The 141,152-nt window shown below is 36.8% G+C and overlaps 1 protein-coding gene and 2 pseudogenes across 23 annotated transcripts; 1 reads left to right on the top strand and 2 right to left on the bottom strand.

The window, feature by feature from the left end:
• Nucleotides 1–29,676: 29,676 nt before the first annotated feature.
• C2CD5 (C2 calcium dependent domain containing 5) lies at nt 29,677–126,402 on the bottom strand. 23 transcript variants are annotated; one of them, XM_055280380.2, is made up of 29 exons: nt 126,151–126,352; nt 125,892–126,010; nt 116,930–117,016; nt 109,162–109,333; nt 107,077–107,172; nt 105,915–106,070; nt 104,865–105,063; nt 99,923–100,047; nt 93,837–93,922; nt 93,182–93,214; nt 87,543–87,651; nt 83,607–83,672; nt 74,122–74,236; nt 71,048–71,143; nt 65,621–65,812; nt 63,466–63,652; nt 59,227–59,391; nt 55,809–55,949; nt 53,792–53,855; nt 53,335–53,396; nt 53,021–53,119; nt 52,445–52,534; nt 51,855–51,942; nt 50,739–50,825; nt 40,641–40,691; nt 39,630–39,731; nt 38,107–38,297; nt 34,961–35,107; nt 29,677–30,979 (listed from the first exon to the last, which is right to left on the bottom strand). In XM_055280380.2, the coding sequence occupies exons 2-29, from the start codon at nt 125,979–125,981 to the stop codon at nt 30,848–30,850; spliced, it is 3,228 nt and encodes a 1,075-aa protein (XP_055136355.2). In that variant the 5' UTR covers nt 125,982–126,010; nt 126,151–126,352; the 3' UTR covers nt 29,677–30,847. The 23 variants fall into 23 exon arrangements, with proteins under 23 accessions (XP_055136355.2, XP_055136354.2, XP_055136356.2 ...); XM_055280379.2 differs by lacking the exon at nt 99,923–100,047 and adding an exon at nt 98,803–98,954; XM_055280381.2 differs by lacking the exon at nt 99,923–100,047 and adding an exon at nt 98,803–98,954 and having other exon boundaries at nt 39,630–39,701.
• Nucleotides 126,403–129,268: 2,866 nt separating this feature from the next.
• Nucleotides 129,269–138,787, bottom strand: LOC129481666 (olfactory receptor 7E24-like; annotated as a pseudogene).
• Nucleotides 138,788–139,347: 560 nt separating this feature from the next.
• LOC129483824 (uncharacterized) lies at nt 139,348–139,481 on the top strand (annotated as a pseudogene).
• The last annotated feature ends 1,671 nt before the right edge of the window (nt 139,482–141,152 follow it).

The raw sequence follows: 141,152 nt of genomic DNA, 5'->3' as shown, positions 1-141,152 counted from the left end.
TGCTTACACCTATAATCCTAGCACTTTGGGAGGCCAAGGCAGTCGGATCACTTGAGGTCAGCAGTTTGAGACTAGCCTGGCCAACATGGTGAAACCCCGTCTCTACTAAAAATGCAAAAATTAGCCAAGCATGATGACAGGCATCTGTAGTCCCAGCTACTCTGGAGGCAGAGGTGGGAGGCTTGTTTGAGCCTGGTAGGTGGAGGTTGCGGTGAGACGAGATCACGCCACTGCATTCCAGCCTGGGCTACAGAGTGAGAGTGCATCTCAAAAAATAAATAAATGAAAACAAAGGAGCAATTCTATGAATAGTCACTTAGAAAGTGGCCATTCAGCCACTTTTGGAGATATAGGACCCTGTGGCTGAGCACAGATAGATCCTAGTTGGCAAACAAGGTTTTTCAACATCTGCCCATTGGGCCACCTGCTGCCAGGCCAGCTCTTCCCCAGTTGGCCTGAGAGACCACCATGGCTGCAACCAGAGGCCTGCTCTCTAATTGGAGCCTCTCACCTTGGCAAAGAGTCCAGAGGTTATCCTTTCCCCACATCCTGGGAACTGGGCAGTATTGAGGCTAAGAATACCTTTCTTCCTATGTGTAAAGCCTCTCATTGTTTTTGTCTCTCTCTAATGGCAGTGCTCTGCGCACTGCATACTAACCAGCTGCAGCCAGGGAGAGAGAAGAGGGTCAGCTAAGTGTAGCAAGAATCCTCACCCTTCAATTGTCACTTCATCAATTGTCTAATAGAACAGCTGGGTGGTATTCTTATTTGTTTGACCTGGAAATTTAAATCCTTGAAGACCAGATTGGACAGAATACTTTTAATAGTTCACTAAAATTATACATCCTTACATTTATGAACTCCAGCCATTTACAAAGCATTTACATTTTGTTTTGTTTTGTTTTAGCAAAAAGGGCTCAGAGAGGACTTCTAGGCCAACTTCTTAATTTTCTGAATGGGAAAAATATAGCTTAAGGAATAAACTGGCTTGCCCAAGGACACACAGATTTGACAAAAGTCATATATTCAAGTATTTGAAAATTATTTATTTATTGAATACCTGTATTAGTCCATTCTCACATTGCTGTAAAGAACTGCCTGAGGCCAGGTGCGGTGGCTCACACCTGTAATACCAGCATTTTGGGAGGCTAAGGAGGGTGGATTACCTGAGGTCAAGAGTTCAAGACCAGCCTGTCCAACATAGTGAAACCCCGTATCTACTAAAAATACAAAATTAGCCAGGCACGGTGGCAGGTGCCTGTAATCCCAGCTACTCAGGAGGCTGAGGCAGGAGAATAGCTTGAACCAGCAAGGCGGAGGTTGCAGTGAGCCAAGATCACGCCACTGCACTCCAGCCTGGGTGACAGGGTGAAACTCCGTCTCAAAAAAAAAAAAAAAAAGAACTACCTGAGACTGGGTAATTTATAAAGAAAAGAGGTTTAATTGGCTCAGTGTTCCACAGGCTGTACAGGAAGCATGGCTGGGGGAGGCCTCAGGAAACTTACAATCATGACAGAAGGCAAAGAGGAAGCTGGCACATCCTACATGGGTAGAGCAGGAGGAAGAGAGGGAAGGGGGAGGTGCTACCCACTTTCAAGCAACCAGGTCTCCTGAGAACTTACTCACTATCATGAGAACAGCAAGGGAAAAGTCTGCCTCCATGATTCAATCACCTCCCGCTAGGCCCCTCGTTTAACACGTGGGGATTACAATTGGACATGAAGTTTGAGTGGGGACACAGAGCTAAACCATATCAGTACCTGTAACCTTTATTTTTTCAATTTTAAGATGTTCAGTTTTTCACATTTCCACATCTCAAATTAGGGTGAGTCTTACAGTTGCTGTCTGCCAGGCACTGATGGCCCATAAGCATCAAAACTTAAAAGAATGAATGTCACCATCTGGGAAGAAAATCTCAAAGACAATAATGGAGTAATATTTTCAGAAATTCAGCTTCATCAATACTCTTGATGCTACAATTATATCATGTTGAAAATACCATATATTGGCAACTTTTCACTGAAAATGCTGAAGAGTCTGGGCATAGTGTCTCAAGCCTATAATCCCAGCACGTTGGTAAGCCGAGGTGAGCAGATCGCTTGAGCATAAGAGTTCAAGAACAGCCTGGGCAACATGGCCAAACCTCATCTCTACAAAAATACAAAATTTAGCTGGGCCCAGGTGTTGTAGTGTGCACCTGTAGTCCCAGCTACTCAGGAGGCTGAGGAAGGATTGCTTGAGCCCAGAATAACAAGGCTGCAATGAGCTGTGATTGCAGTCTTATATCCCCAACATAATGATGCATCTCACCATTGATGTCACCTTAGATTCAATGAGACGTGGTATATTCCTATGTAAAGTCCCTAAAATTTAGATTCTAGGAAGATAATCAAAAGAAACAAACAAGAAAAATACCCAGTAATGAGCAATAAGGGCTATGTAGAGAATTAAAATTAGGGGATGTGAAAGAGAGTGACTGGGTGGCTACTTACATTGTCAAGGTTCTCATCTTCTGGAAAAGATGACTTTAAACTGAAGAAGTCATAATACCAGACGAGTGGAAGAGCCAGAACTACAAGAGTCTCCTGAATACCAGAATTCTTGCCAACAAAACTTGGCGCCTGGGAGTACAATCATTGTGCCAAAGCCTATTTACAGTTTCTTATCTCACTCGTGGTATAATTCCCATTCCAAAATGATTGTGGGCTTTGAAGAAAACTACTCTTTCATCTGGTCATCTGAAGTGGAAATGTAACTGTCATACATGGGTAGTATTTTAGGCAACAAAACACATCCACCTTCTGATCTGATAAATGACACAGGGAGAATGAATCAAAAATTCTTGTGAAATGCAAACAAAAAAACCCATAAATGCTTAATGTCAACTTTCTTACTCTTCAAAACTTTTGCCAAAGTTTTAAATGATTAGACAAAGCCAACGTTGGAATTGAAGAATGTATCAACTTGGGGTTTGGGCCAAAGGATAATTGGCCTCATTGGAATTTTTTTTCTGGTTGATTGATGTTTAAATAGCAGGAATTTAAAACTAGAAAGTTTATGAAGGGATTAGTTAAAGGATTCTTGGCCAGTGACCCTAGTTTCAAAATATCAGGCTATAATTCTAAAAAACAAGCCTCCAGAATAAATAATATTTAAAAGAGAAATGATATAATTTTAAAAGATTCTAAAACATTGGGAGCAAAGAATAATAAAATATCAAAACACCCTCCCCAACACATACACACAAACAATGTAATGCAAACTCAAATAGGATGATCTTAAAATGGTAACAGCCCATTAGAGACAAACAAACATTAAGAGAATTAACTGATTTTTAGCTTAAACAGCTTTATGCTTAAGAGTCTATCTTGAACCCTAAATAATAGCATTTTAATTTTTTTTAAAAGGAAAAACTTTTATTTATATCACGTTATAAATATTTACTGCACCCTTATTACATACCAATCTCTGTACTGGTAGTGGTCGAATTCTTCTTAATACACCAACATCAACTGAGGCAATATGTAAAGCCAACTGTGAACAGGTTATTAACTGTTGCATAACTAAAATCTGAGGGTAAAGTGGTGCCTGTGTCCATTGCAGTGACTCTCTAGTCAAGGAAAATTGGTCTGTACTTGGAATCCATTAAGTGGACCTCCTTTATTTGTGCCTCTGGAACATGAAATATGAAATGCTTTTCTGAAAAATGCCCAAGGGGACAAACAGCAATCAATCTACTGAGCCCAGTCTCTCCCCATCTTCTTCCACTCATTACAAATTGAGGCTTCGGCTGTTAGTTCTCTCATTCTAACCACTTCAGTAAATGAGGTATTTGTGCCAATGTGTGGAGTAAAACCTCACAGACCACTAAGTATTTCTAATATCAATGCTGGGAGTAATAATGACTGAGTACTTTATTTCAAAGTGGAGAATTAGACACTGACCAATTTAAATTCTGAGGAATTCCGTCCAACATAACTGAGTGTGAAGAGGTAAAAGTAGAAATATTTTTTTCCTCAATTTCAGACAGTGATAAGGAGATAGGAATTACTTCTGTAAATAGACCACTTCCGCTAAATAAGCCTAGAAAATGATCACCTTAGGCAGACAAGGATAACTAAATGAGGCTACTCTGCTGTTAAAACATATGTGTGTGTGTGCTTATTTCTCGTAGAATATGGAATAGTTACCTGCAGCCTTATACCAAAAAGAATTTATCCTGTTCCCTCAACCTGATTTCTAGCAGTTTCTTTGGAAATCTTATCCATGAGAATAAAATATTGCTTGTGACTGACTGCAATACAAAAGGAGGAGAAAAACTTTTCTAATCACTATAGATACTGGGTCATTATTCATTCTGAATTTCACATGTCATCTTCTCTAGGGATTTCATCAATTCCCTTGAACAATCTCAAATAAATAATTTCCTGTCAAGAAAACATCACTACTGGAAATATCAAGTTTTCCAATTAACCATTTATACTTGAATCTATTTCAAAAGCCATCACAATAAAAGCACTGTATTGATACTGCAGGCAAGACTTCAAATATACAATATCTATTTTTACTGTGACAGTTCACTTTTTTGTATACTTTTTTGAATTTATATAATTAAATTCCCCAGATGAGAGTTGATGAAACATAATAAAATGATTCCAGTGTTTAGCACGGAGACATATATAGCCAACCTTATCAAATATTCTGAATCATTTGACAAACACATTATCAAATTCAAGAAGTGGATGTAGATTTAAATTAGGATTGTGGAAATGTTTCTTAATCGATAGTAGTTATTTTGTATTTACTTAATATTAAGGGTTTGTCTATTTTGGGGGGAAAAGAGAGACAGTCTAAGTTGTTAGAGAGACAAAACTTGTTAGACAAAATATGAAAAGTAAATGGGAAGATGTGGGTCAAAAGGAACAAAATTGTAGTTATGTAGGATGAATAAGGCTAGAGAACTAACACACAACATGAAAACTATAGTTAGTAATAAGGTATTGTATATCAGTGATTTGCCAAAAGAGTAGAGTTTAGATACATTTACTACCGGAAGAAAAAAGATAATTATGTGAGATGATGGGTATGTTAGTTTGCTTCACTGTAGTTATCATTTCACCATGTATGTATATATCAAGATACGTATATAGAAGTATCATGTTGTACACCTTAACAATGTATAATTTTATATACAAGATAAACTGAATAATGACCCCCCCAGAGATATCTATGTTCTAATCTCCAGAACTTGTGAATTTTACATTTATATGGCAAAGGATTTTGCAGATGTGATTAAATTAAGAGATGGAGGGATTACCCTAGATTATCTAGATGGACCCTAAATGTAATAACAAGTATCCATATGAGAGGGAAGAAGAAGGAGATTTGATTACAGTAAAGACGGACAATGTGATTACACATCTGAGGCAAGATGCTAAGCTTCCGGTTTTGAAGATGGAGGGAGGGACAGCGAGCCAAGGCATGCAAGGAATGATGCTCTAGAAACTGGAAAGGAAATAGATTCACACCCCCTAGAGCATCTGGAAAGACCACAGACCTGCTGACACCCAATCTTGGTCCAGTGAAACTGCTTTCAGATTTCTGGCATCCAGAATATAAAAGCATAAATGTGCTTTGATTAAAAGGACCACATTTGTAGTCATTTGTTACAGCAACCACAGGAACTTAATACAATATATTTAAAATGTGGGGTAATCACTGAAAGAATAGATAGAGAATACATGACATCTTTTCATGGAACACTTATGCCCCCACTCATGTTTCTAGGTGGGATTTTTATTAAATAGTACTTCTGGGCTCTCAGGCCACCCCTTCTCAGTCTTCCCTGATGGAGACAAAATGGCTTCTCTACATGGTGGTTTGGGAGAAGCAGCTGAACACTTAGCCCAGACTCTTCTAATCTCCTTTCTCTTCTTGGCATCTGCTTGTCAGCAGAGAATGTATATTCTGCTCTGCTCTGCTTCTCCCTAAGGAGTCCTGCAATTTCTCACCACTGCTAGTGACTAGGTAAGTCTGCCAAACTCAGGGATAATAGACTTAAAGTCAGATTCTCCAAGTCTTTGTTAATAATAAAGGTGGCATTTGATATTTTTATCTGCCTTACCATCTTACTCATCTCTCAGTTGCTTCAGAACACGCAGGTGGAAAAGCATGATATTACATATTTGTTTCTTGAAACCTCAATTTTCAAATGATAAAAGAGAAAAACAAAAGTAGAACTTAGTTCAACAGAAAACAGAGAAAGAAAAAAAAGACAAAAAGAAATGGTGGAAAAAATATAAGAGGCACAACTAGAACAAAAAAACCACAGAGAATGTAAATATAATTGGTTGGAGAAAAAGTGTACCAGGCAAAAAATTATTCCAAAGGAAACTGGTATGTTAATGCTTATAATAGAACTGCTCAAAATAAAAATGTGATTTTTTAAATGCATTAATGGGAACACATTTAACATTAGTGAAATACATACTTACATTGCTAAAGGATATAAACAACAAAGATGATATCAAAATTATAAAGTCACATTCATCTAAAGTCATGGTCTCAAAATATATAAAGTAAACATGCCAGAATTATAAAGACAAATTGACAACTGCATAACTACAGTGGAAAATGTTTGTGCTATATATCAGTTAGCTATTGCTTCATTAAAAAAATCACCCCCAAACTCACTGCCTGAAGATAATTATCATTTATTCTTGTTCATAGCATCTAATCATCAGTTAACTAATTCAAATGTAAGATAGGCACAAATGGGATGTCTTATCTCTGCTCCACAAAGTTTCTTACCTTCTAGCAGACTAGACAAGGCTGACTGGCATGGCATAATAGAGCTTCCAGAGAGAAAGCAAAAGCACACACAATACCTCTGTGATCCAGGCTCAGAGTAGGCACATCATCACTTCTATGTATGCTATTGTTTAATGCAAAGTAGAAGGCCAGCCCAAACTCAACACGTGGGGAAACTGATGCCACATCTTGATGGCAGGAGCTGCAATGTAACATTGCTAAACACATGGTTTTATAGAGACATTTAATTGAGGTCATTGAAGAGAATCAGAATATGCCACCCCAAAATATGCCACTTTGGTATAAGGAATATTTTGGGTTGGAGGCAAATGAGAACCAACAGATACAGATAGAAACCCTTTCACGGCTTTTCTTATCTGACTAAAGCAGCAACTTTGGGAAATCAGGACTACCATATATCTCCACTCTTGAGGGAGTTTACAGTCATGAAGAAGGTAGAAAGTCAACACCAAGATCAGTCTGAAACAAATCTCACTAAAATAACCTTTGTCTTCCATTACTTTCCTCATGTATTTCCAAATCACTTTCCCACAATTTACGTCTCCTAGCACAAATTTCCTTTTCCTTTCTCTTGTCACATTTCCACAATTTATCATTCTTTGTTAAAAAAAAAAGTATGTAAGCCCTCAGGCCTATCACTTCTTTGGTGTCTTTAATTTTCTATAATGACCTCTATATGCATATGCAATAACAAACTTTTTCTGCTGTTAATGTATTTAACAGCAGAAAATTATACTGGTTTGCTGGTCTAATTTGTAGGGCCCCAGCCACTGAACCCAAAAAAAAAAGTTTTTTCCCCTTCCCTACACCATCAATATAATTAATATACTACATTCACATTTCTCAGAAATTGATAGAGCATGTTGACAAAAATATTGATAAAAATATAGATAATTTAATTATAGTTAACAAGTTTGATTTTATAGATACATGATGATAGACAATAGATGATAAAGATATATAACTTTGCATGCAACAAATAAATAATGCATTTTCTTTTCAAGCACACATGAAATTACAAATTAAAAAGGCAAACAACCAGGAAATTTTCAGCAATTTTCAAAAAAAATTGTTATTTAGATAACAAATATCTATCATTACGCAAATTAATTAGAAAAACAACTACGTGGAAAAAATAAACTATACATTTGGAGACTGAAAATATACAGCTAAATAATTCATAGGTTAATCAAGAAATCATGGTGGTAACTATAAGTATTCAGAGTTAAAAAAATAAAAGCACTACCTAAAACTTTTGGAATGCTATTCCTATACACCAACAACAGTCAAGCAGAGAACAAAATCACGAATGAACTCTCCTAAACAATTGCCACAAAAAAAAATAAAATACCTAAGAATACAACTAACTAGGGATGTGAAAGATCTCTACAAGGAGAACTACAAAACACTGCTCAAAGAAATCAGACAGGACACAAACAAATGGAAAAACATTCCATGCTCATGGATAGGAAGGATCAATATCATTAAAACGGCCATACTGCCCAACACAATTTATAGATTCAATGCTATTTCCATTAAACTACCATTGACATTGACATTCTTCACAGAAATAGAAAAAACTATTTTAAAATTCATATGGAACCAAAAAAGAGCCCGAATAGCCAAGTCAATCCTAAGCAAAAAAAACAAAGCTGGAAGTATCATGTCACATGACTTCAAACTACACTACAGGGCTGCAGTAACCAAAACAGCATAGTACTGGTACAAGAACAGACACACAGACCAATAGAACAGAATAGAGAACCTAGAAATAAAACTGCACACTACAACTATCTGATCTTTGGCAAGCCTGACACAAACAAGCAATGAGGAAAGGACTTCCTATTCAGTAAGTGGTGCTGGGATTACTGGCTAGCCACATGAGGGAGATTGAAACTGGACCCCTTTTACACCATACAAAAAATTAACCCAAGATGGAATAAAGACTTAAATGTAAAACCCAAAACTATAAAAACCCTGAAAGACAACGTAGGCAATATCACTCAGGACGTAGGCATGGGCAAAGATGTCATGACAAAGATGCCAAAAGCAATTTCAACAAAAGCAAAAATTGACAAATGGGATCTAATTAAACTAAAGAGCTTCTGCACAGCAAAAGAAACTATCAACAGAGCCAAAAGACAACCTACAGAATGGGAGAAAAATTTTGCAAACTATGCATCCAACAAAGGTCTAATATCCAGCATCTATAAGAAACTTAAACAAATTTACAAGAAAAAAACAACTCCATTAAAAAGTCAGCAAAGGACATGAACAGACACTTTTCCAAAGAAGATATACATGCGGCCAACAATCATATGAAAAAAAGCTCAACATCACTGATCATTAGAGAAATGAGAATCAAAGCCACAATGAGATACCATCTCACGTCAGTCAGAATGGCTACTGTTAAAAAGTCAAAAAATAACAGATGCTGACCAGGTTGTGGAGAAAAAGGAACAATTATACACTGTTGGTGGGAGTGTAAATTAGCTCAGCCATTGTGGAAGACAGTGTGGTGATTCCCCAATCACCTAAAGACAGAAATATCATTTGACCCAGCAATCCCATTACTTGGTATATACCCAAAGGAATATAAATTATTCTATTATAAAGACACATGCACACATATGTTTATTGCAGCACTATTCACAATAGGAAAGACATGAAATAAACTTAAATGCCCATCAATAATAGACTGAAAAAAGAAAATCTGGTACATATACACCATGGAATACAATGCAGCCATAAAAAAGAGCAAGATCACGTCCTTTGCAGGGACATGGATGGAACTGTAGGTCATTATCCTTAGCAAACTAACACAGGAAAAGAAAACCAAATACCACATGTTCTTATTTATAAGTGGGACCTAAATGATGAGAACACGTGGACACATAGAGGGGAACAACACACAGTGGGGCCTTTCAGAGGACGGAGAAGGGGAGGAGGGAGAGGATCAGGAAAAACAATGAATGGGTACTCGGCTTAATACCTGGGTGATGAAATAATCTGTACAGCAACACCCCATGACACAAGTTTACCTACATAACAAACCTTCACCTGTACCCCTGAACTTAAAAGTTAAAAAAAAAAAACTTTTGGAATGCTAGTAGGGAAATTGTAGGTGAATTTATAACTTCAAATACACTTACTAGAAACTAAGGCTGACAATAAATACACTAAGCATTCATCCCATGAAGCTAGAATCAAAAACACTGAAAAAATCTAAAGGAAGAAGAAAGTAAAAAGTAAATAATAAAGTTGATTGAAATCATTCACAGAATATTCTACAAACACAAACTAATTCTGCTAGCTTATTTTAAGTACTAAGTACTGTAATATTATTTTAAGGTAGACTGTGATAAATTAAAAGTATATGTTGAAAAGCTTAGAACAACCATTAAAACTTGCTTAAGAAGAGACATAACTTATAAGCCAATAGTGGAGATAAAATAAAATCAGAAAAAAAAATATGCAATTGATTTGAAAGCAGACAGAAAGAAAGGATAAAAAGAAACTAAGAACACATGGAACAAATAGCAAATAACTGGCAAGATGGTAGGTTTTAATATAATCCTATTAATAACTACATTAAAATAAATGGTTTAAATTACATTAAAATATAGGTTTAATATAATTCAATCAATAATTACACTAAAATAAATGTTTTTCTAATCTGACAATCTTTGTTTTAGGTTACTTAAAATCTTTGTTTTAGGTTATTTATAAAACAAAGATTGTCAGATTAGAAAAAAACAAAAGAAACCAACCATATGCAGTCTATAAGAAACCCAAGTTTAAATGTAAAAACATAGATTGGCTAAAAAGAAGAAAGATTTAAAAAAAAAAAAAAAAGATAAATTGTTTTTTCTAAAAATAAAGCTAAAGTGGCTATACTGATTTCACACAAAGTAGACTTCTATAAAAGGAATATTAACAGGGATAAAGAGGGACACAGCATAATAACAGAAGGTTCAATTCACCAAGAAGATATCATAATTCTAAATGTATATGCATCTAACAACAGAGCTTCTAAATAAATGAAGCAAAAAATTAATAGAACGAAAAAGTGAAATAGGCTAAACGACCACTATTCTCCAGACTTCTATACTCCTCTCTCAGTGTCAAGAGAACAAGTGGAAACAAAATTAGTAAGACTGGGCAGGCGCCGTGGCTCACTCCTGTAACCTCAGCACTTTGGGAGGCCGAGGCGGGCAGATGGCTTGAGCCTAGGAGTTTGAGACCAACCTGGGCAATGTGGCGAAACCCTGTCCCTACTAAAAATACAAAAATTAGCCAAATATGATTGCCCACACCTGTAGTCTCAGCTACTCGGGGAGGCTGAGGCATGAGAATCACTTGAACCCAGGAGGCGGTGGTTGTAGTAAGCCAAGATCATGCCACTGCACTCCAGCCTGGGTGATGGAGCAAGACTCTGTCTCAAAAAAAAAAAAAAAAAATTAATAAGGCTGTGGAAGACTTAAACAACACTATCAACTAACTTAACCTAATTACCATTTATAGAAAATGCCATCCAACAAAAAAAGTATAAACATTTTTCTAAATGCATATGGAAAATCCAATAAGATAGGTTATATTCCAGGCCATAAAGTAAGTCTTAATACACTTAAAAGAGTCGAAGTCATAAAAAGTATGTCCTCTGAACAAAAATGAAACTAAAAATCGACAACAGAAATATATCTGGAAAGTACCTAAATATTTGGAAATTAAACATCACCCTTTTAAATACCTGTGTGTCAAAGTGAAAGTTAAAAGGGAAAATATAAAATATTTTGAATTAATTAAAAAAGAAAACACAGTATCAAAATGTGTGGCTCTAGTTAAAGTAGTATATAAAAGGGAATGTATTACATTAAATGCTTACATTAGAAAAGAAGAAAAGCCTTAAGTAAATGCTCTAAGCTTCCACTTTAAGAAACTTTTAAAAAGAGCAAATTAAACTAAAGGCATTTAGAAAATGGAAATAATAAAGATAAGAGTAGGCATACTCTAGAAAACTTAATGGAAATGGGTAAATCCCTGAAAACACACAACCTCCTGAGATTTTACCATGAAGAAATGAAAATCCTAAACAGACCAATAATGAGTAGCAAAATTGAATCAGTAATAAAAGAAAAAAACTCCCAACCAAATAAATCCCAGGACCAGAGGGATTCACAGCTTAATTCCACAAAACATACAAAGAAGAACTAATACCAACCCCCTGAAACTATTCCAAAAAACTGAGAAGGGAATTCTCCCTAATTCATTCTATGAGGCCAATATTACCCAGCCAACAAACATATGAAACTGCTCAACCTCGCTAATCATCAGAGAAATACAAATTAAAACCACAATGAGATATCATCTTACACCACTCAGAATGGCTACTATTAAAAAGTCTAAAAACAACAGACGTTGGTGAGGATGAGGAGAAAAAAAGAATGCTTGTACACTGTTGGTGGTGATGTAAATTTACAACCTTTATGGAAAGTAGTATGGAGATTTCCCAAAGAACTTAAAATAGAGCTACCATTCAATCCAGCAATCCCACTACTGGGTAAATACCCAAAGGGAAATAAATCATTATTCAAGAAGACACCGCACTCATGTTTATCACAGCAGTTATTCACAATAGCAAAGATATGGAGTCAACCTTAGTGTCCATCAGTGGAGGATTGGATAAAGTAAATGTGATATATATAGATATATATATGATATGTATATCTTTTTTATTGCTGAGTAGTATTCCATGGTGTGTGTGTGTGTGTGTGTGTGTATGTGTGTGTATCTCCAGGGTGTGTGTGTATGTGTGTATATATATGTAAATATATATATACACATATATATCTCTCCATGGTGTGTGTGTGTATATATGTATGTATATACACACACACACATATATGTGTATATATATATATACACACACACATACACACACACACACATACACACACACCATGGGATACTACTCATCAATAAAAAAGAATGAAATCATGTCTTTTGCAGCAACAGCAACATGGATGGAACTGGAGGCCGTTGTCCTAAGTGAAATAACTCAGAAATAGAAAGTCAAATACTGCATGCTCTCACTTATAAATGGGAGCTAGACAATGGGTACACATGGACATAGAGAGTGGAATAATAGATATTGGGAACTACAAAATGTGGGAGGTAGGAAGAGGAGTGAGGAGTGAAAAATTACCTATTGGGTACAATGTTCACTATTTGGGTAATTGGTACACTAAAAGCCCAGACTTCACCGTTATGCAATGGATACATGTAAGAAGTCTGCACTTGTACCTCCTAAATATATTTTTAATTTTTAAAAAGGAGCAGAAACTAAACCAAAACAGAGAAAAAAATCAATGACATCAAAAGTCAGTACTTTGAAAAGATGAATAGATGAAATGAACTTCTATCCAAACTGACCTGATTGAGGAAAAAAAAAAGGAAGACACAAATTACCAATATCTGGAATAATAGCAGACATATCACTACAGATTCTACAGATGTTTAAAAAAATAAGAAGATAATATTACGAATAACTCTATGCCAATAAATTCAACAATTTAGGAAAAAGGGGACAAATTCCTTGAAAGACACAAACTGCCAAAGCTTATACAAAAAGAAAAGGATAAGCTAAATAGCCCTATTTTTATTAATAGATTTAATTCATAGTTAAAGACCTGCCAACAAAAATAACTCAAGTGTTGGATACCTTTACTGGCAAATTCTATCACACATTTATGGATCAAACAGCATCAATTGTAGATAAACTCTTCTGTAAAGTAGAAGAAGAGGGAACATTTGGTTTAGTTTTTAAAAATCAGTAATATAATTCATGATATCAACAAACTAAAGAAGAAAATCCATGTAATCACATTGATAGATGCAGAATAAACATTTGACAAAATTTAAAGAGCATTTTGGAAAACCCCACAGATAACATCACAGTTAATGGTGAAATACTAAATGCCTTCCCCCTAAGAGCTGGAACAAGGCTAAGATGTCCACTCTTACCACTACACATTGTACTTAATAATTTACTAAAATAATTATTAATATGGCCAATTTCATAAGAAACAAGAAGTAAAAATCATCCAGATTGAAAAGAAAGAAATAAAGCTGTTACTATTTGTAATCATGACAATGGGTAACTCCACTGATAGAAACTCACAAATGATTCTACAAAAAGATACTAAAATTAATAAATAGCGGCAGGATATAAGATCGATGTAAAAATTCTATTTGTATATACTAAAAATAAATAATTTCTGGAAATTAAAATTAAAACTAAAACAGTACCATTTACAACAAGACCAAAATAAATCTGAAATTGGCATAATGTCCCCAAAGATGAATAAGATTTGCGTGCTAAAAACTCTAAAACATTGATGAGAGAATCAAATAAACAGAGGGCAATACGATGTTTATGAATTGGAAGACTCAATATTGTTAAGATGTCAATGCTCTCTCAACTGGTCTATAGATTCAACACAATTTCCGTCAAAAATATCAGCTTGGGGCTTTTTTTAAATAAAAATTGTAAGATGTATTCTAATTTTATGGAGGAAAAAATTTAAAAAAAAACTAGAATAGCCAAAAGGTTTATTTGAAAAATGTGAACAAAGTTGGAGGGTTTACATTGCTTTATTTGTCGACTAACTATAAGTTTCAGGAATCAAGACAGTGTAGTACTGGAAAAGGAATAGACTTGTGGATCAGCGGAACACATGACAGACTCCAGAAATAAATTCATATATATGTGACCAAACAATTTTCAACAAAGATGTCAAATCAGTTCAGTGAAGAAAAGCTAGTCATTTCAACAAATAGTGCTGGAGCAATTGAACATTATGTGCAAAAACAAACAAACCAACCTTGACCAAACCTGACACCATATACAAATGTAATTTGAAATGATCACACACCTAAAAGTAGAGCCAAAAACTCTGAAACTTCCAGATAATCTTTGTGATCTGCATTAGGCAAACACTTCTTAGGTGGAACACAAAAAGCATGAACCACAAAATTAAAAAATGATAAATTGGACTTCATCACTTCATCAAAATTAAAAACTTCCGTTCCTTAAAAGATAATGTTAAAAGAATGCAAAGACAAGTCCACAGATTGAAAGAAAATGTCCACAAAACACACATCTTATTTAAAAAAGAAACCACTGATACACAGAATATATAAGGAACTCAATCAAAACTCAAATCAATTTAAAATACAAAAATGATCAAAAGACTTGAACAGACATATTACCAAGGAAGAAATGTACATAGCAAATAAGCATGTGAAAAATTACTCATAATATTATTAGTCATTAGGAAAATGCAAATTTAAATCACAGTGAGATACACCTAGTGGAGTAGCTAAAACCAAACTGAGAATACCAAGCACTGGTGAGGATGCAAAGCAAAAAGAATCCTCATACATTGTGAGTGGGAATGCAAAATGGTACAGCTAATTTGGAAAGCAGTTTGGCAATTTCGTATCATTAAACATATACTTATAATTTGACACATATGATAAGTAATCCTTCCCTTAGGTATTGATCCAAAAGAAATGGAACCTTATGCTCACAAAAAGACCTGTACATGAAAGTTTGTAGGGTTTTATTAACAATCTCCAAATACTAGAAACAACCCAGTGTACACCAGTTGGTGAATGGATAAACATATTGTGCTGCATCCATGTGATAGAACACTACTCAGAAATAAAGGGAGGAATGAAGTGCTAATACATGGAACAATACAGATGAATCTCAAATATATCATGCTAAGTGAGAGAGGCTGGACTCAAAAGGAAACATTCTGAATTATTCCATTTATATAACATTCTTGAAAAGGTAAACTTGGGAACAAAAAACAGATCAGCAGTTTCAGGGTTTGGGTCCTGGTGGAGGGGATTCATTACATAGGGGCAGGAAGAAACTTTTTTGGGTGATGGAAATGTTCTATTTCTTATTTACAATGATGGTTACACAACTACAAGTGCTTTTCAAAATTTATGGGATTCCACACACAAAACAGGTAAAATTTTTCGCATATAACTAGACCTCAATATACTCCAATAAATTTTGACTTTGTGGCAAGGGAGAATTTGTTAAAACAGAAGCCAACAGTCATAAAAAATTGAATACTTAAAAGATTAATAAATTTTAGCATGTAGGGATCCTGGCAGATGGGAGGCTGGGCTAGATTGCAGCTCCGGAGAGAGCAGCATGTGGAGGCTTGCATTGTGAATTTTAGCTCCAGATCAGCTGCAAGAACAAACCAGCAATCCTGAGAGGACCCACAGACCATCTGAAGGAAGCAGATGGCTCCTGCAGGACCTGGGAGACACCTTAAATACTGTGAGTGCCCCAACTGTGGAAGTTGGAAAGAGAGAGCCTCCTCTCCTGAACACACACCCCCACTGGAGAAGATGAAGGTCTGTTTGTGGGAGAAGTTTCCAATTTTACCTGGAGCTGATTCAAGTTAGAGAGCCGAGCCAAGCAAAATACAGGGGTAGAGAAAGCAGCAGAAAGGTCCTGGAGGCTCACTGGGTCCCCAAGCAGCCCATTCCTGCCTGGCACCACAGGGATCCATCAGGAGGGTGGCCGGAAGAGCAGACGGTAAAACTCCACAGGTGGAAGGAATTCTCTGGCTGAACTTTGTAACAATTTGAACTGGGTGAGAAACCTCCTGGTCAGAACTTGGGGGAGGGTGCAAATCTGGCTTGCAGACTTCACAGGCAGGGGAAGAACTAAAGCCCTTTTCTTTCACAGCTAGGAGACAGAAAGCCTTGGGCAAGTTTTCAAGCCCACCTTGCCCTCCGCCTGGAAACAGACTCGGGACTGTTGCGGTAGGCACGGTGGGAGTGAGACTGGCCCTGTGGTTTGTGTGAGAGCTGGGTGAGGTCTGTGACTGCTGGCTTTCCCCCACTTCCCTGACAACCTGCATGACTCAACAGAGGCAGCCATAATCCTCCTAGGTACACAACTCCAGTGATCTGGGAATCTCACCCCATGCCCCACAGCAGCCACAGCAAGACCCGTCCAAGGAGAGTCTGAGCCCAGACACACCTAGCCCCACCCCACCTGCTGGTCCTTCCCTACCCACCCTGGTAGTGGAAGACAAAGGGCATATAGTTTTGGGAGTTCTTGGTCCCCACCCATCACTGGTCCCTCTCCACACTACTACAGTTGATGCTTTCTGGAAAGTGCCACCGCCTGGCAGGAGGCCAACCAGCACAAAAATAGAGCATTAAACCACCAAAGCTAAGGACCCCCACAGAGTACATTGCACCCTCTGCCACCTCCACTGGAACAGGCACTGGTATCCATGGCTGAGAGATCCAGAGATGGTTCACATCACAGGACTCTGTGCAGACAACCCCTAGTACTAGCCCAGAGCTGGGTAGACTTTCTGGGTGCCTAGACCCAGAAGAGAGACAACAATCACTGCAGTTCAGCTCACAGGGAGCCACAACCACAGGAAAAGCGGGAGAGTACTACACCAACGGAACGCCCCGTGGGACAAAAAAATCCAAGCAACATCTTTCAGCCGTAGACTCTGACAGAACCTACTCAAATGAGAAGGAGCCAGAAAACCAACCCTGGTAATATGACAAAACAAGGCTCATCAATACCCCCCAAAAATCACGCTAGTTCACCAGCAATAGATCCAAACCAAGAAGAAGTCTCTTACTTATCTGAAAAAGAATTCAGGAGATTAGTTATTGAGCTAATCAGGGAAGGGCCAGAGAAAGGCAAAGGCCGATGCAACGAAATCCAAAAAATGATACAAGAAGAGAAGGGAGAAATATCCAAGGAAATAGATAACTTAAAGAAAAAATCAGAAATTCAGGAAACTTTGGATACACTTTAGGAATGCAAAATGCTCTGGAAAGTCTCAGCAATAGAATTGAACAAGTGGAAGAAAAAAATTCAGAGCTCAAAGACAAGGTCTTCGAATTAACCCATTTCAACAAAGACAAATAATTAGAAAATATGAACAAAGCCTCCAAGAAATCTGGGATTGTGTTAAATGACAAAACCTAAGAATAATCGGTGTTCCTGAGGAAGAAGACAATTCTAAAAGCTTGGAAAACAATATTTGGGGGAATAATCAAGGAAAACTTCCCCAGCCTTGCTAGAGACCTGACATGCAAATACAAGCAGCACAAAGAACACCTGGGAAATTCACCGTAAAAAGATCTTCACCTAGGCACATTGTCATCAGGTTATACAAAGTTAAGATGAAGGAAAGGATCTTAAGAGCTGTGAGACAGAAGCACCAGGTAACCTATGAAGAAAAACCTATCAGATTGACAGCAGATTTCTCAACAGAAACCCTACAAGCTAGAAGGAATTGAGGCCCTATCTTCAGCCTATTCAAACGAAATAATTATCAGCCAAAAACTTTGTATCCAGTGAAACTAAGCATGATATGAAGGAAAGATACAGTCATTTTCAGATAAACAAATGCTGAGAGAATTTGCCATTACCAAGCAATCACCGTAAGAACTGCTAAAAGGAGCTCTAAATCCTGAAACAAATCCTGAAACAAATCCTAGAAACACATCAAAACACAACCTCTTTAAAGCATAAATCACACAGGAACTATAAAACAAAAATACAAGTTAAAAAAGCAAAAACAAAAAACAAAACAAAGCACATAGGCAACAAAGAGCATGATCAATGCAATGGTACCTAACATTTCAATATTAACGTTGAATGTAAATGCCTAAGTGTGCCACTTAAAAGATACAGAACCGCAGAATGGAAAGAACTCACCAACCAACTATCTGCTGCCTTCAAAAACTCACCTAACAGATAAGGACTCACATAAACTTAAAGTAAGGGGTGGAAAAAGGCATTTCATGCAAATGGACACCAAAAGTGAGCAGGGGTAGCTATTCTTATAACAGATAAAACAAACTTTAAAGCAACAGGGGTTAAAAGAGACAAAGAGGAACATTACATATTGATAAAAGGCCTTGTCCAACAGGAAAATATCACAATCCTAAACATATATGCATCGAACACCTGAGATCCCAAATTTGTGAAACAATTACTAACAGACCTAAGAAATGAGATAGATAGCAATAAAATAATATTGGGGGACTTCAGTACTTCACTGGCAGCACTAGACACGTCATCAAGACAGAAAGTCAACAAAGAAACAATGGATTTAAACTATACCATGGAACAGATGGACTTAACAGATACATACAGAATATTCCATCCAACAACCTCAGAACACACATTCTATTCAATAGCACATGGAACTTTCTCCAAGATAGACCCTATGATAGGCCATAAAATGAGCCTCAATAAATTTAAGAAAATTGAAATTATATCAAGCACTCTCTTAGACCACAGTGGAATAAAACTGGAAATCAACTCCAAAAGGAACCTTCAAAACCACACAAATACATGGGAATTAAATAACGTGCTCCTGAATGAGCACTGGGCCAAAAACAATATCAAGACGGAAATTAAAAAATTATTCAAACTGACAAGAATGACACAACCTATCAAAACCTCTGGGATACAGTTAAGGCAGTGATAAGAGGTTCATAGCCCTAAATGCCTATATCAGAAAGTCTGAAAGAGCACAAACAGACAATCTAAGGTCACACCTCAAGGAACTAGAGAAACAAGAACAAACCAAACCCAAACCCAGCAGAATAAAGGAAATAACCAAGATCAGAGCAGAACCAAGTGAAACTGAAACAAACAAACAAAAAAATACAAACAATAAATGAAGCAAAAAGCTGGTTCTTTGAAAAGATAAATAAAATTAATAGACCACTAGTAAGATTAACCAAGAAAATAAGAGAGAAAATTCAAATAACCTCACTAAGAAACGAAACAGGAGATATTACAACTGACACCACTGACACCACTGAAATACAAAAGATCATTCAAGGCTACAATGAACAACTTTACGCACATAAACTAGAAAACCTAGAAGAGATGGATAAATTCCCGGAAAAATACAACTCTCCAAGCTTAAATCAGGAAGAATTAGATACCCTGAGCAGACCAATAACAAGCAGTGAGATTGAAACAGTAGTTTTAAAATTACCAACAAAAAAAAGTTCAGGACCAGATGGATTCACAGAAGAATTCTACCAGATATTCAAAGAAGAATTGGTACCAATCCTTTTGACACTATTCCACAAGATAAAGAAGGAACCCTCCCCAATTCATTCTATGAAGCCAGCATCACCCTAATACCAAAACCAGGAAAGGACACAACCACGAAAGAAAACTACAGACAGATATCCTTGATGAAGTTAGATGCTAAAATCTTTAATAAAATACTAGCTAACCAAATCCAACAACATATCAAAAAGATAATCCACCATGATCAAATGGGTTTCATACCAGGGATGCAGGGACGGTTTAACATACACAAGTCAATAAATACGATATACCACCTAAACAGAAGTAAAAACAAAAATCACATGATCGTCTCAATAGATACAGAAAAGGCATTAGACAAAATCCAGCATCCCTTTATGATTAAAATTCTCAGCAAAATCAACATACAAGGGACACACCTTAATATAATAAAATCCATCTATGACAAACCCACAGCCAACATAATACTGAATGGGGAAAAATTGAAAGCATTCCCTCTGAGAACAGGAATGAGACAAGGATGCCCACTCTCACAACTCCTCTTCAACATAGTATTGGAAGTCCTAGCCAGAGAAATCAGACAAGAGAAAGAAATAAAGGGCATCCAAATCAGTAAAGAGGAAAGTCAAACTGTCCCCGTTTGCTGATGATATGATCGTTTACCTCGAAAACCCCAAGGACTCTTCCAGAAAGCTCCTAGAACTGATAAAAGCATTCAGCAAAGTTCCCAGATACAAGATTAATGTACCCAAATCAATAGCTCTTCCACACACCAACAGCAACCAAGCGGAGAATCCAATCAAGAACTCAACCCCCTTTACAGTAGCCGCAAATAAAATAAAATACTTAGGAATATACTTAACAAAGGAGTTGAAAGACCTCTACAAGAAAAACTACAAAATATTGCTGAAAGAAATCACAGACAATACAAACAAATGGAAACGCATCCCATGCTCATGGATGGGTAGAATCAATATTGTAAAAATGACCATTCTGCCAAAGTAATCCACAAATTAAACGCAATCCCCATCAAAATACCACCATCATTCTTCACAGAGTCAGAAAAAATAATTCTAAAATTCATATGGAACCAAAAAAGAGCCTGCATAGCCAAAGCAAGACTAAGCAAAAAGAACAAGTCTGGAGGCATCACACTACCTGATTTCAAACTATACTATAAGACCATAGTCTAGGTTTTCTTGTAGGATTTTAATGGTTTTAGGTCTAACATATAAGTCTTTAATCCATCTTGAATTAATTTTTGTATAAGGTGCAAGGAAGGGATCCAGTTGCAGCTTTCTACATATGGCTAGCCAGTTTTCCCAGCACCATTTATTAAATAGGGAATCCTTTCCCCATTTCTTGTTTTTGTCAGGTTTGTCAAAGATCAGATAGTTGTAGCTATGCGGCATCATTTCTGAGGGCTCTGTTCTGTTCCATTGATCTATGTCTCTGTTGTGGTACCAGTACCATGCTGTTTTGGTTACTGTAGCCTTGTAGTATAGTTTAAAGTCAGGTAGTGTGATGCCTCCAGCTTTGTTCTTTTGGCTTAGGATTGACTTGGCGATGCGGGCTCTTTTTTGGTTCCATATGAACTTTAAAGTAGTTTTTTCCAATTCTGTGAAGAAAGTCATTGGTAGCTTGATGGGGATGGCATTGAATCTATAAATTACCTTGGGCAGTATGGCCATTTTCACGATATTGATTCTAGGCAATACCATTCAGGACATAGGCGTGGGCAAGGACTTCATGTCTAAAACACCAAAAGCAATGGCAACAAAAGCCAAAATCGACAAATGGGATCTCATTAAACTAAAGAGCTTCTGCACAGCAAAAGAAACTATCATCAGAGGGGACAGGCAACCTACAGAATGGGAGAACATTTTTGCAACCTACTCATCTGACAAAGGGCTAATATCCAGAATCTACAATGAACTCAAACAAATTTACAAGAAAAAAACAAACAACCCCATCAAAAAGTGGGCAGAGGACATGAACAGACACTTCTCAAAAGAAGACATTTATGCAGCCAAAAAACACATGAAGAAATGCTCCTCATCACTGGCCATCAGAGAAATGCAAATCAAAACCACAGTGAGATACCATCTCACACCAGTTAGAATGGCCATCATTAAAAAATCAGGAAACAACAGGTGCTGGAGAGGATGTGGAGAAATAGGAACACTTTTACACTGTTGGTGGGACTGTAAACTAGTTCAACCATTGTGGACGTCAGTGTGGCGATTCCTCAGGGATCTAGAACTAGAAATACCATTTGACCCAGCCATCCCATTACTGGGTATATACCCAAAGGACTATAAATCATGCTGCTATAAAGACACATGCACACGTATGTTTATTGCGGCACTATTCACAATAGCAAAGAGTTGGAACCAACCCAAATGTCCAACAACGATAGACTGGATTAAGAAAATGTGGCACATATACACCATGGAATACTATGCAGCCATAAAAAATGATGAGTTCGCGTCCTTTGTAGGAACATGGATGAAACTGGAAAACATCATTCTCAGTAAACTATCGCAAGGACAAAAAACTAAACACCGCATGTTCTCACTCATAGGTGGGAATTGAACAATGAGAACTCATGGACACAGGAAGGGGAACATCACGCTCCGGGGACTGTTGTGGGGTGGGGGGAGGGGGGAGGGACAGCATTAGGAGATACACCTAATGCTAAATGACGAGTTAATGGGTGCAGGAAATCAACATGGCACATGGATACATATGTAACAAACCTGCACATTGTGCACATGTACCCTAAAACCCTAAAGTATAATAAAAAAAAAAAAGAAGAACAAAAAAAAAAAAAACCATAGTCGCTAAAAGAGTGTGGTGCTGGTAAAAATATAGGCACATAGACCAATGGAACTGAGTAGAGAACTCAGAAATAAACCCAAATACTTACAGCCAACTGATCTTCGACAAAGCAAACAAAACCATAAAGTGGAGAAAGGACACTCTTTTCAACAAATGGTGCTGGGATAATTGGCTAGCCACATGTAGGAGAATGAAACTGGATCCTCATCTCTCACCTCATAGAAAAATCAACTTAAGATGGATTAAGGACTTAAACCTAAGACCTGAAACCTTAAAAATTCTAGAAGACAACGTTGGAAAAACCCTTCTAGACATTGGCTTAGGCAAGGATTTTGTGACCAAAAACCCAAAAGCAAATGCAATAAAAACAAAGATAAATAGCTGAGACCTAATTAAAGAGCTTTTCCATGGCAACAGGAACAGTCAGCAGAGTAAACAGACAATCCACAGAGTGGGAGAAAATCTTCACAATCTGTACATTTGACAAAGGACTAATATCCAGAATCTACAGCAAACTCAAACAAATCAGTAAGAAAAAAACAATCCTATCAAAAAGTGGGCTAAGGACATGAATAGACAATTCTCAAAAGAAGATATACAAATGGCCAACAAACATATGAAAAAATGCTCAGTATCACTCATGATCAGGGAATTGCAAATCAAAACCACAATGCGATATCACCTTACTCCCAGGGAAATGGCCATAATCAAAAATCAAAAAACAGTAGATGTTGGCATGGATGTGGTGATCAGGGAACACTTCTACACTGCTGGTGGTAATGTAAACTAGTACAGCCACTATGGAAAACAGTGTGGAGATTCCTTAATGAACTAAATGTAGAACTACCATTTGATCCAGCAATCTCACTACTGGGTATCTACCCAGAGGAAAAGAAGTCATTATTGGAAAAAGATACCTGCACACGCATGTTTATAGCAGCACAATTCACAATTGCAAAATCGTAGAACCAACCCAAATGCCCATCAATCTAGTGGATAAAGAAACTGTGATATATATATATATCCATCATATATATATATAATGGAATACTACTCAGCCATAAAGAGGAATGAATTAACAGCACTTGCAGTGACCTAGATGAGATTAGAGACTATTATTCTAAGTGAAGTAACTCAGGATTGGAAACCCAAACATCATATGTTCTCACTGATATGTGGGAGCTAAGCTATGAGGACACAAAGGCATAAGAATGATACAATGGACTTTGGAGACTTGGAAGGAAGAGTGGGAGGGGGGTGAGGGTTAAAAGACTACAGATACGGTGCAGTGTATACTGCTCAGGTGATGGGTGCACCAAAACCTCACAAATCACCACTAAAGAACTTACTCATGTAACCAAACACCACCTGTACCCCAATAACTTATGGAAAAATAAAATAAAATAATAATAAAAATAAAAATAAATAAACATGAAAAAAATACATTTTACCATATAAAGATCCTTTTAAAAGTTGAATTATGCTCTAAAAGATTAACTGTAATGAGAGGTATCAGCAACTCCTCTATTACCAGAAAATCATCCTGACATTGCTAAACTCCCTTTAGAAGGATGTGTACGAATACTTTGGAATTTCCTGACATGATTCCCTTTGGGGAATACGGGAAAGGTCCGTGGAAGCACTTGATATCGCTATGAAGTGACAGACCCCAGAACCAGTTACGATAAGGAGCCCCTGGGGCTTCCTGGTCCACTGGCAGGCAGCTGTGAATGAGAACTAGAGGGTTGCGCACTGGGAACTGAACCTGGGCAGACTTTCTTAGCTGGGTTAGGCATGGCCTAAAGACACCCGGAAGCCCGTGCAGGAGTCTTGGTTAGTACGGCATCATCACCTGGGGAGAGGAGCGAGTGCCCTATTCTGTGTGGAACTCATTCCAACAGCGCCACCGTGTGATTGTAAGAAGCAGACGCAACAGTGAACCGAGAAGGTTCCTGCACTGTAGCCGCTTGGATGTGGAAGCCGTTAACCCTTTGGGGACTTCATTGAGCCCTGGAGTTGTTGGATGATTCCAGAAGTAGAGAAGAGCTTACAGGCAGGAGATTCTGGACTTCTGCTAATTATTCATATGGGTATACACAAAATTGTTAGGAAAAATAAGAGAGATGACATTGCATGTACCTTGAATTTGTGAAGCATTTTCTATTAGATGTTATCACAAATAGCACAGCTGTACGGTAATTTTATACTTTATGTATCTCTATAGTTGAACTTGTATAGGAATTTGTATTCGTTTTCTGTTGCTACTGCACCTTAGTGGTTTCAACAACACAAACTTATTACCTTACGGTTCAGTAGGTCAGAGGTGACATGGGTCTCACCGGGCTAAAATCAAGTCATTGGCGGGACTGTTCCTTTCTGGAAACCCTAGGGGAGAACACACTTCCTTGTTCATTTGAATTTCTGGCATAATTCAGTTTCTTGTATTATGGAACTGAGATGGTTTCTGGCTGTCGGCTGAGAGTTATTCCCAGAGTCTAGAGGTCACACACATTTTTATTTTTTATTTTTTAATCTTATTTTATTTTAATTTTGAGACCGAGTCTCCCTCTATCTCCCAGGCTGGAGTGCAGTGGCACAATCTTGGTTCACTGCAACCTCCGTCTCAGCGATTCTCATGCCTCAGCCTCCCAAATAGCTGGGATTACAGGCACCTACCACCATGCCTGGCTAATTTTTGTATTTTTAGTGGAGACGGGGTTTCACCATGTTGGCCAGGCTGGTCTCGAACTTCTGACCTCAAGAGATCCGCCCGCCTCAGCCTCCCGAAGTACTGGGATTACAGGCGTTAGCCACCGCGCCCAGCCCACATTTCTTCCTCTGCCTCAAAGTCAGCAGTGTTGAGTCAAGTCCTACTCACACAGAATCTCTCTGACCTCTTATACCCTCTGTTTCCATTTTTAAGGATTCATGTGATTAGATTCTAGGACCCTCCCAGATAAACCAGAATAATTTCTCCATTTTAAGGTCCTTAACCTTGACCACATTTGCAAAGTTTTTGACATGTCAGGTAATACATTCACAGGGGATTAAGTTGGGGACATCTTTGAGGGCCCATTTTTCTGCTTACCATAGATATTTTGAGGTTTGTTAATATTTAAAAATATAGTCTTTTAAAAAACTCCAATGAACAAACGTTTATTTAAAAGGATTTTTACAAACAACAACAGTCTTACTTTCAAAAAGCAGAGGAACCATTTTTATATTTTTATTTTTTATATGTAAAAATACAGTCTTTGTTGGAGAGTACGTGGAGAAAAGGGAACCTTGCACGCTGTTGATAAGAATATCAATTAGTACAGCCATTATGGAAAAGAGTCTGGAGGCTTCCCAAAAAATTGAAAATAGAACTCCCATATGATCCAGCAATCCCACTACTCTGCATGTTTCCAAGGGATATGAAATCAGTATGTCAACGAGGTATCTGCACTCCCATGTTCATTACAGCGTTTTTCACAATAGCCAAGTTATGAAATCAACCTAAGTGTCCACAAACAGATAAGTGGATAGAGAAAATATGGTATCTATACACAATGGGATACTATTCAGCCTTTAAAAAGAAGGAAATTCTGCCATTTTCGACAACATGAATGAACCTGGAAGACACAATGTGAAGTAAAATAAGCCAGGCAAGAATGACAAATACCACATGATCTTACATAGTATATGTGAAATCTAAAAAAGTTGAACTCATAGAAGTAGATGGTAAAATGGTGGTTGCCAGAGGTGGGGCATTAGGAGACGTTGGTCAAAGGACACAAAACTCCAATTAAATAGGAGGAATAAGTTCAAGGAGTCTATTCTACAACATGGTGACTACAGTTAATAATGTATTGTGTTCTTGAAAATTGCTAAGAGAAGTAGATTCTCAGAGGTCCCACCACAAAAGAAAAAAGTGAGGTAATGCATATGCTAATTAGCTCAATCTAGTCATTCCACAATGTATATATAATTTAAAACAACTGTTGTACAAGATTAATATCTGCAATCTTTTGCTATTAAAAATACTTCAACAAATTATATATAATTACATATCTACTTTATATAAATTCAGATATCAGTATAGGTATATTAATATATAATTTATATATAAATATATCTAATTATATGGAAATATGTTATATATATTAAACATATTAATAATTAACAATCTATTAACTAAATGTTATATATAATATATATATTGTTTTATATTATATATAAATATATTTATATTTAATTATATATATATATGAGAGAGAGAGAGATTGAGAGTCTTTATAGCGCCTTGACTTTTCTATTAGAAAGAAGCAAAGCTTTTTAGGATAGTATTTATCCAACCATTCCTAACATTTTCTTCAGTGTGGTTCCTTATTCAGCCTGGGGTCAAAGAAGTGGTTTCAATAAACTTCCTGAAGTAGTATGCAAAAGTTCATGTATATGCTTATTTTTGGGGACAAAAAAGGTCCAGAGCTTAGATCGGATTATCAGAAGTACTCTGAAAAAGACCCTCCTCTGAAGGAAAAAGAAAAAAAAAGTTTGTAAATAAATGTGTTGCTTCCACACAACACACATTTTTATGCTTCTACGTCTTTATGCACTGGTGCCATGAGATTAGGTGGCGTATTGGAAAGAGGATAGGTTTTGATCTCCCAGACTTCTGATTCAAGCTAAACCAGCTAAGTAGTAGCAACATTTATGGAAATAAGAAATAGTAAATTTTTATTGATGGAGACATACTGACAAAAGAGCAATTCGAGATGAATGAAAATTGATGAAGCTTAAGGACAGCTCCCCACCCACCAAAAAAAAAATCAAAGAGAGAATAGAGGTCAATTTAACTAAGAAGCTAAAAAAAGGAAAGATGGTCACACTGTCCATAATAAAAAGTATAGATATTGTGAAAAGTTACTATAAACTGTAAAGATAGACAACAAAATAGGGGGGAAATTGTCACACACAGCAGATTAAATATTAACAAGAAAAAGTCAACCCCATAGGACAGAAATTTTGATTTTCACAAAAAAGGTGCAAACTCAAATGCAAAATAGCTCTATTATTCCTACTGGCCAAAAATGTGGTCCATGCATAGACACATCTCAAAAGCATTATGCCAAATGAAAGTTGCCGAGCACAAGATCCCATTGACATGGAAGGGGGAGTAGACTGACTGCAGAGGGACACCAGGGAACTTTATTGGTGATGGAAACGTTCCATATCTTGGCTACATGATGGAATATATTTGCCAAGCTCAAACTATACACTTAAAATAGATGAATTTTGTTGAATTTAAATTATATCTAACAGATTTTTCAAACTATGTAAGGATACACACTAGGTTATTAACATGGATTGGAAGAGATGCGATAGAGAAGAAGAGAAAACCAGGCAAAAAGGTAAAAAAGAAAACTACTCTAAACATTGTTTATATAATCCCATTTATGCACTTACGAAAAAGCTGTATGCATTAAAAAAAAACTTTCGCCAAATACTTAATACTGCAAGACTGCAATCCAATACTTATATCTTTGGCATGTTTAAATTCAGGGGCAGAACAGGTGATGAAAGCCAGATGACAATGGATCATGGGAGAGAAGGAAGTGGAGGAAGTGGGACAGTGAGTTCATTTAAATTGAGTCGTTTCCCCTAGGAGCAGTGATGAAAGATGAAGGACATGTTAAGCCTGCTGTAAATGCTGTAAACTGGCCCATTTCCAAGAGTAAGTCCCAGCACGTCCATTCCAGATGCTCATGTTTCAGGGGTAACGTATACATAGTGAAAGAGCCGCAGCTCTTGGGGTGTAGGGTAACATTAGCCTTTCTAGAAGGAACCAATCTTGGTCCAGATGATTGTGCTTCAAAGGTAGCCCACAGGAGCAAACAGGCCCATGTGAGTAAATAGGCAGCAACTTTGGGTGGTTAAGGAAACTCCAGCTTTGACAGAAATCAGTCTGGGTCTCACCATGAGTATACAATTGTTCATACTAAAATAGAGATAATCCCACCTGGCTTGTTTTATGAATTATTAGCAATATCGTATGTACACAGGACATGGCACAAAACAGCCAATTAGCAATGGCTGTTATTATTCCTTTGCCTAGAAAGACTCTGGAGCACACTACACAATCACGTAACAGCTGTTGGATGGACAAATGGCTGGACGAATGGATGCATGGATGAATAAACTGGGAATACCCAATTCCAGTGAACTGTTTTTCCTGACAGAGCTAAAATATTGCCTCCTTTGGGAAGTACCTCTATTCCAAGCTACACTCACATTTTCTCACTTACTAGTGTAGGTTTTAGAGCCAAATTGCCTGTGCTGGAATCTTGACTCCACTATTTACTGTGTCTTTGGGGCAACTCACATAAACTCTCAATTCAGCTTCCTCAACTATAAACTGGTGCTTAACAATAAGGTTTCCATAAGGATTAAAAGAGTTAATGCAAAAACATCTTTATTAGACTGGCTGCCCATAGTAAGCATTCAATAAATATTAGCAATTATGAAAATACTACATTACCACATCTTACAAATTATTTACCTATGTAGACACTGACTGTAAGCTCTATGAGGAAGAACTTTTGTGTGTTTCGTTCACTGCCTAAAACTGTGCCCTGCCATCTAGCAGGCATTCAATAAACAGTTGTTGAATGAATACCTACCTACCCTGAAACAATGAAAGAGCCAAAATTACAAACACACACCCCTTCCAAAATTAAGGCCAGGGCCTTGCATTTAATAGGTGCGCAACAGATGTTTGTTGACTGAAGAAATGAATGGAGATGATCAGATAGAAAGTGACTCAGAAAATTGACAGTAGTATATGATGGAGGTAAAAAAGAGATTTAGGAATATTCCAGTTTATTTTTATAAACTTTTTATTTAAAAAATAAAATTATAAACAAAATACAGAAAAATATTGACACCTGTGATAACAAGGAAATGACTCTTAAGGGCAGTTTGTTGTCCTGGGGGAAAAAAACATAAGTGTTATAAAGAAATATTATTGTGCAAAGGAGGAATGTAATATTTAAGGTTCATTTACAACGGGCATTTGGCGTCGACAGAAAAAGTCTTTCTATGTATACATTCAACATTTTGCAGCATATTTACATTCAAGTTACATTTCCAAATTCTATGCCAAATACAGTCTAACTCACTATCAACAATCCCTCAGATATTACTAAAATCCTATTTGGTAGGAGTGCAATATTATCTTATTAGAAAATAATTTTATGTTCCTACTAAGTCAACTGTATTTTTACTACTTTAACAAAATTCACTGACATTTTTATCCCGGTTGAAGTCAAGCCTCTTTTAGACAAAGTCAATACTAACTCAAATGTTGCCAGTTATAAAATTATATAATAATCTTTTCCTCCCTCCTTAGAGACAGTATTAAAACTTTCAATGAAAGGACACCAGCTATGATAAATTATTTTCTTTTACAAGAGTTAGGATGCATTACAGATACAAGTTCCAGAATTTTAACTTATTTCAAAAGATGGCTGAAGCACTTTTCCCTTCAGTTGTTACCAAATTCCTCAGCAAAATAAAACACATTCAGAAATCTACATAGTAGTTTTCTGAAAACTTTTCCCCATTGTCCCCACACATTTCTCAAATCAGAGTGCTTACTCGCTAACAACTGGAGAATCTCTTGCTTAGTTTTTCTAAATTACACTAGAGTAGCTATCCTAATTTCCTAACAATCTTCCCATTTCATTTTTTAAATTATGATTTTATTAAAATCAACATAAATTACAAAGGTTCCATCTTTGCTACAGTTCTTTTAAAAATTTATCTTAACTTACTGAAGGGTCAAGACCCCATAGGGCCTGTCTAGAACAGGCAAACAAAATGTCAAGATTAGAAAATTCTCATGCCTCCAAAAGACTCCAGGCAAATCAAATCTACTCAATTCTTCCTTATTTATCTCAAGTTCAATTTTAAGTCTAAGAAGATAATTAACGACAAAATAACAGAGATTGATGAATTTCATTTAGTTGAGCTCTTTTTTCCTAATTTTCCTCAGGTTGTAACTTCGCCTTCAGTACATGATGACTGGCAGTTGGTAGTAGGTTGCTGAGATGACACCACTTCTAAGTCAGATTCACGAACAAAAACCACTGCGTCACCACTTACATTTATAAGACACTGCGCCTATAGGAACAACAAACAGGACAGGTTCAGCTATACTCAACACGTTCATACTCCTCTATTACATAAGGGGCAGTACAGCCAAAAAAGCACAGGCTTCTAAATCATTAGGATAAAGATAGGTAATCCAACAGAAAAATGAGAAAAGAGTAAGACGGCAATTCACAGGAAAGAAAACTCAAGGCGCTCCCGTGAACATATGGAAAACATATTCAAGCCCGCTATTAGAGATACACAATTAAAATGACAATGAGACACCACTTCATATATATTGGCAAAAAAAAATGTAAAAGTTGAATGTTACCAAGTGTTAACAAAGACATGGGACAACAGCAACACACTTAACACTGCAGCAGGAAGTGCAACCATCCTGAAAAGAACCATCTCCTAAAGCAGAAAAAGAACACACTCCGTGACCCGTTAATTCCATGTATATGTGTTCCCTAGAGAAATCTTGGACATGTATGCAACAAAGATTAATAAGTAACTTTTCACTGCATCATGTTTAGCAAAATACTAGAAACAAACTAAATGCCCATCCAAAGGGAAATGAAAATAAACTGTGGAATATTCATGCCTGAAATACTATATGGAAGTGAAAAATGACCTAAAGCTCAATCAATATGGGTAAATCTTACGATAAATTAAAAACAATTTGCAAAATGATATATACAACATAAAATCATTTACATAATTATATATATCCTTCTATATTTATATAAAGAATGTGCAAAATATCTCAATGAAGGGGAACTTTGGAAATCTCTATGAAAATTACAAAGGTACTACTTTGACCTAGCAATTCTGTTTTAAGAAATTTTCCCTACAGAGATGCTCACACTTGTGCTAATCACTTATGTATCACATTGTTTTTGTAGCACTGTATGTATTAGCACAACATTTACTGAAAACAACCTAAATGTTCATCAGCAGGGGACTAATTAAAGAAATTCCGATCAACCTATATCATGGAGTGTTATGTGGTTGTAACGAACAGTAAAGGTAATCTTTATGTCCTGAAATGAAAACATTGCCAAGAAAAATCAGGTGAAAGAGAAAGCTGAGGAGCAATATGTACTGTAAAGCTACCACTTATATTCAACTGGGAGATAAAAGAATAGATATTTATATATATGTGCTTGTATGTATAAAATCTCTCTGGTTACACACTCTGGAGTGTTACATCTCTAGAAGTTACCAAAAAAAAACAAAAATGAAAAATTTGGTTGCATGTGGGGAAGAAAACTGACTGGCTGGAACAGCAGACAAGGAGAGACTTTTCCATTCATACCTTTTTGAATTTTGAATCATGTACTACCTATTCAAAAATATATTAAAACATTTTAGATACAAAATAAGACTACAATTAATTTTTTTAAGATATAAAGGCATGCATAGGAATGACAACAAAATTAAGATGGTTCATTCAGTATAAAGAGGAAACAGGCCCACTGAGGCTTCAACCATATTTTTAATATTTTATTTCTTAAGCTGAGGGTTACGTGTAAGAATGTCTGTGTGCAATTCTCTACATTTTTTGTGTATATGTAAGATCTCACATAAAAGTGGGGGAAAAAGCTAATGACATAAATCATGGCACCTGATATGATGTGTACACATCAGCGGTAATCAGCCATCGACAGTTATTATTTGGGTACAGAGGAAGATGACTGGTGGTGGAAAATCTGGGTATATTCTAGCTTTTCTGCTTATAGCCTCATACCAAACTTAAGTTTTTTAACCCTCAATTTTTTTCACCTACAAAATGGAGTTAATATCAACACTACAAAGTATTAGAAATGAAAAAAGAAAAAAAAAGCACAGTTCCTTTGGAAAACCAAACAATTCAATCTACGTCTTGGGTATGTTAGGAGAGGTGAGGGGGGCAACAGATGAGTCTGAAGAGGTAGAGACCTGAGAATGTGGAAGACCTTGTATGACATATTAAGAAGGATGACTTTGTCTTTTAAAAAATCACTGAAGACAAACATTTAAAAGATAGTAGTAACAACTTTTACAGTGCTTACTATCCACCAGCACTAAGCACATTACATATATTAACTCATGATTTCCCCAATTTTTATCCCAATGTTATAGATGAGAAAACTGAGGCATAGAGATAAGTTCTATTCTGGATAAGCTGATTTTGAGGCACTTGTTAAGGTGCTAGTTAAGTCAGTAAACAAGTTGTATAAATTTAACACTGGGAAAAACCCAAAACTACAAATCTCAATCTCAAATACAAAGTAATCAAGAAAAAAAAATATTCTTAAAGTAGGGAAAATCCTCTTATATCAAATAAATTATTGCAAAGAAGGATCCAGTTGAATATAATTTCCAGATCTAATAGATGCTTTCTTTATGACCAGATCATATCAAATGATATCAAATACTCCTCCTCAGGATATGCCTGGTTTCTACTTCTACTTTCAAATGATCTGTGTAGAGGCAGTTCTCAGCCCTCCTGGTTTTTCTCCTGCCTTTCTCCCTGTTCCTTTCTCAATCTTTCTTCTCCCCATGTACCCCTTTTGACCACTCCACACAATCTCCTTCACTCCAAATCTTATCAATAAGCTGGCTGCAAATCCAGAACTGCAGTAGCCTCACTGAGCTTTAGATATGCCCCAATTACCTACCAAAAATCCTCCTAGGATGTTTCATAGCTTCCCTTCCCCCTCTAACGTGCCTTAGTCATTGCCAAAATTTATCAGAAGGTTGTCTCATAGTTTTATCACTATTTTTCTTCAACATGTTAATGAAGTTTAGTATACCATGAGTTACGAAAATGTATAAACTATCAAGAAAACGTGAAAACTTAGTAAATCAAGTACCCTTCTGAAGAAACTGATTAAACTTCATGATTTCAAAATAAAACTAAAACCAGTCAGGTGTGGTGGCATGTGCCAGTATTCCCAGCCACTAGGGAAGCTGAGGTGGGAAGATCGCTTGAGCTCAGGAGTTCAAGTCCAGCATGGGTAACATGGCAAGACCCTATCTCTTAAATAAAGCTAAAACAATTTTGCATTTCCATAATGTCTTTTCAAACTGCTTATATATTTATGACAGCAACTCACTTTCACTATAATTTTATTAATGAAAAAAATAATACTAAGAATTTAAATGATTTGTCTTTGGTTACAATTATCTAGATGTACAGGTGGGGAAAAAATATATATACATATACACATCTATTCATTCTTACTCCTGCTTAAATGATAAGTAATTAGTCTATATTAGAGCTTCTTAAGCTCTGTGTCTGCCAAGATATTGATCCCCTCTGCTCTCAGGGGAGTCACTTGGGTCAGAAACGCAGGGCCAATTACCAGCAGCCACATACAGCTTCATGCATTCATCATAGAGTACCAATGGACCACAGAAATAGGATTTTTGACGTGTGCCAAGAGAAGCAGGTTGGGAAGAACTGCCTTTATGGCATTTCATACTATTTAGTATAGTTAATTAATTTTAAAAATTTTTTAACAATTTTAAGTGGATTATCTTAACACAAAATTTAGAAATTTATTTTAAGATTTAAACTAACTGCTTTCATCCCCATTAAGGGAATAACACAACTTACTAGAAATAAGCAAGCAGTCTGGCCTCAGTATGATATACTCTTCATTAGTAAGGCAGCTGAAACTGGACAGCATCATAGTCCAAACTAAAGGATATCTTTAGCTCTCCTCAGTTAGCTATCACTGTATTCTAAACACCTACCAAAAAGAGGGTGGAAACAGTAACTCAGGAGCACAAATTCCAGACGTGATTAAGAGTAATACCTAGTTACCTGAGATGTCGAAATAGCATGTATTGACTTGTGACTATGTATGACCATGGTTATTAATAAATTCATTAAAATGTCTTCGCATCTAGACTCAAAGGGCTCTAAAGAGCAATTCTCTTTTGGAGGGGGTTAGAGGTAGGAAGCCATGGAAGAAATTCTCAGGAATTTCTGCCAATCAGGAATTTTTAACCACATCTTACCTGGTTTTTATTTGGATTCTCCATGAAGACACACTGCTTCATTATGTAGGAGACAACAGCATTCCCTCCTAATGCAGCAACATGAGCTCTCACCATTGCAAACACTTCAGCAATAAAAGCATGGAGAAAACCACTGACTCCTCCTTCCTAAATAATAATGCACAGGAAAATCACACTATATATACATGTGTATGGATATAGGAATGCATACAAAATGTCAAAGAATATATATTAAAACATCCTAAATTATCTTAATATACCAAATAACTTAAACTTCCCTCACAATGGGGATTTACTGCATGAATGAACAGACACTGACTGAACACATGTCCAGGCAAGGATTTACTACCTTTACTTTACAGATGATAAAACTGAAGCCCGGAGAATTTGTAATTTGCCCATGGCTAGCTGTGATCAAATAGCTAGTAAATAAATGGCAGGGCAAGAATTCAAATTGTGCCTACACCTTCAACATCTCCATCAAATCATGCTCATCATCATTTAAACAAATTGATGATAAGCCTAAACAATAAAACTTACCTGCTATCCATAGAGCTCTCATTCTGAACCTGAACCATGTTCCAATCAAACTTGCCTTTTTTTCAGTTTCTCAAATGCATAAGCACTTTGCCTACCTTAGGCTCACTGGCACATATTGCTCCTGAAGACTTTTCACTCAGTTGTTTTTTTCGTTTTGTTTTGTTTTTGTTGGTTTTTTGTGTGGTTTTTTTTTTTTTTTTTTTTTTTCTCAGAGAACAACTCATTCACTCCTTGGTCCCAACTTACATATAATGTCTTCCGAGATACCTTCTCTGACTGTGAATTCTAAGTTGAATTCTATCATATACTCTGATAGCTCTGTTCAATTTCTTTATATTACTTACTCTCCCTAGTAATTAGATACTAATTATATGATTATTTGTTAATGTCTACCATGCTCCAGTTCTACTAGACTGTAAATTCCATTAGGTCAGGGACTGTATCTGTTTTGCATACAATTATATGCTAACATTTAGTTCAACAGGTGCATCTAATAAGAATTCCATACATATTGTTAGGAAATAAAATTCAGTAGTTCAGGGTACTTTTTCCATATTCAAAAACAACCAAAACAGAAATCAAAGGCTAGTCAATAGCTTAAAATGCTTTTCAACCTAGGCTTCCACAAATTCTGTTGGACTTATTTACAGTCTAGGAGGAAATTTCCAGCTTTAAACTGGAAGTTAAGGGGAAAAATGATGCAGTATTAGAAAACCATTTTATTGGATCACATCTTTCTGAAAAGCCTGAGGATCCTACATATAGTTTGGTAAAGATATCTCTTTTTGTAGTTAAGGAATTAAGGGAGTTGCTTCAGCCTGCCTCCAACTCAATCATAGTTCAGTATATTTTTTCTTAGACTTTTATCAATTTCCTCCTGTTTATTAAATCAAAAAATTCTGATGACACAGTAGCTACAGAGGATTAATTTTTAAAATATGAATTAACTGTAAGAAAACGACTCAGGCAATTAACACATTTGGGATATTGTGCTACACAGTTAATATTCTAAGTTTCTGCTGAAGGAAAACCTACCAAGAAGCAACATTTTGAGGTATGGGAGCTTAAGTAGTCAAGAAGGCTTAGGAAATAAAATTTGATGGATTCAAAATAGTGTAATATCCATGTGCTACCAAGAGCAAGTAGAAAAGGTTAATTCATAATATATGCCAGCTTTTTGCACCAAATCTTTGTCAAATTTAAATGGATGTAGAGGTATCATCTATTTTAATTCTCTATCAAAAGGTTTTTGAGAATATCTTGATAGTTTATTTTTCATCTTAACATAATTAAGAGTGATATAAAAACTAATTTATCTTTTCTGGGGGGAAGGACAGAGTCTCACTCTGTCACCCGGGCTGGAGTGCAATGGTGCAATCTCAGCTCACTGCAACCTCCACCTCTCAGGTTCAAGCAATTCTGGTGCCTCAGCCTCCTGAGTAGCTGGGATTACAGGTGTGTGCCATCATGCCTGGCTAATTTTTGTATTTCTAGTAGAGAAGGGGTTTCGTCATGTTGGCCAGGCTGGTCTCGAACTGCTGGCCTCAAGCAATCTACCCGCCTCAGCCTCCCAAAGTGGTGAGAATACAGGCGTGAGCCACCGTGCCTGGCCTAATTTACCTTAAAGAAAACATCCATCTAATTAATTAAATAATCTGTCAGAAGCTATTCATTCATTTGCACAAAAACATATTGTGTTTATTCTGTGCCGGCTACCGTGCTAGGCGCAGGATGGTGAGTATGACATTAAAGATAGTGTGCAGGCTGTTATTCCTAAGAAAGTATAGAAATACTGCTGATGAAAAAGGGCACAGCTAAGTCATCTTTATCATGAATATACTTTTTAAAAATACAAACTGCAGCTGATGTAAAATTTGAAAAGGTTATTGGATGTCACACCTCAGTAATTAAAAAATTTCCCTATTCACAATATTCATTTGCTTGGTAGCCCCTGTTCCTTAACATATGACACAATATAAATTTTTTAAGTTTAAATTCCTGTGTTATAAAAGATGTAACAGGCTGACTCTGATTCTGAACTTTTCCCACATCAAATAAAATATTACAACTTGTTATTTAAAAACCAAATTAAAGTTTAATGATACTCAGTGTGAGATAAGACTGAAGAAATGTCATCCTCATACACTAATGGAGAGAGTAAAAAATGAGCAGCTTCATTCCTTTCTCAGGAGGAAGAAACAGTAGAGCTAAATTACATAAAGTATCTCCTTAGACATGTATCTATAATACAGTCCTCTACTATTTCTAAATGTGATCTGTCAAAAATTGCTAAATTACTGAGAAAACGAAGCTGTTCTTTCAGGGCTATTTTAAACCTCTATTTGAACACAGATATTTGTTTTATTTACTATATGATAAGGTTCTAAGATTTCTAACAATAAATAGGTTTAAAACTAACACAATTCTTGTGATAATCCTAGCTGCTAAATGAAATAACCTCTAGACTCAATCCAGATAGATTATTAAAATATAAATAAATATTTGTAAATTTTTGGCAAAAAATAACAATTTGAAACTTGTTTGGTTTTGTTACTAAATCTTCAGAGAAAAGTTTTTAAAAAATGAAATAACTTCTATAAAATTACCTCCCGAAGAGAAGTAGTCTCTCGAATAAAAAACATGTTAATTATCCCAAGATACTTAGTTATTTTTGCTCCAGGAATAAAAGAAAGAGGTGTCATCTTAACAACCCCAACTGTGGAATTTGCACAAGGTGGAGCAGAACGATTCCGGAAATTTCCATCACCCACTGGACTTGCTTTTTCAACTGTCACGGCTAAAATTGAAGAAAGAGGAGAAACCATTCAGAACAGACGCTGGTAACACAATTATTCCCTGAGGTTTCCAAATAAGTGGAGACAACATTCAGCTGTCTGTGAGGCTAAGCCATGTCATGAAAGAAAAGAAATTATCATGCACTGCATGCAATTAAAAAAGAGAGACAGAAAAACATGAGAGGAAATGCTGGAATGGAATTCTTTTGGAAGAAAAATGGCATTCCTGCAAAAGAAAATGTTGATGCAGTATAGCTACACACACAATGATTGGTTATAAAGTGAAGAAAAAGAAAAAGCGGCAGAGCATTAAAATTATCTGCTGTAGGAACAAATTATTACAAGGAGAGTGTGAAAGTTGTTCTATTTCCCAGTGCAATTTTTCCATCTTTTTCAGACGACTTCATCATTGTCAACTTGTAGATAAACCTTATGTTATCTAGTTGTAAGATATTGGTTTTTTCCAAACCTTTTTGAAAACCAACTCATAATTTTAAAAGCTTAACATAATGACCTCTGCTAGCTAAAAGTTGGTTGTTTATAAAGTAAAAAAAAATAGCTGCCACTTATTAAATAACTGCCATAAGCCAGACCTATATATATGTATATATATAATCCTTACAACAACCCAAAAACACAGGTTATCATCATCATCCCCATTTCATGCATGAGGAAATGGAAGGTTAGAGAAGTTAAGTAACTTGCCCAAGGTCTCATAGCTATTAAAATGGCACTTCTAGGATTTAGAACCAGATCTGGCTGGTTTCACATCCTATATTATTTCTTGTGAAATGTAGTTTTTTTCCCCCTTTTAATGTACGGTAAGCTCTTTCACTCAAATATATTTACCTCAAAATTTACCAAAACACATAGGGTAAAGATAACATGTAAGTAATGATTCTGATCCTAGCAGTAAGGTAATAACTACTTTCTCACCATAAACTCTTTATTAGTTTAGCCCTCTGCATATCACACTTAATAAACCGACAGATGCCACATACTAAATAGTACCTTGGGTCCTGGAAGAATGTCTTTTCAGTAAGACAGTTGGTAATTTACTTCCAACTAGAATGATATAATATCTATTTAGATACTTTTAAGAATACCTGCACAAAAAGGAAAATTTCAAAAACACAATTCTATAGGTAAAACTAATAAATCTAAAGGCCTTTCAAAAGCTTTTCCTAAATGACCATTACAGTCTGCAGCTTTCACACTCTAATACATGATGGATTGGCAATGTTATTACTGGGTAGTAAGGTCTAGCTTTCACCACTGGGAAATCAGGGATATGTTTCTCAGATTATCATAATGTGGTAGAAACATCCGCCTACTTGTCTTAATTGATCCACGCCTTATGGTCTGAGCTTTCAGTTTAATGAGCTCTATCCAGCTGCTGCATCTGTCTGCAAAGGAACTGTAATCAACTGACGTTGCTGAAAACACAGACAGAAAACAAAAGAAAAAAACAAAGAAAAAAATATGGATGATGTCTCTTACTCGTCTTAACACTCCTTTCGATGATGTAATTTAACTGTAACTCAGAAAAAGAATGGTCCTTTTCAGGTCAGATAAGAGAGATAGTAAAGAGTCAAGCTTTAGACACTGATTTGTCCAAAACCAAGTTCTCAAGTTAGCAGGCTGAGCATTTTTGGTGATGTCATAGTTGTGTGGTCTCCTAGGGAGAGCCTGAGTGGGGTCTAACATAAATATCAATGAAAGGACCACATACTGTGCTTTAACTAACTTTATTTCCTATTCTTCTTAATTTACAATATTTCAGTGGTTTCTATTTTATTTTATAATCAAAGCTTTGTGAATAATAATTCATTTCCCTAGTTTTACTAAAATTATAAAAAAGAGAATCAAATTTTGAAGAATATATTTTAAAAAGTTACTAGTTGACTTATCTGTTATTAAAATATCTTCTTTCTACAACCAGTAAGAGAAAAACCAAAGGACCATTTTCGTTAATGTTTTGTTTCCATGTCTGATTTTGGGCAACAAAGCCTCTGATAATATGGGGTCAGGGCAGGTGTGAGCCTCACAAGTTCCCCCTTTTAAAAAGAATAACTTTTACTACTGCTAAGCTGGAAAAAAATTTTTAAAGAGCTAAAATTTTATGCTTAGAAACTGGGAAACCATTAACATACTAAAAAATTTAAATATTAGTTTAATTGATGTTTTTTAAAAGAACATATTCTACCTACAAAAAAAAAAAAAGCCAGATTTTGGTGTCTATTCCATATTGTCCAGTGCATTTTCTGCAATGTCTATAATTTTATGCACCATCAAACTAGAATTTTACACCTTTGGTGACTATTTGCTTAATTAGACAAACTCACCTCTCTGTGCAGCTGGTATACCTGAGTTAGAACTTGCACTCTCCAGGTGTTCTAATAAGACAATATGAACAACATTAGCTCGGATGCTAAGTACAAGCCAGTACCTCTTCTTTGTTATTTGTTAATACCTCTATAAGCCAGAAGAATAGGAGGAAATCTTTATGGCTTCATTGCAAAAGCAAACCAAATAAAAGCACTTAGGTTTAAAATGTAGTTTCTATTGATAAATGAAAACTAGCTCAGTTCATCAATACCATGCCAAAGGAGACTACTTGCTTACTATAACACAAAAAGAGTTTCAGAAGCTTTACAGTCACAAGAAAATATAAACATAGTAACAAATGTGAGTATGATGAAAGCAGGATGTGAGACTAGGCAGAGAAAAGGGTCAATGTGTTGGGAAGAATATCTGAAATGAAACATGGAAGGAAAATGTTTGCTGTGGGGAAGAGTCTATAAGATTAAAAATTACAGATAATGATTATGCTTCACAGATCAGCATAAGCGGCTCCCTAGTCTTAACTCTCACCACCAACTTCTTCATTCAAGGACTTCGATAGCAACAGCTCCCTCTGGTGGTATCAAGACTTTGTGAAACTAAAAAATGAGTGATCACAGAGGTAACTAGGAATCCCAAGCCAGTATCACTCCCTTTCCAGTAACCTGACAGCAGCATCCAGAATTTTCACTGATATTTTTTATTATAGGTATTTAAGGTATTGCACAAATTTAAATAGCACTATAAAAAAACTTCATAATCTATTTTTAATGCTCATTTTCTACCCACATTAGAATATTTAAATTTTTATTTGAAAGACTTTTACAACTAAAAGAATAGTGCTGCCAATTTAGAAATAACTCATGAAAAGCACTGAGAATAACTAGGTTGGCTTAGTATAGTATAGTTTAAGTATAGATAGATAGATAGATACGTTTTTTCATTTCTACTTAGTGTGTTGATTTTTTGGTAACATTCTTAAATTAATAAAAAAACTTTTCAAAACATTATTTGTACAGAATGTTTCTACCATAGAATGTTGCCGCTAATTGAAAATACAATGCAAGTGTCTCACCATGCCCCATCAACACAATTTTTTTGTTTTTGAGACAGAGTTTTCATCTTGTTGCCCAGGCTGGAGTGTAGTGGCACAGTATCAGCTCACTGCAACCTCCACCTCCCAGGTTCAAGTGATTCTCCTGCCTCAGCCTCCCAAGTAGCTGGGATTACATGCATCCACCACCATGCCCGGCTAATTTTTTTGTATTTTTAGTAGAGATGGATTTCACCATATTGGCCAGGCTGGTCTCGAACTCCTGACCTCAGGTAATCCGCCTGCCTTGGCCTCCCAAAGTGGTGGGATTACAGGTGTGAGCCACCACACCTGGCCCACAGTTTTTATAAAGTAACTGACCACTAGCTAATACTGCAGCATATACAGAGCTGATGAATAAAAGGGATCACCAGGTGGGGTCCACGAAAGGCCTATGAGGATACCACGCTGTGGACATGCCCTGACCATCATGCTCACTGACTGGAGATCTAGATAAGAAAAGTCCTCCTGATTCAGGATCTTGAGGGACTTTGGAAGTCCAGGAGGAGATGGGACCTATACAAAGACCAGCAAAGACCTGACATTCATAGGCTTACCAGATCTGCAGGGACACTCAGCACAGAAACAAGACTCAATGGAGAGACTGGGACACCAACTGTCCTACCCCTAACTTACATATCCCAAGAGAGTCCTGAGGCTCTCATATGTCTTGTGCAGTACAGATTTGGTTGGTGTAGAATTACAGAACATATAGCTGGCATTAGGAATTCTGTGCATTTTTTTAAACTGCAGGGGAAAGAGGAATGGCTTAAAAATTACTGAAAAATCACTAAAACGAAAATCTTTTCTATACCTTGATATTATCTGAGTAATATGGAATTCCCTAGTAGGAACTGCATATATTTTAATGGCAAATGTATGAGTATTATACATACTTTACCTGAGTATGTATTAAATATCTGTTCCCATCTCTAACATCAAGTGGAAAAAACAAGGTATACAATGATATGTAAAATACTTGTGTTTTTTAAAAAGCATGAATAGGGTATCTTTGAAAGACAGACAGTAAACTGCTAAAAGTAGTTGCCTCTTGGGGAAGGAAACAGAGAAGAGAGCTTTATTCTGGACTATATGATTTTTGTAGTATTCGAATTTTTCACGATATACATGTATTACTTTTACCCGGTAAAATTTATATAAAGGGTGAAGAGGGAAAAAAGGGAGGGAAAATGTTTATTCCCTGCCCTCAAATATGAATGCATCTGAAAAAAATCTGAAAAACCAAAGTTTTTAAGGGAGAAGATTTTTGATTTCACTTAGGGAGAGCAGGTTCATCTTTTAACATACTTGCTATCTTAATTTTTCTCCCAGAAAAAAAGGCCCAAGAGGCCCAAGGCCAGCTGGTCCCAGCAGCAGATAGACATCAGCACCTTGGACTGGTTTGAATACCTCAAATGTCTGATGACCTCAGACTCCCAGGCCCTCTGCTCCTCCTGATCAGTTTGGCTTCCCAGGTGATAGGCTTTCAAAAGAGAAGGTACTGCAGATACATGCAGTCTGGCTCTCTGACCAATTGGGAGTTCTGGTTTAAAAGAAATAAAACAACATGCAATCTCTAGGCTAATACTAAATTAAAAACAACATAGTTCATTATTCAAGGGTAGAAATCTCCTTAAAAGTCTTTCAAGCTTTGTTGAGTTGTGCTCAGTTGTGTGCCATTTGTAGATCTACATGGAAGAGTCTGAAACAAATGCTTTTCATGTAAAGATCCCCCTTCTAGCTGCAATCAGAGTCTCAAGCCACACAACAGTCTGCTTCTATTATAATTTGGTTTCCCATTTAATGCAAGAAGAAGATTATTTTGCTTTTTTTAAGTCACCATTAAGTGATAACCCTGCAAGCCCCAAATAAATGACCCTAGAAACTTAGCAAAGCAAAACAGGGCTATGGTTTTGTTATTCTCCTAGCACACTCTAGCAATATTTAACAAGCCCCTTGTCTAGTGGTGTGGGAGGGAAACTAACCCAGGTTAAAAGCAGCTTAGTGGAAATGAGCATATTAATGACAAAAAGGATTCTTCCTCCCTCAAACAGACATTCTCCACTACGTCTCAAGTCTGAGACTTTTCCATTCTTCTAAATAACTTGTCGTAACCAATGGCAAAGGTATTTGTTAGCTGCAGTGATTATTTGAATGTAGGCCCCTCCAAACCTCATTGAAATTTAACTGCCATTGTAACAGTACTAAGAAGTAGGACATTCTGGCCAGGGGCGGTGGTTCACACCTGTAATCCCAGCACTTTGGGAAACCTAAGTGGGCGGGTCAGTTGAGCTCAGGAGCTCGAGACCAGCCTGGGGGACAGAGTAAGACCCTGTCTCAGATTAAAAAAAAAAAAAAAAAAGCCAGGCGCGGTGGCTCACGCCTGTAATCCCAGCACTTTGGGAGGCCAAGGCAGGCGGATCACTTGAGGTCAGGAGTTCGAGACCAGCCTGGCCAATATGGTGAAACTTCGTCTCTACTAAAAATACAAAAAAAAATTAGCCAGGCATGGTGGCAGGTGCCTGTAATCCCAGCTACTTGGGAGGCTGAGGCTGGAGAGTCACTTGAACCTGGGAGGCGAAGGTTGCGGTGATCCAAGATCGTGCCTCTGCACTCCGGCCTTGGCAACAGAGGGAGACTCTTGTCTCAAAAAAAAAAAAAGGTAGGACATTTAAGGCCTGATGAGGCCAGATCTCCACCCTCATGGGTGGGATTGGTGCCATTATGAAAAGGGAGATTTGATCTCCTCTTGCTCTCTTCTTGCCCTTCTGCCCTGTGATAACACAGCAAGAAGGCCCCTGCCAGGTGCTGGTTCCTTGATATGGGACTTCCAACCTCTAGAACTGAGTCAATAAATGCCTGTTCTTTATAAATTACACGGTCTCAAGTGTTTTGTCACAGTAGTACCAAACAAACAAAGATAAATACAGGAATAAATTTCTACACTGATCAGTACCTCTTTTGACTATGTATTCACTTTATATCATTAGAATTTGCAGATCATCTTTGCTCTAAATAATTAAAACATATTTGAGAAAATCTTATCTGAATGTCTTTTAAAAATTACTAAAACTAAAAAACTTCCTACAAATTTGGAAATGATTCTCTGACAGATTAAAATATATGCAGTTGGGAGTCATTATAATTTATGTTTTATTTTCCTTTTAAACATTCTCAGTTTTATTATGATCAAAACTGGGTTTTATGTTTCTTTAGAAATTTCCATCAATTGATAATGCATTGATTAGTTATGCTTTATAAGTATAAAATCTAACTTCATGACTGGGGTAGACAAATGATATATCTAATATTCAGTATAAACCTGATCTATAACAATACTCAAATATTGATGAATTGATAAGGAAACTGCCATATTACAGTTGTAAATTACTAAGGCACACAGAAAGACAGAACTAGCTTCAATTTGGACAGTTTACAAGGGAAAAATTCAACTGTGATACCTAGGTAGTACATATATTAGATAACAAAGACAATTAACTTCCCTATTTGGGTCATTTAAGTTTCTAAGTAAAGGTGTACGACATCCTGAACCACTTGTCTTTCTTCTTCAATCCCCTTCTTACATTTTCCTGCTTCCATTTCCAAGAATGCAATCTCCCTCTCACTCCTATCTTTTATAGCTTCTCTTCCAAATAATCCACTTTCTGTCAGTAACTCAATGCAATTTTCCTTTGCTTTTTACTCCCTCTTCCTCTAACTGTGGATTTCACTGTCCCCAAGCTGCCTTGAAGAAGCTACAGAGATAAAGATTCTTTATTCCTACTTCTCCATCAATTCTCTTGCCTTCCGTCCTTCCTTCCTTCCCATTTCTGGGGTGAGTTTTTCACACATTTTCCTCTAGTTAGTTTCTGTTTTTTGTATTCTCTTCCCCTGAGCATCTCTTTCCTTTTAAAACTTGCCGTTGATTACCTGGCCATCCAATAACATCAAGAATTTTAGCTGTTTTTTATTGTTGCTGCCACTTGGTCATAGTGACAAAATATATTTTTTAAAAAATAGTAATAACAGACATGCAATGGACTATTAATATATAAAAATGCTTTTAATTAGTATAAGGAATTATATATAGTCATAAGAATTCAAACCGTTAGTTGGCAGGAAAAGTAAAAGATAACTTCTGTATTTTTTACAAATGTACACTTCTAATTGCTATTTTAAAATAATGTTAGCAAGACATTAAATTCAAACAGTTAAACTATTTTAAAATCAAATCTGTGAGTGAGACTGTCTCTAAAAAGAAAAAAAATCTAATTTGGTTTAACAAAGAAAAAGTAACTCTTCTAGCCTACAATAAAAAACTTCTGACGTAGACACCTAATTCTGAAGTACAATGTATTGTGGGTATAAGCCAACTTGTTTTTATATTGAAATCCAGATTTTAACCTATGCTTGCCACAGCAGTCAGCAGCAAACGTAATGAATAGAGTATTCCTGCCAGCCTATAGCTTATGCCACTGAACACGAGGAAAGTACTCTAGTAAAAGCAAAAGGAAAGCAGGAAACAAGGTGGGTATTAAAAAAAAAAGAGTCTTCTATACAGTTTCACTCAACGGTATTTAAAACTAAAATTGACTTAATTAAACCTTTTTAATTTTTAAACGATCAGTCTTTTAATGAAAACTATTATCCTACCTTAGGTAATATTTTTTAAGAACTTGAAATATATTTAAAGTAGTATATGATTTATACACACTTGTCTAATATAAGTTCTTAAGCCCTACAATACAGCAACTAATAGCTCAAGATGTAAGCCTTTAGATATTTCTCTAAAGTAATATGCTAACCTTTTATAAAAATTACATGTATAAAATTCTTGAGATAAACTGAAATCGATGAGAAAAATCTCGCTGATTTCACTCTTCTCCCAGACCTCAACCCAGACTCCCCCCATTTTGCTCATTCTTTTTTTCTATATATCTATATATATACACACATTATTTTTAAAGTCTCTTGAAAATCATTTCAGAGAAAAACTCGGGTTTGGATATCAATGATGAGAAAAAACCATGAAAATTGTATTAAAAATTTGCTACAGCTATCATTTTTCTCATAACACACTCTTGTATAAACATAAATAATTTATATGGATACCATATCATCTATCCTTTAATAAATTATTTAGGCTCAGCACCAGTTAATATATCAAATCAGAAAAATCAAGACAACCAGCAAGGTAACGCCAAATCAACCATAAATTTGAGACATACATCAAACTACTTTGTTACCTTTAAAAACAAAACCAAATATAATAAACGATGGAAAGAAAAAATTGAACATGGATGGACAATTCAGGCCCAGGCTTACTCTACACAGTGAATTAAGATACATGTTATTGAAGCAACATTTCTTTACATGACATTCACCCATTTTCAATAACACAAAAAGACAATGAAAGGTTTATCTACAAGTAAAAAGATGGAAATATTAATAAACATACTATGCTTAGCTCTTGAAACTAATCCTCTAGTCAATATAAAAGGAAATAAAAAATTTTAACAATCATCCTATTTGTGATTAAAAACATAAAATATAAACTGGAATTCAAAGTTCCTGAAAGTAAAAAAAAAAAAGCTATCGGCTTATTTAACTTAATAAAATGATTAAAAAACTATACTTTTATTTATCGGTATTAGTAACTGACTTCTAAGCCTCTTATGGTTGCATATTTTAAAAAGCAGAGAAATCTTTTGAGCATTTATCCCTAACACTCTTACCTTCCTCTCTTCCTATTTCTGCTAAATTGCTATTCTTGAATTTTTCCAGACATTGTCTTCTGTCATGTTACAACACTCTATTACTCCATTTTTAAGACTCTATTATATTTTTCAGAACTTTTCAAAACCTATCTTACCCTCAAATTTTCCAAAACATTTTGAGATAGCTTTAAAAACTGTATTTAGCCTATGTCCTCCTGAAAAGACTTGAGGAAGCACAAGACAATAAATAAGCATGCAACATAAACCACAATTTACAAAACTACAGAAATATTGACAGAAAGGTACAGATACACTTTTAAGTGTTTACTGATGATTTTACAATGCAATATTCAAGGAAAAGCACATAGGTTTTACAGTTAAGCACTTAGTATAAAAAGTTTTACATATATTAGTATTAGATGTGACGGTCTGATGATGATGATGACAATAAAGGGTGGCATAACCCATCAATGGTTTTCAAACTTTTTGAGACCCTTTCTTCAAGTGAAATCACATACAGAAGATGGATATATAAAAATACACGGAATCAAAGCTGCTGTCTCAGAAAAGTAGGGGATCCAGAGATCTACCCTCAATCCTATCCTTCTCTGCTCCCTTTCACTCTGCCTCCTGGAAGGCCATGAGGTACCTCTGACAAACCTCTATGGTTCAGAGGAGCAGAATTTAAAATTAAAATTATTGGTTTAATTGATTAAAAGTTATTTGAAATCATTTTTTATTTTGTTTTATTTTTTTGAGACAACGTCACTCTGTCGCCCAGGCTGGAGTGCAGTGGCACGATCACAGCTTACTGTAGCCTCAACCTCCCTGGGCTCAGGTGATTCTACCACCCAGCTTCCTGGGTAGCTGGGACCACAGGCACACCACCATGCATGACTAATTTTTTGTATTTTTTGTAGAGAAGAGACTCCTAGGCTCAAGCAATCTGCCTGCTTCAGCCTCCCAAAGTGCTGGGATTACAGATATGAGTCACCACGCCCAGCTGAACACACTTAAATTAAATATAAACGCTCAGTGTGACCTTGGGGACTAATTTAGCTTTTGGTTTACTTTTTGAAAATGGGAATATGTTAATAATTGAAGAACCATAAACTACAGAAACCCAAGGAATTTTAAAGGTTAGAGAGAATCTTAATCTTTTCACATTTTACACATGACGAACTGAGGCTCAAGGACGTTAAGCAATTGGTCCAAGTTCTCATGCCTAATCCACAGCAGAACTGAGAAAACACAGGTTGGTTGCTTTTCTAACCTACCTCATGGTCCCTCTCAATTCTCCCTAAAATGAGCTGCAAATATTTTAGGTACTGTTCAAATAGGACTTACTCTACTCAAATTCTTATTTTCTTGTTTTTTAGTCCACAAAGTATCATTTTGCATACCATATACTAACGATCACATAAGCACCAGTTATAATTCCTTTGAAAACATTCTGAAAGCTACTGCAGAGGTGGAAAGTTGTCCTTATAGACAAGGCAAACTTAGACAGCTTAAATCTAATCTTCTGCAGAATTCAGTAGGTATTAACAACATAGTAAAACAGAGCTAATAGGGACCCCAAGTCCACAAATACCTTTTCCTACAGAATAACAATCAATCAAACCTTTGTCGATTAGGTTTTAGGGCTTTTTTTTTTTTTGGCCCCTATTGTAGGATAAGGATAAATGAAATTATACCTAGAAGTGATTTGGAACTAACCCTGAATAAATACAAATTTCTGTAAAAAGTAGATGTTAAAGAAAAAAAAAACTTGCTGTATAGTGAGTTCAAGAAAGACTTCTCTTCTTTTTGAGAGACGGTCTCCTCCTATCGCCCAGGCTGGAGTGCAGTGGCACAATCACAGCTCACTGTAGCCTTAACCTCCTGGGATCAAGCAATCCTCCCACCTCAGCCTCCCACGTAGCTAGGATCACAGGTGCACACCACCACATGCAGCTAATTATTTATTTTTTGTAGAGTTGGGGTCTCACTGTGTTGCCCAGGCTGGTCTTAAGCTCCTGGATTCAAGCAATCTTCTCACCTCAGCCTCTCAAAGTGCTGGGATTACAGGTATGAGCCAACAGGCCCGGCCCAAAGAAGACTCTTGACAGTTCTGCTTTCTGCCTGGAAGCTGCATTTAATACATAAATCTGAACTCACATTACCTTTGAATTTGATTTTTCCTCTCTGTTCTTTCAAGGACATTGAGACATGCTACAAATCTCTATGGAGTTCTAAATCAGAATTTTAGGTGATGACAAAAAGGAAAAAGGAAAAAGGACCACAGTTACCACGTTACAAAGTTCAGAATCTAGAAGCAGCTTATTTTTCATCTTCGAAATATGAGACAAGATCTATTTATCTATATAAACAGACTTTGTACTGATTTAATAAAGATTCTATTGACATATATGCAAAGTGAATATAAAACTATTCTGTATTATAAATAATTTGGTATCAAATAACAAGTACGAATCATCAAATAATATCCATTGTATTATAAGACATAAAAGTTAAATAGCTGATTTCAAATAACTGTATCATTTCTCAAAATAAATTTAGTGAAAAACACATACTACATTTGTCTAATACATAATGCTACAAAATAAGGTATAGTAATTTTAAATTTTTTTGTAACAAAAATTATACTAAAATCAGATGAGAAATGGAAAACAATACCTCCCACTTTTCTCCAAAGATTATGCAGATCAAAATAGATTTATTGCTATTAAATTAAGGAGCTATCAATTTGCACTGGAAAAAAACATGGCAGTGTCTTATGTAAGTACATAACAATGTTCTTCAATTATCGCCACAGCAAAGACAGGAAGCTCATCCCTTTCTCACTTGTACTACTCCCACTCAAAACCTCTTCACATATCTTCTAAAAAAAAAAAAGCATTCTGTTGTCTGTGAAAATCCAAAACTTTTTGTGAAGGTTTAATTGTTGCTGGAAAAACTTACCAAATATAATATAAAATATCAAGTATTCTATGTGTGAATAGTTACAGTGGGAAATCCAAACCTTTGAAAATAAAGCTTTAATACATTAAGGTATGAGAATGGAATATCATAGGAAAAATTACCTTAATAACTTACAATGAAATTACTTGAGAAATTAAAATAAAAGGAACATTAATTTCTCCCCTTTATGAATATGAAGAAACATGTAATGAGGGAATGAAGGATAAATTTTCACCTCAAGGGTAGTAAGATTGCCTATAATGAAGAAGCAGTGAAAGGATCTAGAAACCAGGATTTGTGTTTGCTTTTTCTCTCACTTAACCAACCTTTAGCTGGTGGAAAAGGATGAGAAGGAAGTGAATCTGAACATAGTTCCAGTGGAAATTGTAAAAGTTCTTCATTATCTGTAGAGGCTAGAAAGGCAAGAAAAATATCAGTTATTTAGTCATGATCTATTATTAATTTTTTAAAATTAAGAATCTGTGACAACATACATATACATATTCTCAGCTCCATCTCCCCGCCCCAATTTATTCTGGTCATTTTCTCCTTGATTTCTCCCGTGGAAACCCTTCATCTGCATGATGCGGAGACTGGTGCTATCTTCCCTGGTATGACTGTTGTGACGCTTTAAGAGATTAATATCTGTAACTCACTTAGCACAGTGCTTTGCAAATAATAAATGCTAGATAATAATTAATATCCTACACTTTGTCCATTACTAGTTTTTATGATACTTAAACCGGTTACATGTCTTCTTTGATAAATATCTGAACACATAATCATTTAATACATCTACCTGACATTAACTCACTGCTCAAATCTTATCAATGCTATATATGTAGAATGTAATCAACTTTTAAAAGTTTAGGACTAACCAGGAATATTTCATTTAGCCAGTAAATCATTCAAACTATACAAGAAAGTATAGTATCCCCCATTGTGTGTTTTTCAAAACAGTTTCCAATAATTTGGATTTCTTCAGAATATATTAAGAATACTACTTCCTAAATCTTACTGGATTAATAAGGCCACCTTTGTGAATCTGTTGAACACTACGGAACTTGTCCTGAAAATAATACACAGGCACACAATTGTGCTTACTACATCAGTAGGTCCTCAGATGCCTTGAAGACCTTGCCAGAGATCTTAGTATAGAAACCCTTATATTACTGCAGAATTAATATGCTATAATTTAAGTCTAAAAAACCAGCAGCATTCTCTATGTAAATATCAGTCAAATACCACCTAGTCATGTGTGAAAAATATCAAGTCAGCCATACGCTTATCCACACAGTTATCTTCATAAAGATGAACAGAAAAAGCAGCAAATATTCTTCAAGAAACAAGTAATTTATTGAATCCACTTGTCCTCTATATTTTATCACTGAACCATAACACAGACAAACACAAACCGGACTTCCTATCCAGTAAAGATTTACCTCTTTGTAATGACTTTTCAACAGGGGTTTTTGTGGTTTGTAAAGCCTGATTTTTGTCAAAAGTTATTGCGACTGCTGTGACTGTAACCTAGAATTATAAAAACAGTAATGCTTAGCAAAATAATCACTGCCAAAACTAAGTTTCTTCCATATTTTTTTTCAGTACCACGGAACAACCTATACCAAATACCTTTTCTGGTTAAAATCCTCAACCAGAATTATATATAAATCCAGATACACAAACTACAACTATGCCAAACAGTTATATCTAATCTAGATATTCCAGAAAGAGCTCAAGAACCTTCTCTAAAAAATGGGAACTGGTGAAATCCCACATGATGGGTACAGATCCTACTGTATACATGCTGAAGCATACGTGTGCTTACCCTTCAGATAACTAAAGTTCAGAAAAAGAAACACATATGGCCTAATGCATACTAACATATATTTTTTAATATTGTGAGGTAAACTAGTATATGTTTAAGTTATTTAATTATGGCAAAATTATGATAATGAAACAGATAATAATGAAAATAATAAAACAGATCAGATAAAGACTATTATTTCATAATGGACTAAATCTTAATTACCTGAATTAATTCATCTTCAGGCAGAGATACTGTAAAATTTACATGGCAAAGGCAGCAGGGGATCATAGATCGTAGTTTAAAGTACAGGCTCTACACAATAGAAAATATTAGTAATGTCATTTTTTTATTTAAAAATTTTTAAAAGCTGATTCTTTTAATGTACATTATATTATAGCAAATGGAGAGTTAAAAATAAAACAAAATTGGTCCACTTTTGTTTTGTGTATTTTTATACTAATGATATACTTTTTAATATTTAAGTAGACAGTAAGATTTAATCATTTGTCAATAAGTCACAAAAAATAATATAGTAAGTTTTTTTAAATGTACACATATACACTAGATGTTTATGGAAGTTAAAGCTATTAACTAACATAAACTATTTCTTTTATAGTATGATATAGTAAGGGGGAGAGGACAACTTTAGTATCTCACCCACTGATAGAGGTAAGGTAAGTAGGTAAGAATGATTCAGCCCACAACTGTGTAAGGTATTACAGATAATACAGCAATATAGACACTTAAAATTTCATTATCATAGACGCATGAAATAAAATTTAGTCAGAAGGTTCCTACCTTGAGCAAATTTTCACAGAGATCATTAAAGTTCTTATTGAGAGCTTGATTAGTCAGGTTGAGGCTGCTTAATCTGATTACTCTTACTGAAGTGAACATCTAAATGTGGGGTGACATGTCATTTTATTATTAACTAAATATTTTAACAGTTGATAAATTGCCAAATAATGAGCAATACTAACTAATGTAGTAGAATAAGGATGGTATTTTAATTGCAATAAGGAGGTAAAAAAAAGGACAAAACAAATATTTAGATGGAACTTACTAAAATAACTTATGTGTTATGTGCTTAAAATTAAGAAAAAAAGGTTTACCTGTATTTCAGATGTCCAGTTATTTATACCGGGCATAATTTCTGTATTACAACTATAAAATCCTGTCAAAATAAATTGTAATCAAAATATATTATAATATTTCATTGATTTTTACGTTAAATGACATTTTTCAATTATTATATGAAGTTCTAACTATAAAACCCTTCATTTTTTTCTTCTAAAACTATACCTGCAGGAGACTTTAAACCATTCTAATAAATTATCATAGGTTTTTTTTTCCATGTATAGATATAAAAGGACTAAAAATCACTTCCACCTAAGTTCTAAGATAAGTATTTTTACGGTATGTTTTCTACCTTGGAGTAGCAAAGTACATGACAAGCTGTGACACTGTGATAAGTCCTTCTTTTAAAGTAAAATTAGGACTGTAACAATTATGAGCTAAAACATTTATATGTAAAACTAGTTTCGTCTCAAGGGTAATTTTTTTGTTCACCTGAAGGAGGAGGAACATCAGTAAGTAGAGAATGGACATCTTCCATGGCATCTGTGTCATCAATCTTAAAATAGAGATTAAAACTATTATATAAGTAGTAAATGCATAATTATTTCACATTTTAAAAGAACTATTAATAGAGTCAAGAAAAGGCAGAGTCACTTTTCCCTAAGTAAAAATACGTAACAAGAAAAAAATTCTAATATCAGTAAATCCCTCCACAGTAATAACCACAAATACTTCCAAGTGAAATATTTTACATACAAAGTACACTAAGTTAAAAAAGAAAACTAGCTCTTTCTCAAGGCTTTATGAGAATGTTTCTAAAGACTTACAAAGACATCATAAGCAATCATTATTCCAATTTGTTTAAATTAATAAAGTGTAATCAGATCCTTTCACTAAATGCAGAACTGCTTTACAATGGAATGAGGTAGAGATAAACTTAGACATATCTAATAGTAGATCTAAACTCTATTTTTCTCATAAAATAAATAGGTCTAAATTCTATTTTTCTTACATCACCGTATTCCACTGTGAATAATAAATAGGGAAACTATCCAGCTGGACAGGCGCTGACATTCATCTGCACCTCAGTTTCTAAGTCCTAACCTGCAGACTCGCTAAGTTTCTTCCCACATCACTCTGAGGACTTCAAGAACCACTTTCACTTCCACTTCACGTGGCTACCCACAGTCACAGCCATACCTCAACCCATTATTCCCCAAAACGTTCCACACCCAGGATCTCGAGCATTCTCCAACTACAGTTCTGTCTCTTTGTCCTCTCCTACTGGATCTTCCACTTGCCCTCTGTCTTCTGCCCATGTTTGAAGCACTTTGTTCTCATGTGCCTCTCTACTTAGCCAGGATCCCAAGATCAGACATATCAATAATGCCCGAGATTAAACTTCAGGTAATGCTTGGCATCACCTGGAAAGTTTGTTGAACTGATTCCTGGGCTCCACCTTGAAATTCTCATCTACTAGGTCTCAGGTAGGGGCCCAAGAATTTGCATTTCTTACAAGCTCCCAGGTACAGCTGACGCCACAAGTAGTCACATCACACTTTGATTAGTAGCATTGCTGTAAATAGTACCCTGGAACTTTTAACCTCCTTGACCTGACATATTTTCCATGACATATTTTCCATTCTCAGACTTTAGAGAAATGTGGGGAAAAAGTGGGGGACAAATAACCATGTAAGTTGAGTTTTCTACAAATTGACACTCTCACCTAGGTTAGGCCTGTGCGTCTCTCATAGATCCTTGTTACAGCCACTGGCACTGTTCCTGACTCTTTAAACCTACAATCCCATCCCAACACAGTTCTACCACCAGCTTCCTGCTACACCAATATCAAAGCATCTGATTTTTTTCTCTCTCAACTTACATCTTACCCATTTATTTTCCTTTCCTTCAATATGAAAAAGAAAAATCTATCTCTTTGGGAGCCAACCATTCTACAGGGGAGTGCAGAGGAAGCAGATCTGTGAGGAAGGAGTCTCCATAAACTTTTCATGTGACATTTACTCTCTGGGAAAGTTACTAAAGTGTTCTTAGTATCTTTTTACAAAGATGGACCAATTATACCTTTTGAATTCTGTAAGAAAATACTACACTCAGAATTCACAGTGATTATATTTAAAAATGTTGTAACTACAGTAATATACAAAAAAGGCAATAATTATAGTAAGTTAAAGAATGGCACTTTAATTTCTTATTTAAATTCATTCAAGTTTACAAAAATAACTTCAAAGGTTTAATACTATTTTATCATTATTTCAACCCATACATGAACTTTTTCAGAACCATCTGCATTATTGTATCAGTCACCTGGTACTGAACAAACATATGTTACCAAGTTCTGTTATTTTCAAGTTGTTGTAATTTATATAATAATTTTTTAAATATTTATAACAGTTGTAATGATATAAAAGTATCATATTAATTTAGTATCTGAAAAAATGTGTATCTTAGCTTCCAAAACCTTTAAGAAATTAGTCCAATGCCACATTACCTCCAAAACAAAAGCATCTTTTTTCCCATGTGAAAGGTCTAATTCTGTAACTTCATCCGAGCTTTCTGATTGAGATCTTAGAAGTCTTGAGCGTTGCCTAGGTTCTGGGATGGGTGATCCTATAATCTCTTCAGATATCTCCTAAAAGAAATATAATTGTTGTATATCATATGAGATTATCTTTTCCAGTTTAAATTTTACATCTTTATATTAGTAGACACCTACCTGTGGAGAAAAAGCCTGTAAAATATACTCAGTGAAGTCTGTACTTAAGTATAACCTTTAAAACTAAACTTTTATAGCAGATATGGCAGCCTTAATGATACACGAATCAGAAAAATATACACAACTGTCACAGACATAACAAGATAAAACTGACATCTAGTGTACACACAGGACACTACAATGTGTATGGAACTGGCAGTCCTTACAGCTCTGAAATCCAGTACTGCTGTGTATGCATATTTTCTATTCATTATGAAACTCCTAATAGGCCTTAAAAATTTAAAGACTTATGTTCCTAGAAAGAATTCTAATCTTTTATATCTTTTCTTATCCACTGGTAATTTTTCAAAGCTCCACATAGCAAAACGTGAAATATGATCAATGTATGAGTATGAATACATACATACATATACTATGCACGTATTTGCTATTCAATTTATTAAGCTAAATAAACAGTGGTACTTACAATAATGATCTGTTTAAGGTCAGTGTATGGTGCAATACTGTATGGCTTAGTGAGCTTTTTGCTGTTACACAGCCAAAGATCACTAGGGGTTCTAAGTGTCTGTTGGCCACAGGAAATGCTGGAAGAATGTGAATATGTGAACACAAAAGCAAAAGCCATAGCCTATTGCTGATGCAACAGAATTGTCTTTTTAATAAACAAGGAAATTGTACATAAAATTTTTCAAAATATATAGTTTTAAATGTTCATTGGTAGTATACACCTTAGATAAAAGACTACCACTGCACAATTTCATAATGTAATGATCTACGGAGCACTTTCACATCCATTTATCTTATTTGTTAATCTGCCCTCTATAAAGTTAACATTATAATAACTACAAAATGGAAAAGAGCTGTAATTCAGAAGTAAATTAGTAGTCTGCCTAAATTTGGAAAACTAGCAACTGTAGAGCCAGTCTAGGACAGTCTTTTGACACACAGTGCATGCAACGTTATTCCCACTAGATACCACACTACTTTTTATAATTTTACAATAGTTTTAAATTCTGTTACGCCTTTGTTCACAATGCCACAGACTTAACAAATGTAACTGTCTGGTATTTAATACGTTCTAAATTCATACTGAAATTTCATCACTGTTATTCTAAGAGATGTGCATCTTATTTTGATACCTTTGATTATCTCCATAAAGCTTAAGTGGTACTACACCTTTGTATTAGAAACATTTTTTAATGTATCGAGAAAAAATTCAAACAGCAGCATTTATTTCAGTGAGGGCTATCATCCTAAGAGAAAGAACACTCTGATCTACATATTCAGGGTGGACATAACACAACACTATAATGTGTATAGTGGCCTGGTAATCAACCTTGTACACTGACTCTGTCAAACAAACGCTGAGAGATTATGCTAAAAGACTATAATGTAGTCAGTATCTACAATAAGGAAAGACATATTAGAAGATTCATAAACTGATAAGTACTGTTGTGAAAATACAGTCATCCTCAACACGTGAAATTCATATATGCTAAAATTTTTTAAATCATAATAGATTTACTCCCTCCTTCCAAATGTAAACTGTATGACACATAGTAGCAGCTCAATAAGTACTGAATGAAGTAACTTAATTCATAGTCTTATTTAAATACATCCCTGTCTCCAAAGGGCTTACATTATAGTAAAGGAAGACAGATATATAAAAACTAAGTATAATAATATGTAACAGTTTCTACACAAGTACATGCAGGTACAACAAGTACACAATGGAGGAAGAGTCCATTCTTCCTGTGGGAGGTCAGGATGGATTTACAGAGGTGAGAAACACTATTAAGTAAGTAAAAAAGTTCAGTTCATATCATTAGAAATAATAAATGAAGAATATATGAAACCATAACACAAAGCTTTACAAATCATTTTTCCCAAGTGGCATACTATAAACAGATGTTCAAATATCAAAATATAACTATCAAATAAAAATAATGTACTATAAAAATAAGCAGTCAGTAAAGTGGTACACAGAGAACTTTTACAAAGTCTATTTTTCAAATATGAATACGTTAACACATCAACATTTGTATTCATTTTAAAGAAGCCCTAAGTCAGTATTGTTCAATAGAAATATAAAGCAAGCCACATACATAATAAAATAAAAAGAAACAGATAAAATCCATTTTAATAAAACATTTTATTCCATTCAGTATATCCAAAATATTAAATTTTTGACACATAATACAAAAATATTCATATTTTACACTATTTTTTCACACTAAATCTTTAAAATCCAGTGTATATTTTATACTTACTACACATTTCAATTCAGACTAGTCACAGGTGCTCAAAAGTCACATGTGGCCAGTGGCTACCACAGTGAATAATGAACAGTGCAGCTCCAGGTCATATCCTTAAAATTCCTCCCAAACTAACAACTATGCTAGAGTAATATGATGAAAGCTATACATGTGATGCAACAATCCAGACACACTGTTCCAGAAGACCAGCCAAAATTAGATAAGATGTTTAAAATAATAAAAACAACAATAATGTTATACTTTCCTTTTGTGAAAGTATTTCATCATCAGAGACTCATAAAAAAATAGTTTCATTCTAACTCCAACCCACTTTTCTTTCAATTCAGACTATTGCCATAAGTCACCCACAGAGGAGGAAGCATTGTGATACTTACAGCAAAGTTGGTGAAAAGACTGATTAAAGGAATGACTAGGAGCAAATTTGTAAAAAAAAGAAACTGCAACTGAAAAACTGTATTCTTTCACATTTTTACCACCGATAAGAATCTCTTTTTACTAAAAAAGAACATTTTAAACCATTTATTTCATCATTCAACAAATACTAAGAGACTACTACCAATAGGAACTTTTCTAGGCAATAGAAATAAATCCCTCATGGAGCTTCATTCTACCAGTACTAACAGGCAATAGACCAACAAAACACACACACTCACAAAGATAAGAACTACAGAAAACAATAAAAGAGGGAAAGGTGATAGGAAGTGGCAAAAATGAAGTCATAATTTTTAAATAGGATGGTTAAAGTAGGCTTACCCGAAAAGGAGACAGTTGAGCAAAGACATAAAGGGAGGTGAAAGAATGAGTAATAAGGAGAGCTAAACAGTGAAAAAAAAATCTTGTGTCCTCAATAAGATAACCTAAAAATATACTAATAAACAATAACTGATACATTCACAATGTAGGTTTGTTTTACTTACTGGAGGATTGATTTCATATAACTCTTTGTTTTTAGCAATTGTGTCATTTATCTTCTTCTGCATATGAGAGATGTGTTGTTCATATGAGCCATCATTAGGAGTCTTCCCAGCAATCTGAATACCACCAGGAGTTGGTAAAGCTGCTAAATATACACCTGTGGCAGACTTATAAAAAATAATGGGGAAATAATCAGAAAAAAATATCTACAGAATAACAGTCCTTAAGTTTTCATATTTAAGAATGTGGTCAACAGCTGAGTGCAGTGGCTCACACCTGTAATCCCAGTACTTTGGGAGGCTGAGGCGGGCAGATCACTTGAGGTCAGGAGTTTGAGACCAGCCTGTCCAACAAGGTGAAACCCCGTCTCTACTAAAAATACAAAAATTAGCCAGGTGTAGTGGTGTGTGCCCGTAATCCCTGCTACTCAGGAGGGTGAGGCAGGACAATCACTTGAACCCGGGAGGCGGAGGTTGCAGGGAGTCAGGATCATGCCTCTGCACTCCAGCCTGGGCAACAGAGCAAGACTCTGTCTCACAAAAAGAAAAAAGGGGAAAAAAAAAACCAAGAATGTGGTCTTTGCCCATTAGGAAGAATATAATCAGCATCAGGGTATACATAGGACATCTCTGGAAAGACACACAAAAACAACTGGTAACAAGCATTGGTTTCTTTTGGGGAGGACCCTGGGTAGGCGGGAGACAGTTTTGAAATGGGGATTTACTTTTCACTGCATATCCAATTATATTTTTTATGTTTCTACCTCACAATTTTTTTTTTTTTTTTTTTGAGACAACGTCCCACTCTTTCGCCCAGGCTGGAGTGTAGTGGCGTGATCTTGGCTCACTGCAACCTCCAACTCCTGGGTTCAAGCGATTCTTCTGCCTCAGCCTCCTGAGTAGCTAGGATTACAGATGCCCACCACCACACTCAGCTAATTTTTGTATTTTTAGTAGAGATGGGTTTTCACCATGTTGGCCAGGCTGGTATCCAACTCCTGACCTCAACTGATCCGCCTGCCTTGGCCTCCTAAAGTGCTGGGATTATGGGCGTGAGCCACTGGGCCCGGACCTACCTCATAATTTAAAAAAAAAAAATTAGAATTAAAAATAGCAAAAAAAAAAAATTAAAGGTTGCTAAAAAATAAATTTTTCATGAATGAGCAGACACTCTATCTTTAAAGGTGGCAAAAGTAAAGAGGAAACTTATGCAAGGCAAGAGACTGAAATTCAGAAAGGACAAGGAACTTACTCAAGCCAAGGTGGTAAATGTGGACAAACGATTTGAACTGAGTGTTTCTCACTCCAAAACCCAAACGCATTTCACTATATTGCCCTACCTTCCTAATTAGCAGAGAAAAATGTTTATTTGATACAGATTAATTTTAAATGTCTAATTAAATTATTATTTAATATATGACTCTGAAACAGTACTACATTTCATTAGTACTGGAAAACTATTATGGGAAATATAAAACAAGGTAACATTTATATATATCCTTGTGTGCACTTATGTGTAAATATGCTAATATAAGCAAAGCAAAAAAAAATAGAAGTATAAACATCAGTGTTAACATCAAAGGGGTGGAATGGGAAAGAGAAAAGAATTCTTTTAACTCTAGATATGTGTTATTATTCTTTTTTAAATTAATCAACTGCCAATTTGGTGAACACCAATCCTAAAAAGGGATTGATGAAAAAGTCTGCACAGTAGATAAAATTGTTCCTCAAGAGTGCTTACTCTTGGTTTGTTCATTAGTGTCCATCACTGTATACATGACCCAATCTCTAATACTCAACCAGGGAACCCCCCTTCTCCATGCCATATGAAGCCTTAGTACACAACCTCTAATGTGTTTTAGCTCCACTCATTAACGAAGCAACAGCCCTCAATGGCTGAGAACACAGACTCTGGCATCAGAGAGGCCTGACTTGAAATCCATTTCTAACACATGTAACCACATCACTTTACAGTCTCAATCTATCACAGCACAAATTTTCTCCTCCTGTAAAGTGAAGATAATATCACATTCCTTCTAGAATAGCACAGTGCCAGACACCTAGTCGGCACTCATCAGAGATCACCTAATAAAGAAGCTACTCTTGAGAACTTAGGATTTAAGTGCACAAACTATAACAAAGCACAAAGATGAAATGTCAAACAGTGGTAGTTAATAGCACTAGTGATCAAGAAGGAAAGAAAAGATTAGTATGAATCAGAAAAGCAGTATTTGAGGCAAGTCTTGAATTACATCAGTGTCATAAACTAGTTTCCTGGGGCTCAACCATCAAAAATGTTCGTTATAGCTAGCAAAATGTTTTTAAACCCCTCAATTTGAATCCAGCTCTTAATTGACATGCATAGGCACCCACCAATCATTATAGTCTTGCATCAAGCACGAATTATAAATTTATGTAATGTCCTCACTAAGCATACAAACTTTTAGACCACTGAATTAAAATAACCACTTTTCCCCAAGTTACTCTAAGTATAAAATAATTTTTTTTTTTTAAGACAGGGTTTCTCGCTCTGCCAGCCAGGCTGGAGTGCAGTGGCACGATCACAGCTCACTGCAGCCTCAAGCTCCCAGGCTCAGCTGATTCTCCCACCTCAGCCTCCCAAGTTGCTGAGACTACAGGCACAAGCTGCCACGCCTGGGTAATTTTTGTATTTTTAGTAGAGATTGGGTTTCACCTTGTTGCCCAGACTGGTCTCAGACTCCTGCACTTGAGCCATCTGCCCACCTCAGCCTCTCAAAGTGCTGGGATTACAGGCATGAGTCACCATGCCCAGCCTAAGTATCAAATATTTTAATATGAACCAAGTTACCTAATTGTTACAAATTTCTGTTATTAGAAAACTGTAATACCTAATTAGTTTATCATCATCATACAATTATCCTCTACATACAAAACTTTACATATTTGCTCTTATAGAAAGATGAAACAGGAAACAAATGTGCATTTGACCTACAAATGTATAGAGACAAAAAAGTCAAATTCTATAAATTTCTTAAAATTAAATGTCTATGCATTCTCAGAAAGATGGCAAGAGAATTCAAATTTGAAAACTGCCAATAACATAGACAAAATGCTAGTTAGCAAAGTACCTAGAAAATGAGAGAATTTCCATAAACGTGGTTCATCAGATTCCGTATGATCAATACAGTTTTTGCTGGCACCTGGTTCTCTGAGTCCTACACTACTTATAGAAGCAGCACTGGCTTTCCTCATTAACATCTTTCCAGTCAGAATTTATTTGCTAACAAGCCAAAATGAACATTAAGCTGAGACACAGGTTTTTCTTGTCTCATATTTCATCAGCACTTAAGAAACACACCTTTTTTTTTTTTTTTTTTTTTTTTGAGACAGAGTCTCACTCTGTGGCCTCGGTGGGAATGCAGCGATGTGATCAGGGTTCACTGCAGCCTCAACCTCCCGGACTCAATTAATCCTCCCACTTAAGCTTCCTGCCAGCACACCTGGTTAATTTTTAGTTTTTTTTCTTTTTATACAGACAGTGGTCTCACTCAGGCTGGTCTAACTTCTGGGATCAAGTGATCCTCCCACCTCAGCCGCCCAAAGTGTTGGAATTATGGGTGTGAGCCAACGCACCTGGCCAGAAACACCTGTATTTTATTACACAGTCTACCACTGGCCACAGGTGCACATTTATGATAAAGTTTAATTGTCTGTCCAATAGGGTCTCACATTTTGCTTTATCTTCTCCATCAAAACTAAAGATTAATCCACATCCTGGGGTAATTTTGCTCCACCCACCAAGGGACATTTGGCAATTTCTGAAAACATTCTTGTTTGTCACAACTAGGGGGATGCCACTAGCTTATAGTGGGGAATTGCCATGGATGCTGCTAAGCGTCCTACAATGCACAATTCAGTTCCCTGCAACAGAGGTATCCTGCCCTAGTAGTGAGATGGAGGAACCCTGTTTTAGCAATATGTAAACAATAATAAAGTCCAGAAAAACTGTGGCCAACTTATTAAGCAAGCAACAAATGATAATTTTTAGAAATAGAATTATTAAAGTTACGATCACAGTCCCTTTAAAATATGTGAAAACCTATCACCAGATTTTTCACTTCTTAAAATGTGCTCATCCCATAAAGGTCTTAATGTCAAAGTCTTTAGATAAGCCTTTGAAAAGGCTCTTTGAATCACATAAAATAGAATCTACTATAATTAAGGAAATCATAAAACAAAACCAAAAACATTTAGACTTACCGCTAAGCCCATCAACATATTTTCACCCACTGTGATCTGAATTCTTAGTCCAAACAAAGCATTCATTCCTTTGAGTTTTAGTTTATTCATTAGCTGAGTATGCACTTCATATTCCATAAATGGCAAGAGATTACTGATAGCTGTAGCATTTGCTTCTGCCTGTGCTTTCTTTTTTAAGCGACATAATCTGTAAAGGAAAATAAGTCAGTGAACAGTATTCTTGGTACCACTTTTAAAAATGTCCAATTTTTAAAACTTGCTAAAAGTGTGCTGAATAAAACATTTACTTGTTTCTAATGGACTTACTGAGTTATATCAACAATCTTTTCTGCTTTTTGTCATTGTATAAACTTGCACTAAAAATCCTCTTTCATAACGGGTAGAAAAAAACAGAAAGAATGAATACGACCTGGTATTTGATAGCACGACAGGGTGCCTACAGCCAATAATAATTTAATTGCACAAGTTAAAATAACTAAAAGAGTGTAACAGGACTGTTTCTAACACAAAGGATAAATGCTTGAGGGGATGGATACCCCATCTTCCATGATGTGATTATTATGCATTGCATGCCTGTATCAAAGTATCTCATGTACCCTATAAATATATACACCTGTTTACCCACAAAAATTAAATATTTTAAAGAATCATATTTCAATAAACAAAAATAAAAAATCTCAAAATCTCTAAAAATGAAATAATGACCAAAATCACTAGAGAATATCATTTAAAATCTTAGGTTTTATAACTGCATGTGTTCAATATAAATGGAAAGCAGAAGAAAATGTTACTCATTAAAACAATACAAAAGTCACTTGAGCATCTACTTCGTGCCACATAGGCTACATTCAAAGGGACAGTAATTAGACTAATAGATTATTTCTCAACAGTAGCAATGAAAGCCAGAAGACAGTGGTGAAAGAGTAGTTCAATGTGCTGTAAAGAAACAGCTGCCAGCCCAAAATATTTTTTAAAGATAAAAGTAAAATAAACACATTTTTCAGACAGACAAAAAAAAAATAGTTCACCACCAGCAGACCCATCAAAAGAAACACTAAAGTGTACACTTAAGGCAAAAGGAAAACAATCCCAAATGGAAGGTCTAAGATTCAAGAGGGAAAAAATAGATGGATTAGAAATACATTTTAGAAGAAAAATCAATGGTCTTTGTAATAAATTTGATGTGCGGAGGTTGGTAAGAGGATAGTGCCAAAGAATACCAAATTTGGCATGAAGAACTGGATAAAGGTACCATTCATTAAAACAGAAAAGGCTAATAAGAAAAGTGAAGAAAATCAGCAGTTCAATGTGGAACGAGTATGAGATGCCTACGGTTATCAAAATGGGGTATGAAGTAGACAGGTATGAGTCTAAAGCTCAAAAGAAAGTTCCGGACTAGAGTTATAAATTTGGGAGTCACAGACACATAGATAGCATATAAATCTATGTAAGTTGATGAGTTCAACTAGGGAGAGAGCTTTAGGCAGAGGGTCCAAACCCATGGCTCTCAAGGATCAAGAAATGAGAAGTCATCAAGGAGGCTGAAAATTACACACAAAGGTAGGAAAACATAGAAGGTGTAGCATCATGAAGTCAAAGGAATTTCAATGTGAAAATAATTAATGGTGTCACTATTGCTGAGATGTCAGAACTAAGATGAGGAAAGAAGTACCTGATGGATTTGGTAACCTGGCAGGTGTTGTCATGAGTTCCCCAATTAGGATTTCCTACTCCAGTGCATTTTAAAAGGAACTCTTACCAGCTAATTAAAGCAGTAAAAGAAACACTTCATGGCACTATTCTTTAAAAGAAAAAAAGAGAGTCAACTTCTAAAACGTGTTACATATTGAATGTCATTGAAGCAATCTATACTTAGTCACATCCCTAGCCTTTGGCAGGTTAATAATTCCCAAAATGAAAAATATTTGTATAAAATTTAAAGTTAAAAACTGCTTTTGTATACAAACTTATTTGAGTTTTACACAAAGGGTTTTTTTTTTTTTACATGCAATAAAATACAAAGTTCCAATAGAATTGTCCAGTTTGTGCAGGATCAAACAGGTAGGAAACAGTAAAGCTGACACTTGAAAATAGGTTTATGGCTCCCTGTCTCATACTTTTTCAGGGACACCAAATGCTGTTTTCACAAACATACCTTGCTTGAATAAGACAACCTTTTCCAATAACTGTTGCATCTGTTGGGAGGTCTATAGTTGTAAACAGAACATCAGGAACTTTTTGTTTCCTGCAGTTATAGCAATATGTGAGATGAGCCGGAAATGGCATATTCAGTTCATCATATGGTATATGGCAAAATCCACAACGTGTAGGCAAATTTTCTTCAAGCCTATATAAATAGATTAAGAAAAAAATAAGACATTCTTTAAAAATGTACAAATTTTTTCAAAAATAATTATGTAACTGATCTTACATACACAGTACTTGTATATGAACTATCCAACTTCTACCACTGTAGGCTACAAAAGTACCACTAAGACTGACAAGAATTAAAAACGACCATGAAATCAGAACCATACATTTTTCCTATGAGAGAAAAGACTTATCAATTGCAAAGTCATTTTCCACCAATTTATTTGTTTGATGACTTACCACCTGACAAACACCACTATCACCCCAAAGTTTTTTCTCTGGGATACAACATTTTAAAAAAATGGTTATAGGATAATGATGACATTTTCCCACTGGCTGACAAATATAACCACAAAAAAAATTCCCAAAGAAAAAAATATTTTGGTTACCAGAGGCTGGGAAGGGTAGTGGCAGGCTGGAGGGAAGGTGGGGATGGCTAATGGGTACAAAAAAAAATAGAAAGAATGAATAAGACTTAGCGTTTGATAGCACAACAGGGTGACTATAATTGATAATTTAACTGTACATTTTCATGTACCCTATAAATATATACAGCTACTAGGTACCCCCAAAAATTAAAAAAAAATCCAAGTGTAATAATTTTTTGATTTAATGTAAAAAAGTATTAAAAAAGAAAAATAGTAAGTCAAAAACAGGCATACTCTAAGACTTCTAATTTCTTATGATAGTTTTAACTTTTTTGAAAAACCAAAACATCTATTTCATAAAGTCATACTAAGCACTAAGTAGCAGGCCTCATGTTTGAATTTCAGTTTGTTTGAATCCAAAGCCAATGTGTTATAAGGGGGTACAAAAGGATGAAAACTGAAGCGATTTTTAACTAAACAGCTCACACGAATTTCAATATTAGTGGTATACATAAGGCATAAAAATAAAAGTATTAAAATTTATGAAACCATTTGAAATATGAAATGTACACAGGGATTATCCCTGAATAGTGAGATCATAAAGAATCTTTCTTCTACTCTCCTACATTCTCCAAATTTTTTTTCATTCATTTTAAAAGTTTAATGAAGAAAACAAGTACTTTGCAACTAAGCATATGAGTCAAATGCAGATAGCTATCAAAACATTTTTAAAACAACCAAAGTGATTACACTTAAGTCCTGTTAAGTCCTGGTTTTCCTAATACACATCTTATATTCAAATTTCTCTACGGGATAGGTTACTTAATACAGTGAGAATTCCTGTACTTAGGATCCCTAGTTTTGATCTGCTACTTATCCTGTCTTTTTAAAACCAGGCTTGAATGGGAAAAAAAAACACTGCAAAGCACACGATGAAGCTTTTGCTTAAGGGACAGCTCTACTTCGGCCAGTTCACTGTGGTCACTCATTCCCAGCTACTACACTGCTCTCGTATCGTTGGTTCCTGACTGACCTGCACTCTAGTTTGTTCAGAAAAGTCTAGAGGTGAAGCTTTAATCCTAGTCCACATTGTTTCCTTTCCCCGTATCAGTGCCAGAGCATTAGCAGAACCAGCATTTCTACATAAGGGAAAACTAATGAATTCATTTTAAACCAACTTCTTATAAGCCAAGACAAGGCATTAGCTATCAGTCATGACTTCAAATAAATACAACTGCTGAGGACTGGCACGTTGCATTTTTCCAACCACAGGTATAACCTGTGCATTTAGGTTATTTTATTTTTCTTTCAGGAAAATACTCAATATAATTAAACATCTGCTCTCTAACATCCTATACAAATGAATGGCTGATGATTTTAGAATCACTAACAGTTTGGTTTAAAGACAGAAGCTCATTTAATTTATTGTTTTTAATAGAATATTTCTTAAATGATATTTTAAGGAAATGCCAAGAATGTTGGTAGAACTAGAGTGTGTAGTGTAAGAAAAAGATGCAAAATTTAAGCCTTTCTTAAACTGCAGAATTATCTCGTGAATGGCAATTATTACTCAATATTGTGATATAGAGACAACAGAGCCCTCAGAAATAATGCCACACATCTACAACCATCTGATCTTTGACAAACCTGACAAAAACAAGAAAAGGGGAAAGGATTCCCTATTTAATAAATGGTGCTGGGAAAACTGGCTAGCCATATGTAGAAAGCTGAAACTGGATCCCTTCCTTACACCTTATACAAAAATTAATTCAAGATGGATTAAAGACTTACATGTTAGACCTAAAACCATAAAAACCCTAGAAGAAAACCTAGGCAATACCATTCAGGACATAGGCATGGGCAAGGACTTCATGTGTAAAACACCAAAAGCAATGGCAACAAAAGCCAAAATTGACAAATGGGATCTAATGAAACTAAAGAGCTTCTGCACAGCAAAAGAAACCACCATCAGAGTGAACAGGCAACCTACAGAATGGGAGAAAATTTTTGCAATCTACTCATCTGACAAAGGACTAATATCCAGAATCTACAAAAAACTTAAATTTACAAGAAAAAAACAACCCCATCAAAAAGTGGGCAAAGGATATGAACAGACATTTCTCAAAAGAAGACATTTATGCAGCCAAAAGACACATGAAGAAATGCTCATCATCACCGGCCATCAGAGAAATGCAAATCAAAACCACGATGAGACACCATCTCACACCAGTTAGAATGGTGATCATTAAAAAGTCAGGAAACAACAGGTGCTGGAGAGGATGTGGAGAAATAGGAACACTTTTACACTGTTGGTGGGACTGTAAACTAGTTCAACCATTGTGGAAATCAGTGTGGTGATTCCTCAGGAATCTAGAACTAGAAATACTATTTGACCCAGCCATCCCATTACTGGGTATATACTCAAAGGATTATAAATCATGCTGCTATAAAGACACATGCACACGTATGTTTATTGTGGCACTATTCACAATAGCAAAGACTTGGAACCAATCCAAATGTCCAACAGTGATAGACTGGATTAAGAAAATGTGGCACATATACACCATGGAATACTACACAGCCATAAAAAATGATGAGTTCATGTCCTTTGTAGGGACATGGATGAAACTGGAAACCATCATTCTCAGCAAACTATCTCAAGGACAGAAAACCAAATACCACATGTTCTCACTCATAGGTGGGAATTGAACAATGAGAACACATGGACACAGGAAGGGGAACATCACACACCGGGGCCTGTTATGGGGTAGGAGGAGGGGGGAGGGATAGCATTAGGAGATATACCTAATGTTAAATGATGAGTTAGTGGGTGCAGCACATCAACATGGCACATGTATACATATGTAACAAAGCTGCACGTTGTGCACATGTACCCTAAAACTTAAAGTATAATAAAAAAAAAATAGCAAACAGATGAGGATAAGAATTTCTATAGGCAGCATAGTGAATTAGCATGAAAAATAACAGCTGACTTCAAGGCAAGACGTAGGAAATCTTACAAAGCATATAAGGATTTGAAAAGGATGGCAATCTAGCATCATTTGATATAGGAACTCTCCAAATTTTTTCTAATAAGCAATAATAATTTTACAGCAGAAAGAAAAGACATTTTCCTTGTTTTTTCTTTTGTTTTTTTAACAGCTAGGGGTGGCACCTATTGCATTGAACTACTATATAAGGGAATGTACTGTATTCATCCAAGCCACAATACAGAAAAAAACCAAGCTACATGAAAAAGGTCATTTATTAAATTAGGCTTCCTATCAACTTAAGAATGAAATCTACAGACGTGTAAGAACTATATTGTATCACTGGTACAACTCACTGACAAAGAGAGCTTTCTCAATAGAATATTCTAATTATTTAGTGTGCTTCAAAATGCCCCACCTTCACTTTCCTATTTACAATGACCCTTAAGGCTCTGGAATTTATAATAGTCAATATCCATTTTAATACTGACAAAAGAAACTGACCAAGTTCCTCTAGTGAATACCAGAACTAGAATATCTTAGTTATAAATGCTTGCAAGTTTATACTAAACTTGACAAGATACAGAATTTTTTTACTATCTTTTTTTTTTTTTTTTTTTTTTTTTTAAGATCGAGTCTCACTCTGTTGCCCAGGTTAGAGAACAGTGGTGCCATCTTGGCTCACTGCAACCTCCACCTCCCAGGCTCAAGCAATCAATTCTCCTGCCTCAGCCTCCTGAGTAGCTGGGATTACAGGCGCCTACCATCATACCAGGCTAATTTTTGTATTTTTAGTGGAGACGGGGTTTCACCATGTTGGCCAGGCTGGTCTCAAACTCCTGACCTCAAGTGGTCCACCCACCCCAGCCTCACAAAGTGCTAGGATTACAGGCGTGAGCCACCGCACTTGGCCTTTGCTTCCTTTCTTAATATATACTTAATATATTAATACTGGGGAGGGGGGAAGTAAATAGGCACACTGTGGCATAAGGGGTAATTAAAATCTGTATTATCCAGGTAGACTCCAGTACCAAACTAATAGTTTATATATATGTGTATATATATATTTAAATATACAGTCACCCTTCCATATCCATGGGTTTGGCATATATGGATTCAACCAATCACAGGTTGAATATAGGAAAACAATAAGAAATCCCACAAAATTCCAAAAAGCAAAACTTGAATTTGCCACGTGCTCAGCATTACACTGAATCCATGAAAATGAAATGACGAACAGGTATTATATCAGGTATTATAAATAATGTAGAGATTATTTAAAGTATAGGGGAGAATGTGCATAGGTTACATGCAAATACTATACCATTTTATATAAGGGACTTGAGCATCTACAGGTTTTGGTATCTGCAAGGGGTCCTGGAATCAATTCCCTATGGACACGGAAGGACCATATATATTATATCTACAGATAATCTTGATAAAATGCAGTACTTTTACTATTTTGTAAATTAAGAATTGTTTTTATAAAAATTGTTTCATAACCTCTTTCTGTTTTTGGAGGTGAGACACAGGGAAATGAAAGGAAGAGAAAAATCCAAAGATTATTTCTATATCATGACAAAGCAAAAAAAAATGGACACTTGAAATTCTTCAACTGGTAATAATACATGTCACTTATCAAGACACTAAACAATAATGTGTGCCATATAGTGCAGAATCCAATACTCCTCTGTTACTGTGGTTAGTTAAAAATTAGTGAAGTGCTTGGTCCTGATTTCTACAATGTACCACTGTAAGCCACCCTACGGAGAAGAATTACCCCAACTCTGAGAAAAAAAGTCGACCTCTCCCTTTTCTGCCCTTATAGAAAAGAAGCCAGGCTGCCATGACAACCTCTGTTCCAAACAGCCTTCCACGGTGCCATCCTGCAGAAATCTAGGATTCAGTACAGCCGCTGTGCCAGATGCAGATAAAATGCAGACCTCTTCACTATAAAGGAAAAAACACAAACAAGTTAACATTTTTCAGACAGTGTAACTTTGGAAAATGCTAAATATCAAAATAATTATAACAGTGACAATTTAAGTTCAAGTTAGACTCTACTAAATATTAAATAATATTTATGAGGTTTACCTCCTAAACCTAGTCTAGAAAACAGAAGTAACTTTATTTGAATGGAGGGCAAGAATTCTTCATAAATTAAAAATTGAAAAAAGATAAAAGTATTAATATTAAAGACAATAACTTCATTTAAAATATTGCAAGGCTGAAAGAATGAATGTTTCAAAATATAAGTAGCAATAAATTGTATTGCTGAATCTAGCATTAATCACTGAAATTATATTAAAGTACTCTTTAAATGTATATGAAGTTTTATTAAAATTATTCTAAAAGCACAACTATATAGGTGATTTATATAGCTTAATCTAAATTTAAATCATTTTAAAGGTTTCTGAAACAATACACAAAACATACTAAATGAAGTTTAAACTACATCATCATATAACAGAAAACTGATATTCAAAATAATTTTTAAATTACATGTCACCCAATTTGAAAGCTAAAAAATTAATCAACATAATTATTGAATGAGATCACCTAAACAAATGAGAAAAGTAGCAACCTAGGGATGAACTGCTGAAAACCAGGTATAAATAAAACCCAGAAATAAAATAAAACAGAAGCCAAAGAGAACAAGGAAGGAACAGTCACTTCAACTGTAAATAAAATAAAGGGAGACCAGGCTTAAAGTGTAGGTAGGAATTAAGGATGTCAGAAGGAATAACATGAAACCACTGATGTCTTCAAATCAGAAGTTGTAAGAGCAGAAGTGCATTTCAGAGAGTTTAATCCAGTAACAGAAAGTAGCATAGGCTGGAACAGAAAAGATTAGTAAAAATTTAAATACATGGATGTTTTTGAGATCTAGAAAGGACCTCTGTCAGAAGACATCTGTCAGATGAACTCAAACTTCTAGGTAAATTAACTGAACTCATTTGCAGACTCCTCCATCTGTGACCTATCATCAGCCGTCCTGAGTCTACACTATGTGGCCTTTTTTTGCTACTCTTTTAAGCGTTGAATGCATCTTGTAAGCTTTGAAACCTCTTCTTATGCCTCTTCTTTTTATTTATGTAATTCATATTCATCCCCCAAAATCCAACTCAAGCATCAGTTACTTCACTGACATTTTCTTCTGATTCTACTTTGAGCTTTCAGCCCTCTAGGATCCCAAAGCATCCTATATCTCAATCTTAAAATTTATTTTACATCATAATTATCCAGTAGAATGTAAATGTGATACCAAGAACTATGTCTTCTAAAACCGTATCTCTGGCTGGGTGTGGTGGCTTACGCCTGTAATCCCAGCATTTTGGGAGGCCGAGGCGGGCAGATCACAAGGTCAGGAGTTCGAGACCAGCCTGACCAACATGGCGAAACCCCATCTCTACTAAAAATAAGACAATTAGCCAGACAGGAAGGCGGGCACCTGTAATCCCAGCTACTAAGGAGGCTAAGGTGGGAGAATCACTTGAACCCAGGAGGTGGAGGTTGCAGTGAGCCAAAATCACACCATTGCACTCCAGCCTGAGTGAAAGAGTGAAACTCTTATCTCAAGAAAAAAAAAAAAAAACCAACGTAAAAAAACATTTCTCTAAGGCCTCAAAGTTTATGACATTAAATCCATCAATGTGGCAAGACAACCAGGGAATAAGGCAAGGTAAGCTTGACAAAGTTAGTAGTTAACAAGAGTAGAACAGCTACTATGGGAATAAACAGTCCAGGAGTATAACACATCACCTGCAAAGGAAAAGAAAAGCCCACAGAAGATTAAATAATATGGCTCTGTAATGCCCACATTTACGACAGTTTAATTATTTTTCCCTAACAATAAGGATCACCACAAGAGCAGAGGATCTAACAGTAAGACTTATCTAAGAATAGATGGTAGAAAAATAAGATAGCAGAAGGTTAAACAGTTTCTAGATGATATCAATTGTAAACTTTTGAAGGGGCTGAAAGTAGGGTTCGAGGATGGCAAAAGAACAAGAAAAGCCAGAAACTAAGTAATGATCTGAGAAAACAACTGGTTAAGGTAAGGGTCAAAACAAACTAGATATAAAAGAGCAAATGATATTGGTAGAAAAACGTTAAGTTGTGATCTGAGAGTAAAATTTTATAGTTTCAAAATGTTAAGGCGGAACAGTTTCAAGTGATACTGAGGTCCAAAACATGGTTGAAAGTTAAGTGGGGTCAGAGGACTTGAGAATAAGAAACTATAATGCCAGCTGCTAGAATGAACATAATCATATGTAACTGGACAAGAGAGCAGAGAACTAAGAAAGGCAGACGAATGCTTTGGAAGTAGATAATGGAACAGTAGAGTGCCATGTACTTTAAAGGAGGAGATTGTTCAAATGAAGGGAAGGAGAAAAAGGAATTGAGAACCAAGAGTAAGAAAGCCCCTTCCTAATTTGTCAGTATTAGGAAGAATGATTTGTTAGCAAGAAAAGTTACATTACAGTAGGTAAAAGGAGGCAGAATGAGTTTATGGACAAACTTTAAAGACACACGGCAATTCGTTTACAGCAGATCAAGGGTTCCAAAGGTTCCAGCGGAAGAAGTTAATACAGTTACATACTATAGTAAAGGAAGCCTAGAGTTAATATTTGCTGTGTGCCAGTATTATATTCTCATTTAATCACTGATGTAAATGATTAATTGATCTATGGTATTATCTCCATTTTAATGTACAAATTGAGGCTCAGAAGAGTTAAATAACTTTCTCAAAGTTACACAGTCATTAATTGGCAAAGACGGCATATAAGCCTTAATCTAATGTACTCCAAGGCCCATGCTCCTGAACACTTCGCTATTCTCTTTTCTTTTATTTGCGTAAAGCTTTTCCCCTTTCAGATGGCATTCTAAATTAGTGTCTAGAAAATCAAGTTGTTATTATCATTTACCAGATGCTAGTTGATTCACTGTAGCCCACTACAGCATGACAGCCTAATGCTTTAGCATGTGATTTTATTTCTTGTCTGATTTCTGCCCACCATGCATCTCGAGTTTCTGGTTCATCTGAAAAATAAATTTTAAATCAGTTTATTACTCAATAGCACATTATATATATGAACATGAAATGTTTAAAATAAACATACTATGGGAAGTAAAGAAGTTTTATTCTATAATGGATTTTTAAACTTCCCATCTTTAAAATGCTACTTCTCAAAAGGCATTAGATTTAACCTTTTAAACTTGATTGCTGGAAAACAAACCACCTATCTGTATTTGCTTTATTACTTTAAGAGATAGCTATAGGAATATATGATTAGATATAATTTTAAATGTAGACCCAGAGTTTCCAAATTCTAATCTTAGCTATGATTAGAATTTTTGAATTAGACTAAGAGAATATTTTACATCTCACCTCACTGAGTGAACACCTTATGTGTTATATCCATAAATTTAACTTTAATTCTGATTTCATTTCTTGGTACCTATGTTTTATAACTCACTATATTATGGGTTCTTTCCAAGGCAAAGATTTGTCAATGTTAAAAGAGAGAAGGCCATCTGTAAGCCATCCTTCTACAGAGATGTGGGTCTTTAGGCAAAATGTAAGAAATTAGAGACTAATTAAAAAAAAAAAAAGAAAGAAAGCAAACACACTTAAAAAATTAGCACAAATAATTTGGTAATGTATATAAGGAAAAATTTCAGATATAACACTCCATATATTGGTCTGTAATTTTTTAAAATCATTTAGAATCACATAATTGTATTTTATTACCAGAGAAGTCCAACATTGCTTGTAATGGAGCACTATAAATGGAGCATCTGTCATACATACTTCCTAATCACTTGCATTTAGCTGCAAACTACTGGTGACAGCAGATGCAAATTATAGTAACTTTTTATGTACAATGTGTCAAAAACAGAAAGTCTATAATTAGCATATTATAATTTATTTCTTTTTGTGGCCAATTCTCATTTGGGAATAACTTGAGATAGAAAAAAAAAAAATCAACTCTAGATAGAATCCTAAGCTCTCATTGTAATTTTTCCATATAAAAGACACTATTAAATCTAAAAACCAAAAAATCCAAAGTTTCTATTTTTGAATTGCAGTATATATCCAATTTTCAAAATATGTTTTTCAAAATTAGTAGAATAAGTAGAATTATACTCACTAGTAAAATAGTGAAGACAGCAAAGTAAAGAAAGGTTAAGAGGCGTGTTATAGCTCACATTCCTATGATGAAATTTTTGTTTCCTCCACAGGGAGGAGGATCAGCAAAAGGGAGAAATAAGGAGATAAAAGCCAGAACTACAAATGATGCCAGCCAGTTCTTGAATTAAAGTTTTGGTTCCAAGACAAAGCTACCTTAAAACTTTCTTTCAGAAGAAAGAAATGCAGAATTCAGGAAACTGAGAAAAACATCAAAGTACAAGATAAAATAAGGAAGAGAAATAGAAAAGACTACAATATGGTATTAGCAATCAATGTTATAAATTAAGAAATGTGTGAAAAATTAAGTGAACCTATTTTACACAAATACTACTTGTGTTAAAGAATTTCTTCATATTCCCAAATGAAATGTATATAATAACAGCAAAAATACACTTCCAAATCCATACTCTCTTTTTCTTCTAAGACATACACACTTACAGACCAATCTAAACATCCATTTAACATCATCCTTTCCTAAAAGAGAATTTTTCTATCATAAGATGAACTATTATTCAAGTGGTTGCTCTAATCTATTAAATTACTATGATTCTGAGAAAATAATTGTCACAAATAATTATAGAAATGTATCTCAGTTTAGAAAATACCTATTTTCCCAAAAAACTGCATGAAATAAAATTCTAACTTTTCTTAAACTCACTAATAAAACCTACTGTTTACTTTTTAAACCATTCTAGAAGTTTAAAATATTATTTTCTAAAGCAAATAATTATGTACTATGTTTTTATAAGATTTTTCTCACATTGGGTTTGCCTACATCTGTACCACAAGTAATACATGGTAGCTTTACTGTTTTAAAAATGAATTTTACAGAAAGTAATCCATAAACAGTGTTTTAAAAATTAATAAAAAATGGAAGAAGCTACTTAAGTTCTACATATATTTATTTTTACAACGCCATCATGTCTAAATGGGAAAGTATGTTATAACAATTCCTATGAGATACCACATAGAATACAAAGTTCATTTACATTAAACTTACCTTAGTATAACACATAAAATAATCAAATAATTAAACCAAACACTATGAAAGAATAAGTGGCTGATTCAAAAAACAAACGAACAAAAAAAAAAGCTGAATGCAGCGCAAGTGGAGCATTCATATTCTTCTGACAAATTCACAAGCAGCCTTTATTTTAACACATGAGCCACACAATTGCACATGGAGATGCCATTATTGTATTTAATAAGTATTTACAAGTTTAATACAAAGCTAAAGAGTTACATAACATGGGAGCTAAGGAAGCAAATGGCATATGTCTACACTCCAGAAAACTTCTTAAATTTGGTTTTCAGCTAAAGCAAAAGCTCAAAGAACGAAGGGTTTGCAAAGCAGATTCAGCATACAGGAGCCAGAAACAGTGGATATTTTGGCGCATGCTTGGATCAGGTGACAGTACAGACTGAAAACTATGGCAGCTCACTGAAATGGTTACAAGAAAGTAATGGCCCTAGATTCTAGGTGAAAGCAAGGCAAGCATACAGTAGGGAGCACTTAATCACAAACTGGTAATTATATTAACAATTATCTACAACTGTAAGCAAAAGACTAAAGGAAAAATTTTTGGCTACTAAATTTAGGGGGCATTTAATTAAAACAAAATTAAGATTAATTTGTTTAACAGTAAAGAAAAGTTAAATTTATCTTCAAAGCTTATTTTATACTCATGCCAGACATGAGCTAGAGAATCTTCAAGCAGTAATAATGATTCAGCCTATCCTATTACCAATAAAAATTCAGAGAGATCACAGTATTTAATCCCTATAATAGAATGTTTAAGGTTTAAAAACTGGTAACTACAGCCTTATAGGAATGTATTGTGTTTTCCTATAAGAAACATACTAATGAATTGGAATTATTTTATTCATCCTAAAAAGTATAAAATTGAGGATACTATACTAACGTAAAAGCAAACACAGTCTGGCTTAAAATTTTGTGGCAACTATATATGCCACACGTGAAATGATACAATTTAGTTATCTGAAGGATATACAGCTGAGATGTGAGGTCATTTAATAAACATTTAATAAATATTTCAAAGATGTTAAACCTCTTCACCTTAAACACCATGTTTCTTCTGATAATCTATAGAATTATTTATCATTATAAAAGTTATTATTTTAGGAAAATTTAAAATTTAATTATATACAAATTAATATATTTAATGTATTTTATATACAAATTATATATTTTATATATAAGTTTAATATACAAGTTATATTTTATACTATTTTATGTTCTTCTTCTATGGGTCAAAACTCTTTGTAGATAATATCACAAATCTTTTAATATATCCTTTTAATTGCAGGCATGAACTGAGCTCTAAATCAGTCCTCACTGATGTCTCTTTTAGGGTTAATGTCAGCACACTTAGGTTACATCAGAATTCATTAATTTTTACTATGTTACACTCCTAGAGCACGGCCACAGCTCAATATCTTGCCATCTTTTTAACATTTTGTTTCTGAAGTTCAGGTGAAACTGCTAAAATACTAAAATGGCAGTTTATATCTCAGAAAATAACAATGTGAACAACTCAACATAATATGCTCTTATTAAACTCAACCTCTTTGAGATTTTAGGCTATCATACACTTGGCAACTAAGAAACACCGACTACCTGAAATGTTAAGTTCAGTTCATTTTTATATAGCTCTGGGAGAGAATAACTCTGCCTTGCAGATTCTTGTAATATGGTTAAAAGAAAAAAGAAATTATTCTAATATTTTAAAGCAGAGTGACTATAGTTACCAACACTGTACTGTATGTTTCAAAACAGCTACAAGAGAGAACCTGAAATGTTCCCAACACTTAGAAATGATAAATACTCAAGGTGATGGACACCCCAAATACCCTGATTTGATCATTACTTATTCTATGCATGTAACAAAATAAAACATGTACCCCATAAATATAAACAAATATTATGTATCAATAAAAATTATTTTAAAAATGGACACTTATTCAATCTAATTTATAAATCAACAAAAGGAGATAAAATGTTAGGTTGGATCAAATAAAGGTTAATACAATGATAATCTATCATGTTAACGGACAGTATAAAAAGCTATATTCCCAAATACCTGAAAGTAACATTCCAACTGCTAACCTCTTGAAGAAGATAAATTCCCCCTAATGAAAAAGAAATTAGACAGTTCAGGTTCAAAGGAGTATATAACCTCAAACTGGGTGGGGATCAGTAGACTAGGAAGAAGATTCTCAAGATTCTCATTACAGATGAAGTCATATGCAAACACAGAGCAAACGTCAAGACCTAGTCATTTGGGATGTTAGGATGAAACTAAGATAGAATCCATGTTGGACCAAACTGGATTCTTTACTATCTGTAAATTTAGAAAGTCAAATGTGTAATCTACTCCATAATTGTGAAATTTCACTACACACATGCATGCACACACATACATACACACACACACACACACACACAAATGTAACTGGATTTTCATTACTCTAAAATTACTGGTAATATAGAAAAGCTCACATATCACACATGCTGTGTTTATGCTATCTTGCATCTTGAACTCTTATTTATCTACTTCCTGAAAACCTTATTAAAATACTGAAAACCAAACGCTGTATAAGTACTTTAGGTATAGTTTGCACATCTGCTCATAAGTATCTCTCAGAGAAAATGATAATTGCTGAGACTATCAGTAAAATTAAAGTTCCAAGAAAGCCTGCCACCTATCTGCATTTAACTAATACACACGTATGCACACACCAAACTAGTGTAAGAATTACTCTAGACTGGGTGTGTACAGGATGTCTGCCTGGCTTAACAATTATGTTCCCAGTACCCAACACAGTGTGCAACACATGGTAGGCACTTCACAAACATCTACTGAATAAAAACTTAACTGAATTGAAACTTAAACTAAAAAAACAAAAAAATTCATTCAGATGAGCAGACTGAGCTGTACATTCTATAAATATATCCCTATATAATCAGCTGACCCACATTTTGTTACCATTAAATATTTTATAAAGTAATTATACTTATTTTTATAGGACATAACTACTCACTTTTGCTCCTAAACTAAATGAATTTTCTAAACAACTATAATTCTGATGGCTAACAAAAAAGACTAATATTTTCTAATTTTGAACCATTAATCCAAAGCTTGCCTTATCACTAGTAAAAGTTTATGACTGAGAAAAACTTAAGTATAATATGTCCTAAGATCTATAATCTATCTAAAATAAAATTTGTTTAAAAACCCTTTTAAAAAAAATATTCTCAAAAACAAACAAAAGGCTATCCAGTGTTAAACAACTTGTTTTACTAACTCAGGACTTAAAATATCAACTCACAAATTTTGTCTATGTCCGGAAACTATCTCCCACTAATAAATAATTACATTTTGATACCATGCTATATAACTACTTTACTTCTTCTTGCCACTTCCTGAAAAAAAATCTAAGCTGACATGCAATCTCTACAGAGGAAAAAATAGCAAATTATCCGCAACTATCAAGATCATCACTGATTTAAAAATTACGTATGTGAGCTACTCAGAAATACTTCTAGTGGTAACTCAAGAGAAAAAAAAATAAAAGATCATACTCATTTGAAAAATGAACTTGAGTTCAAATAAACTTGAGTTTCCGAAGGGTAGAGCTCAATTGCTAAGTATAATTTTAGAACTGTAGGTATGTGGGATAATTCCCCTTTCTTTCTATTGTCTTGAAAGCAGACAAGAGCCTGCTTCATTTGCCACATTTCACTAGTTACTAGGTCCTGCTGTTATTATGCTCAAAATATCTCGTTAATTTATAGTTACGAGTTTAGGTTCTGAAGCCAGAGTACTCAGGTACAAATTGTGGCTTAGCCACTTTCTAACTATTCACCTTTGGAAAACTACTGTTTCACTTTGCTCACCTACAAAACAGGATTAGAGTCGACCTCAGAGATCTGTTTTGAGGATTAAATGGCCTACTATTATAAAGCACTTAAAAGAGTACGTAGCATGTAGTAAGTTCTTGATCAGTGTAGCTCTCCTGTCACTACCAAAACCTAGGTCACCTATGTAGCCAAGGCTACCACACAGTCTGCTAACTGGTCTCCCTGTCTCTAGTCTTATTGCCTTTAAGCCCATTCTCCACCCTATAGTCAATGATCTAATGCAAATGTGAGCATGGGCTACCCTTATTCTTATGCACTTCCAATCCTAGAATGTCACATATAAGATTTGTAAATGCTGCATTCTCCTTCCTAGCAGCAACACTCACCTGTCTGGCCTTTCTCAAAGTCTGTTACCAAGCCAGAAACATAAGCAGCATGATAAGTAAAGGTAACATTTTAAAAATAAAACATTTTAAAAATAAAAACATTTCTAGGGCTGGGTGTGGTGGCTCACGCCTGTAATCCCCGCACTTTGGGAGGCTGAGGCAGATGGATCACTTGAGGTCAGAAGTTCGAGATCAGCCTGGCCAACATGGTGAAACCCCATCTCTACCAAAAACTAATTAGCCAGGCATGATGGCACATGCCTGTAATCCCAGCTACTTGGGAGGCTGAGGCATGAAAATCACTTGAACTTGGGAGGCGGAGGTTGCAGTGAGCTGAGATCATGCCACTGAACTCCAGCCTGGGCGACAGAGCAAGATTCCATCTCCAAAAAAAAAAATTCTAACGCTGTAGTTAACACAAACTAAGGCGGCAAAGCAGGAGAAAAGGAGACAGAAAAAAAAAAGGTAAACTAAACAAGATATTTTGTACTCTGTGGCAAGCAACCTAGTAAGCATGAAGTAACTATGTAAACATCATCAAATGAGTACTGGCTAGGACATTGTTTTGTAAATGCTAGAAGTTTCAGAACCACACTCAAAGTATGTATAAACGTGGGTCCAAAAACACTGAAATACAAATCTATGTGATTCTCCCATCTATCCTTCAAATCTGAACTCAAGAATTACCACTTATATAAGTTTCTCTCATACAGAGTTAATCAAGCCTTCTTCTTTAACTCTTTATCTTGTATCACACCATACCACACAGTAAATTATTTAATGTCTGTCTATCCTCCAAGAATATGAGCTTCATGAAGGCAGGGGGACTGGCAATCTTTCCACCCTAGCACCTAGCAAATTGCGTGGCACAAAATAAATTCTGATATAAGCTTGCATGCATGATCTGTCATATTTGATACATTACTGTATAATAACATTTTCCTATATCTTTCCATATTTTAATGTTTCTGAAATAAGAATGTCTAATAATTAATAAGTATATTTAATATGGTGGTATATATTTTTCTTTTCTCTTGGAAGTCTGTTATTAAAATGATGATGCTTCATATAATACATGGTACAAAGCAGCCAGGAAATACAGTGTGAATGAGCAATTCTAGCCCTAATAAAAATGGTATCAACAATTCTTTTCCTAACATGGTTAGTTCTTGATTTTCTACATAGGAGGGCAATGGCTAAATATTCTCAATCTACAGAGAATACATAAATGATTTGCATATATTTACCTATATCAAATTTTTCTTCAGAAATATCAAGTTATTTTTCCTAAACAAGTATGAAAATCAGTTGTTTCTGAAGATATACTAAGTCTTACCAGAAAGATTCTAATTAATCAAAAGCATACTATGAGGTGTCATCATTTATGTTCTTTTAACATTCTATAACTTATATCTACCTTTTTTCTTCATACACTTCCTACCTGACATTATTTTAAATGATGGCAAGATATACTGCTTCCTCAACCATGTTTTTCTTTGCCAAACCGTAATTCTGCTTACGTGGGACAATGCCCTTACTATGTCTATAAGATTTAATTATTGCCATCTCCATTTCCAAGATTGTTCTATCATTTGACCAACACACATCTCACCCTAAACATCTTTGTCCTGACAAGATTTCAGTTCCTTATATTATTAATGTCAATATGCTCTCAATGTCCTTTTTCTATATATCTTTCCACTACACTAATCTGCCTATGTTTTAAAATTTCTTAAGAAATCGACCTAGCAAAGTATTTTTCAATTTCTCACTAAAAACCAATTATAAAATATTACACTAACAAATGATCATTTTAATTCTAATCAATGACAGCAGGCTGGTAAAAACTTGGATAGGAAATTTCCCTATGGATTTACCGATTGATATCAATCTACATCTGTAAGTGTTGGACTTATCATATGGTTTACCAGACTGAATTTAAATAAACCTACATGATGAATATGATTTACTTGATAGTCAAACATGCACTACTTACATCAAAACTTATATCTTGAACTCCTAAGAACAAAAAAAAGTTTACGATATTGAAAAGATTATGAGATACTATCTAAAATTCTGAGCCCCGTGGCGCCTTTGCTTTGCTGTAAGATATACTTTCTGAGACAAATAACTGAAAAATTTCTTTAGGCAACATACCAGCTTCTGACACTGAATCAAAATGGTTGTATTATTTCATTCTAAAAAATACAATATAAACAATTAGAAATGTACATTATTAATGTTTTTAACAAAAAGAAAAATTAATTACTTTTGACTCTAAAACACATCATCAGCTGTAAAGCTTGCTATCTTAGTCTGGTTTATTTAAAAGCTACAAACTATATTCATATGTAAAATTACTTTTTAAAAATTATATTCACATGTGGAAAGGGAAGGAGGAAAGTTTAAGAAAGCTGTTAATCCCCAAAAAGTCTATTCTTAGTTATCTAATTTTGGAACACTTCTAGAATTATAAATAAAAATGCTAACAGTTACACTTTTACAGTAGCCTATAGAACACTAAATATATTCTATTCAAATCTAAATGTGCATTTAAATATACTTTATTTTTAGATTTATGAAACATTACTTATATTTAACAAATATTTGCTTAATCTTAAAGCTAATGCCTACATCATTTACCTGATATAGAAAACCATCCAAAATGTAATAAATATAATTTTAAATGATCATTCTGAAGTTAATCACCTAAGAAAAGTCATGGATAATTTACGGTATTTCTATGGCTTTCATTAATTCATTTTAGTTAGCACATTTTTATATTTGCATTTCCATTGAAATTACAAGAGTTATTACATACGTAGCACAGAATATATATGTATAACTGAATTGACCTTAAACCTACTTCATCTAGAACATTTCTAAAAACTTCACTGAGCTGCCATAATTTTTGTCAGCATATGTAGTACTGAATGACCATTAAAATACCTGAATTGAAACTATTCCAGTCTAGCAGTTTGTAAGATCTTGTGTTACCCATAATTCCGACAAAGGCTGAGTTCAAAACAGCAAATTAGTAGATCAGTTTAAGGTGCAGAATAGTAGGAAAAAAACAAAACCACTACAAACAAGAATGCAATTGACAACACCACTCGACAGGAACTGGAAAGACATAGACAGCAGAGTTAATAAGAAGTAGAAATAGAAAGGGGGAAAGGAGCATGCTATAGTAATCTAACATTAACTAATCTAATTATTTAATTACCTTGATTTTTAAAACCACCCCATTCTTTCCCTTGTTGTAGTCACCTGTTTGCTCAATATTTACCAAAGGAGGATGTTCTTTAAAAAAGCCTCCAAAATAATAATCCATAGTTAGCAGGTGGTAGTGGTTTTAAAATAAGATTTTTTCCCTTCTATAGTGAGAATGAAACAAAAATTTCCCATATTCACTAGTCAAAAAATAGCTGCAAAATTCATTTGAGAATGCAAACACAACATTTTTAACATTAGCACATGCATTTCAATCCATCGTAAGTTTCTCTCAGCAGAGGAACTCAGTGTCACAAAATTAAAACATCATCATTACGGTAGATATTAATCTAGAGTTTTGTTTTGTTTCAACATTCAGCTTTTCTTCAATATATTAAAATTTCTTCATAAATAATTACTTAAGACGCCTGGAGATTAGTAAATGTTCTCAAGAAATTGTTCCTTTTTAGTGCGTAATAATACATAAAACAATCCGAAGAATGTGACATTTTATTTTATTTTATTTTTTGAGATGGAGTCTCCCTCTGTCACCTAGGCTGGAGTGCAGTGGCATGATCTCGGCTTACTGCAACTTCCATCTCTAGGGTTCAAGTGATCCTCCTGCCTCAGCCTCCCAAATAGCTAGGACCACAGACAATGTACCACCACGCCCGGTTAATTTTTGTATTTTTGGTAGACAGAGAGTTTCACCATGCTGCCCAGGCCAGTCTCAAACTCCTGAGCTCAAGCGATCTGCCTGCCTTGGCCTCCCAAAATGCTGGGATTACAGGTGTAAGCGACCGTGCCCAGTCAGAATGTGATACTTTAAATCAAAATAATATTAGAACCATTAGAATAATTACACGTATTTAACTAAAAATAAAACAAAATGAAAATGTAACTCATACACCATTGAAAGCACTTATTTGTATATGTCCATGACCTTTTGGGAAATAATCCATTAATAACTGAGAATTTCTAAATGTGAGCTGCAAAAATACTCTAAACTGGGAGGAAAGGCAGAGAATGGGTGAGCTGGTAGTTACAATACACAAAACACATTCTGCAGTAAGAATTACTCTTTTCTTCCCTGGGCCTAGATTCTTACATTTCTTGCACAATTAGCATGAACTGGCACATAAAATAAACCCCAAAATGCAGTTAGTTTTTTTTTTTAAGTAGTGACATTTTAAATACAACTCTCTACTTAAACTTCACCTGTTCTCCCAGACTCTATAACTTACTCAGAGTACATGGAAGCAACAAAATAAAATCAAAATGTTTTTCTTTTTTTCTTTTTCTTTTTTTTTTTTGATTAGGAGTCTCATTCTGTCGCCCAGGCTGGAGTGCAGTGGCGCAATCTCAGCTCACTACAACCTCCGCCTCTCGGTTTCAAGCAATTCTCCTGTCTCAGCCTCCCGAGTAGCTGGGAATACAGGTGACTGCCACCAGACCCAGCTAATTTTTTTATTTTTAGTAGAGACGGGGTTTCACCTTGTTGGTCACGCTGGTCTCAAAATTCCTGACCTCAGGTGATCCACCCATCTCAAAGTGGCTTCCCAAAGTGTTGGGATTACAGGCGTGAGTCTCCGTGCCCAGCCCAAAATGTTTTTCAGTAAGCAGAAGACATCTAGTAGTTAAATGTATTCCTGAAACCATGTTTCGAACTATCAGATCAGTGGGTGCCATCTATTAAAATATTTGAGTCAATGGTCCATAGAAACACAGGTAACTAGCCTCGGGTCACAAGGGTGATGTCAGGTATCTTAACTCAGTATTTCCTTGCATTTTCCAAATAGTTGAAGTTCCTTAACACAAAGATGTAGAATTTGGCATAGTCTTCAAGATCCCAATACATTAAACTGGTATCAGTCTGAATTTTTCTTTAAGTACTGTACACAAATACTACAATGGAGAAAACATATTATATTGACCACAAAAATAAGGAACAGGGAAAAAAACTAAAGAAGGGGAAAAAAAGAGAAAACCAGTGCTTAGAAGATGTATTTGCCCAGTTTTAGAGTTAAATAATCCTGACTCGCACTGTTTTTCTGAAATCTCATTCAGGATCCAGAGAATTCTAGTCGTCTTCTCTGAAATAAACTCAAATGACATCAAACTACAGGGCATAAATTAAACTTTAAAAAAATTTTAAAAAATAGCAATGCTCTGTATCCTCAAAAATAGTCATTATCTACAATGTTTTGGTCCAATAACTTCAAAGCATTTTACCCTTTTTTTTTTTTTTTTTTTGAGACAGAGTTTCGCTCGTCGCCCAGGCTGGAGTATAGTGGTGCAATCTCGGCTCACTGCAACTTCCACCTCCCGGGTTCAAGCAATTCTCTGCCTCAGCTTCCCGAGTAGCTGGGATTACAGGTGCCTGCCACCACGCTCAGCTAATTTTTGTATTTTTAGTATTTTACAGGCGTGAGCCACTGTGTCCGGCCACTCTTCTTTTTATAGCTGTCAATACAAGCCTCACAAAGAGGTCACTGGATGTGACAATTTAAAATTTTCAAAAATATATACGTCTACATGCCAAATAAGAATACTAATATAACTTCAGGTTTAACGTATGTTGATTGAGCATCTAGTCAATGAGAGATGCAAGAACACATTCCATATGGAAAGTTCCCACTATTCATCATGCTTATTTTAGACGTAGAAAAATCACCAGAGGATTTCTGTTCCAAGGGCCTGAATCCAGTGGGACTTTGAGGCCTACTTGTTTTTATAATTATGATCCTATGTTTTAAAGAAGTAAGCTACTATTCTTACTTGTTTGCTTAAACATAAAAGAAACTGGAGGACCAGATGTTAGTTTGCTCATCTGTTTTTCAATTCTCAACTACTCTAGACAACACTCACAATTACTTTGTTGCCCATGCTGGATTCCACCAATGACAGAGTGGAATCCCAGCACAGTGCTGGGATCTGGGTTCTGTGTCTCCTGAGTGCTGCCTGGGCAGGCTGGAGGGGACAGGTGGCCGTGGTCAAAGACAGTCCCAGTGTGTTCAAGTTACACAATGAGCTCTAAGAAATGACAGCTCCAGTCGCCTGCTCAGGAAGAGGGTCTTTGACCCATGGACTGGTCTCGTTCCCTCTGCTACCTGTCTGTTCCTATGATACCACAGTGTTTACACAGGTCTTGTTGTGTTGCCCAGGTTGTTGCCCAAGTCTGGCTATGTTGCCCTGGGCTCAAACTATCCTCCTTGCCCCAGCCTCCTGAGTAGCTGGGACAACAAGCACATACTACTGTGCCCAGCTTTACAATTACATTTTTTAAAATACCTGTTTTAAGAACAAGGAAAATAAGTAATCTATAAAAAGCTACTGCTAATGAAAAGAACTAACATCTTAAACTAATGGCCATAATGGTCAATTTATAAAAATGATTATCTCCCCTGGGTCAAAGAGAAGTTATTTAAGGATTTCCTTAAAGTGATATTGTGACCAAAAATAAATCAAAATTTGTTTTTTACAGAAAAGTAACTAAAATACACTTAGTTTATTTATAATTGAGATGACTACAAATATATTAAAGTAACGTGCTAGTTTATACTTTCTTTTCATTTCTCCTTTCAGATAGATTTGGCTTTAAAAAATCATAAAAATCAACTTTAATAACCACAATTTAAATAAAGGAAACATTGAAACTTTTTAAGAACATACCAGGATTGTGGATACGATCCAAAAGCTTCACAGAACGTGCACTAACTACACCCCCAACGTGTACAAGGAATCCAGGAGGAAATGCCGTCAAGGTAAAAAATGGAAATTCCTAGTGGAAAGAATAGGGGAAAAATACAACTTATCGTGTGTAAAGTGTAAAAAATTTGCTTATTAAAAAGCTTGTCATAGCAAATGTATTACATCCCTTGAAATAAAAGGTCACCCATTATACATTACACATGCTTTGTAATTAAAAGTTTTATTAAATGTTTAGAGTTTCAAATCCATTTCCCCATATATACAATGTTATACAGAATCCAAAGACCCATTTCATCAGTTCTCAATGAGGAAAAAAAAAGTGTTCTTTCAATTTAAGATATTTGAAACACACTCTTCCTTCCTCTGAATCTCCAACTCTGATGGAACTTCTCAATGAGATGAGGGAACTGCCTTATCCCTCTACCCCATTATCTATTTCTCAGTGGTTTAGACACCCCCTTCACATGAACACCCAGTATAAGACACTGGTAAAGACTCTAAAAACCTGGGGCCAAGGGATCTAAATGAAAGTGGGACCAAAGGAGGGTAACTGAGAGGATAAGCAGTGTGGGTTAAGAAAAAGAAGACAGTGGCAAATATCAAGTTGAGGTGGGTAGAGAATCATTGTGTGAGGTTACTCTTATCAACACCGATGTGGCAGGAACAAATACAAGTGCATAAAGGTACATTAAGGAAAGGTGAAAGGTACATAAATAACGGATAGGAAGGCAATAAAATTCCGCAAGTTCTTGCAAGCTTTATTCTCTCCTTCTCTCTTAAAGAATAAAATTCATCAACTTAGAGACAAAGAGAAACACAAAAAAGAGAAATGAAAAAGCCGAGAAAGGAAATTCATTGAAATAGCACCCAATAAGAAAATGGAGCTCCTGTGGAAACATGGAGGCCCCTCACATTACACAAATTGGATGCAAGTAAGGAAAACTTGATGTTTGACCTGTCTGGCTGCAAGATTAATGTAGCTCACTTAACTGGAATCACTTACCAGTAGCCTCAGCTACTTAGAACATAATTGAGCATAATTGAGAAAAATAAGCAAAACAGGGCTCTCAACAGTCAAAAGAACTGTTAACGGTCTCAAGCACTAAAGCTCATATACTTTATTCATAGGAGACTCCCACACATCATATTCATACTATATTATAGTAGTTATAAATTTTTATCTTAAGAACAAACAATTCTAAAATTTATCATGATCTTATTTTCAAGACCACCTCGGATTAAATGCAACAAATAAAAGCTGGTAAAGAGATAGAGAATACCACTAGGAGCAGGCTCATTAAAAGCAGCAACAATTATTCACTGGCTGCTTCAAGCACGGAGAATATAAACTCACAAAAGCATGATCACAAAGCACAGCAACTTGGAATCATTTTGCACAAAAGCAATCAGTCCTGTGCACCTCAGTAACCCATGAAGGTTGAGTATAAAAAAAATTTCTAAAATTTATTTAGAAATAAATTCAGTTCAAATTTAGAAGTAATCTTTAAACAAGAAAAAGAAAAATTTACGCTATGTAAGAAGAGAGTAAAAAAACTAGTCTATGGAAGTGGTTAGGTGTGGCCCAGCAGAAAGGTAGAGGGAAAATAAGGAAGAGGATGGAAGGAGAGTACGTCACTTATAATAAATGTATTATAATATGTTTAGTCAAAATGCATCCTTATTTCCATTTAAACTTCTTTTTCTGTCCTCCAAGTTTTATTCCTGGAAATCTAATAAAAACTGTACAAACTAGAAGATTACCTCATAATGAATTCATATTTATTATTAGGAAATTTGAACATAAATGAAGTTTTGAGTCATAAAAATATTTGAATGGATTTATTGTTAGGCACAGCACACACAGGGGTAATTACACAACAATATAAGTATGAAGAAAGAAGTTGGGAAAACAGTTTGCTAATCACTGAGCAAGTCCATTTGAACTTTGTAAATGTGAGTTTTAAATGAGAAATGTATAGGTAGGCTTATATTATTAATAATGTAGTTGGGTCTTTCAGATTTTTTTTTCAGTGTTAGGATCACTTAAATTTTAATATTTCCTCAAAATATCTGAGGCATGTGGTGGTCTCACAGAATAAAAAATCACTTTATATGTAATGTCTATACTTAAATCTTTTAAATATCTAGACAAGAGATATTGAAAATAACATTTGTGTAAGCTAAATGGAAGACAGTACTTCCTTTTTCCTTCTAAAGAAATAAAATAGGTAAATTATGCATTAGAGAACATTTTCATATAAGATTTTACGTAAGTATGAATAAATGAACCTAAATGACTTCTCAATTCAGGGTTCTTTACCCTTCTCCCCAAAGTTCTTTGTTTGGGATAAAGAAACGAGGGGAAGCTGGTCAGAAGCTGGTCAGAAAGAAACACACAGGGTGATGGCTGCCCATTGAGGCCACGACCCACTCTCCACCTCACATGTCCCCAGTTCACCTAATCGGCACACCAATTCACTCTAAAACACAAAATTTAACCTATAATAAATAAAAATGTCATTGTTATTTAACCAAAACTCCGTCTTCATACAATTCTCTCATGAGAAGTGCTACTGCTGAAATCTATAGCAGACTGTTAAGTACCTATCATCACCACGATAACTAGCAACTACTGTCAAGTACTTCTATGTGCCAGGCCCTGTAGCCTGTGCTTTATAACCTTTCCCATATGAGAGAATACTATTATCTCAATTTTTTATATGAAAAACTGAAGTCAAGAGAGCCTTTTATTCCTAGATTCTTTATAAGCAACAAACTTTATCATCTGGTTTCACTGTCATTTAGAGTTAAGGATTTGATTTTATTACACTTGATGAATTTATAGATTTTTCTTCTGTTTAAAAGAATAGCTTCTGCCGGACACAGTGGCTCACGCCTATAATCCCAGCACTTTGGGAGGCTGAGGTGGGTGGATCACCTGAGGTCAGGAGTTCAAGACCAGCCTGGTCAACATAGTGAAACCCTGTCTCTACTAAAAATACAAAAATTAGCCAGTTGTGGTGGCGGACGCCTGTAATCCCAGCTACTCAGGAGGCTGAGGCAGGATAATTGCTTGAACCCTGGAGGCAGAGGTTGCAGTGAGCCGAGATCATGCCATTGCCCTCCACCCTGGGCAAGAAGAGCAAAACTTCGTCTCAATGAAAAAAAAAAAGAATAGCTTCCTTAAGATTAGCCCAAGCACATCCTGCTTTCAATGCCTAGATGTGAATTTCAGGAACTGCAGAAGAAATTTTCTCCAGAAAGTCTTCATATTTAAAGTAGCTTTCCCTGTGGTACCTAGATAAAGTTACATGCTGATGCTTTGACATAAGCCAAGGGCAGGCAGCATAAAAATATTTAATAGTGTGTGCTCAAAGACAGGTTAGTTGAAAAATCATCAGAGCACAATGGGAGTATTATTTTAAAAAGAGATTTAAATAGGATTTTTCTTAGGAGAGATTTAAGTAGTTTATTCTTTAAATCAAACACTCTTTTTATTATTGCAAAAGACTAAACTTTCTAGATATAAAATCCATAACAGATTTCTACCATGATTTATTGTACAATTTTACTCCCACTTCTAAAAAGATCAAAATTCTTCAAGAGTTCACTTTATATTAATGTTTCCCAAAATGTGTTCCTCACCAACAGGTATTTAAAAAGGAAAGTTCTATGGTAAAATGTACTTGTGAAATACTAGGTTAAACTAAGTTAACTAGGTTTCTTGACTGAAGGAACTAAAGAAGTACTTCCATATTTTCTCACAGGTAAAATAAAAGTCGTATTGAAAAACAAATCTGGCTGAGCACAGTGACTCATGCCTTTAACCCCAGCACTCTAAGAGGCTGAGATGGGAGGATCACTTGAGCCCAGGAGTTCGAAACCAGCCTGGGCATCATAGAGAGAGCCTCTCTCCTAATTAATTAATTAAATATCTATTTACTTTACATCAAAAAATTCATAGGTGGAACTTAAATCTAAATAAAACTTTTATCTCTATTTCTCGTCTCCCAAAAACCTGGCAATGCTTCTGTGGAGTAAAGAATAACACTTTTAATTTTGACAACTACTACTTGAATAATCCGTAAAAGAGATTGGGCAAATAAAGTTTCTCTTTCCTCAAGAAAAAAAAAAAAAAAGCCATATAATTTATTAAGGGTGGTTTACCAAAAGGATAGAAATGAATATTAAAGAAAGGAATATAAAACATCATGTAAGTAGATCATGTCAGTGACATAATCTAGTGTTCAGATTAGCAGAATTAAGTCATATCTGAACACATATGGGGAGAATTCTTCATACTTCTTGTTTTTCCCAAAACAAAAGCCATACTAATGGCAGTCACAAGTGAATAGGAAAGCCAAAGATGATAATGCTTTGGCTGCTTACTTCGTACACAAGGTAGAGAAGTACTTTCATAAACTTAAGCAACTGCTACTTTGAGGTTAGACGATATAGATGTACTGCCAACTCAGGACTGACAAAGTTGTAAATGAAAACTATAGTTCTCTACACCTTTGCTGTTAATTCCATGAAGATTATTTAGTAATCTATGTCCAATGTGTAAATGTGTCCAAAATTTTAAGAATATTTAAATGCATATCTGCAAACACAAATTTTATCCAAACTAATTCAAAATGGTTTTCACTGCTTAATATTTTTTTCCCTTAAAGTGAGATGGTTTTTAAAGATTCTTGGTACAGACAGCAAGTCACAGGCACAACATACAAGTAAAATCTTATTATATCGAATTTCAAGGGAACCCACATTTTTCTGTTGATGTGAATTCCAGAATGGTAATTTGATTATAAGCAAGCATATTCCTATTGTGAAAAACTCTGTAGAGAACATAATAATGGGACAGGGAAAAAGAGCATTCTGGCCTAAAAAAATGCTAAGTGGACACACACACACACACACACACCCCTTCATTCTGACCCTCTTCAACGTTTTCAGTCTTTTGTTATATTTGGTTTTAATAGTGATTTGAATGTTTAGGTGGGCCTTTTGGTGGCAGTTGTAGGTTTGCCTGCAAGGTGCGAGAGTAGCTGGAAGGTAACTGCTGCTTGATAGAGCATGAAGCAAAAAATGAGCTAAAGCCTCATTGCTTAGTTCAGCTCTGCTCTCTCCAGACTTGCCTAGGTAAACAGTGCATACACAGATACTGTCAGCATAAGGAGGGAAAAGTCTAGAAAATAAATTGTACCAACCTCTAGAGGAGAAAGACTTTAGTTTTATGAAATGTATCCTTTTACAGGTATTTACTCTTTCACCTTTTTTTCCCCCAAATGCTAGTGTAATACAGAACATGTAAAAGAAAATTCTGTAAATGCTTATAGCTTCCAAATCAGACACAATGAAAGCTATAGAACTATGTCTTAAAATTATTGACATGACATATATAACATGCACCATATTAGTTAGAAAAAAGAACATGAGTCTCACAGTGCTATTAAATTAAAAAAAAAACTTTGCATTACAAAAAGAAAAACGCTGTCAACATTTGCTAAAAGCTTAAATAAAACTTAAATGACCAAGATTAAAACTAGAAAAGCTATCAATACAAGAAATAGGCTCTCACACATTTTTCAGAAACATACCCGCCTTCTACAGAACCTATGAGGCGATCCTCCCTTAGCAATGAAGTTTATTTAAAAAAAAAAAAAAAGAGAGAGAGAGAAATCATCCAAAAACTGTCACTGCTTATTTTCCCAATCAACAAATATAGCTAAATCTCAAACTTACAATAACTAAAATAGATGCATTATACTGAATAACCACATTATTTATATTAATGTTTAGAAATATAGAATCTGTACATTTCTTATTCCTAAGAGATTGGTCAATGATAAAAGTAATCTCAGCAAATAAATATATTTATATACTAAGGAATTATTTCTAATATAATAAAATGCTACTGGAATTTTTTTTCTGCAAAAATGTTTACCATCTCCTTTCCAATAATAAATGTAATGGAAAATTACTTCAGCATTCAATAGGTATTCTCAAAAATAGTATTTCTGATAAAAGATAAAATGACAAAACAAAAATTATTATTATGTAAGTATTCCAAATCAAAAGTAATTATCCATAAACAAATTAACTTTGACATCTTAAATCCATTTTGGACTTCAAAACTGCAATACTATAGATATGTAACCAAAACAGTTCCTGAAAACATGTAAGTACATGGAAGCATAAAATAAAAAAGTCATATTAACAGTGTAAGAACAAAGAATATCAAGTGAATCTTACCCTCTGTTCCAACGCTGATTGAGTCTGTTGTCTTAAAAGAGCTTTAAAGGGCCCCCCTTCTTTTCCAGCACTACCACTTCCCATTCCTACAGAACATCAGTACATAAATAACAACCAAAAAAACAACTATAGAAACGAAGTTTAATTGCATTCATCTTCATAAACATCATGAGTTGAAATGTGATAAAATGATCGAAACATTTAAAGCATTGGGGATGACAACTAAAGCACATATTTTACTCTACTTTTATTCAGTTTTCTTTAGATGCAAGATGTCAGAGCCCTACTGACCCCAGCTAGTTTTGGACTTAATTTTTTCTGAAAATTATAAGAAAAATTATGTAAAGGTGATGAATCTTTGTGTAATATTCCATTTTAAAAGCTGAGTCTTTTAATTAAAATAATAAAGATAATAACAATTACTATGCTAACAATTTAAGAATACTAAACAATGAGAAATACAAAATATCTGATTAAATGTAAATATAGAGATAAAAGCACTACTTGTGCTCACTGAAAATATTCCAAAATTCTCTAGAAAACATAAAATTTAGGTGAGTTTGAAATACAGTCTAATCTATTTTCTTATAACTTCCCATTTCTAAACATATCACGACAAAACAGTATTAATTTCATACATGTCAATACTCATTCACAAAAATCAACATAAACTTTTTTTAAATAAACAAAAAATCACGGACATGTAATAGACACATCACAAATGTACATAGTTATGAATGAAAAATCTTTCCCAAGCTCTTAGATGTATTTTTTACGGCTTAATTTTAAATTTCTTTCCCTACCTTATTTTATTGTTCTGACCATGCCAATAGATCAACTATGGTCAAAGAATCATAGAAAGCAGGGGACAGGTAAGAAGCCAGTGCTCTACAGACTAGAGTTAATCCCATCCCTTTCAAAACGGAAGATGCATACAGCCAAATTTACCACAATGACTTAAAAAGGAACTAATTAACTTTTACATTTTTAGCTGTTCTTGGATAAGGAAACAAAGGTTAGCATATGTATAGTCTCATTCTGTTCTTAAAAACAAAAAAATGGTTTTTCTTATAGTAATCTGAACATTATTTTTAGAGACTATACAATACTAAACATAGAAATGAAACTAAGATCTTTATATGAAGCATATTAAAAGCCAGAAAATAAAATGTAAATTTGTACTGATAATTGAAATATCAGAAAATATAGCAGAAAAATTTAATAATTAATGCAACAGACAGAAAAAAAGATAATAAAAGAATATCACCAAAATGAGACTTAAACTGATTCAAACAGAATAATTTACTAATGTAATCATGGTTTAGCAACATGATGATACAGGTCCAATGTGAATGGAGTTGGTATGAAGGGAAAGAAAGTAAAGCATCTAAAACAGAAACTGTAGTAATAAGAATCTAATAATATTAGAAATACCCAGACATATGTCCTTATATAATTTTTTAATATATAAAATAATTTGGCAGAATATTCATGATTAGCCATCAAGTAATCCTCAATTATATCCTTATAATTCCAATTATTTAACTCTGACTACCGGTAAGAAAAATAATAGAAAAGCATCTTGTATAAAATACTCAATAATTTTTTACAGCATGAAAAAGAAAGGGATTAAAAAGCTAACATAATGTGATCCTACCAGAAGCAGCCAGGAACAACTCTTCACTGAAAGAAACACTTTTCCTCAGAACTGGGCTGACAAGGCTAGAATGATGAGGGGTAAGGCTAGATTCCGAGAGGAGGAGACAGGACTTTTTAAGATGAAGGGAACCACAAGAGAGAGAGGGGGAGCTGGGACACAGGTAAATCCTAGGTCCCTGTGGGTAAGGTGCTGTGGAGGAAAGTAGCAGAGAAAAGATGCAGATTCAGAAGATGATCAGAAAATGCAGGCTAAGGAAAGCAATGATGAGGCAAAATATAACAATAAAAATGAACTTTAAAATGTACAGACAAATTACACTAAGCAAATGAAAAGTCACTAGCAAGACCATCTATCCCACACAATGTAAATAAAAGGCATAGTCTAAAACTTAACAAACCTTTACAAACTTCACATTCATTAAAATTTTTTAAATCACTAACTTAGGATTTTATGTGATTCTAATAACTTTTAATTGATGTCTTCAAAGTACTTAACTTGCCTGCCCTTTTTGGCTTAAGAATTTGTAAGATTAAAATGTACCACATTTTCAAATTTTTAGAGCCAGACTTGTTGCCTAAAATATAAACACTTATTTAAAGTTATAAAAGTGCAGTACTTCAAATGTTACTAACTAAAAGATAGCATCAATGGGTACTTTAATTGAATACCCATAAAAAATACTCAGTACTGGATTAGGTAAACAGTTGTCAGTATTAATTTTAATATTAACTTCTGTCCAGTTTTGAGATATATATTAATACTTTTCTTTTTCCTCTAAAATGTTTAATACTTTACTCTGATCATAGTATTATTTGCATTTACAGAGATGTGAGTACCCTAAGGGTCAGATACCCTCTATAAAAACTATACATAGTTAAAAGACTGGCTAAAAAAAATAAGCTAAAATCAGATGTCAAGTCAATATTCTAACATTAGTAAATCTAAAATTCCACTATTAGTTAGATACTTGGGAAAAAATATAAAAATAAAACCTTGTAAATGTCAAAAATTAGTATCTACAGGTGGCTCACGCTTGTAATCCCAGCACTTTGGGAGGCCGAGGCGGGCGGATCATGAGGCCAGGAGATCGAGACCACGGTGAAACCCCGTCTCTATTAAAAATACAAAAAAATTAACCGGGCGTGGTGGCGGGCACCTGTAGTCCCAGCTACTTGGAGAGGCTGAGGCAGGAGAATGGCGTGAACCCGGGAGGCAGAGCTTGCAGTGAGCCGAGATTGCGCCACTGCACTCCAGCCTGGGCAACAGAGCGAGACTCCGTCTCAAAAAAAAAAAAAAAAAAAAAAAAAAAAAAAAAAAATTTTTTTTTAAAAGAGACCTACCAGAAATACAGATAATGTAGCTTTAACTACAAAGAAAAAAAACCAACTTTCTCAGTCTAAATGTTATTAACTTTATTCTACTTTTGGATTCCCAAATAAATTATAATCAGCTTATCTCTGTCCATTATTTCTCAAGACACTGATTCTGATGTAGGTAAATTAGAAGGCAGAAAATCATGAAACACAGGCCGAAATTATAGTTTTAGAATTTTTATAGCAATCACAATTTTGCCATTTGAAGTATTCATGAGAAATAGAAGTGCTCCTCAGGACAATTCAGAGATATTTAGGGACTCATAATATAAGGCCAAGGGGCTGAAAATTGCTAATATTATATAAATAAACTATTCAAGTAATAAATAATTTTAGGAAAAACAAAATTATTTAGAGGTAGCTTATAAATATAGGAATACATGAGGGTAACACCCCATTTGTAAATAAATTTTTTTAAACTAAAAATTTGGAGCCAGAAGATAAAATACAACAAGTTCATTGGTATTTATTCCTTGACAATCTTCTTTAGGCTTGGCCTTTTTGGTATATTTAAAAAAAAATAAAAAAGAAACAAAAACACCAAGGAAACGCTTTCCAAACTTCATCTGTGGTATGGGAAAAAAAAATAAAATAATAATAATAATAAAAAATAAATAAAGGTCCGGAATATGCAGTCTGTGGACCAAAGTCTCAAAAATATTTTTTTAAACTTATTACTCAAATAGTAATGTAAGTCTTTCTTGTCTTGACTGTCATGAATTTTAAGGCCACAGTCTCTTACTCTTTATCTGAAAAAAAAAAAAAATCTTTTTTCACTACAATCTGGATGGTTCCCTTTTTATGGCATAAACCTGGTAAGGTGCCAAATTCCAAAGCATCCATTACTGTCAAATAACTACATTATTTGTAGACATTATTCACAATTATCTAGAAAGATGAAGCTGTTATCTTCAAGAAAACAGGTGTTTATAATTATCTTTGTATTTTACGACTTCATTTATAAAAACAGAAATTAAGTCTATAGGCTTTTTAAAAAATGATCTTTCCTTAGAAGTAGCACTGCTTTGGATTTAGACTTCTTTTCCTTGTTTTCACAAAATCTAGGATTGTTTTATAAATTTCTTTTCTAACATACATATAGGGCTATTAAAAATATTAACTAAAAATAACAAATAAGAACTATGTTTTAATCATCTGATGGGAAAACTGTCAAACAAAAATACTATTTATAAAAATTTCATCACTGCTAACTATAAGTTTTTTAATTTATTTTAAATTTTTCTAAACAATAATAATTTAATGATTTAAATAAGTTTATTCTAAGGTATAAGGAACTAATTTGATTTTTCATCAACTTTTTATCATAAAACATATTCATAAAAACCCAGAAATCATTCATCAAAATACAATAGAAAAGAAAATATAAATTTAATGAACAGAAAAATTTAAGAATAAGTAAAAATGCTATTTTCTAACCTAGAAAGACTAGTAAAACCAAACATTTTAAATACCCAGTTAATAGATAGATGTACACTAATATAACCATTTCCGTGGTTTAAAGTTTTTTCATAATAAAATCTTAGAATTATATTCATTAATAGGCAGAAATAATAAATTCAAAAGTGCTTGTATGCAATTGATTGCAAGCTACTAGTGTTACTTTTTAGTCAAATGTTTTAAGATGTTATTCCTCTTAATTCGAGCATAAAATGAAAAATGTCTATATGCCAAAATAAATCGTGGACTTTGATATCTACACTATGATTAAGTCAATGAAATGCAGACAAGATAATTTCTGAATTATACAAAATTTTCATATTTTAATTGCAGTAACTGAAAATGGTCAGTATTCACATTTTCTTTTTAACTTAAGTGCCAAAAACAAGAGGAAAGATTTGGATGGAAAGCTAATAAGAAATAGAAACAAATTTTTAAAAAAAGAAAAAACAAAAGGTGGGTGGAAGCGCCTTACCAGTTTTGGGTGTCAAACTCAAATCTGTGTCAGAAGAAGAGGACTGTCGACTGTAGGACTTGGAAGGTGAAAAGGAATAGGTTTGGTTTTTCAGAGGGGTTGAGGGTCCTGATGAGTGAGTATTGGGATTGGGATCTTCATTGAAGGGAATCCTGCCAGAAGAAGGTGGAGAAATATTAAGTAATCATGTGCCAAAGGACTTGACAGGTGGCAGCATGATCCAAACACCAGGAAAGAATTGGGGCAGGGCCAGCAGTCATTTCTTACGTGTGGAGCTGGGAATGAGGCCAAAGACAACCAATTGCTGTTTAACCATTCATCACTCTCCAGATAAATATTATCTGCATTGAAACAGTTAATAAGCCAAGTGAAAAAGCAAAAAAGCATGAAATGACAGACTAAGGGGATAAAAAATATCAAAAGGAGAAATAAAAAGAATATATGACAAAATATTTTCAAATAATGCTGTAAGTTACAAAAGAAAAATGGTAACTACAAATGGTGTGTGTAAATATTCATAATTGTTTTTATATTTGCACACACACAGATATCCTCAAAAGAAAAAATGTTTCCTTATCCTATAGCAGCAAGAGTGCCACAGCTAAAAACACAGCAGAGAGAAAAATGAATACAGCTACACAGAAACATTGCATTTAATGTGGAATAGTTGCTTACCTGTTCTCCAATAGCTCTCTTCCACAGAATGAAATAGGACCTACTGTAATAGGTTTTGTATATAAAGAAAATAAGCAAATTGGAAGCTTTGGCAGCTATTTCATTTAGAATCTAATCATCAATTTTATTTTTAAACAAATGCAGAAATATAAAAATATATATGGGAGGATTCGCCGCAAAATTCACAGTACACATATACAAAATAGCATTATTTGAGGATCTGTGGAAGAGACTTTGGAAGCTGGAAGAATACGTTCACTTCCATATAGTTAGAGACTCTGTGGCAGCTAAATACAGAAGTTCCTCACTGCAGCTGGACTTCGAGTAAGAAAAGGATGAAGTAAAGACTTGTGGTACCTGCCTACACTACCTGCCTGCCTGCCTCTGCAGCCACTCTGCCCGTGGCCTGCATCTCCCCAGCTCTGGAGTCTGAGCAGTCTCGTACCAGTATAGATGAGAGTGGGAACAGACACAGAGAAGTTCTGAGTAAGTCGTGAGCCAGTAGCAGTGTGAATTGGGCTGTTGTGAGTCGAGCGGCATCCATGGCTTGGAGGATGAACCAGCGGAGACCTGAGGGAATTTGTGGTCAAAGTGGAAGAAAAGAAAACAATACATACAACAGATTGCAGAGTTATGTTAAAATAATTTCAAAGGAGCTTTAGTTAGGGAAGAGAACTTATTTTTTTAATCCCTAGCATGCAAAAAACAAGTTGAAATTGAAAAATAGCTAAATATTAATTTGTTAGGATATAGCCATAGTTTTAAAGTATCAGATTAATAAATTAAGTGTGATTAATTTATTAATTGAGAATAAGAAAATGGCAAGCAGAATAGTCAATGAAATTAAATGAGAACAAGACTAAGATCTGTATTTTAAGTTTCCTTAAAATATTTGTTATTATTTTCATCACAATAGAACTTACTATGCACTATTTATGGAGAGGGACGCCCATAAAAGTAAAAAGTCAAATATAAAGTTCTTATATTACCTTTGAAACTGAGATATGAATTGCTGATATAATTAATTATATTTTCTATAAAGGAAGTTAAATAACTGTCTAGGCTACTAAGACAGGGGTACTTAAGAATATGAGAGATGATAGCATAAAGAGAAATGAGTGAACTAATTGGATATACGCAGATAAACATATTCCAGTATTTCAATACACCAAATATATAGCTTAAAATCAGGTTACAATGGAAACAAAACAAGGGGACCTTGCTTTTAAAGACACCTTCATAAAACAATGTCAATAACTTTGGCTGTCATACAGAATATATCATATAAACTATATTCCAAATCAAAATTTTATATCTACTTACATCCTATAATAAACCATATCTATGTGTGTGTATACTTAGAGCAGTTATACAAGTATATATTGATATATAAGATTTGAAATTTTTAAGAAAAAATTTGGCTAAAAGGATTACATTGAATGTTGTAAAAAGGTAAATTACATAAATAAGAATCCTGAATTTAATATCAGCAATTATTTCATTATGCAATGCCTTTGCTTACACACAATGAGGGAAACAGAATCACATGAATCATATGTGAGTACACTCTGAAAAACTATCATCCCCATTTTTTAGAACACAAATTAAAGGCAGGCAAAGAGCCCAACTTAACCTGATCTTTTTTTTTCTTTTCCATTGCTATATGACTGACTGCCCAGAACATTCCCCAATTCACAATTTGTCAAGGTTCAAACATGAGCTATCACTAACTGATCATAATAGTCCTTCCTAAGGTCTACAGACTACTTTCTGAAAATATTACTGACTTTACAATAGGAGAATTGTTTCTACATTTGTTGCTAATAGAAATTAAAAGGCATGGCCGGGCACGGTGGCTCACGCTTGTAATCCCAGCACTTTGGGAGGCCGAGGCAGGCGGATCACGAGGTCAGGAGATCGAGACCACGGTGAAACCCCGTCTCTACTAAAAATACAAAAAAAAAAATTAGCCGGGCGTGGTGGCCGGCGCCTGTATTCCCAGCTACTCGGAGAGGCTGAGGCAGGAGAATGGCATGAAACCGGGAGGCGGAGCTTGCAGTGAGCCAAGATTGCGCCACTGCACTCCAGCTTGGGCAACAGAGCGAGACTCTGTCTCAAAAAAAAAAAAAAAAAAAAAAAAAAAAAAAGAAATTAAAAGGTATTTACTATAATGGATAAAAATCAAACAATTCATTGGTGATCTACTTTTACACCAAAAAATGAGAAAAATGAGTAAGGTTTTGTTTTTGTTTTTATTTCTCTGCTGAAGTGAGAAAAAGTATAAGAATTCTCAAAAAGAATTAAAAAATCCAAGACTTAAAAATAAACAATGCTATATTTATTATAATCAGTAGTATACACAGGAGAATTTGCCTCGTATTACTTTTTTTAAGTAAAGAAGCAATAACTCATACTTAAAAGCACTTTCTATTGTCAAGAGAGTTAAGCTGGAAAACACCAAAGGGATTTATAGTGTGCATGACACTAAACATCAAAAAGAAAAAAAAAACTTAGGAAGTAGAACACACCACTAATGTAGGTAAAATAAAATGAAAAAACTAAAATGAACAGTGTAAAATGTTCAAATTATGGCATCAAATTAAAATTCAAATACACTGGAACATGACCATAATGTGCTCTTGGAGTTTTCGGATTTGATCAGTCTCTCTGCATGAAAGGATGCCTCATAATAACCTGTGGTATTTACAATATTAATATTCCTTTCCAGTCAGTCAACAACATAATCTAAACCACCTTTTATCAAATTCCTGTCTAGAACCAACAATATTACATAATTAAATACCAGAATAGTCATAATCAGCTGAATCATAAAATAGGCTTTGAAATAGAACCCAAATTGCTTCATTATCAAAAAATACAATGAAGCCAGTTGAAATAAAACAGCCTGAGTATTGAGGGTTTTTAAAAAATAACTTGACTTAATTAGTAAGACGCCTTTTAGAAAATCCTAAGGAAGGAACTTACGTTTATTGTGAGGCTACAGGATTAGAAAAGGAGAAAACGTATACAATCCCAGAAGATTTACACTAATAGAACTCTTCCTGAATGCATGCAAAACATATCCCCTTGCTATCTGTATTTCATTCTAAGGAACCAACAGGTAATATAGCTTTGTCATTCTCCTTCCACTAGGTAACTTACTTAAATTTGCTTAAACTTGGGCCGGGCGCGGTGGCTCACGCCTGTAATCCCAGCACTTTGGGAGGCCGAGGCGGGCGGATCACGAGGTCAGGAGATCGAGACCATCCTGGCTAACACGGTGAAACCCCGTCTCTACCAAAAATACAAAAAATTAGACGGGCGAGGTGGCGGGCGCCTGTAGTCCCAGCTACTCGGAGAGGCTGAGGCAGGAGAATGGCGTGAACCCCGGGGGGCGGAGCCTGCAGTGAGCCGAGATCGCGCCACTGCACTCCAGCCCAGCCTGGGTGAAAGAGCGAGACTCCGTCTCAAAAAAAAAATTTGCTTAAACTTGCACTTTAATTTGCTAGTAAATATTTACTTAAATTTGCTACAGAGAGAGGGAAAAAAATCTGAAACCCTCAAAAAGCTAAACCTGCAATCTGACTCTACTGCTGGCAGCTGGCAATTCTTATCTTTCTAGGAGATATTTTAAATACAATATAAAGCAAATTCATTCTTCGATTTATTTAAAACAATTATTTCATTTACCAATGTGTTTCCAAATAAAATTAAGCAGTATGTAACACTGTGCTTCCTCTTATGAATAAAATTCAACCCAAATGACTAATGGCCAGCAGAAATAAAATGGCTAAACAAAAAGAATGCACTTAAGATAAAGATGAAAACTTCATTTTAAAAAAGATGGTGAAAAAACATGTTTTTTCATACTATGATACCTTTCTATTCAACCCCTCCTGACTACTGAAGTGGGAAACGTTTTAGGTTTCCTGACTATACAACTCTGACTCCCTGATTATCTAGGACAGGAGTCCACAAACTACAGACTGCAGTCCAAATCTGTCCTACCATCTGTTTTGTAAGCAAGTTTTATTTGAACACAGCCACACTGTACTCACTTGCATGCTGTTTATGTTTGCTTTTGTGCTACAATGGCAGTTATGAAGTAGCATTAGCAAAAACTAAATCATTTACCTGTACCATTTGGTCATTCACAGAAAAAGTTTGCCAACCCTTGACTTAGAAGAATCTCTAGATGAGTGGTCTTCAACCGAAGTACTAAAGGCATTTAGGATGAAACAAGTCTTCATTGTATAGGGTTGTCCCTTGCTGTGCAGGATAGTCAGGCTTTCTAGTCCCCAACAGGACCTAGCACCCTAATCATTATGACTGAAAAATCTTGTTCCAAACACTCTGCGTTGACAGTCATGACCACCATCATGTTGAAAATCTCCGCCTCTGACACAATGATGACACACACAGGCCAAATCAAGCCAACAGAAGTGTTTTGCAGGACCACACATAGATTTTCTAAAATGTATGACTAAATTTCTTTAGAAAAGGGATCAGCAAACTCCTTTTTTTGTAAAGAAAGACAAGAGATTGTATGGACAGACCCTAAAGTATTGGCCTTTCCCAGAAAAAGTTTGCCAACCTTGGCTTTACAGGAAGTAGTATACTCTATTTAATTACACTCAGTTTATTCACATAAATCCCCTGGCCTCTACACATTTGAGTTGAAGACTTCTGCACAAATCAATTTTTCCTGCTTTATATACTATGTGGCCATTAGTAAGTATAATTGGATTATCTGGTAGAGGGTTTTAAGCATTCCTCAGAAAATAAAATGCCACACAATGCTTGAATATTCATTTTATGCTTTATATATGCAGTGTGTCTAAATATCTGGAATAAGTTTAATTTTATATTACTTAATTTGTTTCGTATTAAGATGGTATAGGCTGGGCACAGTGGCTCACACCTGTAAATCCCAGCATTTTGGGAGGTCAAGGCAGCTAGATCACTTGACCCCAGGAGTTTGAGAACAGCCTGGGCAACATGACAAAACCCCATCTCTACTAAAAATACAAAAATTAGCCGGGCGTGGTGGCATGCCCTATAGTCCCAGCCACTCAGAAGGCTGAGGCGGGAGGATCACCTGAGCCTAGAAGGTCAAGGCTGCACTGAGCCAAGACTGTGCCATTGAACTCCAGCCTGGGCAACACAGCAAGACCTTGTCACAAAAAATAAAAATAAATAAGATGCTATAAATAAAATATTAGGAATATTTAAATATTTTTAAGTTTTAAATTTTGACAGTCATCACCAATAAAAATCATCACAGAGAAAATGTTGAACAACCCTACTAAAATGTTTCAAATCAAATGAAAAAGCACAGATAAAAGATAAAAATCTTAGCAAGAACAATTTCATTGATTCATACTTACTCCTTCATTTCTTTAGATGGGGAATTACATGCAGGAAGGAATGCCGCTGGGCTACTTAATTTATCCAGAGTACACGCTGTTCCTATGGCTCGCACCACTAACCCAGACTCGCCCTCCAGATCAAAACACTGTAAGTACCCCACAACTGCATTTCCTCTCATTTCAAGTACTTTCAAGCCAATCTTCCTCTGCAGCTCACCTACAAAAAATGGGAAATCTCATTCTTGCTTCGTATCTTTACATTACATACTGTAAGACTGGACATAGTAGTGGTAAAAAAAAAAAAGTCCAAAAAAATCACAGATTGTCAGAACTTGAAGGAAACTTAAAAGATAATATGGTTTAGCCTCTACAGAATACAGAACATAATTCTATTACAATATAGCATAATTATAAAATATAATATATACTTATACAGCACAAATATATAGAATAAAAACAAATATACATATTTGCTATACAAACATAACATTTGATACTTTGTGTGAATATATATGTATGCATATATATTCACACATATACACATATAACTCTTAATATAAATACAAACTTTAAATAAAACGGTAAACAAGTTTTTCAAAGAAAAATTTAAAAAGGGAATGAGGTCAGAGTGGCAGGGAAAGTGGTCAAACGGGTAGAGGGAACTACAGTACCTAGGGAAGAACTGTGAAAAGGCAACATTTGAACAGAAAGTATGAGAGACAGAAGAAGGTGATTTGCTTAAGCTCTGACAAATAAATGGTAGATGAAGGAAAACTAGAATCCAGGTTCCCACTCAGGGTTCCTTCCTGAATGCCCCTTGCTCAGCACTCTTTCCACTACATTACCTCATCAACACAATTTCCTTTTACTACAAGCTTCTGATTTGCATTTCCACTTGTTAAAAGAGGGCAATGCAAGTGTGTTCAGGAAGACTGGGCCAGGGAAAGGCATGCAGTCACTTCTAATTCATAGCCTTCACTGTAAAAGTTGAGGTAGCATGTCAAAGGAAAGTAAAAAATTTAAGAGAGTACTAAATCAGTCAGTAATAAAGTTATTTTTTTAAAATACCTGACATTAATGAAATGAGTCTCTGTCTGGCCTCATTTGATGCCCTTGGTGTGCGAATTCGATCAATCCACTGATATTCTGGGTCTTCATTGACCACAAGTTCTTCTACAAATCCATGAATTATCACAGCTCTATAGCACTTTGGAATAGACGTTGCTGTTAAAACAAATTATTATGCTTCTGTTTATCAAAAGGTAAAACTCAATTTTTAAAAAATGTACATCTCAATTTTTTGACCTTTAGATACATAATACAAGAACATCTTTTACTGTAATATTTTCAATGTAATTCTAATAATACTTCCAATCAGTCTTCTAAGATCGATTTCATTTTTAGAAATAATTATTTTCTTTCATGGAGGCTCCCACCTTTCTCACGTAAGCAAAGTAAATATAAATTGCATTTGTATAATTTGGAAAACAACTACAGACGACCTTAAACAGAATTCAATACAAAGTTTAAAAAATCAAAATTTAAGTCAGCTAATTATTATATAATAGGTAGAAAGCAGATAATTAATTTTTTTAAATCTTTAATTATTCAAAGCCCTTTGTAAAAGTACTTCTGTACACCACATAGCACAGTTTGAAAAATCAAACCATTACCTTTCTGACATAACCTGAGGAGTCAAGTTCAGATTCAAAAAGGAGAGAGAGAACCTGAATACATCTGTACCAAATAGTCTCTTAAAATAAATATTGGTGCACTGAAGCTAAGTCAACTACTTAGGGATTTCAATCCTTCTACTGCAGGCTGGCTGTGATCTGCCCATTTCAGACCCATATATTTCATGGAGTCTGCCCATTTCAGACCCATATATTTCATGGAGTCCCCTAGACTCAATACCCATAGAAGCCTGTGTATTTTGGGACAGCACCATATTGCTTAGCCACAGTGTTCTGCTCCTTTCTTTCAGTGTCCTATACTACAGTAAAATGTCACTGGATTTTTCTAATAAAAATTTCTATAAATTTTCAAAAACTAGATATCATTTATACTCAAATCAGAACTACTATAACTATTCTAGAAAATTAACAATTTTCTCTTTGGCATTAAAACCAAGTATAATACCTTTTCTACTTGCCTTCGGAAATGTTAACTTGATTTCTCATATTTAACAGTTATTACATTTCCTGTTGAGTAATAGAATGTATTTACTTACTGCAAAAGAATTTGACTCCACATGATGACTGCCTAAATCGATTTAAATCATTGAAGAGGTCTACTTTGACAACTACATTGATTTCCCCACGGATACCTATAAATTTAAAAAGAAAATCAAGTTTCTACCTTAAGAAAGTAATGTACAATTAAATAATGAAGCAAATTAATGCTAAATAATGATTTTAAAATATTTTGCACTTTACCACGGTACAAAACCATTCTGTTTTTCACTTTCAGTCCAGAATTCAATGAATTACATAAGATGTTCAATACTTTATTTAAAAAATAGTCTTTGTTTTAGTTGATTCTGTCCAACTGCAGGCTAATATAAGTGTTCTGTGCACATTTGAGATAGGCTAGGCTAAGCTATAATGTTTGGTTGATTAGATACATTAAATGCATTTTCAACTTGGGATGAGTTTATCTGGATAGAACACCATCACAAATCAAGGTGCATCTGTAATGTGTTGATCATAATAGTAATGCCGGCTTTGTTTCCTAGTTATTTTCATTTTCAGTAGTTTCTGTATATTTTCTGAAGCACAACATGTATGCATTAGAATATGAATAATTTTCATTTTCACAAGTCTCCACTTTGACCCAAGACTAATTAAAAAGGAGTCCCATTTGAATTGATGATGATGATAATGATTATGGTGACAACATTTGCTGAGCACTGAGAGAGGATGTACTAAATGCTTTACAGGTAGTATCTCAGAGCGGTCACATCAAGCCAATAAGGTAGTATCATCCCCATTTTACAAAGGAAGAAATTAATATTTAATAAAAATTAAGTAATTTACATAGTGTCAATAGCTGTTAAGTGGCAGATCCAGGATTAAAATTCAGATCTTTATGATCTCAGATTATATATTCTTAACAATTAATGCAAGAATCTGATTTAAAACAAGTTTTATTCTTTTCAATGAATATAAGTTAAAGTAAGCTAACTAAAAAATTCCAAGCCAGGAGTAGTGGCTCAGGCCTGTAATCTCTCAGTGCTTTGGGAGGCAAGGCAGGAGGACAGCTTGAGCTCAGGGGTTTGAGAACAGCCTGGGCAACACAGTGGGAAAAAAATTAAGTAAATAAAAAATTCCAAGAATAAGGGTTTTCAAAACATGCTCTGATAAATAAGAATGACCCAGCTCTTACCTCTAAACATTTACTAAATATTTTCACTTGACTGTCCTGACTTCATGTCAAATTCATACTTATGGTGGAAGACCTAAGAAAACGGACTAAATAATTTACCTACTAAAATATTAAGAAAGCAAATCCCAGCACTGTGGGAAGCTGAGGCAGGCGGATCACTTGAGCTCTAGAGTTAAGGCCAGCCTAGCCAATATGGCAAAACCGTGTCTCTACAAAAAATTTAAAAATCAGCCAGACGTCATGGCATGTGCCTGCAATCGCAGCTGCCCGGGAGACCCTGCTTCAGGCAACAAAAAAATTTCAAGTAACTTTTAAGCACAAAAATCATTATTAATCAGTTTGAAAATGTGTTTTAGAAACACAGTATCAATACTAGATCAGTTTTAAATCATGTATTTACTTACTATACTATACAAATTTAGCAAGCATTATCTCAAATTATGTTCAGAGAAGCAACAATTTTACCAACAATAATTTACTATTATTTGTTTATTTTTAAAAAGGCATCATCTTAAGATATACATATACATATATATATTTTTTTTTTTTTTTTTTTTTGGAGATAGAGTTTCGCTCTTGTTGCACAGGACATGATCTCAGCTCACTGCAACCTCCGCCTCCTGGGTTCAAGTGATTCTCCTGCTTCAGCTTCCCAAGTAGCTGGGATTACAGGCATGCACCACCACACCCGGCTAATTCTGTATTTTTAGTAGAGACGGGGTTTCTCCATGCTGGTCAGGCTGGTCTCGAACTCCTGACCTCAGGTGATCCACCCGCCTCAGCCTCCCAAAATGCTGGGATTACAGGCATGAACCACCGCACCTAGCCTAAAGATATATATTTTAAACCACCAAATAGAGCACAAACGTCTTTAAGGACAAATAAAAAAGATTACGATTGTTACTTATAATACTTTCTTATTATTCCTTACCATGTATGGTGTCATAAATTGGAAACCATCCTGAGATGACTGTTGCAGCTTCACTATACAGTAAAGGATCAATATCAATGTACACTTTACCAATGGCATCATTTGCACTGTAAGTATCATGGTCAAGAACTGTGATCTGTAAAGGTTCATCCTGTAAGTCTTCATCATCCACCTAAAAGTATACCTTAAAATTAAATCTCATATAGTTTTTAAATCTTAATTACCACAAATGTATACCTATATCAAATGAAAAGGATGACACATATGCAAATAAAATCCTACAGATTTCTAAGCACCAAAGTAAAGAAAATAATTAACGCACAAAAAGTTATAGCTCCTTTTCGTACACAATATCCCATCTTTCTAAAGAAAAAAAGTTTATCTCTCAGCACAAGAGTGGGATGACTAACAACAAAAAAATTTAAATCTCAATTTTTTTTACACATTATCCTGTGTTTTACAACTTTGCCTATGATACATAGCAAAAATGCCTAAGGAATGTCATATTAGAGTTCATGTAGTATCTATAGAGAGAAGAATGCTAATTGAGCACAATGACACCACAATTTCTAAGGGCGATTTCAGAGAACAGAACCATAAGCAAAATTAACATTATGTGTAAGAAAAAACAACCTAAGTTCACAAATTAAGTTCATGATATAAACGTCTACCCTCTCCCTTTTTATTTAGTCATTATCGAGTTATTATCATATACCAAACACTGTGCCAAACAGAGGGATTTACAATGGAGAACAGTGCAAAATGATTTCTCCCTCATGGAAGACATACTCACTATTTTGGCTGCCATCTTCTGGATATCATGCCATTATCTAATTTACCAGCCCCCTTCATCAAATATAGTGGCCAGAAGGGAACATATTACAGACAGTGTTAAGATTGGGACAGAATACCAAAGGATTATTATTTTCTATAATTAGAAAATTATACTTTTAAAATGCAGTCTATGGATGTTCTTCTTTACATCAGACATACTATGCTATTAAGACTGAGTCTGTGGTTGGCTAAAATCTCTGTATCATTATTACATATGCTTTGGTCAAGTGATAGCTCTGCAACCCTTATACTTTGGCCGGTTTTTTAAACTTGGATATGAAACATTTATGCCTTTCCCTATCCCCTATTTAATTTCTTGTTGATGTTAAGCTAATAATCCAGCCTCTGAAGATTATTTTAAGAATTAAAGTATATTAAGGAATTATTGATACCATTAGTGTGATAATGTGATCTAAGGTTTTGTTTATTTATAAGGGGTCCTTCTTTATAAGAGGTATATAATTTGGAATTTATAGATGAAATCATATAACATCTCAAATTTGCCTTAAAATATCCCCACAAGGAAAACCAGGGTGTGCGGGAGTTAAAAAGGCGAAATAAGAACAGTAGAATGTAGACAGCTGTTAAAGGTGGGTGAGGTTCAATATACTAATCTATCTTTGTGCATGCTTGAAATTTTCCATAATGAAATGTTAAAATAAAATGATCATTTTGAATCCCAATCCATTCCAAATCATCTGTCATCCAATGGCATTCTCTCCACTACCATTCTGTTATGTATACATTTAACAGAAGAGAAAGAATCATAAACCAAACCATTAACCATTACTCTAAGACATTTCCCCCAATTTCTAACTCCATTAAAAATACTCTCTGTATATACTTATTTAACCACCTGTACATTCACCTCTGAGTATTATCATTTTTTCTCATGGTACACTAAGGTATCCCTTCCCTGACATTAGGGGGTGCTATACTAACAACTAAGTGACTAAAAATAGCTTGTGATACATAGATAGCTAACAAGATGAATAATATGAATACGGAAATTCAAGAGTTAATCATAATGAATTAAGAATATTTAGTAGAGTAAATGAAGCCTATCTGGAATCGCAAAATATTATAAATTAAGACTTTCTGAGAAATGTTTTAAATGTTTAAATTAGCAATATGCACTGCTAGAAGACCGCATTTCTTAGCCTCCCTTGCAACTAAATGTGATACAAGCATAAATCATTACATAGAGCTTGGTAGGGAGGGGGCAAACTTGTTAAAGAAGGCTTGCTCATCTGAAAGTGTTATGTTAACTCATCAGCTCCTCCTCCTGGACTCCCCTTCACTCTAGCTCCTTCTGCCAGCCTGGAACACTCATGTGCTCACTGGAACTCCAGGTGCTAAACTGGAGCCAAAAGGACCTTGAATCATTTTAAGAGAAACCGCAGGCTATGTATAGATGATGGAGTCTGAAATGACAGCGTGGAGCAACCATACTACCCTTACACTGCCTGGCACAACATTTCTTTCACATAAGAGAAAAACATCTATTTTGCTTAAGACATTTATTTGAGTGCTATATATATATACACACACACACACATACACAACTGTATATATATATACAACTATATATACACAACTGTGTATATATACAGTATATATACAACTGTGTATATGTATATGTACATATACAACTGTGTATATATATAACTGAATATATATATATAACTGAATGAAATTAACAACTGATAAACGGTTAAAAAAAGTACTACATAATCAATGTTAACTATAAACACAAAGTTTTAAGTACATTTTTCACAGCATATGTATTATTCAGGAAGACTAGTCAAAACAGTAACTTACTAAATTTTTTTTTTTTTTAAGACAGTCTCACTCTGTCACCCAGGCTGGAGTAAAATGGTGTGATCTCAACTCACTGCAACCTCTGACTCCCAGGTTCAAGCGATTCTTGGGCCTCGGCCTCCCACGTAGCTGGGATTACAGGTGCGTGCCACCACACCCAGCTAATTTTTGTATTTTAGTAGAGACGGGGTTTCACCCTGTTGCCCAGGCTGGTCTTGAACCCTGGATCTCAGGTGACCCGCCTGCCTCGGTTTCCCAAAGTCCCAAGATTATAGGTGTGAGCCACTGCACCCAGCCACTAACTTACTAAATTTTAAGGGAACTGCCTGGCAAATCCCTTATTTCAGAAAATAAATATATTATTTTTCATATTGTTAAGTAAGCTGCTTGAGTACTCATTAGCTTTAAAAAATACCAGTTTATTACCATCATCATTAAAATGAAATATCATTTTTTAATATTTTCTAGTATCATGAAAATTACTCTGACACATGAAGCTTGCCTCCTCCCACCATTCCAATAACAATGTAATGAAAACTATTTGTTTTTAACCATTTCTAGGTTATAGTGGGGGGGGGGGGGAAGGCTATCAAAATAAACTATATAAACATTCCAGTGTTTTGCTTGGGTAATGAAGATAGACTCTAATTCTAAATCCATCTGAAATCACGTAAGGAAGTTACTCTGATTATTTTTTGACTCATATATTCCACACCTTTACCTTAATAATGTAGTTTAAAATGCCACAATAGACTGAATACATGTGCAACGGGTCTTTTGAAATACATAGTGGCATTTTAGAAGCAGCTAAAAGAAAAATCTGTACATATACACAAAAGAAAATGAGAAGAGAATCAAAATATTTCACGATGAAAATATCAACTAAAAATATGAACTTGTAGGACTCTCTCCTGATTTCAAAACTCACTACAAAGCTATAGGAATCAAAACAGTATGGTAGGCCGGGCGCAGTGGCTCACGCTTGTAATCCCAGCACTTTGGGAGGCCGAGGCGGGCGGATCACGAGGTCAGTAGATCGAGATCACGGTGAAACCCCGTCTCTACTAAAAACACAAAAAATTAGCCAGGCGTGTTGGCGGGCGCCTGTAGTCCCAGCTACTCGGAGAGGCTGAGGCAGGAGAATGGCGTGAACCCGGGAGGCGGAGCTTGCAGTGAGCCGAGATCGCGCCACTGCACTCCAGCCTGGGCGACAGCGAGACTCCATCTCAAAAAAAAAAAAAAAAAAAAAAAAAAAAAAACAGTATGGTAATAGTATAAAGACAGATATACAGACCAATGGAATGGAGTTGAGAATCCAGAAATAAATCCTTACATCTATGTCCAACTCATTTTTTTTTTAACTTGCCTCAAAGGTAAAGTCCTAAAAAATTTACTGACTTCCAGTTCAGTGTTCTAGCAGATAACATGGAATTCCATTTTAAAAGAGGAGGAGTTTACAGAAACTAGAAATTATCTTCCTTAGAGAGATCCATCTGCTTGAAAACCTTTGGATGAAAGTTACTGGGAGGTTAAGAATAACAGTTTCTATAACTGAGTCCTTTCGATAGAATACTGAGACACAGCCAAGCTACTCTGATGAGGTAGTAATTTTGAGAAACACAGTTATATTCCACAGAGATAATAAATAAAAGCTGTCACTGTCCATAAATGCTCTGAGTCTACAGATGAGGTACACCTTTCTTATACAAACTGAGATTTAAGTTTAGCAACAAAAGCTTTTCAAACTGCAGTTCTATTTTTTTTAGCACACCTACACCACTAAGACTAGCTATACATTAACGAAAGAACAGAAGATAAACCCCAAAATGCTAATATTTAAACCCACTTTCTGCCAAATGCTGAATGTCTATCCAAAATGCTGAGTGATTTAAAAATATTATTCCCGGGCCGGGCATTATGCCTGTAATCCCAGCACTTTGGGAGGCCAAGGTGGGTGGATCACCTGAGGTTGCGAGTTTGAGAACAGCTTGACCAACATGGAGAAACCCTGTCTCTACTAAAAATACAAAATTAGCCAGGTGTGGTGGCACATGACTGTACTCCCAGCTACTCAAGAGGCTGAAGCAGGAGAATCGCTTGAACCTGGGAGGCAGAGGTTGCAGTGAACCAAAATCGCACCATTGCCCTCCAGCCTGGGCAACAGGAGCGAAACTCCGTCTCAAAAAAAAAAAAAAAAAAACAGTTTATATATATTATTCTCTTTTTTTTACTAGTGCAATTCATATTAACATACAGCAACATGCTTCACAGCCACCTCAATACTACTCTGGAAAGGATTCACGTTTGAAAAAAACAGAGGCTCCAAATAGTAAGGCTGTCTGAGGTCATCTGCAAATTAGCACGCACCAGAAATAGAATTTCTTTTCTCTTAATCCAGACCTTTAAGCTTTTCCAATAGAGGGCTGCTATGCAGTATCCCAACCACTACAGAATGTGCCTTCCAACACTAAAAGAAAGAGCACAGTCCTAATATAAACCATAAGCAAAGCAGTGCCTAAAAATCGTAGTGTCATTTCTTCCATCTTCAGATATGAATCTGGCAGGTTCCCCAGCATGATCAAAGCATCTTTCTAGCAAACCAATACTTTCCTTCCCTTGTTCTCTTTCACTGAAGAATGACACCTTACCCTGCAAGAGCTAAACTTTACCCAGGCTCCATAATGGTTATGAAATAGGCCTCAGAAAAGGCACAGCAGCCACAATGCTGCCCAATATAAGGGCTAGCATGAAATAGAAGGGGAGGAAAAACCAAATTGGTCCTCACAAGGTTCTTAAGTAGTCCAGTGAAAATTCCAAAGAAGAAAATTTCAGTTCCAGCTGAGGGGTGAAGGAAATGGTGTCAAAGAAATGGGCGATATGTGTGGTAAATATTTACTGAGAGTCTATTACATGCTCTTCTGGGTGATGAGGATATAGCAGTGAAGAAGAACAAAAAAAGGAGGGAAAACATTACTGGCACAGGGAACAATAACTGACAAAGATGTTTAACTTCGGAAGGGGGGATGGTGGGTAGAATGGGAGAATGTAAGATGAAGGTGTGGTGGTCTGGTAACAGCTTTGGAGTCAGGCAGACTTCGGTTTGAATCTTCACTCTACCACTTAGCTAGCTCTGGGTTGGACTTCTGAGTCATCTTAAAATAAAAGGTGCCTTCATGGCACTGTGAGAATTGAATGAGGGTAACACATGTAAAGCACTTCACCAGTGTCTGGGCTATAATAAGCAGTCTGTAAGTGAGAACTGTATCTCCTTTTGTATGTCATCTTGTTGTTCTCAAAGCCTAGTACAGTCCCTATAATCTCTTGGAGGATTGGGGCACGCCGACAGACCAAATCAACCCAAGGAAAAACAAACAGATGTAGAGAAAGAGGGCAGAAACTGCAGGGAGGTGGCTGGGCGCAACATAAAACAGACGTCCTAACAGTAACACAACAGACTTCCTAAGAAGAGCACAAGAGGAGAACATGAGTGTTAGGGACCTCTACGTTCAAGTGCCTCAAGGAAGGAAGCACAGGTGGGAAGAAGGGAGGAATGAAAAGAGACCTGGGTGAGGAGATGGGAGGCTCTCCTTTTGGAGAAGTCCCCTCAGACCACCACGCCATGAGCCATTTGAACATAACCACCTCATGTCTCTGTGTGGACTACCAATCAACGGGAAAAGAACAGTCTCTTCAACAAATGTGCCCAAACAACTGAATTTCTACATGCATGAATTTCTACATACATGAATGAAATTGGGGCCAAGAGTGGTGGCTAATGCCTATAATCCTAGCACTTTGGGAGGCCAAGGCAGGCAGATCACTTAAGGTCAGGAGTTTGAGACCAGCCGGGCCAACAGGGCAAAACCCATCTCTACTAAAAATACAAAAAAATTAGCCAGGCACGATGGCACATGCCTGTAATCCCAGCTACTACGGAGGTTGAGGCAGGAGAATCGCTTGAACCCAGCAGGTGAAGGTTGCAGTGAGCCAAGATCGCACCACTGCACTCCAGCCTGGGCAACAAAGCAAGACTCTGTCTAAAAAAAAAAAAAAAGGAAGGAAGTTGGCCTCTTACCTCACACCATTATAAAAATTAACTCTAAATGAATCCATGACCTATATATAATAACTAAAACCATAAAACTCTTACAAAAAAAGACATGGGGTAATCTTCATGACCTTAGAGCTGACAATGGATTCTTTCGTTTCACACCAAAACAAAAATAAATATATTAGACTTCATCAAAATTAAAAACTTCTGTGCATCAAAGAAAATTATCAAGAAAGTAAAAAGACAACCTATTGAATGAGTGAAAATATTTGCAAATTATATATCTGATAATGAGTTAATATTCAGAATATATAAAGAACTTTTATAACTCAACAATAAAAATAACTCCATTAGAAAATAAAATGTGGCATACACATACAATGGATTATTATTCAGCAATAAGAAGGAATAAAATTCTGATACATGTTACAGTGTGGATGAACCCTGAAAACATTATGCTGACTAAAAGAAAGCAGATACAATAGGACAAGTATTATATGATTCCATTTGTATGAAATAGCTAGCATAAGCAAATTCAAAGAGACAGAAAGTAGATTAGAGGTCACCAGAGTCTAAGGAGAGGAGGGAATGGGAAGTTATTGGTTAGTGGGTACACAATTTCCATTTAGGGTAAAGAAAAAGTTCTGGAAATAGCGGTGATGGTAGCAAAACACTGTGAATGTAATCAATGCTACCAAATTGTACACTTACAAATGATTTAAATGGCAATATTCACAATATATAGTACTACAATTTTTAAAAATTTATTTTAATCCGTATATTATTCTTAAGTAATTTTTGGTATATGCTAAAACCTAGAGAAAACTACAATAATAATAATACATCTGAGGACTTCTTTTGTTCATGTGTTATCATATACTATATTTTCTTAAATGTAATATAACTTTTTTTAGATTTAATATTCCTAGGTAAGCAGGAAAGAAAATATTTTCATGATGTAGAAATACTACTATGCCTGAAATAAAAGGTTCTCATTATTCCTGAGGAAAAAGAGTCACCTCAAAAAAATACACTCAAAAATGGTGACATTTAAAAACTTACCTCAAATTTAAACCACTCTGAATTCCACTGAGGGTTGAGTGACTTAAGGTACACATCTGTTTTAAAGGTGGTATTACCAAATTTTACCTAAAAACAAATAAGAAATTATGCACATATGAATATCAAAACTGTGAATAAAAGTAAATTTTAATGTCAGCCAACCAATAGAAGGATTAACCATAAAGGGGACAAAAGACTATTATCCTCTGGGACAAAGGGAAGAAGGTACAGATGGATCCAGGTAAGCTTGTAGACTAATAACAATACCCACAACAAGGGATCACCCACTGCTCTGCTTGACCAGCTCCACATATCATAAAGAACTAACTTCCTCCGTTTCTAAAGAGCATGTACAAAGCAATAAAAGATAAACAACCCAATAGAAAAAATAGGCAAAGGATATGATCAGACAAGTCACAGAAATGGAAATACAGCTGTCTTTAACCACATCAAAAAATGATCAACCTCATTCATACTAAGAGAAATGCAAACTAAAATATTTTTACTTATCAGGCTGGCAAAGATCAAAAGGTTTGAAAACAGAATTGGTGAGGTACTGTCATACTTTGCTGGTAGGAGTTGTAGAACAATCTCTACAGAGAATTTGACAACATATATCAAAATTTTAAATGCCTTAAATCCCTTTTAAGCTAGCAATTCTACTTCTTAGAATTTATCCCACAGAGGTACACAATGGCATATATCAGCAGCATTACTGTAGCAAAAACTTGGAAACAAGTTAAATATCTGTCAATATGGAACTAATTAAATTTATATGGTAAAGCAACACAATGTAGCACTAAATAGAATAAAGCAGTTCTCCATGCACTGATAAGGAACAACTTCCAAGATACATCTTTCTACTACAGATATATGGCATTCTTCAGCAAAAAAAAAAAAAAAAAAAGACAGAATTCATATAATAGGTATATGTCTGTATATGTGCACATTATTTCTAGAAGTATATATAAGAAATAGTAACAGTGGCCACTAGAAAGAGCAGAAGAGGTTGGTTAAAGGAGAAGCTGTGAAAGAGAAGCTGACTCACTTTGTATGTTTTGAATTTTGAACCATGCATAATACTACCTATTTTAAATGCATTATTTTAAAACCCAAAAACATCAAAAATTAAAATTCAAATGGCAATAACTTTATTTCCATTCAAATCACAAAATCCTAGGTTTGCTACCAGGAATTTAACCTACAAAAGTACTTTCACATAAGCCCTCCCCACCAAAAATATAGTCATTCAGCAGGAAATTGACTGAACAAATCATGTGACCTATAAAGAATGGAGTCGATTATATGTACTGTCACGAGAAGATATCAATTACACAATAACTTAAAAAACAAGTAGCAGAATATATAAAGTATGATTATATTTGTTTCTAAAAATGCAATATAGATACACAAGTATTTTTTAAGGGGATGAAGAATAGATTAATATAAGCCAAAGAACTGACAGCAATTATCTCTGAAGAAGGGACTGATAGGGTGTAGGGAATAGAGTACAGTACTGTAAGAAGAAAGTAAGGGGTTTTCAAGTTATATTTGAGTGTTTGAATCTTTTTAAATGGGGAGCATTCAAGTATTACTTGCATAATTTTTTTAATCACAATGATAAAGAAATGAAACTTAATGAGGAAAAACTTACGAAGAATAGAGGTTCTTGTTTAATTACTAATTTAATTTTCATTCTATTTAAATATTCAAGGCATGATGGAAATACTTATTGTTTAATTTATCTAAAGCTGCTTTACATGAAGTAAAATACTGTTATGATTTATAAAAACATTCAAAATCATTCAAAAGCCAAATATACTTAAGGGATTTGGCTCGACTGCCAAAAGTAGTACATGATTTTTTAAGTGAGAAGTTTAGAGCACTCTGCAGTTTTGTCCCACTATAACAGTTGTGCTATACTGTGCCTTTTTGTTGTCGTGCAACTGTTCATTCTAAATAAACATCTGATAGTCCACAAACTGCTTTAAACAAACAAAAAAGACTTTAGAAAAAAAGAAAAGGCATCAGCCAGGCAGAGTGGTGTGTGCCTAGAATCCCTGCTCCTCAAGAAGCTAAGGCAAGAGGACTGCTTGAAGCCAGAAGTTCAAGGCTGCATTCAGGCCTGGGCGACAGAGCAAGACCCAGTCTTTCAAACAAGCAAACAAATGAAGGACAAGAAACAAAAAGAAAAAGGCTGGAGTGTGTATTTTGCCAACATTGGATGATTTCCACTCTAGTACAGGAGAATCTCGGTTCACTTAGTCTTAATTTAATTAAAAGGACATTTTATTACTCAGCAATTAAATGAATGCCTTATAACTTTGTTAAAGAACATCAGGGATTTTAATGGAGATTTCCCCCAGTAAAGTAAAGCATTCTCTTTACCTACTCATTAGCTAAATTAGCTTGAGAAAGTTATTAACCTGTTATTTAAATTGGCTTCCTCCTCTGAAAAGTGGGATTGTAAGTGAGCATTACATGATATAACGCATGTAGAGACCTAGCAAAATGTCTGCACATAGGAAATACTCATTAAATATTTATTTTCCTCTCCCTGTTCCCTCAAAGGCTTCTAGAAAAACACAAGATGACAATGTAGTTCAGCCAAACAATTGGTAGCACACGTTAATATTCAGATATATTTCCATTAATACTTTACTTGTACAGAACCCTCTCTTACTCTAGAGATTCCTGCAAGACTACTCGTCTTGAAGTATTACTTGGTCTTCACTGGGTCCCTACACTCCTGACGTCATATATAGTGGAAATTCTCTCAATCAATGCAACCAGGACCAATACTTGATCAGTTAATCAAATAACTTGGTTAAATTAGAGGATCACTAAAAATAATACAAACTGTAAACATTTTAAGATAAAACATATAAACAAACATTCATTCCTGTCTTTTAATGTAAGGCTAAGACCTCTTCTTTGCATAAGTCAACTGTTTAGTCATCTTTTTTTGCATAAGCTACATTCATCTCTGATTTCCAGTTTAGGTTGCTTTAAAAAGTATGAACAAAGAATCCTCTATTTTTTACAATCTTTTCTCCACCTAATTCAAGAGCAATTTTTAGTGACCATTTCCATGTCTTTACATTCACTCATTTATATAAGGTTTAAATAAAATATAGTAACAAATACAGTTGACATAAGCAGATTTGGGAATAAACACAACTGCCTCTTGGTAAAGTATATCAGCCAACTGACGGGAAACTCCAGGCACACTGGAGAGTAGTCTTACCCAGAGGAGTATTTACGAATACGCTTTATGGAAGGATGCAGAGCACTGAAGATTGGAATGAGTCAGTTAACGGAGGTTGTTAAGACAGCTTCAACTGTATTGACCTCTCCTCCTAATTTTTGGACTACTCAGTAATCTGTATCCCCCTTTCCTAGCCAGATTTATTTCCCACTTCTATTCAACAAGAATCTTCCTTTCGATCACATACGAATGAAATTCATTCAACTGAAATACATTCAATTACATCAATACATACTCTATTTCTTCTTTTGCTTTTATCAAGTTTGTCCTAGTCACCTGAAAATTTTTTCTTCCTTTTTCTCTCTGCCTTTGGAAATTTTACCATCCTCCAGGCCCAGGATAAAGGTTTCTCATGACTAGCCCACACTTCATTATCACCCTCTTCTATGAACTTAGTCTGTATCAAGCATTTATCCCTTTATTATATTGTAATCCTTCATTATCCCCCTTTTCCTGCATTAATTTTTCCTCTTTCTACTGGATTATTCCTATTAGCACACAAATAGGTTCTGTATCTTTTCATTTATTTTTTAAGTACTAAATCTACTTCTCAAATACCACACTATTTTTCCTCCCCCCTTCATAGCCATACATCTTGGAACAGTTGCCCATTCATGCTCTACTTCCTCCCTTCCCATGTACTTTAATTCTCTTTAAATCACTACAAGATGGGATTCCATCCTCATCATGCCTCTTGTCACAACCCCCATGTTGTCCAATCCAATAATTTTTCTGACTTCTTACTTGACCCCAATGACATCTGACAGTTGAGCTTCCTTCCTCTTTCTAGAAACTTCCTCTCCTGCCTTCTAAGACATTATGTTCCCCATTTTTCGCCCACCCACTGGCTCACAATCTCAGTTTCCTTCCTCTAGTCCTCCTCCTCTAATAAACCTCTTAATATCAAGTTTTTTCAAGGATTCATCCTGTTTCTCTCCCTTCCCCTAAGTGACAGGTTTGCAAAAAAGACAGAAGCAACTCCTAAAGCTTTGCAAAAAAGACAGAACCAACTCCAACTCCTAAAGAAGCTTTCGACATTTCTAGCAGTGGTTTTGGGGAAAATAGTAATTGCATTAAGTGAGGAAGTGCCAGAGATGCCAGGTATTCTTCAATGCAAGAGAGTTTCCAACAATGAAGACTTTTACCATGTCATGATTTTCAAATGTCCCACTAGATAATCACATGGGTAAGAAACCTACCTACAAGGCCGGGTGTGGTGGCTCATGCCTCTAATCCTCACATTTTGGGAGGCCAAGGCAGGTGGATTACCTGAGGTCAGGTGCTCAAGACCAGTCTGGCCAACATGGTGAAACCCCGTCTCTACAAAAATAGAAATAATTAGCCAGGCACGGTGGTGCACTGGTAGTCCCAGCTACTCAGGAGGCTGAGGCAGGAGAATCACTTGAACCTGCGAGGCAGAGTTTACAGTGAGCTGAGATCGCGCCATTGCACTCCAACCTGGGCAACAAGAGTGAAGCTCCGTCTCAAAAAAAAAAAAAGAGAAAAAAAAAAAACCCTACCTAGAACCTCAGTTTTACAGATAAAAGTATTACAATCGGGTTTCAATGTACATAATTGTCAAGAACTACAACCATCATGTAAATCAAGAGGCAACTCTGCTTTTTCCCATGAGTTGACTATTTTGAAAAATCAGATAACCAATGGCAATGAAGATCTGAGATGCCAAAACTACACAACTGTCTCACTCTGAGAAGCAGTCACATTCGCGTGATTTTCACATAGGCAAGGCATTCCCTATTCTGTGTCCCAGCTTCATTTTCTCCATATATTATTCTTAAGTAATTTTTGGTATATGCTAAAATCTAGAGAAAACTAGACCATCCAGCATACTGTAACTTTTACTTACCTTATTTATGAACTCTCTCCTCCCACTAAAATGTAAGTTCCATGACTGAAGTTTTTTTAAATTTATTGCTATATCCCCAGGATCCAGTACAGTGTCTAATACATACAAAAGCCAAATTCATTGATTCATCTGATTACTTCATGTTTTCTATTATGGTCATGAAAAAGTACTTCCACATTAAAATAATAACAACAGGCCGGGCGCAGTGGCTCACACCTGTAATCCCAGCACTTTGGGAGACCAAGGCAGGTGGATCACCTGAGGTCTACTTTCAAGACCAGCCTGGCCTACGTGGCGAAACCCCATCTCTACTAAAAATACAAAAATTAGCTGGGCGCGGTGGCGAGCACCTGTAATCCCAGCTACTCTGGAGGCTGACGCAGGAGAATCGCTTGAACCCAGGTGACGGAGGTTGCAGTGAGCCAACATCGCGCCACTGCACTCCAGTCTGGGTGAAAGAGCAAGACTCTGTCTCAAAAAAATAATGATAACAACAACAACAAATACTTCTATTTGTTATAGTTAAACCGTGGTACTGATTTTTTAATTGTAAGGATATATTAACTAAAAAATATCACGCCAGGATAGAAAGGGTAGATTTCAAAATACTAGCTATCTAAAGGGAGTCCTGGGTCTCACAGTTGAGAAACACTGGCTTGTGTGCCATTTTTAACTCAGACCTCTTTTTTTGAATGCCATAGCATAAATCACTTCCTTAACATCTCCAATTAAAGGCCCTATAGACATCACAAACCTAACATTCTCAAATGGAAAATGATCCTCCTCAATCTTTACCATCCCCCTGGAGTATCAGAAAACCCAATACTTCAGAAAGCTAGGAGTCATCTTTTAATCTATCTTCAAAATATACCTGGAATTCATCCACTTGTCCGCATTACCAAATCCATCACCTTGGATAACATTACCTGTTATTTGAACTATTATAGAATCTCCTAACTGCCTGATTTCTACTCTTTCCCCTTCAATCCATTCTCCATATAACAACAGTGCTCATCTTAAGAAGGGCTTCTCAATGAATTTAGGGTAAAATTCAAACTCTTAATCATGGCCTTAGTCCTTGCAAGACTGGTCCTTTGATTAACTCTCCAACTTTATCTTATACTACTCTTCCCTTCACTGACTACGTGCCAGACACGCATTTTCCTTCACTTCCTAAAACACACCAAATCTCTACATGAGATCTCCGGGTTACCTTGTGTCCACCCACTCCCCTACACACACAAATATGCTCCCTCAGCAGCAGGCTCCTTCTCATCCAGCAGATCTTGGTTTTGACAAACACTTTTCTCAGGGGCCTCCCCTGATTACTCAACCTAAAGTAGGCATTCCCTGTTGTTCTCTATTGTTCTTTTTCATGACACCCATCCCAACTTGTAACTATATATTTAATAATTTATTTACCTTTTAAACATCTGTCTCTCCCACTAAAATATAAGCTGAATTAAGAGAAGGAACCAAGTCTGTCTTATTCAACATGTATATACATCAGCTAGACCAGTAACCAGCCCAGAGCCTGGCAAACAGCAGACACTCAATTTGTTCAAAGAAGGAAGCAATAAGTAACCCCTGAATCAGCCCCCTTCCTCACCAGCAAAATCCACCTAGTTATCAAGGCCTGACTATTTTAACCTAAGAAATGTCCCACAAATCTTTCTGTTCAAATCCATTCCTATTCCCATTCCCACATATTACCTGGATAATTTAACCACCTTCTTAACTGATCTCCCTGCCTCACTTCCCATCTGTCTAGTCCATCAATAGCATCCCCATTCAGGCCATCCTATAAAGAAACAAACTAATACAAACATGATCTTATTTTATTTCTGCTTAAAAAACTCCCCTGGCCAGGGCGTGGTGGCTCAGGCCCATAATCCCAGCACTTTGGGAGGCTGAAGCAGGAGAGGCAGGAGGATGCCTTGAGGCCAGGAGTTGGAGGCTGCAGTGACCTGCATTCAGCTTCCTCGTCCCTCCTTATAAATGTTACAGAAAATGAGGTTTTATAGAAAATGGGGCTTTCCACCCTCACCCCTAACAAGCTCCACTACCCATGTATCTCAGAGCCTTTCCTCCAGACACATACTAAACTAAGGCAGTTTCCTGAACATACTATATATCCCAGTCTATGCCCTTGCCTTTGATGTTCCCTTTGCCTGGTAAAATCCTGAGTGTCCTTCAAGGCCCACTTCAAATGTCACTTTCACAAGAAGCCTTTCTCAACCTTCAGAGACAGAATTGTTTCCATATTCTAATACAATATTCATCACTTTGGTGAGGCCGTATTAGCAGAGCGGTTAAGAGAACAAACTGTCAGGCTGTGGAGGTTTGCAAGCTATGTAACCTTAAGCAAATTATTTACCCTTCCTGGGCCTCAGTTACATCAACTGTAACATGGGACGACAACAATACTCCTATAGCAGGACTGTTGTGAAAACTAAGAATTTAAAAGTACTTAGTACAGATCTGGCAATTATTAAATTCAACACGTTACCTATTAGTTATTAAACAGGCTGTGTGTGGGTCAATGTCTGAACTACCGGAAAGCAAACACTATGTTTTGGTTATTTGTGGATTCCTATCATCTAACATCTGGCACAAAAGCACTCAAGAACTTTCTCAAATGAAGTGATTAAGAATCACCAGGACAACGGCGGTGGGGGGAAGGCAGTGAACTACAATTATTAGGTTAGAGAACATTTAGGAAACATCAGGAATATTGAGATGAAATCGGGCTATATATTATGATACATCTATCCATCAACTCTAAGCACTAATAGCCCAAATGATTACTGCTCTAATGCTCTGGCTCATCACGCCAATTTTTATTACAATCTTTACTTGGCTTCTTTCAGACTCTGGGTTATTACCTTCTGGCCGTAGGCCTTTACTAATTTGCATGACTTTTAAACTAATCATTAGACTTAAAAAGCAATTTTGCAATTTAAGTCCATGGCAATTAACTGACTTCCTACCTCAAGGCGCTATATTACCCTGAAACACCTCATCAGACCTACCAGTCTATACAAGAGCAGGAAGTGTTGCAGCTGTGTTTTAGAACGTGCATGGCAGACTCACAAAATGTTAGGCATGAGAATGGATTTCCTCGCACTGTGGGACTCCAAGTGCCCATAAACGGCTTCATGCACCTTCTTAAACATAATGTCCACCACTCCGGCCACCCCTTCCAAGGGTGTGTGTGTGTGTGTTTCAGTGGCTGCGGGGCATCTTGGGATCTCCTGAGTGGCAAGTGGCCTGTTAATGAGTCCTGACATCAGTCATCCCGGCATTTGTCTGTGTGTGTGTGTGTGTGTGTGTGTGTGTGTTTCAGTGGCTGCTGTGTGTGTGTGTGTGTTTCAGTGGCTGCGGGGCCACATCTTGGGATCTCCTGAGTGGCAGGTGGCCTGTTAATGAGTCCTGACATCAGAGTCATCCCGGCATTTGTGTGTGTGTGTGTGTGTGTGTGTGTGTGTGTGTGTGTGTGTGTGTGTGTCGGTGGCTGCGCGGCCACGCCTTGGGATCTCCTGAGTGGCAGGTGGCCTGTTAATGAGTCCTGACATCAGGGTCAACCCCGCATGCAGAACAGTACAAGCCTCCCTGCGCAGCGGACTGTGCCGCGGACGCCTGCAAGCCGCGCACCCATCGCACGCACTGAGGTCTCAGCGGTCATCCCTCGTGGGAGAACTGGACAACCACGACTGACGGGAGGGCAATCGAGGAGGGAATAGGCTGAGGGGCTGGGGGCGAGGTGGGTAGATCCTTCACAGGGCCTGGCGCTCCCTGTGTTTTGAGGGGCAGGACCCTGCACCAACCTCCACGAAGGCATCAGTCAGGTCACTAGCACGGTCCATCACTGGCAAATGGCGCCCGGCCACGATTTTCACCTTCAGCTTCCCAGGCATGGTCTCGGTTTCGGCCTCTTCTTAGGCTCCTGCAGAAACAAACAAACGAGTCTGCGCCGAGCACGGGGCCGGCGGGAGAGGGGCGGAGGCGCGCGGGGTAACTGACAGCGAAGGAGCGCGCGGGGGCGCGCGCGGGCGGCCGGCAGTCGCGCCACAGGTCGCCACTCACTGTCGCAGGAGGAAGGGTGCTGTCCGGCGCGGGTGCTGAGACCTCATTCCGGAGAGGCGGGGGGAGGAAGGGCTTTGATGGGTTCCTCCGTCCCGGCCCCACAGGGCTGGGACGAAAAGCGAAACCTAGTCAGCATCCCATTGAACCTCTGCCGCCCCTGCTTGTTTCTCCTCCCCTGTCCTCAAAAATGGCGGCTCTCGGGGCGCGGAAGAAAGCATCGATCGTTCGGCGCTCTGCCCACTTGGCGGGGCGAAACTAAACTCGCCGAGGAAAGATAAGGGGGCGGGGCTGACTTTGAGAAAGCTGGAGGGCAGGGAAATGGGCCGAATCCTGCATCATCCACCGAGTCGGGGCTGTGGATAGGTGCGGCGCTGCTTCCCTGGAGGGAAACGCTCCATCTTGCGGGCTGAAGCGCGAGTGCTGCTCTGTGACAGCCTCTGGCCGCGGCCTTCCCAGCTGCTACCGCCGCTTTTCGGATGGGCTCTGATGGAGTAGCAGCGAAGACTGCTAGAAGAGGCCGGGCGCGGTGGCTCACGCTTGTAATCCCAGCACTTTGGGAGGCCAAGGCGGGCGGATCACGAGGTCAGGAGATCGAGACCATGGTGAAACCCCGTCTCTACTAAAAATACAAAAAATTAGCCGGGCGTGGTGGCGGGCGCCTGTAGTCCCAGCTACTTGGAGAGGCTGAGGCAGGAGAATGGCGTGAACCCAGGAGGCAGAGCTTGCAGTGAGCCGAGATTGCACCACTGCACTCCAACCTGGGCGACAGAGCGAGACTCCGTCTCAAAAAAAAAAAAAAAAAAAAAATACAAAAATTAGCTGGGCGTCGTGGCGATCGCCTCTAATTCCAGCTACTGAGGAGGCTGAGGCAGGAAAATCACTTGAACCTGGGAGACGGAGGTTGCAGTGAGCCGAGAGCACTCCTCTGTCTCCAAAAAAAAAAAAACAAGAAAGAAATAGAGATACCAGGCACATCTCAAATAGCGAAATAAATATTTAGTGAAATTTTTTATTCAGTCATAGGCACTTGTATTGTGCACTGGGTCACAGATATTACTGTGGGCGGGGTGGGGGAGGTCACCTTGAAATCCAAAGTTGCCTCTTGAAAAAAAGTTTCTGCTGGTGGGTGTGGTGGCTCAGACTTGTAATCCCAGCACTGTGGGAGGCTGAGGTAGGAGGATCGATTGAGTCCAGGAGTTGCAGACCAGCCTCATGGAGAAGGAACAACATAGTAAGACCCCTTCTCTACAAGAAATGCAAAAATGAGCAGGGCCGGTGGCTCGTCTGTGGTCTCAGCTACCTAGGAAGCTGAGGTGGGAGAATCTGGGAGAATTGCTTGAGCCCAGGAGTTTGAGGCTGCAGTGAGCTGCCATCTCACCGCTGCACCCCAACCTGGGTGTAAGAGCGTGTTTCTCCTCCCCTGTCCTCAAAACTGGCGGCTCTCGGGGCGCGGAAGAAAGCATCGATCATAACACATAAGAGCCAGTCCCTCTGCCCCCCTGGCTCTTAGGACCCCCATCGCAGGGGGGCGAGGCGCCCCCCGCGAGGCGGGGCGTAAGAGCCAGCCCCTCTGCCCCCCTGGCTCTTAGGACCCGCGGTGGTCTCACAGCCTGTTTACCATATTGGGAGTAACATCGTCTCTCCCTCTGGAAATTATGAACTCTTGCACAGACGGGTGTCCACCCGCGGTGTACAGAGGATGTACACCCCTCTGTATTGGGAGTAAGATCACGCTCTTCCTCCCTGAATATTAAGAACAGTATCACAGGGGTTTCTCTACTCCCTGCGATATTGGGTGTCATGTCGTCCTCTCCCAGGTTGCAATTCGAAACAATATCAGTGGGGTGTGTCCACCTTCTGTGATATTTAAAGTAATATCAGCCCCTTCCGTCCAGGATCATGGGAACCATATCCCTGGGGGGTGTACACTTTCTGCGATATATGTAGTCATATCACCCCCTCTGCCTTGCAATATTGTTAGGGACCATCTCACACGGGGTCGTACACTTCCTGCGATATGGGCAGTAATATCAACCTCTTGGGCTCCGAATATTAGGAGGAATATCACAGGGTGGGTGTACACCTCCTGCTCTATTTTGGGGAGTAATATCTGTCTATTATGGGGAGTAACATCATCGTCTCCCTTTCAGGATATTAATAACAATATCACAGGCTGGGTGAACACAGCCTGCGATGCTGCAATTATTATCATCCTCTCCCCCTCGGGATACTACGAACAATATAGCACAGAAGGGGTGTACACTCCCTGCGATATTGGGAGTAACATCATACGCTTCTTCCGTGAATGTTTGGAGCAATATCACCGGGTGGCTGTACATTCATTGCTATGTTGGCAGTCATGTGGTACTCTACCCGCTGGATATTAGGATCAGTGTCACGGGGTGAGTGTACACCTACTGCGATATTAAAACTAATATCATGCTCTCCATCCCTGGATATTAGGAACAATATCACAGGTAGGTGTACACCCCCTGCGGATGTAATAATATTGTGAATTATTAAACGTCAGTCTCATTAATAATTATCAGTGGTAATATTCATTAATAGTATAACGTTATTAATCACTAATGGTTATTTTAAAGAGAGGATTATGCATGATTAAAATTAATTATTACTATTAATGTCATTTTAAATAATATTAGTTATTAACCTTAATATTAATCATTGTGTTATTACCAACATCACTTATGATCGATTTCGATAACATTAATTACTGATAGCATTATTTTATTATTAATAGTGATATTGCTATTAATTATTAATTGTAATCGTTAATATTTTTAATCCGTCTTAAGTTTTACTGTCTCTACTGTAATTATTAATATCGGTGATTACTGTTAATTGTTATTGTATTTATTAATATTAATAATTAATAAAACTGTTCCCGATCTCCATGGGCGAGAGGATATGACTCCCAATATCGCAGACAGCGTACACCCCTCTATGATGTTACTCCTAACAGCCAGGGGGTAGAGGATGACATCATTGAGAATATCGCAGTGGGTGTCCATCCCTACGGTCATCTTGTTCCTGATATCCTGGTTGGGAGCCGATGATAGGACCCCCAATATCGCAGGGGGCGGAGACCTCCCCCCTGATACTGTCCCTAACATCCAAAGGTGGAGAGGACGATATTTCATCCAATTTCGCCGGGGGTGCACACCACCTCCAACGCCTCTTCCATAAACTCAGCAAACAACTGGCAGGTGAGACCCACAGGTGGAGAAGGCTTTATACTTCCCACCTGACGATGAAAGCCTCAGAATGGAGGAAACCATTTTATAGTAAGAGGAAAGGGTCCCCGAGATGGGAAGGAAACCAAATACGGCAGCAGGGAAATACATGATTATGTTATCGGTGAAGGTGTCACAACATGCAAGATGGGGCAGTTGAGAAGGGTCACAGAAGAAATTAGGAATTTCCGCATCCTTGAGGCAGGCAGGTCGTTAGCAAGGCAAACAAGTTGTGCAGCTGGGAGTCTAAAAGACTGAGGAGAAAAAAAAAAAAAAAAAGACAACAAAACTAGGAAGCCACAGAAACACGGGTTCATGATGGCTGAATGATATAGACGGTGACAGACGGCTACAAACCGGTCATAGGCCATCACACTCAGGAGCGTGTCTCTCTTCCATGCCTCCAAAAATGGCAAAGAGAGACATCTGAGTCAGGCAGCCTGCCTAGGAGATGATTCTGCTGTGAGATTGGATGTCCACAATCATCTCGAGGACCGTGGTGGAGGTGAAACCGATGTCAGGCGAGGACAGGTTGGAGAGGAAGAAGTACATGGGGGTGTGGAGGTGGGAGTCAGGGCTGTTGGCCAGGATGATGAGCAGGTTCCCCAGGACCGTGACCAGGCACATGGACAGGAACAGCCCGGCGAGGATCGGCTGCAGTTCTGGATCCCCTGAGAGTTCTAGGAGGAGGAATCTAGAGACGTCTGTTAGATTCTGTGGGTCTGCATGCTTTGGACACCTTTGGCCTAGAAAAGGGGGTTGAAAAATGGGAAACAAGTAAACCAACACCCAGCATTGTGTCTGCATTTTGGATAGAAGCAATTCACAAGTCATGTTTTCAGATTTCAGAGCAATCCACACTCAGCAATATTTTGCAGTTCTGACAAACTCAATCGTCTTCCAATGCTTTCGCCATTGATTTCTGGGTTATTCACTTCTTGCTGTACACGCCTGTCTTAGAGACACTAGATTGAAGAACGTTCCGAGAAGCAGATCATCATAGATAACAAATGCGTAAGTGCTAGGAAATGCAGCCTATCTTGTCCGAAGAAAAATACGTAACAAAACCATTCTCTTCACTTGAAGAAAAAGGTTATCCTAATTAAAGGAAATTAAGAACTCAAAGATTTTATTTTATTCTGCTAGATTGATACAAATTCCCTTGATTTAGAACATTTATAAACACTGTATAACAGCTGAGAGCGGGCGGGGCGCAGTGGCTCACGCCTGTAATCCCAGCACTGTGGGAAGCTGAGGCGGGCGGATCACCTGAGGTCAGCAGTTCGAGACCAGCCTCAACGTGGGGAAACCCCGTCTCTACTAAAAATACAAAATTAGCCGGGCGTGGTGGTGCATGCCTGTAATCTCAGCTACTCGGGAGGCTGAGGCAGGAGAATTGCTTGAACCTGGGAGGCGGAGGTTGCGGTGAGCCGAGATCGAGCCCTTGCACTCCAGCCTGGGCGACAAGAGCTGAGACCACGTCATCTGGAAATGAAATGAAAGTTGATAGTTCATAAGCAGAAAATAGTTGCACGTGCCGGTTACGGCCTAGTGATTTCATCATTCCGTTTTCTGACTTTTCTCCTTCAAGAGAGTAATTGCTCCCTCAAATCGGTGGCTCTTCTTTGAAAATTCACGTAAACTATAACTCCTGTCCTTAGCTTAGGTGGACTTAGAGTTTTCATCGGAAAGTTCGGCCGGACGCGGTGGCTCACGCCTGTAATCCCAGCACTTTGGGAGGCCGAGGAGGGCGGATCACGGGGTCAGGAGATCAAGACCATCCTGGCCAACATGGTGAAACCCCGCCTCTACTAAAAATACAGAAACTTCTCCCGGTATGGCAGCGCGCGCCTGTAGCCCCAGCTACTCGGGAGGCTGAGGCAGGAGAATGGCTTGAACCTGGGAGGCAGAGGCTACGGTGAGCCCAGATCACACCACTGCACTCCAGCCTGAGCAACAGGAACAAAAGTCCGTCTCAAAAAACAAAACACAAAAAGAATCAAGTGAGTCGAAGTCACACTGATGACAGCCAATTTTTGGGAACCAAGGAAGTGTCAATTCAAGAATTAACATAGATTTCGACTTTTGCTATCTCTTCTGTGCCAAGGCAGATATAGGCTCTGGGGAATCAGAAACAAAAGAGACTCACTTGTTCCTCTCACAATACTCAGTACTTACTGAGATAAGGACAAAAGAAAATGTCCTGTCCGGAATGCAGGGAAACCCGAACATCAGGTCAGGGGATATTTCCGTTGAATTGTATGGAGTTGAAGCTGAAAATATTAACGAATGTATCCAGGATTCACTTTGCCTTGACTTTCTGCATCCATCACAGAGAGATCACGCAGCGGGCACCCACGATCGGTTTCATCATGGCTCGCTTCCATTGGATCAACTAGAGATCAGCTCAGATGAGAGTGCTGAGTCTCAGAGGAAGGACATCTCACCCCCTGCCATACAGAGAAGTAGAAAGGGTGCTATTCCAAAGTCATGGCCAGACTCTAAGTCCCGGGTACCCTACTTCATGGTCTTCCAACTCTCAAAAACTTGTGGTTTTGGTTTTGTTTCTGTTTTCGCTTTTTTGAGACGGAGTCTCGTTCTGTTGCCCAGGCTGGAGTGCAGTGGAGTGATCTCGGCTCACTGCAACCTCCGCATCCCAGGTTCAAGCTATTCTCCTGCCTCAGCCTGCCGAGTAGCTGAGATGACAGGCGCCCGCCACTACGCCCGGCTCATTTTTTTCTATTTTTAGTAGAGACGGGTTTTCCCCATGTTGTCCAGGCTGGTCTCGAACACCTGACCTTGTGATTCGCCTGCCTCAGCCTCCCAAAGTGCTGGGATGACAGGCGTGAGCCACCGCGCCCAGCTTCCAAAAGTTGTAAGCAGAGCTCAGAGGTGTTAACCGCAGGCACATCTGAGGAGCATTTTTGGAAACGGTTTCCAGCTGCCTCAATAGGAATGGCAGCCAAACTCCGAACTGATGACTCCTTTGAGGCAGTCGAGAGCTGTAAGGAAGGCCAGGAACAGGGGCAAGGGAGAGATGCGTCCCGAATGGTCCTGTGCCCATTCTTTATGGGACCTTTGATCTCAGCTGCCCTTTCTCTACTTGACACAGTGATTGTGGCACCCACTGGTCTAGCTGTGGTCTACAAGGAATCCCCAAAGGGAAGGGTACAGTGAGCAGGGGCATCGGCCTGAGCGACCAAGGCTTTGAGAGGGCAGGTTGGATGCAGGGAGAGGACTGGCCAAATGCCATGTGTCCGGACTTAGACTGCCTGGTTCAAATTGGACTTCACCCTTTTTGACTTCGTGATCTGGTACAAGTCCTCTGAAAATGCGTTGCTCCTTCTCTAGTCTGTAAAATCATCATGAAATGTGCACTCAGAACTGGGAGACTACGCAGATGAAATGAAACAAGCTGCATAGAGCACAGAGCTCAGAGCCTGGCCTTTAGGAAGCCCTCGGTAGGGGTTCATGATGCCCTGGCGTCTGTCTTCATCCTCTTTATCCTCGTCATCACCTTCATCATCTTTCTTGTTCTTAGGGAATAGTTTAGAGGGACTCATTCCCTGCTATCATGGGTGAGGTGTCTATGAAAAGGACAACCAGTGGGGGAGGAAGGCAAAATTTTGAATCAGATTTCTGAGAACCCCCACCACAAGCAAGAACAGAGAGTCCACAGTCTGAGCTGAGCTGACAGGTTGCACCTTGTTCTCCTCCCATCTGCCCACCGCACTGTCCTGTTTGTCCTGAGGATGAGGAAACAAAGCAAGGCTCCCGACCGTCCCTCAGCACTCACTGAACTGCCCTTCCCCTCTGCTGGGCCATGACCGCGGAGAACAGGTCCACTGTCCTCCCTGCGTGGGGCACGATGGAGGCTCAGACTCCGTCCTCAAGGCTGGCAAGAAGACAGGGTGAGACATGAGCCTCCTGATACAGGTGACGGGTGTGGAGCCCACAGGACTGGAACCTCACACTGCAGGGCTGGGGGCACAGACTGAGTATTGACTATTCTATGGCCTGGGGGGCTCGAGGCACAGAGCTCCTCATTAGCCAAAGTCGCCCAAGCTCCCCAATCTCTAAAGATTTCCTCATAAGAATGCAGGAAGAAGAAGAGAAAAGGGAGTGTCCATAGAAGCTTTGGGGCTCTTCCTGTAATCAGGAGGAAGCTTGTGTGTATTCTTCGCCTCTTTCTTTTCTTTTGAAAGGTCCAACTGCTTTAATTTTCACCTTTTATTATGGGAAAATATACCACGTATCAATACGAAAAATTGCAAATATATATGATTTCATCTAGAATGGCCGGTATAAACAGTGACAATTTCCACTGTTTTTCAGTTGACAGTTGAATGACATTAAGTACATTCACATTGTTTAGCAACCATCACCTCCGTCATCTCCAGAACAGTTTTATCTTTCGAAATGGAAATGGCACCCATTCACCAAACTCTCCATTCCTCTCTCTCGCCCACCCCGGGGGCCACCATTCTAATTTGCAACTCTATGAGTTTAACTACTCTAGGCACTTGATAGAAGTGGAATCATACCGTGTTGAATTTTTTTTTTTTTTTTTTGGAGACAGAGTCTTTCTCTGTCGCCCAGGCTGGGGTGCAGTGGCGTGATCTCGGCTCACTGCAACCTCCACATCGTGGGTTCGAGCGATTCTTGTGTCTCAGTGTCCCGAGTAGCTGGGATTACAAGCGTGCGCACCCACGCCCGGCTAATTTGTGTATTTTTAATAGAGACGAGCTTTCAGCATATTGGCCAGGCTGCTCTCGAACTGCTGACCTTAAGGGATCCGCCTGCCTCAGCCTCCCAAAGTGCTGGGGTTACAGGTGTGAGCCACTGAGCCTGGTCATGTTTATCCTTTTGGGATTTCTTTATTTCAGTGACGATAATGTCTTCAAGGTTCATCCATGTTGCAGCCTGTATCAGAAGTGCCTGTCTGCTTTTGTTTTTTGGTTTTGTTTCATTTTGTTTTGTTTTGTGTTTACGTGGAGTCTCACTGTCGCACAGGCTGGAGTGCAGTGGCACAATCTGGGCTCACTGCAGCCTCCGCCTCCCAGGTTCAAGCGATTCTCGTGCCTCAGCCTCCCGAGTAGCTGGGATTATAGGCACACGCCACCACACTCGGCTAATTTTTTGCATTGTCTTTTTTTTTTTTTTTTTTTTTTTTTTTTTGAGACGGAGTCTTGCTCTGTCGCCCAGGCCGGAGTGCAGTGGCACGATCTGGGCTCACTGCAAGCTCCACCTCCCAGGTTCACGCCATTCTCCTGCCTCAGCCTCCCAAGTAGCTGGGACTACAGGCACCTGCCACCACGCCCGGCTAATTTTTGGTATTTTAAGTAGAGACGGGGTTTCACCGTGTTAGCCAGGATGGTCTCGATCTCCTGACCTCGTGATCCTCCAGCCTCGGCCTCCCAAAGTGCTGGGATTACAGGCTTGAGCCACCGCGCCCGGCTAATTTTTTGCATTTTCAGTAGAGACGGGGTTTCACCGTGTTAGCCAGGATGGTCTCGATCTCCTGACCTCGTGATCCTCCAGCCTCGGCCTCCCAAAGTGCTGGGATTACAGGCTTGAGCCACCGCGCCCGGCTAATTTTTTGCATTTTCAGTAGAGACAGGGTTTCACCAAGATGGCCAGGCTGGCCTTGAACTCCTGACCTCAGGTGATCCGCCCACCTCGGTCTTCCAAGATGCTGGGATTACAGGCGTGAGCCACCGCACCGGCCAGAAGTGCCTGCCTTTTGAAGGCTGAATAGTCTTCCATCGTATGAATGAACTGCAGTGTGCTTCTTCATTCATCTGTCCACGAACCCTTGGGTTGCTTCCACATTTTGGCTGTTGTGAATAATGCTGCTATGAATATGGGTGCACAAATCTCTCTTCCATTCCTGGCTTCTAATTCTTTTTGGTAGGTACCCACAAATGCAACTGTGGGAACATCTGATCATTCTGTTTCTGATGTTTCCAGTACACGCCATACTATTTTCCCTGTTCCTTCACGGTTTTACATTCCCTCCAATCATATTCGAGCTTTCCTACTTCCCTCTAGTCTCACCAACGCTTGTTTGTTTATCATATCCATCCTAATGTGTGGTGTCACATTCTTGGTTTGATTTGCGCTTCCCTACGATTAGTGATTCTGAAGATCATTTTAGATGCTTATTGGCCATTGCTATGTCTTCTTCAGGGACACGTCTACTCGAGTCTTCCGGCCATTGTTAATGGGATGCTTTGGGTTTCTTGCTGTTTAGTTCTAGCTGTTCTTGATAGACGATGGATATCAGCCTCTTTTCAGAGATATGATTTGCAAATATTTTTCCTAATCCATGGGTGACCTTTTTACTCAGTTCACAGTGTTTTTTGCCGCACAAAAGTGTCTGTCATTTACACGTAATCCAAGGAATCTAATTTTCTTTTGTTGCCTATGCTTTTGGTGTCACATTCCAGAAAGCATCGCCCAATCTGATGTCATGAAAGTGTGGCCAATGTTTTCTTCTAGGCATATGATCCTTTTAGCACTTGGGGTTAGGTCTTTGACCCAGTTTGTGTTAACTTTTGCACCTGGTGTGACATAGGGTCCACCTTCATTCTTGTGCATGTGGAAATCAAGTTCCTCCAACACCATTTCTTGAAAAGGCTGCTTTTCCACCAATGAGCTTTCTTAGCACTCATGTGAAAAATCATTTGAACATAGAGGTGAGAAGTTATTTCTGGGCTCAAAAACAAACAACAAGCGACAAGAGATAAGGATACAGCACGGGCCGGGCGCAGTCGCTCACGCCTGTAATCCCAGCACTTTGGGAGGCCGAGGCGGGCGGATCACCTGAGGTCAGGAGATCAAGACCAGCCTGACTGACGGGGAGAAACCCCCGTCTCTACTACAAATACAACATTAGCTGAGCGTGCTGGTGCATGCCTGTAATCCCAACTACTCGGGAGGTGGAGGCAGGAGAATCACTTGAACCCAAGAGGCAGAGGTTGCGGTGAGCCAAGATTGCACCGTTACGCTCCAGCCTGGGCAACAAGAGCGAAACTCCACCTCAAAACGAAAATCAAAAAACCGGCATGATTTCAAGAGCAGAAGGAGAAGAGCTTCAAAACCAGCATCATGAGAAAGTTAGGAAGCTTCTTACCAAAGCATCTGGAAATAGACAAGAAATTCTTGTGAACTCAAATTTTCATACTGTACTGTCAAACACTAGAACTCACTGATTCCATCTTTCTGTATTTTGGGACCCAATTATCCACTTCTCTTCATTTCCCATCCCACCCCTTTTCTTCCTAGCGTCTGCTAACCCCCTTTATACTCTCCACCTTCCTGAGATTCCCTTTGTGTGTAGATGTGTGATGGAGTCTCTTTCTGTCGCCCAGGTTGGAGTAAACAGGCACAATCCGGGCTCACTGCAACCTCCGCCTCCCGAGTTCAAGCGCTTCTTGGGTCCCAGCCTCCCGAGTAGCTGAGACTACAGGCAGGCGTCACCACGCCCGCCTACCTGTTTCTGTTATTAGTAGAGACGGGGTTTCACCATGTTGGCCAGGCGGGTCTCCAACTCCTGGCCTCAAGTGATCCGTGCGACTTGGCCTCCCAAAGTGCTGGGATTACAGGCTTGAGCCACCACATCTGGCCAAGATTTTCTTTTTTGTTCCCACTTCTAAGGGAGTGAGGACATGTAATATTTGTCATTCTGTGCCCGCCTTACTTCACTTAACATACAGATCCTGCAGTCTCATCCATTTCTTCTGCAGTGGAGAGGATTTTATTCCTTTTTAGGCTGAATAATACCGCATAGTGTGTGTATACCACAGTTTCTTCATTGAAACAAATTTCTAAGAAGCAATTTTTTTTTTTTTTTTTTTTTTTTTTTTGAGACGGAGTCTTGCTCTGTCACCAAGGCTGGAGTGCAGTGGCGCAATCTCGGCTCACTGCAAGCTCCGCCTCCCGGGTTCACACCATTCTCCTGCCTCAGCCTCTCCAAGTAGCTGGGACGACAGGCGCCCGACACCACGCCTGGCTAATTTTTTGTATTTTTAGTAGAGACGGGGTTTCACCGTGGTCTCGATCTCCTGACCTCGTGATCCGCCCGCCTTGGCCTCCCAAAGTGCTGGGATTACAAGCGTGAGCCACCGCGCCCGGCCAAAAGCAAATATTTTTAAAATGTCTCGGAATGTGAAACTTTAGGGATACTGTGCCCATTTTATTCTTTTCTATTTCCCATTTTATGTACATGTAGGTGTATAATAAAGCAGCAATCAATGTGTGTAGAAATCTGTAACTTCAACAAATGTAAAATGAAAATACTAAGTGGTGGCTGGGCGCCGTCGCTCACACCTGTGATCCCAGCACTTTAGGAGGCCGAAGCGGGCGGATCACCTGAGGTCGGGAGTTCCAGACCAGCCTGACCAGTATGGAGAAATAATGTCTCTACTGAAAATACAAAAAAAAAAAAAAAAAGAAAGAAAGAAAGAAAGAAATGAATGGGGCGTGGTAGCGCATGCGTGTAATCCCAGCTACTCGGAAGGCTGAGACAGGAGAATCGCTTGAATACGGGAGGCAGAGTTTGCAGTGAGCCGAGATCGTGCCATCGCACTCCAGCCTGGGCTACAAGAGTGAAACTGTCTCAAAAAAAAAAAAAAAAAAAAAAAAAAAAGAAAAAAAGAAAGAAAGAAAAAGAAGAAGAAAAGAAGAAAAAGAAAAGAAAATATTATTCCCATTATCGCAGGGGGTGTTCAGCCCTGATGATATTGTTTTCTAATATCCAGGGAAGGAGAGTATGATATTACTCCCAATATCGCAGGGGGTGTACACCTTTTTGTGATATTGTGTCTAATATCCAAGGAAACAGAGGATGACATTACTCCCAATATCGCAGAGGGTGGACACCCCCCTGGGACATTGTTCCGAATATCCCAACGGGGAGAGGATGGTATTACTCCCCATATCAACCCTGGAGGGTTGTCTTCCGCCCCTACTCTTGGCCACCGCTTAGCCGGAGCTGGTCTTCTCTCTTGGCCCGACTCAGTGAACAAGAGTCTCCATTCCTCCTCTCGGGGGACCGTAAGGGTCATAACGACTCCCGTTCCGGGTAACTTTAGCGGCAAAGAGCCGTGCTCTGTCAAAGAGATAGCGGCTCTCAGCTTGTTAAGCAAGTCCCTCCCCAACAAGGGCAAGGGACAGTCGGGCATGGACGACAACGGATGAATCACTGTATGTCCTCCTACAGTGCAAGCCCCAGGCAAGCAGTAAGCTTGCTTTGCCGAAAGCCCCGTGGCTCCGATGATGTCAATAGTCTTTTTGGAGAAGGGGCCGACCGGGGCGGTTACTAGCGAGTGTTCAGCACCGGTATCTACGAGAAAATCAACGTCTCTACCCCCGACTGGCATTCTGACCATAGGCTCTTTGGGGACACTTGAGCCCGCTCTCCCTCAGTCCAAGAACCCTTCCGCCAGATTGAGCAGGTCCCTTCCTCCTTGTCCGGGACCTCCTGCTCTGAGTCACCTTGTTTCCTTTTAAGCTGAGGGCATTTTGCTTCCAATGTCCTATTTCTTTACAATAAGCACACTGGTTACGCTGCCAACTCTGACAGCCAAGCTGAGTTTCTTTCCCAGGGCCCCCCTTCCGTTGCCTCTTTGGTGGGACCCCTCTGATTGCTGCGGCTAACAGGCAGGTCAGCGTTTCACCGGGCCTGGCGTTCATTCTCTTTGCGGTGTTCCTTACGGCTTACTGCATCCCTGTTTACAAACACCTGGTTAGCTCTTTCTAATAATTGCGATGTATTCATCCCTGCAAGCCCAGCCTGTTTCTGCCGTTTTCTTCTCATGTCTTCTGCCCTTTGACGGACTCAAGCCATGTGAAGCATGTGCTGATTTTCAGGGCTATGGGGATCAAAGGGAGTATACATACGATAGGCCTCACACAATCTCTCATAGAATTGTGCTGGACTATCGCTTCTCGGCCTTTTGGCTAAGATCAAGTGTAGTATCTGTTCTTAGCAACCTACTCATCTGACAAAGGGCTAATATCCAGAATCTACAATGAACTCAAACAAATTTACAAGAAAAAAACAAACAACCCCATCAAAAAGTGGGCAGAGGACATGAACAGACACTTCTCAAAAGAAGACATTTATGCAGCCAAAAAACACATGAAGAAATGCTCCTCATCACTGGCCATCAGAGAAATGCAAATCAAAACCACAGTGAGATACCATCTCAGACCAGTTAGAATGGCCATCATTAAAAAAATCAGGAAACAACAGGTGCTGGAGAGGATGTGGAGAAATAGGAACACTTTTACACCGTTGGTGGGTCTGTAAACTAGTTCAACCATTGTGGAAGTCAGTGTGGCGATTCCTCAGGGATCTAGAACTAGAAATACCATTTGACCCAGCCATCCCATTACTGGGTATATACCCAAAGGACTATAAATCATGCTGCTATAAAGACACATGCACACGTATGTTTATTGCGGCACTATTCACAATGGCAAAGAGTTGGAACCAACCCAAATGTCCAACAACGATAGACTGGATTAAGAAAATGTGGCACATATACAGCATGGAATACTATGCAGCCATAAAAAATGATGAGTTCGTGTCCTTTCTAGGGACATGGATGAAACTGGAAAACATCATTCTCAGTAAACTATCGCAAGGACAAAAAACCAAACACCGCATGTTCTCACTCATAGGTGGGAATTGAACAATGAGAACTCATGGACACAGGAAGGGGAACATCACGCTCCGGGGACTGTTGTGGGGTGGGGGGAGGGGGGAGGGACAGCATTAGGAGATACACCTAATGCTAAATGACGAGTTAATGGGTGCAGGAAATCAACATGGCACATGGATACATATGTAACAAACCTGCACATTGTGCACATGTACCCTAAAACCCTAAAGTATAATAAAAATAAAAAAAAAAAAAAAAAAAAAAAGAATTGTGCTGGACTTTCTTCTTTTCCCCGAATGACCTCGGAGACCTTGTTAACGTTTGTGGCCTTCTGAGCTCCCCTCTTGAGTGCTTCCAAGAGAGCTTCCCTGTCTCGGTTTAGCCTTTGCATATCCTCTCTTTCATTTGGGTCCCACTGGGGGCCGGTTCCTGGTAACTGGGTCCTTCCATACTCTTGGGGGTTTTGATAGTCAGCTGGTGCATGTTCCTCTAGCCACTTAGTTGCTGCTTGGAGCACACTCCGCCTTTCATCTCTGTGAAAGAGGACCATGAGCAACTGGTGGCAATCAGCCCAGGTGGGGTTGCGGGTCGGGATAATAGTTTGGAGCAAATCAGTTCGAGCTTGTGGCTTTTCGGTATAGGACGGGCTATTGTTTTTCCAGTTGAGAAGGTCGGCACAGGTGAAGGGCTGGTACAGAAAAACACGCCTCTCCACCACGTGACCATCCTCATCTATCCCAGTATACCGCTGCTCCGTCAGGGGCATTTGTATCCCCGTTTTGGGTCGTCAATGAGCTGCCAAGGGAGGGGTCTCTCCCGAGGCTTCCCCTCCTCTCTTGTCTACCCTGGGTGGCCTAGGGATACGCTTGTCTTGCGGAGGCGCAAGCACTGTGGGCTCAAGAGTGGGGAGGCTCTTTCCCTGGTAAGGGGAGGGCACCACTGGGATCACTGGTGCCATCTCCTGCAATGGATCTTCTGATGTTGGGTCGAACAGAACTTGAGGAGTTGAATTCCCTGGGCAGGTGGAGCGGGATCCTTCGTTAGCTATCTGTCCCTTTGCTACTAGTATTGCTGCTGC

The sequence above is a fragment of the Symphalangus syndactylus genome, chromosome 5 (genome assembly GCF_028878055.3).
Source record: "Symphalangus syndactylus isolate Jambi chromosome 5, NHGRI_mSymSyn1-v2.1_pri, whole genome shotgun sequence".
In the NCBI taxonomy this organism is placed as follows: domain Eukaryota; kingdom Metazoa; phylum Chordata; class Mammalia; order Primates; family Hylobatidae; genus Symphalangus; species Symphalangus syndactylus.
The sequence above is the reverse complement of the archived record's forward strand: the minus strand, read 5'-3'. Positions and strand labels throughout refer to the sequence as shown.

Coding starts and splice junctions, on each gene's coding strand:
- C2CD5 (XM_055280378.2), bottom strand. CDS start 125,981: ATGCCTGGGAAGCTGAAGGTGAAAATCGTGGCCGGGCGCCATTTGCCA. Junction 53,397..53,791: donor TGATGTTCCTCCTCCTTCAG/GTGAACAAAAAA, acceptor TTATTTTGACAG/GATTTTATAGTTGTAATACA. Junction 50,826..51,854: donor TGAAAAGTCATTACAAAGAG/GTAAATCTTTAC, acceptor TTGCCTTTCTAG/CCTCTACAGATAATGAAGAA.